This window comes from Anas acuta, chromosome 4 (genome assembly GCF_963932015.1).
Source record: "Anas acuta chromosome 4, bAnaAcu1.1, whole genome shotgun sequence".
NCBI lineage: Eukaryota > Metazoa > Chordata > Aves > Anseriformes > Anatidae > Anas > Anas acuta.
In genome coordinates this window covers 28,517,360-28,639,255 of record NC_088982.1, presented here as the reverse complement: position 1 = coordinate 28,639,255, position 121,896 = coordinate 28,517,360, and the positions used below count along the sequence as shown (strand labels likewise).

Sequence of the window (121,896 nt, the reverse complement as noted above, 5' to 3'; positions counted from 1 at the left end):
AACACAAAATTCTTTCATGTCATTTAATATGCTGCTTACACCTTAGGGATTCATGCAATATTAGCTGGTAATCACAGGGCTTTTCCTTATTCAACATTAGAGAAGCATAACACTACCTGTTGGTCAATGGAAGGATGCAAAACAAGTAAATTCTCCCACTTCTAGTCCTCTGCGTGATATCTCTGAATACACATCATACCAACCTGAATGGCATGTAATTATTCGAAAACATACATTCCGGAGTAGAACAATGATACAATTATTTGCACAGATGGACTTTAAGAGGTTATCATTAGATTCTGATTGCTAATTGCGTCTTACTTTTGTACAGTTTACTACACTGTACTTTACTACAGTTTAAATTTGCAATGTTCCTCTGCTAAATACACCGAGTATTTCAAAGATTAGTTCTTACGGTTTCTATTTAATATGCATCATAATATAAAGCCCTGCGTTACCTCTCTAACAGCTTGAGCTGAGCTGTGTGAAGGATTCCAGACTTCATGCTCTTTTAAAAAGAAAATTTGAGAAATATCTCCGAATGATTCAGAAATCTTCTGAATTCAAACTTCTGAATTAGTTTTATAATACTTAATGTATTTCAATACATCTTTCAAAATACCAGTTTTCACTTTAAAAAAATCTGAATATTTAAAAATGCAACTTTACACAAGCAATAAAGAAAAGGAGATGAGTAGTTACATGACAAAAACAATAAAGAATAACCGATATATTTTTTATTGAGTAAAATGTTCAGTTAGCAAAATACATTCACAAAATATATAGACATTCTTCACAATATTTTAAAGCATTAAGAAAACACTTGTTAAAAATCCAAACACACAGAATATCGTCAGTACAAAAGATATACTGGCTCAGCATTTTCAAGACAATCATGTATGCTATTCTCCTATCTTACGAGTAAGATTGGAGAATCTCACAGTAAGATGAACAAACTTCCATAACCATATGAGATAAGCAAATAGAAATAAAATCATAAAAGAAAACAAGAGATTGTCTGTCATATCATATACTTGTTTTTTTCATACAATTATATTATGGTTACCAAATAAACACAAAACCTAGCCAGCCTTGATACAAACCCCATCAAAACAGCCCACAAAAATCTAGTCATCCCAGAGAGCTGGGAGAGTAGAATTTTGCAGAGTTGATTACTTCATAGGTTTTTAGAAATTTAAAAAGTAATCACTGATTTGAAAACAGAGGTAGAATGCAAGTCATCCTTCATAATTTTCAAAAAACAAGTCCTTATAGTACAGTAATGCTTTGATTGCTCACGTTCTGGTTATTCCTTGAAGCTCACATTTCTGGTGGAGAAAAGAAATTTCAAAATAATAGTATTATATTTTAATAAAAATTATGATAAAAAGTAATAATTACAGTTATCCTCCTCACGTTCTCTTCTGTTATTCCTAAATACCAACCATTAGCATATTGTCTAAAACTCTGTATCCAGGTCATTGACTCGTTGCTCAAGTGCTTAACAAAGTGAATGTGAGCTGAGGAGGAAGAGAATTTCTTGAGAAGATTAAATCAGATCGGAGAAATAAGACAGTTACGGAACAATGTAATTACAGACTACACTTCACTGTGGTAAGCTCCCAGGAAGGAATAACTAAGTAGACTGAAAGATGATGATAGAAATACAGACCTTTTTCTAAGGTAATAATCCACCAATAAGGCAAGACAGTAAAAAGTTAAACTTCGTATCAATTCAGTTGATCAGATACTTTCTTTAAAAATGTGTACTTCATGAAACTGGGATATTTTCTGATAGGATATGGTACAGAGCTGTCATTGGTAAAACCAAGTATGCAAATAGTAGGATAAAATAGTTCACTATAGAGTATTCTTCAAGTATAGCATCTGGACTATTTTTATTGCACTCACTATGAAGCAAGAAAAATTAAGGACAACAGTCTACTAATTATACTCATTCTGAGAAACATGTTATTTACCATTTTCTTAAGAATGAGACAAAAATGATGCAGAGATTACTGGGCAAAATCTTGATTTGCAACGTAACAGGGTTCGCCTAACGGCTCACCAATAAAGCAAAAAAAGTCACTAGCACTCTTTCCTCCTTCTTGTTAATACTGGTAATATCAAGACCTATTTCCTAAGTAAGCCTAAGAACAGGTCATATGTATTTACCAACATAAACAGTTTAAACTGTTATCAGTTTGGAATTCTGTCTTTTGGATTGAGCAGTTAGATTCATAAGCTGTTATTTTTAAATATGCTCTTTCCCAAACAACCACTGCTTCTCTCTCCCTAACCTTCCACTTTTCACTGCAAAGTATTACACAGTATGGCAGAGACGGGATATGAAGTCAGCTAATGAGGCCCATAACATGTAACAGACATCACCTAAACCAATGACCTCTAAAAGAACAAAACCGTCAGTGAAAATGACTGAGGGGCTGATTAGGACTTTTTAATTTTTTTTTTATGGACTCTGGTGACCATGATCTTAGACATTCATAGCCTCTGAGCACTAACAATGAAAAATATAGTGGTAATTTTTAAGCACTTTTCGAGACTGTTTCATCTAATGTGTTGGGGACTTTCTCCTATGTGCTATCTTTCCATCGTTGCTGTACTTGAGAGAATCTCATGATGTTTCTCTTAATATGAATCATTCATTGTTTGGGGATAACTACTAACAGCAATAAATTGGCAATATATATTTGGACATAATTAATGACAATAATAAGAAGGCAATATATTTGGGAGCTGTCAAATGATGCAAGACCATTAACAAAAACAGGAATGGGAATCCATTACGGCATATGGTCTTCGGAGAGCACTTTGCATCTATTGTTTCCAATCAATATTTTATAGCAGGAGAGTCAACAAAAAAAGAATAAGCACCATCTGAGGTGTTGAAGAACTTTGTAAAATTAAAAAAGTATTAGTTAGAAACAGTTTAAATCTAATTCTTATATGGAAACAATCTGAAAAAAATCAAATTGCTTACTTTTCAGTTGTCGCTTCTTCAACTGTCCTTACAGCTGCACGTTCTGGAGACTGAGAGGGAGACCTTAAAGTAGAACTGAGAGGAGGTGAAGCACGTAATGATGATGTAGAGAGACCGTGTCGCCGCATTTCTTGAATTGCACGCTCCCTACCAAAAGATAGTAATTTCAGTTACAAAACACTTTGGTACTGCAGGATGTTAGAGCAAAAAAAATATTTTTTACATCTTTTTATTTGGTGATTTTCACAATAGCTAGCAAAGAGTTTTGTTTTCTTGTAAAGAAACTTTTCTTCTTGATTTTTTAGATCAATGGATTTATTTTTTTAATGCAATGCTAAATTCACAAAATTTAGGAGGGAATTCAGAAACAGCATAAGTGTTTTTTTTGTTTGTTTGTTTTGTTTTTAAATTAAGCAGTTTTCATGTTGAGAATATTAGGTTTTACATGAAAGCAGGAACATGATTTTCCATAAAAGTGCCCCCATATTGAAAAAACAGTTTTAAAATGAGAGAGAGGAACCATCTCAATATGAAAACAACACAGCCTCTTACCGTTCAAATCGCTCGGTTGTTAGTTGTCTTTTTAAAACATCATAGTCAGTCTGCAACTGTGCAACTTTACTTCGAAGTAAGGAAACCTCTCTATTATGACTGCTTCTAAAAAAATCATGAGAAGCAACAAAGTTTGCTTTATACACTGACAGGTGGGATCTTAGAGGAATTAGTACAAGTCAACAAGACAAAAACAGATTCTCAGCATGTTGTTTCACACAAACCAAACCAAAGAGAAAATTCAGGAGTGAGACCCAAATGAATACAATGGCATGTTGCTGGAAGGAACCTAAGGTGAGAAAGCCGTGAGAAGCTGGCAAGTCTCTCAATACATCCTTACTGCAATGTTCTTTTTTGGACAAAGGTAAGCAGAGACATGCTTTATAGAAACAGACAAAAAAATTACATGATTATTTCATTGATTTACTATCTTCTATTGCAACATGAAGCTGGTTATGTGTACAGTTAAAGAAGAACGAAATAGTAAATATTGTCTTGTCTGTGGACAAGAAACATATGGTTTCAGTAGTAAGTATATTAAGCAGGCTTGAACTACCTGTCTAGAAATGAAAACAGTTGAATAACATCTAAAAAAAAACAGTATTAATGCAAACTCAGACCAGCAAAGCCTAGTTCCTGAAGGCCTGTTAAGTATGCCCGTGTGTTTGGGACCAGCTGTTTCAATCACAAGAATCATAAAGAAAAGCAGCCTTGAAAAATCTTGAGTGACATAATTAAATATGTTGCTCAGCAAACCATCAGCTTGGACAACTCAATGCTTGGTTGCAAAATGCCCTGAATTGCATTAGCGAGTAAGCAAAAAAGTCGTTATTTGGGTGTAAAATAAGTCATCTAAACCAGAATCTAGACAGCTGCATTATTACATAGAACCTTCAAGTCGGTATGAAGTTGAGTGCTCAGAAGTCAGTTCTGGAGAAAGAAAGATGAACTAGTTTATTGCTTAAGCACTGAACTTGAATCCTGAAAAAAACAAGTTCTCTTCCTAGCTCAGTCACAGACTTTGTATCTGAGCACCTGCTGTTTTCTGACTCCAGGGAGATGTGAAATAATCCAGAGATTTGATACCCACAAAATACAGAATAGTCACTATTCTTCCAGAACATCTTCCCTCTTCCTACTAGATCTTATTCTATTAACAATGCAAGTATTGACGTTTGCAATGAACAGAAAAGGAACCCTACAATTTGCGTGGAAGAAATCTTGTGAAAAAAATACTGTTAAGTCATTTAAACAGAGTTTTAATATTTGTACAGAGCAAGCTAAATTTATGTTAAACAAAAAACTCATTCTTTCATTTTCTTGTAATTTTAGTGTTTTATTTCACTCAGAATGTTCCATTAGTTTATGTTCTTTGTACTCTGTTAAAATTCTTTTAATAATAATTTTTAAAAATCCCACACTTTTCTAGTACCTGCATTTGATATATAAAAAAATATCCTCTCTACTCTTAACTTTATCCCTCCAAAAAGATTCATCTTTTCTCTGCAAGACTGTTAAAAAGTTGAGGTAGAATCTAGGCACATGCACAGCATGAGAAGTTGCAGCTATTGTACTGAGCTTATAAGCAAAGACAATCAAAACAGAAAGTGCTGTCCACATTTGTATACGTATCAGTTTCAGCTCCATTTACATTTAAAAGCAACAATGCATCACAGAATCACAGGATAGTTGATGTTGGAAGGAGCCTCTGGAGGTCCTCTCGTCCAACACCCCTGCTCAAGCAGGGCCACCTACAGCAGGTTGTCCAGGACCATGTCCACAAACAAATTTTGAGCATCTCCAAGGAGGGAGTCTCCACAACCCCTCTGGACAACCTGTGCCAGTATTTGTTCACTGGCAGTCAAAAAGTGCTTCCTGATGTTCAGAGGGAACCTCCTGTGTTCCAGTTTGTGCTCACTGTCCCTTGTCTTGTCACTGGGCACGACGGAACAGAGTCTGGCTCCATCTTCTTCACACCTTCCCTTCAGGTATTTACATACACCAGTATGATTCCCCTGAACATTCTCTTCTCCAAGATAAACAGTCCCAAATCTTTCAGCCCTTTCTCATATGAGAGATGCTCCAGTCCCTTAATCATCTTCGTGGCCCTTCACTGGACTGTCCAGTAGGTCCATGTCCCTCTTGCACTGGGGAACCTAGAACTGGACACAGCACTCCAGGTGTGGCCTCACCAGTGCTGAGTAGAGGGGAAGGATCACCTCCCTTGATCTCGAAGGAAAGGATTTTAGTGATTGCACTGAAAAGATGGAAGAGTTATATCAGACAAGTGAACTTCAGGAAAGGTATAGCCTCCTGTACCTGACTTTGACATGAGAAAATCTGATGTGAGAAGGAGTCGTGATCAGCAGAGAAAGTAAAGCAAACATTCTGAAGTCAACACTGGGCACAGTGAAAGAAATTCAGTGCTTATTCTCAAGACTGAATAAAAACTAAACAGGGTGTACCTTTCCTTTTAAAGTAGGTCTCCTTTGGAATTCCTGTTTGAGTTCACTGCTAAACTGATGTCCACCACAGTGGTGATTAATCAAAGTGATATGAAAGATGCAAATAGAAATTTTCAGTAAACAATGTCACTATAAGCCAAAAGGCTTTGCTGCTAAAATCCACTCAGCCAACCAAAACTAAGTATCAAGAATTTGACTTTGTGAGTAAGTGTTGCCACAAAGAAAAAGTTTCATTTTAACCCATATAACACACATTACTTAGGACTTACAGTTTGCCCTCTGCAAGTGTTAGCTTGTCTTTCAGTAGCTGAATTTCTGAATCTTTCTCATGGGATGTTAAATGGTTCTGAAATTCTTTATCTCTACTGGTAGCCAGCAACGTTTCAAGATTCTGAATTGTAAGTCTCTCACTGGATAACTGCTTTTTCAGCAACTCTGCTTCTGATTTCATATCTTCTAATTCACCTAGAACCTAGGGCACAAATTTTATTATTTATTTATACGCTGTGTTTACAAACAACACAATTCACTTCCCTGACAAGTCATAAAAACCAAACTGATTGGAAGTTTCTTAAAAGTGGAAAGAATACCGAGCTCAAAAAAAAAACCAAAACAACATATTAAAAGCTAAAATTATTTAAAGCTATACTTAATTAAGGAATATTCAAATATCAAAGTCCTACCAGGAACTGGAGTGCTGAAAATGTTTGGGTAAATACTTGGAACACTAACTGGCTTTTAATGGTGTAGGCTTTTGCACAGGTACAAAAAATCTTATATACTGTACTTCATTCTATTTGACTAGGTCAGCTCAATTAGCTTCTCAACTTTTGCCAAAATTGTAGAAATGTTTGTTTTCCTCATCAATTTTATCAATATAAAGAAATTCTGTGGGGATGAGACATCTTGTTCTCAAGGTCTTGAATAACGAGTAGCGGAAAGCTCAATCAAATCACTAAGTAAGGACACGACTTCATTAATAACCACTTCAAAAGAAAAAAGTTCAGATATTAGGAGCATTTAGAAGTGTTTAAACTATTTCAAAATATTTAACGCTTTTCAGCTGTATCTAAAATTTCAATTTAATTGAGAAAATCCATTAGGGAAAAGTCCTTACTATATAAATAAGTGCAGCATTCACCTTGTATAAAACAAAATATGTAAACCAGAATAAATTACAGTACAGTACATAAAACCAAATGACTATAATTTGCCTTTGCAGTTAACAAAAACTACTGCTGCCACACTTTTAATGGTAATGAATGAAACTCTTTCTGTACATAAAAACAGATACAGATCTGTATAGAGCAAAATTTCTAAGACAATTCACACAGACATAAATGCAAAACTACTGATGTAAATTAATTTACCTTGCTCTCTAAAGTAATTTATTCTTTTTTTTTTTTCAAAAAACATTAAAAGCAGAAGATGTTTTATTATAACAAAGTAAATTTGTCTTTGCTGCTTACCCGTTCATAATCCATGCTTTTGGAAGCAAGCTGTCGAGATACAAGTTCTTTGCTAGCCTCAAGTTTAACACAGAGTTCTCTCACAGAAGCCAGGTCAGCCAACACAGAAGACTTATCCTGATTTTCCCGTTTAATGTCCTCTTCCAATTTGGACATATTTTTTGTAATGGAGGAGATCTGAGATTCATATGCTTGTGCTGCCATAATATGCTAAACAAAGACAAATACGGATACCTCTTCATTGCTGAATGTTAACAGTTTTCTTATAACAGATTTTTTTCCTTTATCCTTCAAAATTAACTTTCCCTATAAAATTACTGTCAGATTACATTATTTTCTTCTCTTTCTTAATTACAGCCAAGAAGACCTGATAAATAATCTCTGCAATTTTTAATTCACCATCTTAAAGGGCTATGCAAGTATTACACAAGAGTGGAAGGAGGCTGGATTGCAGCATCAGAAAAGAATTAAAGTTTTAAACCCCTCAAATATGATCTATTTCTTAAGTTAGCTTACATTATCAAGTCTCTTACTCTTCTTTTTGTAATTAAAAGCATGAGAGAGAATGTGGTCAATCCAGAACTATTATACTCTAAATTTTCCTTTTAATGCTATTGGTCCAGCTTTCTGTACCATGTAATCCTAAATCTGGATTTGGACTACTACTACTACCATCATCAAATTTCTGCCTTTACTCCAGCCACCAATGCTTCAAATACTTCATTCAAAGCCTCAAAAGAAATTTAAGAACTAAACTTAGACAATACTCATAAAGCTGTATGCAAATATTTTGAAGCAGATAAATAAAAGTTCCTTATAGAGACAACAGCTTAATAACCATGATCACCCAACAGAAGAGTTCTTAAAATACAAACAGATTCTAATTTTGGGATATTGGGTAAAGGTTAGAGAAGGAAAACACAAGTAATCAGAAGTAGTTACTGTTTCAAAAACTGTCCATATTTGAAACAGTCATGAATAGGAATTAACTTCTGTTCAAGCATAAAAAAGTATGTTGATTTTATTATAAACCACTTGAACATATCTCATTTTCCCTGAAAGAACTACATTGTGCAAGTTATTACCTCCTGGATTTCTTTTTCCAGAAGTTCTACTCTCTCACGAAGATGTCTCCGATCTGTATCCACACAAAGGAGTTCAAGTCGTATTGAGCTGCTTTCCCCTTCAGCTTGGTGAGCCTTAATTTCCCAGTCTTCAGCTTGCGTATGGACCATTCGGAACTTCTCTAACAAATCTTGGTTTTCTTTTTCCTAGATGAAACAGCAAAACACTGCAATGACGAGCATAACTTCACATTTTTAATGCCTACTACTTATATATTTTTTTAGAAGAAAGTAGGAACTTTCTCCATTTTCTTAATCTTACTGTCTTCTCAGTTACTAAATTGCATCATCTCTTTTGCAAGTCCAAATAAATACAGTGATGGCACTGAGTTTTACTAAATGGGAATATTTACATTTAGCGGTTGCTAATAAGTTGCAAGGCTCCAAAGAGAGGGGTTCTTTTGGACCTCTGTGTTGTCAGTGGTCACATTAAGGAGACGTACTGATCCTTAGTGGTCTATCCAAGAAATTCCAGCAGTAGTCTATTTTTAGCCCTTTTACTTACTGCACTCTTACTAATATTTACATTACAGCAGTGTCTGAAAGACTGATAACCCATTTGGGCATACACACTGAGCAGTCTATCATAAAAGTACAAAACTGCAGACTTTAGTGCTTGCAAGGTATGCAGTAATAAAAAAAAATCCTGCTTGTGAATTTTAGCTTTGCCAACTACAAATGTGTATTATAAGGTGGTGCTTAATTTCTCTTCTTTATTTAGCTCCATTCCTTTCTTCCCCTGTTCATTCAGTGCACTGCAGGATGAGCATATTGCTAATACAAATCAGATTTATCTAGTGAGGAGGAAGGCTACTGCTTGTGAAATTCCTTCTTGCAGAACAGAATGAGGGGCATTAGGAAGCAGAAACTCATGATTAAACAGCTGAAGACTGCGCAGAAAAGTAAATCCTTGTCTCCACAGAAAACATTCATATGTAATATTAGACAAATCTCTGAAACCAAACTTTCATAATTCGCCACCTGCTTATTGGTACCTGACTTGAATGCCTGAATTCCCACTTACCAAAGATTTAGCCACATTTGTAGCTGAAGTGCTTTGGACATATGACATATAATTAAAATCACTCTTAACAACTAAGATCCAAGTGTTTCAAACTGAAAGTTCAAAGCTAACATATACTACCAACCTTTATTTTTCTCTATGCTTTAGTTTCCACCTGTATGAAGTGTTTGAATTTGCAAAGATTCAGCTAGCACATGAAAGCTTAAGTCAGATAAAAGCTCATTCTTTCCTAACCAAAGTCACATAATAAATTTACTAGTTCATGTTGTCTTGAAATAATCATTTAAAATAAATAGAATCTATAAGATTTAGTTCACACATTTAACACTTTTGAATCCAAGCATCTGGATGAAATACATTTATCAAGAGTGCTGTTTTGTCGGTAAAGCAAAAAGTCTGAAATCTTATTAATCATACCGAAAATATTCCGATATGCTGTTTTTACAACGTCCTACAGCAGAAGTACAGCTAAAATTTCTCTTTTTAAAAATTGTCAAATATTAAAAACTATAGTTTAAGCTTGTGTGTTGTCTATTAATCATTGTATAGTACCAGATATTTTACTGTTTGTGTTCTCAAAACTCAAACAGTAGAACAATATTCAAACATATGTCTGTCATTCTGCAGTGTTATGGACAACTGAAATTTTATCAACAGAACTGTGATGTGTCAGAATGCAATCAAAGCTTCAGAACTAGTAAGGCATTGTATAAATTGACTAGGAACTTGAAAATACTGCAGATAAAGTATATGAAAACTAAAAGAAAAAGGGGGATAAGAGGTGGGGAGAGAACAGGACACAACCCCCCACATTTTTTAATTTGTTTATAGTATCCTAACAGGAGCATGTTATACTCTAAACTCAATGACATTACCAAAACCACAATGAGTGCCTACACATTTTATCTTTACCTTTAAAGCCATCAGGCTCTCAAATCTAGAAACTTCAGTTATATAATTATGAACCCTAGTTTTCATTTCTTCTTTTTCACGTATTGCATCTTCAAGCTCAGTACTGACAGCCTAAAAAGATTACAGAAAGGCAAAACAGTGCATTAGAGTAAATTAATCACCATATATTACTCTATCAGACAATCAAAGTAATTACATATGCCCTAGATTTTATTCTATTCTACTTTTAAGTAATTTAGTCAAATTCCCTTGGGTTTTGTAGGGTTCAAAAAATATTCCCTATTACCTTAGCGACACGAAAGAGTTCTCCGGGCAAGAATATCACAGAACAAATGTGAAACAATGAACATCATACCAGTTCACAAAATCCACAGATTCCCTGATGACACACCCGAATGATCTTTGGAAAAGTCAATACATGCATATCTGGGGACTGGGATTTTTTTATTTTTTTTTATTTTTTTAAGATTCACTATCCCTGATAAATTAAGTTTTGGTGTGCCAAATTACTACCAAAAAAAAAAAAAAAAAACTTTAAAATAAACATTCTGATGTTAGAAAGTTGAGTTGCAAGATAAGTTAATTAAAGGCATTTGTAAGACCATATTTAAACATAAAAAATGCTCCATAGAATTTGAGATGTTGGAACTGCTAAATCTGGCCCTCTCTCAGGTTCAGCAATTCCCTTCATCTGTGTCCTCAAACCAGGAGAGCCAAAAAGGCAAGTATGTTCTATCCCCACTATCAAATGTGGAGGAAATGGAGGATATTTCTTTTCCTTTTTCTTTTTCTTTTCGTGGTATGTTAATATTCATTAACAGCAGCCTTCCCACTCTGTGCCTTACTTAGCTTATATTGAATTCAGGTCTTCCAAAGCACACTGGGAAGCTTTAGTCATCGTATTATGATAATATTTAACACTTCATCATATTAGATACCTGTGAATGACATTTCTAATCTCAATAATGCACCTGTATGTTTATGTATTGTACCATATCTTTTACAAAAATGATTCAGAGTGCTACATCACTTACAGCGTCTTGAACATTTTAGCTTCAGACTCAGCTGAATTGATGGAATGGAAATACATGGATTAACAAACACGTCTCTCATTATTTCTAGGGTTGGCATTTACAATGAATTCAAACAAGCATTTGTGTCTCAGCATCAAAACTGTACAAAGCCTTTGAATCTCATGAAGCTGGCAGTAGTTGTATTTGTTTGAATGGGCAGCATAGAGTTGCAACAAAACTCTGGGCTAGCTCTTTAAATCAGTCACATATATTCTAACTAGTTTTTCTGATGTTTAACCCAATAAAACAATGTTACTTACCCTATAAACACTGGGCATTTTTGCTATATAATGTCCATGTGCACATTCTATTGCATCTACTGCATCCACTTCATGCACTTGGAACTGGAAGACTTTTGGCCAGCAGTAACCAACTGGTCCACAAAACTCTCTCATTATTCCTCAGCACTTTACATGAGGGATTAACAAGACTGCATGCACTTCAGGTACTCCCAGTCATGGAGCCCAGCCCCAAAGAATTCCAAGTAAGAACAGATGGAGCAATGCTGATAGGAAGCATGCAGATGGACATGGACTATATACGCTGCCTGTGCTCTTTGAAAGAATTAGCCTTGCACAACAGTGGTGGTTTCAACTTGTGAACACTGGGGAACACTTCAGGATGAAGGTGCCACAACAGTAACAGTGATGGTGATAATCTCACAGTACAATTAACTGAACCTCTCAGCTACTTCTATGGTAGGGGTCTCTTTTAACCTACAAAAAGCACCAGCTTGAAACAGCCCATTTTTCTACAAAATATTCAATGATACCCTAATGAAGTAGACAATTCCTCAAGACATTAAGGATATTATTTCAACTTTGATTCTATAACTGACGTTAAGTTTAACTCATGCATTTACAGCATGCCCTTTCAAGGAAAAGCATTTGGACCAACACTCTGAGCCCACCAGGCAATCAGAAACCACTTCCCACCTATTTTTTGGCCTAAAGCTACTGACTGTCAAGCTGTTAGCAAGTATGTTATGACTGAACTAGTGAGAGCTAAGAACAGATGAAATCATGTAAAACTAATATAAATAAGTAGAATAAAACTCTGCAAGCAGTCAATCAAAGTACCTGCACAGAATCACCAGGGAAAAAAAAAGCTGCAATGAACAGCTGAACTGATACCACCTCAGCAGACACCTACCTTACCAATGCAAAGACAACCCAATAAGAACATTTCTCCAGGCACCTTTGAATTCACCATCTAAAAATCCCACACAACCTTGACATAATGGAAAGGGAACCCCTCCTATTCCCATTGACTTTGCATCCTTATCCATTCCTGAAATCAGGAAACAAATTCAGACTATTCAGGACTACCATAACTTAAAATAAGTTTTCTTCAATCCCTCTACCCTGTAGCTTTTAGCTCTGCTGTATTTTCTCCCCCAAAATTGACTTTTCCCAATTTATCACTGGAAGCAGAGTTCCTGCAGAACAACACACAGAAATGGAAACTGATCTTACCAGATCTGCAGAATAAACACCTCACAACACTTTTTTACAGCCACCATTACCAAGGCTCACAGAAAATAAACATTATAATCTACATTCCAAAACACGCTTATCAGAAATGTGGCTTAATTCATCCAATACATCCAATGCTTTGTGGAAACTAGATGGATAAAATTAAAGACTCACTATGTACCAAAATGTATTTGGATGTACTAACAATCTTTTTTTTTTCTCTCCCTATTTATGAACCAACTAATAACCTGACATTTGCTTCTACAATGTGTTGCTCTCTCAATATCCTCCCTGTTCCACGGGTAATAAATACAAATTTTATTTATTCTTTTTACCAATAACTATCAAGTGATATAACCAAGTTAAATTCATTATAGGATAAAACAGTTGTGCCATCAATTTATTTTATTTAAATTTATATTTTAATCTGGGGAGGAGTGACTAAACTGAAAACTCATTTATTTTTCCCCCACTGTACTGAATGTAAAAATACCCAGAATAATTGCTTTTACATTTTCTTCCCTGTCACTGTTAATAGTGTTCTCAGTGTTCAAGAAATTCCAATAATTAATCATATTCAATCAAAACTCATGATGTAGCAGTTTTGATGTGCAAGCAAGCAATAAGTTAACTCTTCAACAGCATGTACTCCTTCATACCTGGTTTTCTCTGGTCATTGTAGCGAGGTCATCTTGTAATCGTCTGTTTTCTTTCAGAGCCATTTCCTTTACTCTTCCTGTTTCTGCAAGCTCCATGTGGGATGCATCAAGCTGGCGATGTAAGCTAGATATCTCACGGTCTCTGCTGCTCAGCATGTCCTTTAGCTGACTGTCAAGAGAAGGATTTTGAAAAAACTTATTTAAGCTGTCCCTTCTCACACTATACTGCATACTGCTGAAAATTATCAAATATGGACTTTATATATTTTATAATATCAAACATGGACTTTTTATATTTGTTGTTGTTGTTTGTTTTTTATGAGGTACAATTCTTGCTCTCTGAAGGCTGACAAACACAAGCATAAGCTAAACATGAACATAAGTTAAGGATGTAACATGTTAGTATGTACAAATAATATGGGTTTAGTTAATATGTACAAATAATGTATACTTAGTTAGTATGTAATGTATACTTAGTTAGTATGTACAAATAATATGGCTTTTTTCATATCGTATCTTTGAAGATACGATATGAAAAAAGTTACACATTTATTAAGCAAACAGCAATTACAGATACTTGTGTTTACCTGTGTCTGTTAGTGATTACAGTGTATTAGCAGTTGCATATTAATACCATAAAGGAAAAAGACAAACTTCCCTGGATAACTTAGACTTAAAAGGTATCAAGCAAAACAGTAAGGAAGAGGTTACACAGAAAACTAGAAATATAAATATGAGAATTTCAGCAGACATTTGCACTATTTTTTTGCTGCAGATAATTTACGTATCAATGTACCAAATACTCAGTTACACTGGCGTTGAGATGTTTAAATATTGCTGTTTAAGTATTTTCTTTTTAAAAGCTATAGGTTCAAAAGTGATGCTTAAAAGGAGGCAAGAAGGAAAGATCAGACAAAACCCAGCTACAAACTAAAGATACTTTAATAAGGACTGTACTGGTAGCATAAACTTGAAGAATTAATTTGCCAATAATTAGAATTCAGCTCGAGTTATACCTGAGTAAATCTAATAATATCTAGTGGCATAATTAGAATACTAAAAAGCCACTGCTTAATTGAGAATTAAGAAATGTTAACAATTTGGGAAAATAAAAATAGACAATCGTTAATTGTTAATTGCTGTGTTAACAGTACCCTAGCAGCCTGCAGTTAATTGCGTGGGAAGTCTCTTCAAAAGTTACATGCATCTTTCTCTACAACATATACTCCTTTACTTGACTTAAACAGAATGAAGCCCTTTTCAACAAAATAAATAAAATTGCCATCTACTTTCATTTTAAGATCACTGAAGATATTTATCAGAGAAAACAATCACTGAATAAACTGATCTAGCCTTTACTCACTCTGTTGAGGACTCCAGCTCAGAGAGAGTTAGACGTAAATGAGTAATTGTTTTTTCCTACGAAAATAAAAGCAAAAATTGTACTAGGTATTATTATATTGCAACACTCCAAGATAGCTCAAGTTAAATAATTTTACTCTACTCTTCATCTGCAAGTAATTGCATCTTTGCACATTCAAATTTCCAAGCTTCTTTATTGAGACAGAATTGTCTTGTCAAAAATAGACAAAAATAAGTCTGCAAAGGATTCTGCCAACTCAAGCTGGAATCATGTATCTCAATATAAACCCCCAGGTGGAAAATAGGAAGAATACTTTTATATTTTCTTGGAGTGTATAGGGAACACACTAACAGTCATAATTAAAGCTTTATTGAGTTGACAAATGACTTTGCATTGCCTAGGTCCAAACACAGAGTTCACGTGATGCCTAGAGCTCTGCCCAAGTTTTGTTATCAAGGCAAATGTCTCCCTAAATCCTAAAGGCTTTACAAATCCCCAGATGGGAGTGCAAAGTAGCACATACCTTGTTAGCTATGTTGTCATCTAAGCATGCAATTCTTTCTGTTTTTTCATCTACAGTTTCTTGAAGACTGTCCTTTTCTTTGTCCAAAACAGTAATGGTACTTCTAAGCACATTGACTGCCTCATCATGTGAAGTGCTCTTCTGGTTTAACCTATCTATAAATAAAGCAATAAGTACTCTTGATTTTAAAAATAGGAAATAAAAGTAAAAATAACTAGTGATCACCTATTTCCTCCTCTAGCTTTATAATTTCTTCTCGAGCTGACTGCAGTTCATCCTTTTTGAGAGACAATCGGTGCTGTAAGTCTTCAACAGACCTCTGGAGTTGTTCATTTAAGAGCCTGGAAAACCAGTACACAGTTGAAAGAAGTTTGGGAACTAACTCAGGATCTTTAACTTGTGGCTCTTGAGCTGCTTGAAATGCTGGAACAGTTCCAGCGTAACCTCACGATCAGACTGTGTCATACTAACCAATCCTCTCCATCTTAGACAGGGAGGGAGAAAACTATTAAAGACTGCTGAGACCAATACCACCTGGTTGCTCTGGACTCCTGTGGCACGTCCACCTTAACATCATCTCAAAACGATGCTATGGAATAACCATGATAATCCGAAATACTCATGTCCTCTGATTTTTGTTACTAGAAAAGCTTTTCCTTATTTCAGTCCAGAATACCATGCATCGGCAGGTGAAGATCACTCTCACTTAATTTAGAATTAAACTTTAGAGGTAAAAAGGAGCCCTAAACACAGCAATAGCAAAATGCCACCATACATGAAGTGAAACCAAATGCTAAATGGATTGCAGCCCTGTTCCTCATCTCCCACATTTTATAAACACTGATGCTTCTGATGCTTTTTTTTCTAAAACTGAAAAGAATCTAATAAGATACTCCATGATGTCACAGTTTTACAAACAAATACACTAATGATTTTACCAACAAGTAGCCTTTGGAGTGTTGGATGAACTGAGCCTTGCTTCTGAGCTTCAGCTCTTCAGTTATCTACCCCTGCCACTGTACTGTATAACAGTACATAAATATAGTACAGAAGAATAGTACCATTTTGCAATAAATATGTATTTTGGGGGTGTGGAATGGGATGTGGGGTGGGACATGACATCTCGTTTACAGCTCTACCTGTTTTGTAGTGCATCTTGTACCCAAGGCTTGCATTTCTACCTATATCAAATGCCTGAATTTCCAAATCTCCACCCAGATTTATTCAGTTATCCATTTCCACATTCTCTCAGACCTCTTTTTGTCCCACCACATTTCCCTGATGGGAGTTCTAAAACAACTTGAAGGGTCAGCATTGAGCCTGCAAGTTTAAATAGGCCTTAAAAATACATGGGTATACTTAATCCTACACTTCAAGTGGGTCAAACCCCTGCAGACTGGTCCTACGGCTCTTAAGATGCCAACTTGCAAAACTGTAGTATATTTGTAATAGTGCTAGCATATGACATATAGAGGCTGACAGAAGAAAACAGCTCAAACGAGATGTCATTACAGACTGGCTCTCCATGAACCACTCAACTGTCAAATATCAATAATGCTTGGCATAAAATCTTCAGTATTATTGACACCTCTGTAAAATGAGCACGGTTTGATCCCACTGCTGCAGTTTGTAAAGGCATCTGTCTTCATTTTAGCAAACGGTATTTGGAAGTCCTTTTAGAAATTTCCAGTTCTGCTAAATTCAAAAGCAGAGTACACGGTTGTTGGAGGAAACAGTTCAAGAAGGAGGAGAAATTTTTCATTCACTGTTAGCCACAAAAAGCAGCAATGTATCTGGTCATCAAATATGTCCAGGAGGAGTTCACTGTGAAAAGCTACCACAGCACTTTCCTTACTCCAATTTACTTTTCCTTAAGACAAAAACAGTACCAAGGGATATATATATATAAATATTTTATAGTCTTTCCCAACAACTCATCTCTGCTATATGTTCATAGAAGAAACAAAATTATGTTAGCATCTGTGAAAGAAAATTATGTTTTGCACTAGACTTACTGAAGTGAGCAAAGCTCAGCTTTAAATTGAGAAGAATCATCAGACGTCTGGGCAAGTTTATTGGACTTCAATTTCAATTCATTTTCCAAAGAGTTTATTCTTTCTTTCAGGATAGAGATTGTACTCTTTAGTTCACACCTTTCCAATTCAAACTACAATTAAAAAAAGGCATGTTATTATTTAAGAAAACTATCACAACTTGGTTTTTAAATAAAACTAAATTGAACAGAGCTAGCAAAATTAATTGCTTGAAATGTCTATCCTATTCTAGAATAAAGGCTTGCTTGGTTAAAAAAAAAAAAAGTACTTACTTCATGAATATTATTTTCCAGTTCTGAAATATCATGCTGCATCTTTGATTTTTCAAGGTTAGCTGTTTCTTGCTGAATCTGAGGTAGAAACATGGGACTACATGTAATAAGATACATTATGTTTAAATGTAAAAATCTGTAAGAAAACACTACTCTACTTCTTCGATGCATAACCTAATGCAAAGTTCTCTATAAAACCAGAGAGCAATAGCTGAAAATACACCGCTCCAGTTCAATATACATATAAACAATAATAATAATAAAAAAAAATGAATCAGAGTTCTGTTAAAGGAAGCATATATTTATATTTGGTACCAATTGAATTAATACTTGTGAGCTTCTGCAGAAAGATTACAGAGCTACAGGGCAACAGAAAGGGTCACAAGCACGTGTAGCTTAGCAATCAAAGAACATCTTCAAAGTAGTACATACACATAAAAATATTCTGTGGTTGGGGCTTCATATCTACACTCTACATATAAGGAGATGCCATGTTTGCTTGCAGACACTTCAAGCACGTTACTCTACCCCATTCCCACTTTGCAACTGAGTTTGGAATGATAACTCAGACAACTAACTCACCCAGCTCTCTCAAGTGATTTTGAAATTAGACAAGTTGAAAAGTTACTGAAAAGTGGAACTGACAGCCAGACACAAACACAGCAAAATTTCTAAGTCTTTCCCAAATACCACCTTACTGCAAGCAATTTAGCTAAAAAAAACAACTCACCTTTATTTTTTCTTTTAGGCTTTCCTTTTCTGCCATTAGTCTTCTAAAGTCAGTCATTGCAACAGCTCTTTCTTCTTCCACATGACTTTGAGAAACTAAATTATGTTTTGCTTCTCTTCTCAGCCTGTTTAATTCACTCTGAGACTTTAAAAAGTTATTGTTGTTAGCATACGTGGATTGCAATTAATACAGTGTAAATGCTGACAGAAAGTTTCAACACTGTTATTACAATAGAAGTATTATTATAGTCCTATTTTTCCCTAGATAACCAAAATCTATTTTGAGTCACACAGTGTCATGACAACTTATGCTGCCAACATACTTGGCATCCCACTGTTGTTCCAAGTATAAACTAACTTCACTTGTTTTCTCATCATTTAAGCACTACTACTACTATTTTTTTTTCAGCCTGTATGCTTACCCAACTTTCTCATGCATTCTTTTGATTTTTTCTCATTTCTCATTTTTTTCCTCATTTCCAAATGCCAGTAGAAAGTTAGAATGGCTCTGAAGTTAATAACGAACACTGGAACACGTGGTTTTATTAACAATTTTAAAAAGTAGGTACATATTTTATTGTTCTTTGTTATTTTCCAGTAGGTCTAGACTCCTCAAGTTCTATTATAGAGTGGATTTTTTTCTTTTTAAACAAGCAGTAGTAAGATAAGTGCTAATCAGTTATTTCAATGCCAATGATAAAGAATCTCTTCTTACCTGTTCATAAAGAACACTTAATCTGTCCCTTTCTGCAGTCAATAATTTGACATTGGATTGAATTTCTATCATATGTTTTTCAAATCTGTCTAACATGGACTGTAGCTCATCTCTTTCTCTGGTGACCAATCTAAGATCTTCACTCTGCAAAGTGATTAGTAAAATTTAGGTTCAAATATACTAATTAAAATATCTGGATAATTAAGTAATGCAAATAAGGAAGAACCCATACAATTAATAATACACGAAAAGTATAAGTCTAATACATTTTAACTCCCAGCAATGCCAGACTTCTTGTATAACCTAACAATGAGAACTAACTGTTAAAAACAAAAAGCAAACCAGCTAACAATAAGATTTCAAACTTTTTTTTATTTCTTTATCATCTATTTATTTCAAACAAACCAATCAATAATGAATCAATGTTACTGTAAAATGTGAATAGGGAAATAAAAACAAGTTCATTGAAGTTACTCTTGGTTAATTTTTTATGCTAAGAATGTATAATCAGTAAAAAACAAAAAAATGCTACACATTTATTGCTACTGAAAATACATTCAAAAACTCCCTTAATAATCTACAATGTATCTGTGTTATTTTTCCAGCCTGTGTTGACAATAAAAAGATTACCTTCTCTGGAGTCCTACGGCTTGGGCTAGGCCTTCGTTTTATCATTTTCTGAAGGTATTCTAATTCTCGCTTATAATAATCTCTGTCATCTTCTAAAGTTTTTACAAACGCATCCAGACGAGAAGGAGATTTGTCTCCCAAGGCTATACCATATTCTAATCTCATTCTTTCTATTTCTAGGACAAGTTCGCGTTCTGCAGAAACAGAAATAAAAACAACTGTATAGGAACCATAGGAATTTCACCAGAAACATTTGCATTTGGAAGGGAGTAAACCCAGCAGCTGCCTAAGCACAAGATCTGCTGAAAAGTCCTGGCTCACTGCTGTCTACAGACAGGTCATTAGTTTGCTTTGCAACCAGTTGAGATCTAACAGTACAGTGGGGCTGTGTCAGCGTAGATGCAGACTGAGGGATGTGATTATTCCCTTTCACTTAGGGTTCATTAGATCACATTTACAATATTGTATCCAGTTTTGTATCCCTAGTACAAGAAAGATGTTGAGTGAGTCCAAGCTAGTTCTAGGAGCAGAATACTTGCCCTGTAAGGAATAGCTGAAGAAACTGGGCTTGTTCTGACTAGAAAAGAGACAGTTCATGGGGGACCTAAGAGCAGCATGATAATACTGAGAGGTGTTTATAGATAAGATGGAGCCATTTTCTTCACTGATGTGCATAGTGGGTAAATGAGAAACGATGATAAATTGCTACAGGCAACAGAAGGAAAACATTTTTACTCTGAGCATAATAAACATTGTAATGGGTTGCCTAGAGAGACTGAGATATCTCTATCCTTGGAGGTTTTAAAATTAAAACTGGAAAAAGCTCTTAAAAAGTCTGAAGTCATTCACTCAAAGAGTGAATAAAAACAGTTTGGGATGAAATAAATTATTTCGTAAGAAACTGACATATTGTTATTAGGATGTCAAGTGGGATCACAATTCAATTATGTAAGTTCAACTTTTGGTTCTCAAAAACAGAATGAAAACACACTTTTGTGACCAAATATTTCACTTAACTTACAATTCATGAATTTCAGTCTTCTTTTCAGTTGATATAGTAGTATTACTAGTCTCTCAGTATTATTAGCTGCAAGATTTTCTATTTCAAAATTTAAAGGAACATAATTTACATTTGACCATTTACCTTTTATTTCAAAGTTTTCATTTTTTTCCATCAGTCTTTGTTTCTCTTGTTCAAGCTGATTTAACAGTACTTCCAGATTTTCTTTGTCATCTGTTTTTCCAAAGAGTTCTTCACTCAGCCTCTCGTTCTGTCTACGACATGAGCACAAGTCCTGCAGTAACAAGTATTATTAAAAATAAATAAATAGAAATGCCAATTGATACATTTGGAAAAAGCTATTTAACATTTTGTTAAGCTTCTGGTATTCAACACTGTGTACTTCTATTTAGCTCACATTTTTTATGCTGTAATATTTGTTAATTTGGCAATCATTCTTTATACTACTTTATGTTAAATCAATGTGAGCCTTACTTCCTACACAGTTTGCAAACAGGAATGAAACAAGAAAGATTCACTCTTGCTTAATTCAGCTCCTACTTCAAGAAATAAATTAGGAGCACAGTGAAATGTAAAGATGGAAAAAAAGCAGCAACTACAGAAACAAATACTTTTAAATGGCATTTGGAAACACTGCTGGTGTTAAAACAGATCACAATACTGTATCTCAGTTAACTCAATCTTGCAGCTTAGCAAATGCTGTTTGGTATATATTTCCTACAATTTTGTGCTCAGAGAATATTTTCATATTTTCAAGTTCATTAGAAATACTAAAACAACACACGATATGCAATTAATACACAACCTGCTATATGATGATAAGAGTTTGGTAATGCTGTTATTTTTCATTTGGGCTACTAAACTTTGTTTCTATGTATGCAAGTTGTGCATAATTATTCACATGCTGGTGAAGAGCCAAAGTAGTTCCTCCATTAAGAAAATCCTCTGGGATGTCATTGTTAGTTTGTGGTAAAAACGGTTATGTCAAGGAAGGTACAATTGTGGATATCAGAAATATTACTAGCAAAAGGTATAATAAGGTCACAGTGAAGCATACTGTCTATAGAGCTTTCTTTAAGCTTATTTTTGAAACAATGTGATGTAGCTTCTTTAGCTCTTACATTTTTTACATTAGTTTAAGAGCATTTGAGGATATTATGAAAGTTTTCCTTGAACAATGCATTGGTGAATTTTATAACATATGAAAGAAACATGGATTACAGAATGATAAAAACACTACAAAGAATGCTTGAATAGAAAGTATTTTTACTTACTGATTTAAGCCTTGCTATTGTTTCTTCAAGATCCTGTATTTCACCATCTTTTCTTTCAATTTCTTTCTACAAACCAAAATTAACTTTTACGTTAAAAGTTGCATATCCAAAATAACAATTCCTTTGTTATAAAAAAATAAGCAAATGGATTTTTTTTTAAGAAATAAAGTATTATTATCTCCTTGTAATCTGCCAAAATTTATGTTCACATATCCACTAAAGCTCCTATAAATAGAAAGTACATAAAACTTGCAGCATACACACTCATTTTGAGCACAACTAATAAATGAATTGTTGCATGACTCTTCTTAGAAGAATAGAACACCCTACAAACACAGGCATCACTCTTGCATATGTCTGTTACTTATCAATAGTTTAAGGTATCTCAGAATTTTGTTTCATACTGAAGAGAAGAAGGAAGACTGACTGCCTCTTAACTGAATTAATCTCACACAATACAGTAACGAGACAAAATTGCTGTGATTAATCTTCCTTTAGCCAATACGTAACTCATTGCAATTAAAAAAAGGTAACCTGAGAGCTAAGCAGATCCTACTCTTGTAAAACATCATTGATTACCTTTGCTTCTCCTATTTCTTTATCTGCAGTCTCAAGTACAATTTCCTTGTGTCTTTCCAACTGCTGTGCCAAATGGTCTATTTCATTCAGTTCTTGACACAGTTCTTCATTTTTATTGCTTAAGTGCACAACCTCACTAGTCACATTTTGTTTAGTGTCCAAGAGGTCTTGGATGCGATTTTCAAGTTCTTTGTTTGTTTGCTGAAGATATTCAACCTAAAAGATATTTTTCATTAAAATGTTAATGTGTTGTTAAAAATAGATGGCAAAAGCTCCTCCCAGTCCTCTGAAATACAGTATTTCTATATCTATGGTATAAAAAGGATATCCTGTTAAAAATGACTAGATTTTCTATTCTTATAAATTAATAAATATCAACATGAAAAGAATATGATTTTACAGGTGTGCAAGGTGAAGGAATTCATTACTATGCTGTTGTTTACATAGGTTCCAAAGCCTGAATTTTATTCTAAAAACAAAGCACTAAAAAGCAGAGATCCGTATAGAAACCTGTCTTGTGCATCAGTCTGGTAGATACAAGGCACTTAATGTTTCCCTTCATTTCACAAGATGTGAAGACAGTTTCTGCTGTCCAGCTTTCCAGTATATTTGCTAGGCTTAAATTTGCAGTCACTCCTTCACAAAAATGAAGCTTTACAGATCAGATTCCCCAAATCTAGCTTGCCTCCAACATAGGTCTGCACCTTAAACACAACATTTCCAGAAATTCTGCTCTAGAGATATTGTTTTTCCCAGTATACCTTTCCCTGCAAGTACAGGAAAGAGGCAGAGTAGGAAAAAACATCTAAACAATAAATTACACTATGTGAGAAAATGGTATCCTGAAATACCTTGAAAAACGTAACTGAAGTGCTGCACTTCCATCTCCACACAACTTCCCTCAAAACTCCAGAAAGTTTCTCCCGAAAGACAGTGTTGCTATAGGCCCAGAAGACAGCCTGAGCATTCCCATAGCCATAAATGCTACTATGCAGAGATATCCATCTGTTTGTACTCAGAGAGTAAAAGTGGTATGCTGGCACTGAGCCTGAACAAATAGCCTCAATGGCCCAAAATCAGCTCTGTGAAGCTCTGGAAACACAGCATATACACCTGGGCTCACTCTTGGTACAATCAATATGTCATCAGCACAACTCACTAATTCAGTATCACTTTCCTGCTTTGGCAGGGGGTTGGACCTGATGATCTCTCGAGGTCCCTTCCAACCCCTACAGTTCTGTGATTCTGTGAATACAGCAGTACTGCTTCCAAGTCATTGCTCATACCAGATTTTTGCAGTACTGCTAATAAGCTCTGCAGCCTGGCTCTGTGTGCCACTGTACATCACATACAAACAGTATACAAATGGTATACGGATGGTATAAATCCAGAGATGGACTATACTTGATCTGTATTCCTGCCTGCCTTGTATTTGTTTTGGAAATTCTCATTTTGAGACCAATATCAAATGCATGCTAATACACACATTAAACACAAACATCTTTATTTTAAGCTTATCCTTTCCTTACAAGTCTGCGTTGGAGTAAAGGTGAGAACCATTTGAATTAAAGATGATTCCTTGCTACCCAATGAGATTATTTGCAGGACTACTCCTCTTCATAAGTAAGTATTACCAATCTTAGTTCCTAAAAACATAAATGGAACATATGCACACACAAAAATTTTCTGAAGAAAATAAGTACTTTTAAACTTAGCCAAAACAGGGTATCAAATGTCCTGAATACTCTCAGATTAACATTACTATATGCAGATGTGAGTTCATAGAATTATTTACAACAGAAAAATAGGCTTTAAAAAACAAGAAATGAAATTTATTTAAAGAAGGAAGACTACCACCTGAAAAATAACACAAGCTAAATTGGTTGATTTTATACCTAAGAGTGATTTTTTAAAAAAATGACCTAAAAGTTGTTGGGTTTTGTTGTTTTCTTTTAGACTGCTTGTATTTTGTGAAGTTTTGACTAACCAACAGTAATTAATCCATTACCTGCAAATTTAAATGGGCAATAAGCTTCTCATTACTTTTACTTCTCGATTCCAGAGATATAACCTCATGAGAACGACCACCATCCAATGCTAGCATTAGGCGTTCTATTTCTTTGTCTCTAAGCTCAACCTTCAAGGAAAAAAGAATAGCTCAATTTATGCAAGTTATAACAGTTGTATTTCACAACCCCTACAATGCTTTAACAATGAGGTTAAAATAAAATCAATGTCATTTCAAGGGCTACTACAGCCAAATAATTATTAAAAAACACAACTGTAAACATACCTGCTTGCTGTAGTTTTTCATTCCACTTTCAGATATCTCCAGTTTTTCCTGTAGCTCTGTTACTTCTAACTGAAGTTCATGAATTCTGAAATGTAGCAATATACTGTTTGTGTGGATTCACGGAAGAATCATACACACACACAAATTCAATACTAGTATTTTCTCTTTGCTCCTGAATGGAAAAATTTCACTAAAAGAAAACAAAACAAAAAAATAGGAGGAAATTCTTCACTCAAAGGGTGGTGAGGCACTAGAACAGGTTGCCCAGAGGCTGTGGATGCCCCATGCCTGGAGGTGTTCAAGGTGAGGTTGGATGAGGCCCTGGGCAACCTGGTCTGGTGGGTGGCGTCCCTGCCCATGGCAGGGGCTTGGAACTAGATAGTCTTTAAGGTCCCTTCCAACCCAATCCATTCTATGGTTCTATGAAAACAGTTTTGTTGATTTAAAATGTTAATTCTGAAGCTGTTGTTTGAGACACTGTGGCAGGTTGAACTTGCTTGGCTGTCAGACCCAACCAGTTCTTCTGTCACTCCCCCTCCTGAACAGGATAGGGGGAGAAAATAAGATGAAAATAAAAGGTCATGGGTTGAAATAAAGACAGGCCCATCACTCATCAATTATTGCAAAACAGACTCACCTTGGGGAAGATTAAATTAATTTACTATGAATCAAAATAGAGTAGGATGATGAAAAACAAAGGCAAACCAAAAGCACTTCCTCCTACCACCACTTCTTCCTAGGCTCAATTTCACTCCTTTGTTCCTGACTATTCTACCTCCTCCCATACTCAGGCAGTTTAAAAATGGGGGATGCGGTCAGTTCACAACGCTTGGTCTCTGCAGCTCCTTCCTCATCACACTTTTCTGCTGCTCTGGCATGATGACCCTTCTATGGGATACCACTTTTCAAAACCTGCTCCAGCGTGGGTTCTTCTTCATGAACCACAAGTCCTGCCAGGAGTCTGCTCCTGTGTGGGCTCTCCCTCCACAGGCTGCAGCTTTCTTCAGGGCATATCCACCTGCTCTGGTGTTGTGTCCTCCATGGGTTAACACCATGAATATCTGCTCCAGTGGGCAGCAGGGGGACAGCCTGCTCCACCGTGGTGTTCTCCATGGACTTTAGAGGAATCTCTGCTCCAGCACCTGGAGCACCCCTTTCCCCTTCTTCTTCACTGACCTTGGTGTCAGGATAGTTTCTCACATTCTTCTCACTACTCTCTCTAACAGCCACTGTGATTTTTTTTAACCTGTTCTTGAATATATTCTCACAGAAACACCATTAGATTGGCTAGTAGGCTCAGCTTTGGCCAGAAGTGGGTCCATTTTGTAGCCAGTTTGCTCCTATACAAAACATTACATCTGGCTTTCTTCCAAGATCCCTCATTTAAAATTCAGTATAAGAGTAGAACTAGCGTAGAAATTTAAGAGAAAGCCGTTATGGAAATAAGTAGTTTATTAAATATCCTTGCAAATTCACCACAGGCAGCACAGTCAATCACTAAGCAAAAATCCTGGTCAAGAACTATAGTGTTACTAAAATACCTTGAAATACCATTTTTTTTCCCTAGACAGAATTTTAAATGCAGAAAGGGATGCAGAAATCACAGCAGCACGTATTTCACGTTTATGCTTCAAGACTGAGAAATTCTTTAGCTCACCGATTATCTGCCACCTGAAGAAGGTCTGCGATGTAAGGATCCTCTGGCTGAGGAACTGGGTAGGCACTAACGCCCGATGGGGGGACGGGTTGGTCTATCTGCATGCGCTGACGCCTGAATGGAATGTTTCTTTTTCTGCCACCTTAAAAAGCCCAAACCCAGATGCCTATTACTTGAAGTTCACAAGGGAGTCTTCTCCTTTTATACTAAATGAAATGTCGTATATATTTCACTGCTTCTGAACTGGCACAATGCAAAACTGTAACCCTTATTGTAATAAGTTGATGAAATTTGTACATTTGAGACAACACAGCTCTTGCAGGTTAGTATCAGTTTTGCCAAAATTCAGTTTTGAAATAAGGAAACATGCAAAGTCTGCTATAGGTAGTCTTCCCCAGTGTGTAAGTCCCTGAACTCTCTACAGCTCAAACTTCTTGAATCTGTTACTGATTTACCTTCCCTCCAGACTAGACAATAACTAAAAGCATTAAGGACCTTTCACAAGAATTATACAAAGAAAGACTTTGACTCTAAAAAAAAAAAGAAGAAACTTAGCAACACAGAGAAAAGCAAGAAGACAGAGAACAGGAAAAGTAAGGAAAGAAAGACAGGAACAGGTTTATTAACAAAAGAGGGAATATTTACACTCACCAGGTGTTTGCACCACTGCTTGCAGATTCTTCTCCTGAAGCTGCTGAATTTTTTCAGTCTTGGACTTGTTCTCTTTTTCCAGACTTTTAATTTTATGCACATACTGGTTATTCAGAAATCTTAAGTCAGCTGCTTCATGTTCAACCCTCCTTAAGTTGGCTTTCAAGTCTTTAAAGGAGGGAAAGAGCAATTTTATCTTTCTTGTTCATTATTATTTTTCCTAGTAGCACCAAAATAGGTATTAAAACTAAGCTTCTTATATTCTTTTTCTATAACATGAAGTTTCCAAATACTCGCTCATGTTTATGTATATATACAAACACAAATATGTTTAAACATACAAAAACCCTTTGTAGAATAAAAGCAAATTTATCAACCGTATTTATTTACTTTAAATTAAAAAGTAGCATTTCAAAGTAGGAAAGCATATGTTCAAATATTCTAACAGTTTCATGTTTGATTAAAACAATGATTTGCTGGACCCCAGAAGCTTTTTAATTACAAAAGAAATATCTGCATATGAGCCTTAATTCATTAAAAGCACTAGAGTCAATGACCACTCACAAGCATAAGAACAGATATGTGAATCTGCAGATTTGTCCACAATTTTATTTTGACACTGATGGATTAGAAAAAGTATCTTTTTTATTATTATTATTACCTTTAACATGACGATCAGATTGCTCTTTCAGTTTTAGTATTTCCAAATGTAGTTCATTATTTTCCCTGGTAAGTTTAGCATTCTCTGTCTTATAAGGTTCTAAAATAGTATCATAATTGCTGAACTCTTTTTCGATTTTTCCAGCAGATAATTTTGCACTGCGCAGGCTCTCTGTTGTATGAACAAGATCACTAGAATCAAGGAGCATTGGACATGTTAGGAGTGTTTTCAGCCTTTAAACCGCAGATTCAAATATTCATTAGGAGCTTAGAAACAAAACCTGTTGCCCAAGACCACTGTAAAGCACTGGTCTTAGGCAACACAGTTCTTAAGTGTAGAACAAATGGGTTCCAAGAAAGGCAAAGAAAACATTCATGTAAGAAAAACTGGAAGATCATCCACTAGGAAGGAATAGGACAAATATAAAAAATAAAGCTATGGAGAAAGCATATCAGGAGTTTACATCTGATAATTCAATAAACTCTCTGTATATCGTAGCACTTCTACCACAGAAGAAAGCAATAGTCAAGAATAAAAATGATCAGAAGGTTACAAGTATTTTTATACTGTTGAGATAACTACAGAGGTTATCAGTAAGTAGCTACAAAAATTTCTGTGAACATCAAATTCAGGGATTGAGTCTACACCTATCTGCTAGACACTAGAATGAGACAGTCTTTAGATAGAACATTTTCCCTCATGTCAAAAATTAAACAATGCCTCCTATATGATTACGACTTTTTTATTTTTATAGTCTCCTTTTGAATACCTAAAAAGCTTTTCCACCAAAGGTAAGCTCTCCAGTCCCAGTGGCTGTCGATAGCCCAGCTGATCTAGACGTTTCCTGAGATTAACGAACTTCCTCTCTGCTGCTGTAGTCATTGTGAACACACCTCCAAAGTGGCTTTTCTAACACTCAGGAAAAATAGACCACCTGTAAAACATCATCTGTTACAATATTTCTTGTTTAAAGCAGGAATAATGCAGAAGAATTAATGGAAAAGTAATTTATTGCATAGGAAATACAGCATATAAGCATGTTCTGAAAATTTAGGTAAACCAAAACAGAATCACTGGGCATCTAAAACACTTTCATAATACTGATATCTTTCTTTTAAAATTAATATTTGCCATGGCAATTACTTATCTCTTTTTGAGCATTTCCTAATATCTTAGGAGTCCAAACACAGACTTTCCTTTCCGGAACTGAACTCAGAAAAGATCTTTCCGTGGGAAGACTAAGAAGTAGATTCTGATTTTTTGAATCATCATGGCATCTTTTACAATCCAAATTGACACATTACCCCCCCCAAAAAACATATACTACAATTCACAGATCAGAAAGTTGGTTGGTTTTGGTTTTTTGACTGATTAGTTTTTTGTTCATTTGTTTATTATTAATATGATCTAAGAGGGGTCTAGATCAACACTATGGAATCTGAATCCAGAGGAATTTTTTGCCATAGGCATTTGAAGAAGGAAGTAGTTTTACATCGTTAAATACATCTGAATTCAGAGACACTGTAAGAAATGGAAGACAAAAATTGACGCTTCTTAGATGCATGAAAACATCTCCTCAATAGTTAGAAATATTAACTATGACCATGAAACATCTCCTCTTATGTTTCTTCAGAAGGTTCATTATTAGCTTATTCTTCACACAGGTGAACACCTGAGCAGCCAAACTGCCAATCAGAGAAAGCATTATTTGCATTTTGTATAAAGGGGAAAGAAAATTGACTTATTTAAAACCTGCTGTTTCACAATTCTCCATTTTAAAAATATATTAAACAGCTATAAGTGTGTATTTGAAAAGTAATAATGAATAATAAAATGAGAAAACATGCAATTTACTCTCATGTGTGAGGCAGAAAAGCAAAATCTCATCATTTCTTAAGAGATTAAGTAGGTCTAGGAGTAGGACAAAATTTGCCAGGTATGCTCAACAAGTCAGAGAAAAATCACCACTCTTAGGAGCATCTGTTCCAAGTGCTACTAAAACAAAGTGCTTCATTCAGGACCTTGAGATATAAAGGAGGAAAGAGCAGTGAAAACACCACCTCACTACACATTGTACTGGGATGGTTAGAGGAGGCAGCACACTTACTTCCGCTAAGTGGTAACTATCAGTGGGAAGTCATTCTTGTAAACACTCTTTGTTCTCCTTTGGCAGCCAAAGATTAAACTGAAAGCGATGATCCTGTTTTTTCTGCAACAATGTTGAGCATTCTGTGTAGAATTCAGGAAAGCAGGGACTGTTAGTGTATCTAGATCTAGTCTCACAAATCCATCTTTCTTACTAGAGAGGCAAGCTAATAACTCCTGAGCACATCTTTTCCTTTAGAAGAACCTTATCGGTTGAAAAGATTAATCCAAGTGGTTGGGAAAAAGAAAGCGTTTTTCCATTAATCACATTAGGAGAGTTTTACAGAAGAAACACAGGAAAGATAAGGCTTGGTGGTAGAAGACATAATATGGTCATGAAGCCACACAGAAGAAAGACAAGACTACACAGCTGGCAATGGGACACTAAGAAATTTCATATGCAATGAAATTAAATTCTTTGTTGGGTCAGCAACACAAACATCAAGAATTATGAACTGGAGTTTCCAGTCTCAGCTCTGGAAAATACCAAAATTCACGAAGACTCTAAAGACATTTCTGTTGTGAAAGACGTTCGTGAAGAAATTTGTTCATGTCACGTAACTATTGCTCACAGAGCTCATTCTGCTACAAAGAGCTAGTTATGGTTATACCCAAGTGAAAAAGGTGCCATGGGGACCAAGCATAGAATCACTGAGGCTGTAAAAGACCTCACCTGGTCCAACCATCCCCCTAGCACCAATGTCACCACCAAACCATGTCCCCGAGCACCACGTCCAGCCTTTCCCTGAACTCCCCCAGGGACGGTGACTCCACCACCTCCCTGGGCAACCCGTCCCAGTGCCTGACAGCTCTTTGTGAGCAGAAATGTCTCCTCATTTCCAACCTGAACCTCCCCTGGTGCAACTTGAGGCCATTCCCTCTGGTCCTATCGCTGGTTCCCTGTGAGCAGAGGCCGACCCCAGCTCCCCACAGCTTCCTCTCAGGTGGCTGCAGAGAGCAATGAGGCCTCCCCTGAGCCTCCCCTCCTCCAGCCCAACCACCCCCAGCTCCCTCAGCCGCTCCTCACAGGACTCGTGCTCCAGGCCCTCCACCAGCCCCGCAGCCCTTCTCCAGACACACTCCAGGGCCCGGATTCCCCGTTCAGGACCTCCCAGCAGCCGCCCCCCCCCCCGCCCCGTACCGTTAGGGCCGGGCCGTGCCGGGGCAGCTCCCGGTTTGAAAATGGCGCGCGGAGCACCCGCCGCTTCCGCCCCGTTACCATGGCAACGCGGCACGCGCCCCGCCCCCGCCCCCCGCCCCGCCAACCGCCGCCCGCCCCGCCCCTTCTCGCGAGAGCGGCAGATCTCGCGCTGTGAGGGGACGGCGCCCTGCCCTCAGGGGCCGGCCCGCCCTGCCCCTGCTACCTCGGCACCCGCAGCCGTAACAGTAGGAGTCGCTCCCCGTTTTGTTCCCGTTTTAAAACAACACACCACATAAATAAAGCGTGTGATGAACACAGTTTAATCGAGAGTTATAGCCACGACCACGTTATATCTCAGAACACGAATACCTTCTGTAGTAAGGGAGGGAAAACGATGTGGTAGTCTTTAACGCCAACATAACTCCCACGATGCAAAACATTAGTGAAGACAGTAGTACCCCTTCTGTGTACTACGAAGGTAGTGCTTGGTGCTTTCAGAAAAAAAAAAAAAACAGCTTATAAATAACAATATCTTAACATTACAGGAAGGGAAAATCTATCCAAAGTGTTTCACAGAATTAATGCTTTCAAACAGTACTTCAACGTAGTTGATGAGCAACAAATTACCAAAGGTTTCATTTTGCCCTGAAAGACAGTTGAAGCAGGAGAGAGACTCGACGTATATGACAATTAGCTATGCATACATATGGAAATCGACCTTTTAAAAACAAACAGCACTTATAGTGTTTGATTCCCGTATAACACAGGCACGAACTTTGCTAGCTTCTTTTTCACTTAATGAGACTGTGCAATACTGGAGCAGTAGTCTAAAATATCCTGTATAGTGAATTCCATAGTGATTCCTGATCCAGGATAGCAGCGAGCTATCAGCCCTTCAAAGTGCTTGTACTGTCGTATAAACTCATCTTGCATCGAATGCCACACAACCTGCCAAAAAAAAAAAAAAAAAAAAAAAAAAAAAAAAAAAAAAAAGCTTTAGGAAATGTCAACTGGCACAATAAGCTAAATGCGAACTACCAGACACAGGCTCATTAATTTATTCTTGGTTGAGGTGTCGAACTAAAGCTTGTCAAAAGCAAAGTTCTGTAAAGAGAGATGCTGCATTAAAAAAATGGTTGAAGATTTTTACCCATTACGTTTCTTAAAAGTCTTTAATATTTACATCACTACTACCAAATCCACAGAGCAAAGCAGAAAATAAAGACAAGAAGGTTTATTTATGCATTTAGAAGGAATACCTAAAATAGGTATTGTTTTTGTCTTTTAAGAGAACACTCCAAACTAGACTAGTGCTAGTAATTCACATTCAGACTTTAAAAAACTCTTAGTGTATGCTTAACTCTTAAACCTCCTTATCTTATAGTCCAGTGAGAAAGTTTACAGAATGTACTAAAAGTCCTCAATAATATACCATCAGAAAAGGTCTAACTGAAAGCATATTCTGCTATAGTGGACAAGCTAAGTTTCCTATCAGGTTAACAGTTCACTTAAATCTAGTTCTTTCTACTCCCAGTGCATTTTGCAGAATAGAGATCACTCAACTAATGGACAGCTAGGGGATCATAAAGAAACCTTCTTCCAGAACTCTCTCCCTAGCAACCATGGTTCAAGTGAATTTGTTACATCAAGTAAAATCAAAGCAGGATTATAAAGAAAATAAATCTCAGCACAAAATTCACGTGTTTCCAGAATTTTGCTGAAACTAGGTGTATCTCACACGAAAGAAAATAAAAGCCTTTCTATAAACAACAGAAGTTTTTAAACTATGATTTAGTTTACCTGAAGTAAGTTTTCTTCTTCACAGAGATGTTTGTCTACCTTCTTGTAAAGATTATCCAATCCCTTCTTGACTTCCTTACCAGGATATTCCTTTATGACTTTACGAAGCTCTTGTTTATTAAAAGCCAGTTGATAGCTTACTTCTTCTTCTCGTATACCTTGGGCCACACGAGCTTCAACACCTTCAAAGAAATGCTAAAAAATAATAATAGTATTAATGATTATCATAGACCACAGCACATTTTTGGATGAAAATAACCAGATTTTTCATGGCAATGAAATATTACTGACTATACCTCAGTTGTGTCTTAAACAAATGGTTTTGGGAAAGGAAAAAAAAAAAGTGAGAAGTAGGGTACTCTTGGCAGCCATGCTTGATTCTAAAATAGTAAATAGGGATTGTTATAGATGCAGTGACAAAAACACCAGAGACTGCAAACTAAACATGTAAGAGGAAGTTATGCTACTTCATATCATTTAAAACTATATAGCTAATCTCAAACATACGTACATTTAATTTCTCAAGAGGCTGTCCAAGTGAGTAGATGACGTAAGATTGAAGATGATCAGTGTACTTCTGTTTGGCTTCTTTCTTCTCAGCCTCAAGACAAGAAATTTTCAGCCGAGAAAGTGTTGCAAAAATATGATGGAAGTTTTCCATCATGACCACATCTCTGGGTGTTTTCTGGCTTTCATTAGCTACTTTCTCAACTGAAAGGAAGCAAAATACTTAAAATACCAAAAGAGCAACTGAATTCAGAAAAACTGATAACCATAACGTTGACAGAACAGGAATTTTGGATTTTATCACAAATATAACCATTTGTATGAATTATTACCATAGCAGTCACTAAATGAACAAATAGTTGAATACCTTCAAAAGTAGTTGTCAGATATGTACAGACCCTAAGGCTATATAATTAGTATGCAAAAAAAAAAAAATCACTTCTCAAGAGACATAAAATAGGGACTACATATGGTCATTTACATAACTGAAAGACTACCACCACATTCTGTGGAGGCTTTCGTTAAGCATGCTTTCATTATCCTTTATAAATTTAATATGACAGAACTATAAAAAAAATGTTAACTCCCCTCTTTGCTAAAGCAAAATTCTTCAATAACAACTCCAACACGTTTTTTTCCCTCTTCCTTTCTTTCTTCATCTACTTCTCACTTTATTTTTTTGCTTACTAGTTTTGTGGTCAGAATTACTGTTGCTTTCCAAACTTGGCTTGCATTTCTCTTAACCCCCACCCTGGCCTTTCTTTTTTTTTTTTTTTTTTTTAAATAATTAAATAAACAAGATCCCACCCAGACTTATCTCCTTATTTAAGCTACAATGGGGCAGAAGAGACAGGAAACCACTTCAGACTGGGCATGTAGAGTAGCTGGGCGTGTAGCACTGCTTCTCTCTCCTCCCAGAGCCCTTAACCACTTCCCCCATCACAACCAAGTTACTCTGCAAATAGGCACAAAGGGAAATACCTAGCTTGCTTTTAAAGCGTACATTATATCAAAAGGTTTACACTGTTCTCCTACTGATAATAGAGATAACCAAAATGTCAGCACAATGTTGGTCACATGGTTTGCAATAAAGGCTCTTAAAATAAATTATTGGTTAATTGGAGCAATATATATAAGAAAAAAAATAATCATTTTAGTAAGTATGACCACCTCAGAACACCTACCGCTGACAAAAACAGCTCTAATAAGTTTTATGTAGGCTTTATCTAGATCTCCTCGTCGTTCTGCATTTTTGAAAATTGATTCAGCAAGGGCTGCAAACTCTTCAAACTCAGCAACAAATGGAAGGATCCCAACTTTGCTTTTCTTTGAGATTTTTACTTCATCCATCTGTTTCATTTGATTACTCTTAAAATTTAAAACAAAAAAGAAAAACAGATGTTAGTCTCTAGCATACAATTCCAGACCCTGTAACAACTAGTAAAAGAACAAAAAATTGCAGGCACTGAAAAAGTTAACGTGTATTCAAACAGGGAAATCATTATCTTTTAATCTGAGTTTTGCTCCCTTCTTATCCTCATGAATTTGCTACAAGAAATAACTGAAGGAAAAAGGAAGATAGGCAAGTAAGGTCTTCCAGCTTTTATGTTCCTTTGCTTGCTTACTTAGTATTAAGAACAGATGACAACTTATCCACCAGAAGCAATTAGCAACTGATAGTTGGATCTTCATTCCACAATCTAAAACAAGGAACTTTGCTTTTCAGAATCAACTGAGCAAACAATTCATTCTGCCACAGAAAGCTTCACTGATCTTCTACTGAAATTTTATTTCTGAGTATAATCCAGAAGAGTCAGTTTCAAAATATTTTAAGCATTAAGCTGATCGTGAATAACTTGTCTTGTTACGTTGGCCTTGAGTCAAATTACATTTATAACAATTAAAAAAAACTAGTTATACTAACAAACATTTTCACTAAACTTGCCAAATTTCATATAATGGTCATGTTGTATTAACAAAGGCAAATTTCCTTGGCAGTAGAAGCTGTCTCTCCTACTGCCAAAAAATTAGCCACTTTAACATTCAACAAAAAAGTGGTTTAGGTAAGATGAAGATAGCTGAATACATGGAAGAGAAGTCTATTTGGCAAATGATGCAGGTTTTGCTTTTCCCTTGTGAGCCTAAGTCCATGAGTTGTTTTTTTTTTTTTAAAGTAAGAAAAAGAGAGCTGTATTTCACTTGACTGACTTCAGTAAGACTATAAGTTGAAAACAACTAGAACAGTCATCTAGCTCACAGGAGTAAGATCTTAATGAGTGGTCATATTTCTTACAAATAGCTAATTATTCAAGAAAAGTGGAACGAAGAGGGGGGAAAAACACAACCACCAATTACTTTTTTTTTTTTTTTTTAAGGCCAATATACCGGCAATGAATTTACTCATTTTCACTTCAAAATTATAGCAAAAAGTCTAACTATAAAAATGCAAAATCGAACACGATGGAAGTGGGTTTCCTATAATATTATAGTTAGCTTAAATCAGAATAACTAAAGAACTTACAATGCACTTATCAAAGTTCCTTTTGACAGTCACCAAAACATTTCCAAGTGTTGTGCTGAGAAAGGAAGCTGGGTCCACATTTTGTGCTGTCCATACATGATGACTCATCTTAACTAACATATAAAGGGAATTAAAGCTATCAATCTTGTCCCCCAGTGCTATAAGATTATTCAGCTCAGGCTCAATACAACGAAATATTTTTGTCATCATTTGCCGGATCATGTCCTTCCTAGTAAAAATGCACAAGAGAAGTATTACTCTGACAGTTTACTGGACTATTTTACATGTTCTTTGATACATATTTTTAGGATAAATTTTTTGGATCCAAGTCCAATTTTCACCCAACAAGTCTCATGATTTTCAGAATGCTGCTAAGTGACGAATAAAATGCCAATGCCTCACGGTCAAAAAAACAACAAACAAAACAACAGCAGTCACATGTATGAGATATTCCAACAAAAATATTTCATGTGTAGAATCTGGCACACACTTAAATTCAGAATTTTGCTAAGCATCGATTGAAAAGCTGATTTTACATATTATAAAATCCAGTTTCACTTTGAAATTACACATCTGTATTCTACTGTAGACAGAAAATTTTTAATATTTGCTGACACATTAAGTGTCTAGTTACAAATTCAGAGTTCGCTATTCATTTTCACTAGAAGACAAAAAAAGTTTACTGTAGAGAAAAAAGTTTAATACTCCAAAGAAGTTCTTAAGCCTACATGTGAACTAAGAATAAACAACATTTGCACATACTCAGATGATATTGTTTGTGGAACACCAGAAGGGTATGAACGAGATAGATTTCCTCCATCCATTTCCTCTGCTTCATTCTGTAAGAACAAAAGGTGTATACACAGGAAGCTGAAAGGTTATCTCAAATTCCAAATTTAACTGATAAGCATGTCTGACAAAAACAGTATAATCATCAGATTTAATTATTTTTTTTTTCAAAGCAAGTACAATGGCTTGCTGTGTTCTGGTAGAAGATCTCTAGTCATGTTTCTCAATGCTATATACAATTACTTCCCATGGCCTTCCTATGTAATATCATGAAACAGCGTGCTTAGTGTGAGTTTAAGAGAAAACAATGCAATGGCAAAAGAAACAGTTTTGGTTCTTTCTTCTTTTTCAATAGATTTTGTATCGGTCAGCCATAAAACAAAGATTCTGCCAGCTGATAGAGAAAAACAAATTACTGATCACCCAGATCACACGATTGCCAGATAAATTCCAAAGTTATATTTTAAACAGGCCTCACAAGGCTTGTTCAGCATTTAAGTTCTGTCACTGAAGGAAGAGAGTCATACCGTTGTTGATCCTGAGATGCCTTGATGTTGCTGTAGTTTGAAAAATTTACTAATGAAGTCCTGTTCAGCCAGACACAGGGGCTCCAGTTCACTTAGAACTTGCTCGAAAATCTAAAGACAGACAAATAATTTAATCAACACATTGAATATTCTGAACAGCTAAAAATACTCATTTTAATTGTTTATTGCCTAGGATTTCATTGTCCATCTTCAGTAAGGTTTAGAAGGTTGATTTCTGCTTACTAGAAATGCAAACAGCTCAGTTTTTAATCTTCAGAAGTGTAACCTGCATCTTCAACAACATTTTCTTTTTTCAACAACATCCATTTCTTTCTTATACAGGCATATGGTATTTCCTCCCAGAAAACAGACAAACAAAAAGACCGAGGATTTGAAGAGAGTAGAATACAAATACTTGTTTCCATCAAAAGAATTAATGGAGAGCATGAAAATTATTTCTTAATCTCTCATTCATAGGAAGAACCGTTCCTTTCCCCCTTACTCCAAAAACATGTACTTTTTTTATACTTGAGAATGATATGCAAGACAGCTCTAATCCAAAAGTAAGTAGGATTCCTAAGCAACATTTTTGTCTTACCTTATCAAATTTTGTTCTGTCAGCCACATCAAGATCAGAGGCAGACATGTTTCCCATATCCAACAGTGAGGATGACTGAGACCTACGATTTCCTGAACTCTGAACAGAGAGTTTATTTAGGCTAGAAGTAGACCCAGTCAATTTTCCAGAGCTTCCATGAAGACCTGTTAAATAAAGAAATTATGAAAGAGGGATGCAAAGGTAGAATAAAATACTCAAGAACAGGTTCATTACAGAATGTAGGGCCACTAGCAACTTTTGATCTTGTGCATTTAAAAAAATAAATCACTTTTAATCTAAGCTGAAAATGCTTCTGCTATGGACCAATCTTTTCCTCATTAAAAAGTAACTGAAGTACTTCACGTTTCAGAGTTGAGTACAATGCAGAGATATAAGTATTGTAAAATTATGAAAACACATTGTAACAATTGTACAATTTTACGCATTGTAAAATTATGAAAAGGGTATAAAAGGCACAAAACTGTCAAACAAAGCAACACTAGGATAAATACTGTCCATGAAAGCAAAGATCAGCTATGATCTTTGTGAATACAAGCTTTGGGCAAAGGCCACCGTAAGAAGTAGAATTAATCCAAAAGAGGGGAATAATAAAAAGTTTTATAGACACCATCCATCTTGAACTTGGTCTTTCTATTGTTAATGTCCTTTTGGCTACATAGCTATATTTTGCCTGATCTACAATCCCAGGTGAACTCTGCTGCTACCCCCATCCCTTTGATCATAACTAACATTCAGACATTTCTTCCTGATATTCTGTGGCCTTCACATAGGTGAGGTGCATTTTTATTTCGTGTTTGACATTTTCAGACATGTTGAAACAGGATGGAGAAAGTCAGTAATCAAAAAAAAAAAAAAAAGCATCAGAAGAAGTCATCTATAGTTGACCCACATGTAAACTTCTCACATCTCAACCATAAAGGCACTTGAAAGCAATCCTGCACATTTAAATTAATTGCTATATTGGTATCGTGACGTAACTGCCCAGGTCTAAGGGCACAAACAAGACAAAGTCTATTTATCTAATAAAAGCTGTTATCTCAACCTTCTGGAAGAGCTGGAAAACTAAGACAAGCAAGATCTCAGGCACAAACTTCTTTTGGATCAACTACTAGCACGGGAAAACAGATGTTTGCCTTTACCTGCAGAACTTCAACTTCTATGTTGGGCAATTTTTGCTGTACTTCACTTTGCCTTGCAAAAACAATGATTCTGCTAATGCTTATTTCATTCTGAACAAAATGCTTTCATGTTAGGTCCATTTTCCATGATGCAGTGCTACAACTTCACATTGACACACATGCATTGACAATATCAACTAATGCAACTAGTTATACTCACTCTCAGTTTCCTGTTTGACAGCACTTTCTTTTCGAGGCAGTGTAGCTGGGATGGATTAGGTTGCAAGCATCAAAGACAAAGACAAGTTAAAATGCAGTTTGCACAAACCATGCACAAGATGCAAGTTAAGCTCTAACTGGAAAGAAACATGCAGAGAACTATAAGCAGCAAGTAACTACATTGCAAACACATTTAGTTGGAGAGGTACTATTCTAGAAATTGAGAATCTAAGCTACATGGAAAACAGAGTAAGTTCTTAGATATTAAACTTCACTTTTTCCTATATGGTGTGTTTAAAGAACGTTTTTAGTAACGCGTATTTAAGTTCTCACAAATTGAGAAGTCCATTAAATTAGGGGTTTATTTATAAGAGTTAATATTGCAAAGGACTCAATTTCCAAGACCAATCATATCAATACTATTTATGAAGAAATTTAAATGCATTTATGTAGCTTTGTACTGAGTCAGAGATATATTCCACCTCTTAAATTTAAGAAAAAAAAAACTGATCAAAAAAAAAAAAATGCATCAAAGACTGATGACTGAGAATTTGGAGAGGATGAAAACAATGAATTTGTAATAAAAAAAAAACAAAACCTACAAGGCTCCTTTTTTTTTTTTTTTTTTCTTGGTTTGTGCAGAATAAACCAATTTCTACAAGTGGACTTCAATGTGAAATTTTGAATAAATGCGCATGGTAAAGTTTCCTTACATTTGTGGTACATAAAGAATACCTAACCAGTAAAAGGCATTCGCATACATACATTAAAAGCAGTATGTGGTATTAAGAAGATTTTGATGAGGATGGATGCTACAAGCCCCCCAGAATGGAGCAGGCAAGCAGAACCTACTGTAATAGAATGAGTAAATACTTCTAAATGCCACAAACACGTCTTAAATACCAGATGCAAGTAGCCACCACCACTGACAATTCTAATGTCAAAATCCAATTTAATTCCAGCCTAGTTTTTAAAATCTTGGGTTTTGTGCAATTTTGGAATAAGGAGGTTTATGGCAGATACGTTAAGTATATGCACCTGCCATGCATTTGTCCCACTTCTTCATAGTCCTCAATTTCCAAATGCATGGGACTGTATTATAAAAGGCAGAGAACCTACAGCCAAAGATCAGACAATCAGAAGCATCAGAGTGGCCTTTGAGAAGCCACGTCGTATAGACATACGACAGCAGTAGCACTCTTTCCCAAACTTGATTTTATGGTATTTAAGTATCAAAGTCTTGGCTTCAAAAGAAAAAAAAAGACTACTGAAGACAAGTGTGAATGCGATTATTTTTTTGCCATAAAAATGCAGACAAAGAACCTTGCACTAGCATAGAATGCCAGAATTCTCCCAGCATCCCCGCTGCGTTTGAGGCATTCCTATAGCAGTGCTATTCCCAAAGCACAAAAAAAGGCAAGAACAAACACCAACACAGCTCGGAAACAGGTCATCCTCAGCGTCTGAGTACAACTGGAGCATTATGCACCTACACTGTTTCTTAAATAAGTTTACTATTAAGAAGTAATGTATTTTGAATTAGTGCAACCAGTAGCATTACAATCACTACCTTCAACATAGAAGCCTTTGAAATTACATAATGTTATAAACTGTTACAAAACACACACAACTTGATATTAAAATAAAGTGAAATCATATAACAGATTTTTAAACATACATAATTTACTTTCCCTGCTTCATAAATGGTACTAACAAGAACATGATTAGGACTAAGGAGCGAAGCTTTCTTGATCTAATTCACTGTCAAATTTTCTGGCGGCCTCATGACATGGCCACTGAAAACCATTACTTAATGGCCTAATTACCATTCATATTATGAATTCTGGGAGTAGCCTCACTTCTTCCAGTCTTGGCTATGTAATTGGTGCCTACCACTTCGTAGAAGACTGCACACCTGGGGTCAAGTTTTGTACGTAAACCAGTCACCAGCAAAACTCAAACATAGTATGACTGAGAACTACAACAAAAATCAAATGAACAGAAGCGGTCAGAAATTCTTTGCTATTTTCCTCCTAGACTATGCTGTGCAAACATGCTTGGAGCTCACAGAAACACACAACAGAAGCCTTCTGGAAGTGCAGCAATTACACTGGTTAATTGGAGGAGTTCTTTCTCCAAAATGCAATGTCACAACGCTTACAGATATCAGGAATATAATTGCTACAGAAAACTGTCTCATTGCAAACACAGATCACAAATGAATTGCCAGGATATAATGTTTTAAAAGTCAGTTTATATTAGGATAAAATATTTTGTTCTTCCAGTAAGATAGCTTTTTGAGATTTAGGAATTTAACTGTTCTGACAATGACACACTACGGCACCACTTGCTCTCCATGTCCAACAGCTTGAACAGACTAATCCTTCCTGCCTCCCCTTCCTTTAATGAAAGTCTCACCTCTCTCCTGCTTCCTTACTCTCATTCCCTTTTTCTGCTCTCCACCATGAACAGAACCCAAAACAGGTATGATAGAACATACAAGTTAAAGCTGCACCTCACTTAGAATTTAGAATTTGGAATTTAGAACTTGGAAATTGGTAAACTATGACAAATATCCTAAACATTTTGAAACAGTGCACCTGAAAATATAGAATACCCAAAATATAAATATTTCTATATTACTGTTACTTTCTAACTATTCAGGGTATTTATTTTTTTAAAAGCTTTACTTCTGTACTCACACTAAACATTTTACTCCTATCAGGAATACCAACTCCCTTAAATGGGAAGGCCTACAAGTTAACCAACCATATACAGTCTCAGACTACAAAGCAAATCTCAAGTTTCCTCATATAGACCTGGCATTACAAGTAGCTTCATCAAAATCCAGTTGAATTTCACTGTATTTCAGTTGTGCTACTTTGGCCTTGGGGAAATCAGAAGTCTTGCCAATCATATTTTTACCCAATTTTCACCTTGCCAAAAGCAAACGTCTTTAGACCATTAAAAAACTGACGTAGGTGTTATGATGAGTGCTTTTTAGACAAATAATAAAATTCAAAGACAGACAGATGCCTCCTGGAAGCTTACCAAACTTTTTTCCTTCTTTGGTTGTGCCTGTCATCTTGATCTTGGCAACTTCAAAGAAATCTTTTATTTCCCTTTCATATAGTCGCGATAAATAATCCATGTAATTCTTAAATTAAAAATGTAAAGTTAGTTAACAGGTACACACACTGACTTATTTTGATTACAGTTAAATAGATCTTAGAAACAGCATGTAAATAAGTAAAAATGAACTGTTTCAGACTGTATTTGTATATATGTATGCAACATGCATAAAAATGTATTCATGATGTTTGAGTAGCTTTAATTCATTTTCTTAGTGGATCCATTGAGCACCACACATCACTACTCCTCCTCCATAAAGGAAACATTTACAATGTGATACATACAAATAGGATTACAGGTGACAGCATTATGGAATTTAATTCAAGATTAGAATGGAAGGAATTCAGCACTGTTATTCACAGTCTCACCTCTTCCTGAATATGGTGTCCTTAATTACACCTTCAGCAGGAAAACAAAATGCCTGGAAACTATGGGATGCAGAAACTTACTTGTGTGCTTACTACAGGATTCAATGAATCCCAAATTAATTTGTCTGCAACACTGCCAAAAATAAGCTTGAATTTTAAGATGACAATTGGCACAATGACTGAAAGAAGTCTGAAAATTATCACTTGCTTAGATTTTTAGTACAAAGGTTATAATTTTTTATTCATGGGCAAAAATCACCCAAGATTTTTCTTCCCTTGTCTACCTCAGAATTTTGTTACTTAGCACACACACTAAAAAAAATAAATTATTGAAGACCACCTCCAAGGTGTCAGCCATTTAACATTTGCAAAAGAACAAGCATTAAAAAGCCATTTTAGGACTCTAATTTAAAATCTTCCATGACTGAGATTTAGGAATGGTAGTACTTCAATAAAAGATTTGTTCTGTTATGGAACAACTGTCCCAACTTCTATTCAAACACTTTCTTCCACTTCATGTCAGTTTTAAGCAAGATAGTTAATTACGCATATACAAAGCCAAAATGTTTCTATTTGATCTGCTTTACAAGAGACCTCTGAAGTTCGATAGTCAAGTGAAACGAAGAAAATGAGGTCTGAAATGAAGAGATTGAAGTCTGCTGAAATAAAAACATCATAAAGGTAAACAAGCACATCAACATGAAAGTAACTTAATTTTTAATACTAGATTGTAAAATGGTAAACTTGTTTCAAGTAAAGGTTAATGTGACATTAATATATTAACCTTCACTTCACGTGATACTTCAGAACAGAGACACAGATAGCATCTTGGAAAAAAAAAAGAAAAAAGACAGGACACAACAAAGACGAAAAGAGAAGTTTCCTATTCCAGAGAGATGATCAGTGAGTTAAATTTAATAAGGGAATATTAAAAGAATATGCACACAGATAGAAACAATTCTTTTGACTCTCAAAAATAGTCCATTATGTAAACTCTGTAGCATCATTTCAGCACTTCACGTACCTTTGTTAGCCCTTCATATTTTCCATAATCTGTGTTCTTAAGCCACTCCATGAGTTTTGCATATCGAAGTAAGTCTCTGTGAAATGGATGGTGATTGGGTAACGTCAATTCAACAGAGTGCTGGGCGAGAGTAGAACTCTGATCGTGGCCCTTGATAAGAAATAGTATGAAAATAAATCAGGAAACACTATAAAAACATAAAAGAAGTTTCCTCAAAAACTTGACCAAATAGACAAATTCAGACAAATAGAACAGCATCAAAATATCTTGCATAGAAAAAATGTCTACAGACCCAGACTGAAGAGATATTTAATATAACGCAAACATTGAGTTTGGCAGACAATGCACCCTTAGTAAGCTTGTTCATTGCAAGGCTCTTGCAGTTTACAGCATTGCCTTCAGGATGAGTCAGCTTGGCATTTTTTTTTGCACAAGAATGCAAGGTGAAGATTTAACGACAAGTGTTCAACTGTTTTTGAAAAAAAATCCAAGGTTATTACATGGTTTCTCTAAAAATTACAAAAAACCCATAGATACTTCTTTCTTCTTAGGCTCTTATTCCCATATACCATAAGATACTTCAAATCAATGAACAGGTGACCTGGGTGTTAATTATGAGCTTTATGCTCCTCTGAAAATCTGTAGAAGTCCAAACCACTTGAGCCATATTTTAAAAAGATGAGTTGGCACATATTCTATCGCTTGCTCTCCTGCACTCACACACATACTTTCAGTAACCATACACTAGAGTTAAGCAATTTAGGACATGCAGCATAAAACAATCCGTTTAACAGCAAGCTGCTAAATTTACACTCCACCTTTTCTCTGGGCTACCTCCTGAAAAACATAATATCCTTTAAATGAGGATTACATCATATTTCTTGAACAACGTTAGTATCTGGCTTGTTTAAGCTTTCACTTGCTTGAATTCACAAGCTTCCTGGGCAATTCAAGAAGCAAGATGACACTGCAGTTCAGCCATATAGCAGAATGCTCACACATTAGCTCAGTGTTAGGGCAGAGGACAATGTCAAAATAGCTTTAACATTTTCTGAAAAAAACTTTTAAACCAGGCTTGTAAGGAATACAGCAACAGAACTTGATCTTAAGTATTAATCTATGCCCTAACAACACAAAAAGATTGCCTAATTAATCTCTGGTTACTGTAGTATAATAACATACAGGTGTTTTAGAAAGGTCAGACAAATTATTCCTGATTTTTCAAATATATATTACAAGTTTATACTACATAAGTTTATAAAAAAGAACAATTTTATACTTCTAAACTAATATACATAGGCCCACGTGTTGGTGAAACTTTGTTTTTTTTTCATCTATTGAACTCTGAATCAAAGTATGTCTTACTTGTATTAGCAGCTGCCTGTACAACCTTAATTTGCCATTTTAATTTAGAAACGTGTCTTATTTAGATTTCTCCTTCAGTATTTATTTTTCAAATAAACAATCTAAACAATGCATACTTCAGATGTTCAAGTATTCCAGTTACCTTCCAAAAAAATGGGACTGAGAACTGGCTCAGCAGTTCAGAACAGCCCGTTCATCGGCCTAACAGAACCATATCATTTTAAGTAAGATAACACAGAAACCTGTTATACCTGCAACACTTGAATCCATTCCTCAAAATGAGGTACATACACTTTCTTTCCTTTTTTTTTAATCTCCACAAAAAGCTTAATGCAGAGGCTCATCTACCACACTTAATGAACTCTTCCTGCTTAATCTTGCAGTGAAGCTGTATTTTTACCTGTTGACTAATCCTGGGCAGCTAACAGCAGGCCACAACTTTTCAGAGGACGAGTTTATACAAAAGCCAACATGAGGCCAGAGTTAGTACCAGAATTAATAATAAACTGCAAATTTGCAACTTTACTCATTTGCAACAGCACTGAGAAGTCTCTTTAAAAGTATTTCGTCTAATACACAAAATATTACGTAGTAATAATAATTTCTTACCATTTTTAATAATAAAATCCTCAGCGCAGAACATCAGAAAAGGCACTCTCTTAAACAGCCACTTCGACATGTGATTCTGATATTCAAACTTTGTGACTGTACTTAACATAGGCCATTTTTAACTTGCTCATTTAGAGGCCAGGAGAGATGGCCTGTGCCGTTTTTCAAAATACAAAATTTAATAGGAAAAGCATAGCTTCTTAAGAAAAGAAACATAGCTTCTTTTTGTGTAAAGACAAAAATTTTAACATGCTGTAGAACTCAAATTCTCCCACAAAGCAAAGAAAACGTAGGAAATGCTTCTCTGCCATAAAAACAGGCATGCATCCTCAAATGCCATTATCCATCATAACTCTATTCCAATGTCCCGTATAGATTAATACATAAAAAATTAGGACTTCTAAAACTTTTATTGTACTAATATGTATAAATAATGAGTTACCTTTATTTACAAATATTACAGTTTAACTCAACTGTAGTATCTGTATAGTTGTACACATATTATAATTTTCTGAAAATATTTTTTTCCAGCATACATCTAAATCTGTGTCTCTTTGCAAACTCTATAGATAAATCAGAGGAATGTCATCTTACAAGCAGATCAACAAAGCTTGAGAGCTGATGAAAAAAACTGGAAGTGAGAAGGGATGCAAGTCTGATGTTCTGCAACCAATAAGGATTTCTTATTTGTAAAGCCAAAGACGCAGCTGCTAGTTCTGTAAGTCAAGCTCAGAAAAATTAGTTGGAAAAGCTTGTATCAAACCTGATGTACTCACTGGAACTGAAAGATAGTACGGCTTGTTATAGAGTTGGAGGAGGGTCTGAGTAAACTAATTGGAGATAAAAAATACAGCAATAAAAAGATTGATGCTAAAGAAAGACATCTAGTCTTTAGGAAACCAAACTCAGGACAGTGATCTCTGAATATTTCAAGTTAAGGCTCAAAAACGAAGGTTTAAACATCTTACTTGTATGCTTCTTCTCCTACAGCCGTTGAAGTTCAGAGAGCAAGAACTCTTATCTTCTCAGTCCCTAAGATCCTTAAAACTCAATGCTTTTTTTCCCCTCTTAATTACTCAAGCCTCATGACTAAAATATATGTTTATATATCACGTGATTTGCTCAATTAGGACAGCAAACTCTCTACAGATACATATAGTTTTTAATTTATTTAAATGAGATTCTTCTAGTCACTTTAGTTTGGAACGCTTAGTAATTCCTCTGCTTGAAGTGCCTCTAGCAGTCCATTCAGTTACCACTTTGGTCACAGAACATGTCTAATTTTAGTTTGATTGCTTTTCTTTTTAGAAGTTTGGGACAGAGTATTTCATAAAATAATAAGAAATAATACCTGCTGAACAAACACACTGTTCAAGTGACTGGCAAGTCTCCGTGCAAATTGCTCACGCAAGTCACTAAACCGCTGCTGTTGCTGTTTGACTGCATGAAGCATATCATGTCCTAAAAACAAAAAGAACACAGTACAAAATATATAGTAACACATTGTATGTAGGCACCAGAAGGACCACTAGTCACAATTCCTTCAGTATATAGAAATGACATGTGAGTCTGATCAGAAAGGCACATAAAATGAAAGCACTACCCTAATGAGTTTGGTATTTTAGACTGTAGTCTAACAAAAACATTACCTGGACGAAGAGCAACATTCATACACTGCAGAAGGGCATCCGCTGCATTAGTGCAGGCCTCAATGCCTCGAGAAGATGTCAGATCTCCCTCCTGAAGGGCTTTTATATGACCTTTAGCCAAATCCATGTGATTCTACAAAATAATGGATAGTACTGTCCATAAGCCAAAAGCAGGTTACAGCTTGCTACTCTGATGATCCCAGAATGATAAACACAAACCCATTATTATAAAAAATTTACTGAATTTAGTGCAATAATAAAACTGAAAAATCAACTGCCATTATTATAAACAAACTTCATACGTGGTTACCATAGAGGGTAGCAACCTAGAAGAAATGTATACCCAATAAGAACAGCGATACTATACACCATAAAAATGCTTACCACTAAGAACTCGATCTCCGACAGCAGCTTCACATTATTGGTGTTGCTGAGATGGATTAGGTGGTTACTTTCTGAGATTTGATCCATTTGCTCTTTTACACTCTGAAGCATTTCTTCATAACTGCTCAATTTTATCTCAATTTGGTCAACTTCCTTTAGAGCTTCATCCAGCAACTTCATCAAGATATTCACCTGTTTCTCTGAGGCCATAATTGACTGGATATTTGCCTGTACAGAAAATTTAACCATAAGATTTCAAGAGACATTTTTTGTATCTCAAAAGCATTCTGATAACCTCTTGTCTCCATTACTGTCACATGGACAGTTTTCAAAGTGCTTGATGAAAGAGACAAAGCAGTATAAGCTTACAGTACTTCCCCTTTAAAGTGTTATTTGAACACAGCAGTCTTATTCTATGAGACTTCCTTATTTCATAAAGGAAAGATACAAAACCAAAACTTTTATCAAGTTCTTAGAATTAAATAAAATTAAACGCACAAAAATAAAAAACCAGTAGTAATCCCTGCTATCTTAAAACATTTATTTGCAGAAAAAGAGCTTAGGTGATAAGCTTGCATTTTTTGTTTCAAGAACAACAGTCTCTGTAACAATCATTTTCAAAGTGTACGAAAAATGTATATCTTGGCAATTTTAGGAGTTTGTAGGCTATTTTCTCAAGACTGTTTTACCCCCTGCATCTCCTTTTTTTTTTTTTTTTCTTCCTTAAGTGACATCTGGAGTGTTGGGCTGTTTTAAGAAGCAGAACAACAAAGAATATGGTACTGTTACACAGAGATCTCAAAACTGCAATGTTATCAGATTAACCGAAGTTCCTAATTACAATGAGGGTAGTATTTTAGGCATAAAAGTTCACATCTACTGACATAAATATGAATGACTCTTCTCTCTCTCTCCTTGTACCTCCACCTTCATAAACCATATATTCAGAATGCCTCCTTTTTTGAAAGCCTAAAATTTGCTCCAGAATAAGATCTTTAAAAGCTGATAACAGACAGGATGTAGTTCAGCTTAGGAGCAGATATATTTAAATATGAAGCAGAACATGTTAAATACGTTTTCAAAGAACACAGCATAGTCAGTATCAATGAAAACAGCTCAATATGCTAACACCATACATTAGTAAAAAATGTTTACCCCATCTAGCACTTGTAGCTCTCTAGACAACTTCTCTGCAAAGGCTTCAGCATTAGAGATAGCATATTCACACCCTTCCATCATTATTTCTATATCCTGTTCCTCTCTTGCATTTAATTCTTGGTATTCATCCACAGCCTCTTCATCACCTCCTGCTACGCTTTGATTCTCTCCACTTGGGACTGATTCTTGCGTAGAGAAAGGAAATAAAAGAACATTACCGAGAGCAGAAAAGTCAGCTTAAATACTCTTAAAACTCTTTTAAGTTCAACTACTTCTGAATAAATAAATCACTTCCATAAAGAGCATCTGCTACCTACACACACTTTTTTCAAGTCTTCCATGGGTTTCATTAAGATTTCCAGAACTGGTTACAGTGATGCTTTCCAAATCATTCAACATAAGAAAAATAGAAATTGTCAATTTTGTTTATTGCATGTACAAAGGGACATACTGTCTCTGTTCATTGACCTCTCATGCTGGTAATCAGCATCTGAACGTATTATTCATCTGCAGTATTATTCTAGAATTGTTAGCAGAAGACTGGTAGAAGCTAAAGTCTCAGTAGGCAGAGCATAAAATAAACATGCTAGAGAACTTATGAAATACATCATTAAATAAAACCTGTCTTGATGCTCAAGATAAGTTTCAAAGTAGCAAAACCAGTACTGAGGTAAATGAGAATGACATAACAGTGTTTTTTTCAGAATTGATTTCTCATTGCAGCATTTAATTCAAGAAACCAGTCAACGACTGAAAAGCAATTTACAGAATGTTAGTGTTGTCCAGGCAGAAACTATTTAGAACAATTGAGATATCTCTTATCTGTAGCAACTTTATAAGCTATTTAAAGTCCTATTTACACAAAGAGAAACACAAAAAGCATATTATTTGAGACAAATTGCTTACAAAGCAGAATAAAGGAAAAAGGTGTTACGCACCTTCTGCAACTTTAGGTAGTTCTGAAGAATTAAAAGGTATGGAAAAGCAGAGGAAAGGAAGCAGAGAATGTTAGCAGGCAAAGCATGAACAGTGTGTGCATTTTTAAGTGGCAGTAAGTATGAATGTTTTAACATTGCAAGAACTTGAAAAGTTAGAGGTCAGTTAAAAACAAGTTTCAGTCAACATCAAAATACAGAAATGCTACCCTCTGTTTTTACACTTCTATTTCAAGTTCCTGTGCTCCAACTACTCTAGTATTTAATAACAATCTACAATTTAGCCACTTCTGACAGAAGTAACGTAAGATACATCTACTCACTACACTTTCCTAGAAAGTTTTAATTATTAAAAGACTATGTGAATGTAAAAATATTTAATACAACATGAGCAAACAATATGTTAAGCCTTCTTAGCATCCAATCAGTTACCTGTAATAGGATCCAGCAGAATTTAACATGATTCACCACATATAAACTAGAAACCAGATGAAAAACCTCATCTAAACGTTAGAATGCTATTGAAGTATCACTTTTTAAAGCATCTTTTTAATTTGTGGCAATTGAGAACCAGAACAAAATCAGATTTGTTACTCATTTAGACCTACCAAACCTTGCAGGTAGATTTTATTTTGTTCTGGAAGAAAACACCTTAGGAATACAAAAAATGTATCAATATTCAGAATTTCATTACTGAAATACTTTGATCTAGTTAACAGATTTCTGTTATCTAATTTTCTGTTAGAAAATCCATTATCTAGTCAGCTTGTTTATCTGAAGACTTCAAAACTATAAAATTGAATAGGAAAAAAGTCAGGGTTAGGATTTTGGTTCTTTTTAGTACATCTGCTTTACATCAATAATTACTAAACTTTACACTGAGCATGCAGTTGCAGAAACTTACCTTCCAAAAGTTGTGAACTGACGTTAGTAAAGTCAATTTTTTTCCTAAGATATCTCTGATTGAGTTTCCAGATACATGAAATGAAAGTGTTCTTTTCCACTGTGCTGCTTGCAACCCATTTGTACACTTTGTCAAAATGCAAATCAAATTCGGGATTTTCCTGCAGAAGACAGGATATGTTACAGGCTTAACAGTTAAATGAATAAATAATCTCTGCAGCTCAGAAAATCATTTACTTACTGAGATGGTAGAATAAAATGAAATTACACTGATGACAACCTTTAGCTGATGCACTGCTACTGGCACCCTGATGTGCTTTAATGAAAAGCTAAAACACTGGATGCGAAAAAGCAAAATTTATGCTATGAATATAGTATTTTGTCAAGGCAAACGAGGCAACAAAAACATTGTACAGAGATCTATGAGAGTTTCAAGAAACATTTGAGAGTGCTGTCTGTCCTGAGACACCACCCCGAAAATGTCTAAGGCCTTGTGTTAGCTTCCTGGTGACAAAAATGGTAGCTGGAATTACTGACAACATATACAACACAACCAAGAAGACTCAGGGAAGCAGGCAAGGGAAGAAGATTATGAACACACACACACACACACACATATATGAGATAGTATCTAATACCATAAAACAGGATAGAAAAAATTATTTGGTACTTTAATGTTCTATGTAAAAACCTACTATAAGAAGTATTTCAACTAGATTTATTCCTTGATGAGACACAGCTTTGGTAACATTTGATTAAAATAAATGCTTTCCTTTCTACAGGCACTTAAGAACTCAGTATGGTCTATAATTGATAAAAGAGTGTTATAATATTCTAGGCGTTCTACAAAATTGCACGTACTTTGACAGCATCTTTGGCATCAACAACAGCAAGATCTCGAAGTGCCCATGCGGTCTGCCTTTTGTAGAAATCACCCTTGTCAGATTTTTTCACTTTTACCACATTTACTTGCACTGGTCGTTCTGTTGTCACTGTAAAAGGAAGTAGAAGAGTAATTTCAAAATACTCGAATTACCGTAACATCCGCTTCTGCTGTATTTCAACTTCTGAAGTGAGTTATTTGTAGGAGAGATCTGATAATTTTTATTAGATGAAAAGATACTCCTTGAAACAGGTTTCATCCACAGTATCTACAGCTCAGTTGAAATATCAGTCACCACATACACAGCTCCTAAAATACTGAACCCAATTTACTGATGTTTGATACAGCAAGACTATGGCCACATCCCTGACAGCACCAAAGTCATTGGAGATTACATTCCAAATTAAAAAAAAAAAAAAGATTCCTCAGTTTAAATTAAAAAACAAAAACAAACAAACAAACAAACAAAAACCTAGCAGGCTAATTCATTGATGGATTGGACCGAAGCACGAGTTATATATAATAAAATACACATACTCAAAGGAACATCACAACTCAGTTCAGTTCCTATGCCTTTCTACAGTGCTCTGCCTTGAACTCTAACCAGCATTCCTTGTTGTACCTTATTTAGGTTGATCAACATCAATGTCTACTAAATCCTCCTTTTGAGCAATAGATAAAGCCTACTTCAAAAGCCCATCGGTCCCACAAAAATAAATTTGTATCTTTCATCCCAAATTATAGAAATCCAGATACAAAAGTACAAGACTTCTGTTCCTTTCTTAAAAGAAGCAATAACACACATATAAGCTACAACGGATTTTCTCCATTAGAAATGGAAGCACTTGATTATAAGGGCAAGAAATAATATTATAATTTATTGTAAAGAAAACCTAAGAGAAATATAACTGAATAAAAAAACCGATGAAATAAAAAAAAATACGATGTCGTATTACATACCTGTTGCACATAAAAAGCAGTTTCTCTTCTTTTTGCCTGCTTTGCATACATTCACAATGCTCAATAAGCGTTCATCATTGGGAGTGAAAATATCCCTCTGTAAAGCATGCTTGATTGCAGTCATTTTCCCTCAGCTGAAAGATTTTAAGAAGCCATAATACATTCAGACACATTTAACACACAGATTGTTTAACACGCAAAAAGTCTATGCAAACAGATCTCTGCATATCTAGAATCAGGACTAAGTGTTTGTTTGTTTGTTTGTTTTTTAAAATGTTTTTCAGAGACCTGTTTCACTGTTCTCGCCAGCTAGCACATGCTATTAAATGTAACAGCCTGTTCTTACTCCTCTTTATCCTCAGGAGGATCAGTGACTTGTTACAGTAATGTACAAGAATGAAATGCATCTTTGTAGCTGGTAGAAAGTTTGATTTGAAGACACAGTAAACCCATCATGACTAGCTTGCAACCTTTTATTTGGTACATGGACAGAGCTCAGAAATGGAAAACATTTCAGTCTGTATTTATGGAGTTTCTCATCTGGCAAGGGAGCAAAACGGAGCATATTTCATTAAAAGAGAAAGAAAGTATGTATGCCTAGGAATAAATCAAGAGATTTCTTCCAGGAATCAGGCGGTGACCTTGAACCTCGTATTCTACAAACAAATGCTAAAAACCAGAGACGTCTGATTGAGAGATATCAAACAGACATCATTTATTCACTCTCACAGCCTGTAACAGTGCACACGGGAGACTGCACAAGGAAGGACATCAGGGACTGCCCTTTACATCTTTTTGTACAGCAGCAGATGCAGCTTTAAAATCAATGATGTAGTCACATACAGAACCAGGCCATCAGGCTGCCCGTGTGAGGAGCATTGCCATTAACAGCACAAAAACTTTCCAAACACCTTACAGTTTGTTCTCTATTTTTTTTTTCCCCTCATTAAGAATATGGCTTTCAGGTGATTTGGGGAATGTGAAGGGGCAGACAAAGAGGTAGAAAAATTGGGGGGGGAGGGGTTGGGAGCACTTTGCAGGATTTGCAGAGGTAAAATAACACTAAATTAACTGTGCGGTAAACAAGAATAAAATCCTGAGAAAGTCACAAATTTCTGAAAGAGACTTTCATCATAATTACCTGGTTCTCTAGCAAAGCATAGTCTAAACCCCACAAGATTCTAAAAAAAAAAAAAAATGGGGTGACAGGAATAATAAGCTAAAAAGAAAAAAACTTCCTAAAACGAAGGGATTAATAGTATTTACCAGATTCAGAACAAGTCCTCACACTACAGAGATTGCTCTAGTTCGAGTAAGGAGAGCATTGCACAGACATCATGGTTCAGTGTTTTTATTTCAATAGAGGAGCTCCAATATTACTCTCAACTTGTGCCTTAAAATTCTACAGTGTGTTACGAACACGATCGATACACATCCCATGCTACGCTGCCTGACGCTGAAACAATACGCGGAGCTGAATTTTAGGTTGTGTTTTCCTGTTGGAGATACTTGGTCTGCTTCCTGTAACAAACTTACAGGGAACAAAGTGTTCCCTTAGCATAGGAAACAGAAAAGGCACCGATTTTGCTTTTAGTCTTATGTTCCACTATTCCTCAGCTCTGCTTCCCACCATGTGTCAGCTGAAGGAGTTTGGTAGTTTAATGATCACTGACCTAAAGGCTTTGGGAAAACAAAGGTCATCTACCAAGCTGCAATCAGTTCTGCCCAGCGTACAGAGCCCACAGCACTCAAAGCAATGCTGTTTGTGACACCCCTAAGTAACACTCTGCTGTTAGCAGCTATCCAACAGCCTTCCTCACCCTTCATACAAAGCTGGGCCCAGCTTCTGTTTCCAAATTGCAGCAGGAGGTGCTTCTGTTACTCTGTGGCAGATACCTAAGCCAAGCAAAGCACTGACAACCCGACCCATTTTACCAACACCACCTTCCCTTCACAATTTAGGTTTTACCTTCAGGTCTAAACCACGTTCAGACTGCTGCAACCTGCTAACTCTCCATTTCAGTGCCCACACAAGCTGTCGGGGCTGTGCAGAATACACCTCTCCCATAAAACAGAGCACATTAAACCTGAGCTCCAAGACTTACTCTGACACGTAGTCCAACCTCCACTGTAAATTCAACCCTCAGTCAAAACCCTCATGATGGGTCAGAAGCACACACATCACTGTGTTCTTCATACACGAATCAGGGCATGGTTTGGGTTGGAAAGGGGTTGTTTTAAGGATTATCTGGTTCCAATCCCTTGCCATGGGCAGGGACACCTCCCACCAGACCAGGCTGCCCAAAGCCCCATCCAGCCTGCCCTAAGCACCTCCAGGGATGGGGCACCCCAAGGTGAGGAGCTGGAGATAAAGCTGCTTCCTCAGGAAAAAAAAATGCTTTAAGATAACTGTACGCCAGCCTAATAAATCCCTTCCGACACTACTGCATTCTTCTCCAGTCACGTTACAAACAGATCTTCTCTTACAAGAAACCTATCCAAGACACCACCACCCCACCCAGGGAGCCAGCCCAGGAAATACACGGGAAAGACTCCATAGGAGCCAAAGACCAGCCATTTCACAACAAAACCCTTAACGAGGGGGTTGCGTAAATACTACTGATCGGCCATTGAGCACCAAAACCCTTATGGGGGGGTTGTGTAGACGCCAAGGGGTCGCTCACAGCAGCGGCAGCCCACCCGCCCCCGGCGCCAGGAGGGGCGCCCCGCTCCCGCCGCGGCTCCTACCCGAGCCCGAGGCCCCGGGCGGAGCGGAGGGGAAGGAAGGGGCCGATGGTGCCTCACCAGGGCTGGAGAAGAAGGGGAACGGGAAGGCAGCGGCAACTCCGCCGCTTCCTCTCATGTGATCCCGGCGGCGGCGGAACGGGCAGGGCAGGGAAGGGAGCGGGGAGAGGGCCGGGGCTGCACCGCCTCACTCGGGGCGGTGCTGGGGGGAGAGGGCGGTCCTGGAGCTGTGTGGTGTGGGTGGGAGATGGGAAAGGGGCTGGGAAACCTCTGCCGAGATAAGGAAGGGGAGGGAGCCTGCTTCAGAGCTGCTAGGGGAGGTTAGCTGTTCTGTCAGAACTTGGCTGTGTAATTACAGGTCGTGAGGGGCAAGAAAATAAGGCCAGTGTGATCTCTCCACAGTGACCCGAGGGGGTGTGATGAAGGAGCTCTCCTCCTGAAAGACCCAGAGAGCCCATCAGCGGGCTCCTGGTGTCCCTGTGTCCTCAGCAGACCTCCTGGCAGGGTGGTGAAGAAGTTGTGCAGCTTGTAGGAGACGAGAGCGTTTGCTGAAGAAGTGCAGGTACATCCAGTGTTAACAGATAAAGACAATACATTACAATGTATTATAAAATCTTAGGATTTCAAGTGGGAAAGCACTCCATCTGAGCACAGCTGTAAAGGAGCCGTCATAACTCAGTTAGGCCACAGCACCAGATTAATATATATTCTGTGAAAAACATTACGAGTTTGGCTTTATCCCTTAAGTAACTGAGCGTCTTTGGTGCCCACCACACCAAACTTCTCTGAGGAAGAAGTCACTCTGACTGCTAGTTGTGACATCCAGGATGTGGAATCTCACCCAGAGAAATGCCATCCGCATTTGGCCTTTGCCACTGTTGAATTTGGTGAATTCCAGTTCAAACTTCACCACGATGGAGGTTCTCCACATAATCAATACACTTAATTTTAGCATTATTCATGTAAATTAATAAAGTATTTTTTTTAAGGCTTACATGCTCAGTTAAGGCTGAAATCGTTACAGATTACTTGAACTGTATGATTTATTCACAGTAATACATCAGTATGCCTGGAAGGTAGGGTTGATAAAATGTATTAGCCAGGTCATTACCAATGAGGAAAAACAGAAAACATCTTTTTCAAGTTAATGATATAAATTTCCAAAATGTGGCCTTTTAGCATGCAAAATTGTGATCTCATTTTTCCTCTATTACATTTTTACTTGATGGAAAATATTTAACCATTACTGACCAACGCTGTTTTGCTGAACGTACTTCTCTTTTCTGACTGATAAAACAGCATGCTGTGTAATTCTGTAATATATCATTCATGAGGGCCAAGGTTAAAAGAGAAGTTTCAGTTGGGTAATTTCTCGGTTTCACCACAAAATGTAACTGTCTCTCTCTAGATCCATAAAGACTGGACAAGGCTGCCATAAAAAAATTGAATAGGGTTTCATAAAGCTTTTGTTGTTATTAGTCAAAGCCCTTCTAGTTGTCTATCTTTATCTGTTAATTCTGCTTCAGGGCAGAAAAAGAAACAAAGCATTGTTTGTTAATGCTACATGTGTTTACACATGTTAAAACAGACATGAGATCATCTTACAGGATGCACGGTGCCATTCTCTCCCCTCCTATTCCAGCGTCCACAGATGCTTTGAGAATGGGCCTTTCTCTTCCAATCCTAACTTTAACTCAAGAGAAAATATTCTGAAGTTGAATATTACTGATTACGTAATACAATCCCTCATTTTCTCCCCTCTGGAACAGATATGGCTGGTAACAATTCCTGTGTTCTAAATGTGAAGTCCACTTTATATCCACAATCTCAAGTATTAATTCACTTCACAGTTTGGTTGAAACTTTTTATAAGAATGCTACAAATGCATTTGTGATAAACATTTACTCCTGTAAGTTTCTTCCTAATCAATTTTGGAAAAGTGTTCCAGGAGAAGCAGATGAATCCCCAGATATTATATTTCAAACTGCATTCTGTATATCCAATGTCAGGAAATGTGATGTAGGAAACAATTTTGCCTTAATTGAAAGATGGGCTATTTAGCCTGTCAGGTCTTTTCCATGTATAATTTAGCATAGTCTTTATCTCCTGTGGTGCAGCTGTGCTGTGCTAACCACAAAGTGACAGTCTCCTGCACTTGAGGACAAAGACTTTCCATAGCGTGACTAGGTCAGTCTAGCACTCGCACAGTGCCTTGATATTTGGCATTTTATGTATTTTGTGGAAATGCAAAAAGGCCCTAGATTAGGTCCACAAAAATCTCTATCAATATTTTTTCCTTTTGATGCTACCTGAAATCATTTATATAGACAGTGTTCCTTTTTCTCTTTTCTGACCACTTAGTAAAGAATATCTGAAATAAGATGTTATCGGACAGAAGTGCCAAAAAGATTTGAGTTGTATATTATTCCACATAAAATGCAGGCTTATTTGTTTCCTGATAAGATCAGTTTAATGTTTATACAGTAACAAGAGTAGAAATATGTGAACTACTTACACAAGTCCATTAAATATGTTTGAACATTATAGTCATTTTTAGCTAATCAGTTTCTAATATAATACAGGACTATTATTGGTCAGGAAGTCACTGCCTGTACTTTATTTCAAAAAAAGGTGAGGTGTTTTTTATTAGAGGTTCTATATATTTTATTACAAGACAAACGATGGGAGCTTTTCCAGCCAGAGAAGAATTCCTTGCACTTGTTAAGCAAAGAAATTGTAAACATTACAGAAAATATTGTGATCTTTACAGTAATACACAGCCCAAACAAGACAATGTGTCATGTATAACAGTATTCTGAATTATACTTGCTCTTAAAAATGTTTTTGTGGAGCCTGTTGTTGGGCAAATACTTGTTGTAGCGATGCATCAAATGTTAAAACACTTAGTTGGACTGGATTATACGAAAGACATTCTGAAAAGAACAACTACATTTCATAAATAATGACTATAAATACAGCCCTTCTCTCTTAACAATATGTAGGTGACAAATTAAAGATTTAAGTCCTTTGAAATTGCTGATTTGTGTTAACCCATAGAAACTGCCTTCATGAAGGTCAAGATATACATAAGTATTTTGTGTGAGAATGTGTGCAATTTACATTATATGCCTAGAATAAATATATAACCTCTTAAGATTAGGTAGTCAAATATATAGCCTTTCTATATACAAGCACTAGGTTAACACTTAAAAAGTAAAGTAGAAAGCTGTACATTTTATACAGTTTTTCAAATATATTCTCACTTGCTCGATTTTATTTCAATTTTGAATCTGAAGTACATTTACATGAATGTTTTTAAAGGTGGGAGTCCACATGGAAGGCAACAGTGAAGTCCAAGTTGTGGTGTCCTTGTACAACTATCCCACTTTACAAAGGCAGGTAGTTGGAGAGGACAGTAACCAACTTGTGATTTTCTGGGAGGTATTTACATTCGTCAAATTTAGATACTTAGCTGCTTTAGTCCAGAGCTAGTTTCTCTGTACTCCCTAGGCTGCCGAAAGAGAAAAGTTTTCTCCTGCTGGAAGTTCTGACCAAAAGTTTCTCTGAATCACCTTTTGGGTGGGCATTTCTTTCTCTGTTGACTATTAGAGAAGCAGCCAGCTGGTTTAGCTGACTGACACGGAGCAATATCATCATGCTACTTTTTGGCAGTGTTGCTCCTCTGCAGCTCTTGGTCAATACAGCTTTAATTCATCTTCTGTTTCTACTGTAACATAATACTGTCAGCTGTTGTTGTTTTTTTTTTGTTGTTGTTGTTATGGTGAGATCTTCCCAACCAGTCAGTAGAATCCACCCCATATTAAATGCAGCTGTAAGTACTAATAAACATTCAAGTAGTGCACTGAATATGCTAATGCATAGCTAGAAACTGCTGAAAATTACTCTAATAATTCTATGAATTTTGAAAAGTCTATCACTTGCCCATAAAGTAACTGTAACTAATAGCCAACATCTACTTTTACATAGGACATCCAATAGTATTTTGTTAACTCTTGGTCCTGAGGCAGAGAAGAGACATAAACATTCAGTTTCTGTTCCATAACCAGGTCTGTTCATGCACATAAAACAACAAATTGCAAGAAGACATTAATGATATAAAAGAAAAAAAAGTCTGAAAGGTCTGGCAAAAAAAAACAGTTCTGCTTAAGAACATCCATTTTATGTTTCGATAACAGTATCACAAAAAAAAAAAAGGAAAGGCCAAAGGGAATATTAGATGTTTGGGGGGGGGGGAGGAATAATTACAACTGCGTAGGTGAAAAGCTGGTCCCTGGTACCTGAATGCAAAACTCCAGTTCATCAGGATGAGTATTTCATTTGTGTATCTGTGTAGGTGTGATCTCTTGAACAGAGTTCTGTATTTCAACACATTTGAAATGTGCTTCGTTCTTGTACAGAACTAATTTGTTTGTTTTATTTTCCTACTTCCAGGAGGTATATGAACTGTTAATGCTATTAAAGTATTTTAAAAATATTTCTAGCAATTCATGAAGAATCATTTATATCTCCATAAACAATGAGCAGCTCCTTTGTTGATAGTTGCATATATTTGTACTTGCCAGTAAGGCCCTGCTAACACAAGCAATTGACCATTCATTTATATATCTAGAAAGCATGTTCCATTTTGGACTTATACACATAAATTAAGAAGCAGATGCTGCACATCACTTGCTGTCTTTTTCAACAGATGATTTATGAAATGCTGGTCAGGGAAAGTCAACCAGTTGCCTTTTACATTAGAAAATGCATCTTCAGGACAAAGGACAAAGGGAGAGACATAAAAGGTTGGAAGCGTAGAAGCATATCCTCATAAGTACTAAGAAATCCCTATTGTTGGATGACCAGATTGAATCATCATTTAGGTAGGTGTCATCAAAGTTCACAATCTTCAAGTCCTTTTTGAGATACATTTCGTTCAGTTTGTTTAGTGTTCGAGCAAAGGTATATTTAGATGCACAACTATATGCCTCCAAACTGTAGACTTTGTGGAAGTGCATGTCAAAATATGGATTATCCTAAAAAATGGAGAGAGAATGAAATTATTACATGCATTACAGACATTAGAATGGCAATTGTTCTCTGCTCAGATGCCTTCAGGCCTTTTTCTCAGTTTGATGGATACTAAAAAGTATTAGCTATGCACTTTGCATATTTCTGCCATTCATACTAAAGGGTCTTTTAAAACTTTACAAAGTAGCAGTTTATAATTAGCTGCTATTCTTTGCCATTAGGAATTTTGCCTGAGTGAAACTTTCAGAGTTTGGCCAAATGATACCCTGCACTTTATTGGGATTACACAAGCTTGTTTTGAAATGAACTGATTTGTCATGTTGCCTAAAACACTATATGAAAAGCACTTGCCTTGGACTATAACTATATATGCCTGTCAGAAGAAGAATATTGATTCCCCTTCCTGCCTAAATTGTTATTCTGTGTGCTTTCAGGCTCCTTGGCACAATTAATACTAGCAGCAGCTAAGTTCTATTAAATTCTATAGATATGAATAGCAATATTATGAGTATTTATAGCAGTGTCAATCACCCTGTAATCAGGAGTTTAAGGTTCATTTAGGCTTTTCTATAACCAAAAATAAGATTTTGATCATCCAAGTTCTGGATGGCTGAATCATCTTTGAAGGGTATTTTAGTAAAAAAAGCTTCAAAAAAAGGCCAAAATAAATTCATGTATACAAGTGAAAAGGAAATCTGCTGTCTGCCTTGACTGGGAAAAGGGCAGGAACATTTCCAGATGCAAGATAATTTGGAGAGAGGACATACAAGATTATTAGTTTTAGCTACTTTGAACCTGAGCTCACCTCCACCATCTCCCAGGTTCCTAGTTTCAAACTTGAGGGCAATGTGCAGAGGACTGCAGACTGCTGCAGAGCTCGCCTGGTTCCCCATGTAGGAGCTGTGGGAGCATTTTTTGAAGGGGAATAGTCATCAGGATAGAATGAATACAACTAGAGTCTCTCATTTTCCTTAGATCAAGACTGTGAAACCTTTCTTGTGGGCTCTTGATATCAGAATAATCCAAATTCCATTTTATGTTCATTTAAATGCTCTTATGGGGTAAAAAAAAAACAATCTCTCCCTGTACTACATTTTTATGCATGGATAACTGTTAAAATGCCTTACCTACAGTAAGATACTCTTCTCAGAAAATTCTTCTAGCTTCTATGAAATAAGATTTAATTCTACTTTTGGTGTTGGTTAGTAGTTGCCTACTACTGCAGCCGCAAACCCTTCTGTAATTTTATCTGAGAGATTATTATTATTATTTTTTACCAGTAAGATCACGCAAATCTAGCTGAAGTTTTTAGCAGTATGATCACATAAATCTAGCCAAACAGAAATATTTAATTGATCTAAGTAATGGGAGTGAGATGTAAGTTAACTGAGAGAGGCACAATTTCCTAAGCTGGTACACCAAACGATGCATTTACATGATGTTTTACATATTGACACAAATCCTCTTTGCCACACAAAGAACATGTTCATAAATTCAAATGGCAGGGGCACAGCCTCCATAAAAATATTTAACTAAATATTATTTTCTAATACACATTACATTGGATTAATCCAAATTTATACTGGGAGCTGCAGTGGAGAACTTTTATTCCAAGTTATGATGAGCAAATTAGAAAACATCCAGCTCGTCCTTCAGATCTCAACAGGAGAGATGAAGATTACAACACACACAAAAAAATCTCTCCTGCCCCTGCCCCAAAAGTGCAAATCTGTACCCTCTCCCACACAACAGACTCAAAATTCCTTGGATTTTTTTGTTTTGGTTTTTAAACAGATTTTTTTTTCCAGATTATGCACTCCAATTGCATTTCAATACTTGTATTCCAAATTGCAACACAAGAAAAGCATATTCTAATACATGTATTTAATAATAGATAACACTTACAGTATCCGCTTCTTTTCCATCAATCATCTCCAGATCTTTCAGAAACCACTTTTCAACTACTTCATATTTCTCCTCTTGATCCACTCGAAAGTGTTTTACCATACATATTTCTACTTCTTTACTTTTAGTCACTGTAAGACAAAAATAATTTAGATATGCAAGCACACACTTCCCAAGAGTTCTGATAATAAAAGACTTACACTACATTTTAAATAATAATTTAAATGATGATGTGCAGGGCTGTATAGTGCTATGCTGGACTTAATAGTTTTATTTTGCAATTAGTAGAAATAGCTCTGTGTTCTCAGACTATGAAACCTCTCAGCATTTAGTAGATTGAGGATTTACCTTCCCCCTTCTGTGGAAAGACAGTCTTGGCTGTGCTAAAACCTTTCATTTGAATTCACTAGCAGTGCAATGAAGACCAATCCTGGCACTGGATCTGTGTGGATAATCCCCTTATCCTACTTACTTTGAGGGGGAATCTTTCTGTGGTGCTGGAGTCAAAAAATTGCAGAATCACTACCAAGGTTCTGTATTTACATGAATCGTGCTACACCTTCTGTTCTGGGGTTCTCTTGTATATCCATCACTTTTTAACCAAAACTCTTTTCCTTATAAAACAAAACTCTCAATTTCCTTATAAAATACATAAGTATGTCACTTAACAGAAGCAACACTGAAAATATTTCTTAAATCTTCAAGTTGCACTGTGGTATCTTTGTAGAAATTACTATTTTCCAATTAAGGCAGGAAATTAGAATGAAAAGAGCATGAGGACATTATTTATAATAACTACCATTATTAATTGATTACATTGAGTGCTGTGTAAGAGATCAGACTTCTGTAACACAATAATTAGGGTGAAAAGCACTGGAGCCTGAAACATTTGCACATCCAACATAACAACTTCAGTGCAGACCAACTTCCCCAGGCCATCTTGTAGCCTGAGGTAAGTAAATACGAGATGTCACCTACATTTGGCAGCAACATTTTGACATCATAACGTGATACTACAGGCGAAGGACCAAAATTCTTTTATTTCTAAATGCTGCCTGAAATTTTGAAAAATCCATTCTGAAACTTGACTGTTTTATTCCTGTTATGATGTCCTTGACTTCTCACTTGTTTATAAGAAGGCTACAAAATAAAGACAAATGAAGGATTATGTTGGAGATGTAGCTTCTTTCCATTACAGAGAAAAATAAAGGAAAATATATACATTGATTGTAATTCTCTCAGCCTATAGCTTCCCAAACAGCCTGCTGGGAAAAAACAAAAAACACTTGCTTTTATATCTTTCTGGTCCTACCAGTCATGATTACTCAATGATTTTTAATCAGAGGACCTCTGGTGTATTATCTCTATGGAGAAGTTACAGTGGCTTTCATTTGCAAGCACATCTATTAGGCTACTCTTAGAAAGTTCTCTTCTTACTTCCAGTTTCTCCCACTTTATTTGCTTTCCTGTGAAGCAAAAGAGTATGTGGTCTCCCTCAGCTTTGAAAGAAAACAAATCCAACTGCAAAAGCTAAGTGTCCTTTCGGAAATACAAGTGGACATCCTAGGCACCTCCAGGACCCACAGACTGTCACTTCTCCACCCCGGTGTAGGAACAGAGATTGTATGAAATGAGGATAGAGAACAGATGTGTTAAGAAACTGCTCAACAGCACAATGAGGCCAGGAGCATGTTCTGCCCAGTGGTGAAACCTGGCTGGACAATTTTCACCTACAACATGGTTGTTTTCCTGCATTTTTGATATATTGCTCGTTCTTGCACTCAGTTGACATAGTTAAAGAAAAAATTATTTTTGATATGTGGCATGATCTCAGATCTACCATTTCACTCATTAAATTCTCACAGCTTTTCCTGTGGAAGGCATTGATATGGCAATGCCTTCATAGAGCACAAATTATTCCTTAATGTCTTCCATGGACTGAGCTTGTTTTTAGAGTCTCTCTATGCAACTGGATGATATGATGTTAGTCCTGCTGCCCTTCTCGGGCATACCAATACAGAGCTGTGAAAATTCCTGAACACAGCTGTATTTCAGCTTTACGTTCTTCCATGGTTTATAAAGCATTTAGCAAAAGGAACTGTCTTCTTCATACAAGAACCGAGAGTTGCTACTGCAAAAAAGGAAGGGAAATAAGGTTGGGCATATGGCACACACATAAGATTGTTTGGTTATCCACGTGGAGATTTTATTTTAATATAGATTTCAAAAGGTATAGACTTCTAAAGTTTTGCCTCTATATAGTCTGACCGATTTTTCTTTGTTATGGTAAGTTGAAATTCACAAGATTATACTCAGGATGTATTGTGGATGAGATTTTAGACAGCATGGTTTGCTCCAGAGAATCACAGTGGATTACAGTAGCTGCTGGCAGATGGATGGAGCCCATCTTTCAGCATCAGGTGTCCACTCTGCTCACCGCTTACTTGACTATGCCTCAATATATTAAGAGAGTTTAATATTGGATACTGGAGAGATCCCACTCTTAACACTCTACATAAATTTTCCTTTATGTCTTCAGTGACATCCAATCAGTAAATCTGATTAGAGGCTTTCTTGCTCTTCTCTACCTTAAAAAGAAATGTTTAGTAAAGATTTTGAAGGTGGAGCACATTATTCCTCCTCTTTGGAGGTTTCACAGCAGCAAACTCTTAGTTCTGCCACTCACATCCAAACATCCTGCTACCGAATTGTTTTATAAACTATGAATCAGGTTGCTATTCTTGTACATTGAGAAGCTCTACAATACCCAGGAATCCATTTCTTAAAACCATTTTTACAGTTTTAAAGTGCAAAGTCTCTTCTACTAAAATTACGTGGGTGCAGGGAACAAAGCTGGGTCAATATTTCCAGTAATCTGTACAATGAAATTATTCTAAAGGCTTCAGATGTTTACAAACATGAGGACCACAGAATACGGTTGGCATCACCCTGTATTGCCAAGAAAAGTCTCAAATACATACATCATTTCTACCTGTATGTGCATTTTGAACATCAAGAGGAAACAGACTGCAAAAAGCATTTGCTTCACCCTAACTACTTAGGGATGAGAGTACTCCTCTTTTGCAGTGTTGCAAAAATAATAATAAAAAGGCTTCAGGCTTCTCTGAAACCACGTTCTGAAAGCCTTCAGAAACAGATGCACTTGAAATCAGATTTAGCAAAGAGCCGGCTAATTAATTTTATCCCAACACTCTTGTTTTAATCACAGTTCTCGCTGTTCCCGATCCAGACGTGCATCCGGTTAAACCACAGCTACTTGGGCGACTGGGACAGCGTGAGGACTTCACAACCCAACGAGGGATCGTGCAAAAGCTCCCCAAATCCCGCTGTAACCGCTAAGGTACCCGTTATGCTTTCTTATGACACCTCTCCAAAGCACACTGTGGATCCCCTGACCCTAAGGAGATCCCCCAGCCCCACGGGGATCCCCCGGCCCCATGCACCCCCGGGTACCTGCAGCGCACAGGTAGCAGCGCCCCGCTCCCGTGCCCTCCACCTCGATGAACTCCTGCAGCCGCAGCCTCCGGGGCCTGAAGAGCCTCTTGGCCAAGTCCTCCTTCACCAGCGAGGACATGGTCCCCGACCAGCTTCAGCCTCAGCCTCCTCCTCCTCCTCCACCTCCGCCTCCGCCGCCTCCCGGCCGCGCCGGCCTGCGCAGCCCCGGGGCTCGGGGCAGACATCGCTGAGAGCCGCGGCCCCGGCCCCACAGCCGCCCGTTTGGGCACCGGGACCCGGCTGCGGATCGCCCATCCCCGCCCCGTGGATCTCCCACCCCGCGGATCCCCGTCCCCGCCCCGCGGGTCTCCATCCCCGCCCCGCAGCGCCGGGAGTGTCAGACAGCCTGGGCCAGCCTTTTCCTGCTGGAATAACTTGTGGCTGCACGGAGAAATTGGGCATTACTAAACAAACAAACAAACAAACAAACAAAAAAGGTCTTGCAAATATTAGGAGAAGGGATTGGTGCCATAAACGTACACGGTGCTTTACTGGCATGGAGTGAAATGAAATCGGATAGAATCGTGCAGATGTAACATTAGGGAGAATTGCCCCCTGCTATAGATAGTAAGTATATTGTCGAGGTGAATGGGAAAAAGATAGAAAAGAAACTAGAAGATCTATTTATTTATTTACTGTCCTATGAATTTGGAAAGACGTTTAATTTAAAAACTCTTAAAGAATTTTCATCCCAACTGTGGGAAAGCAAAGTTCCTCTAAACTTCAGCTTTGGGATGCATTTTATCAGTACAAGGCACAAGGGCACGTTTCATCACTTCTCTTTAAAGAGTATATATGCACAACAGCTTATCTTGGGAAAAGCATGACACCCTCTTCCAAACTTTATTTTTCACAGTTTGATCAAACTGTAAGTCATTTTGCCTCATTTTTCATAGGAGTGTTTTGAGCAGGGGCTCCTGCTGCTCAGGGATGGGCTGGGCATTAGTCAGAGGGTGGTGAGCAATTGCATTGTGTATCACTTATTTTGTATATCCCTTAAAAATCATTATCATTATTATTTTCCTTTTCTGTCTATTAAACTGTCTTTACCACAACCCACAAGTTTTACTTTTTTTCTGATTCTCTCCCCCATCCCGTGGAAGGAGTGAGTGAACGGCTGCATGGTGCTGAGCTGCTGGCCGGGTTAAACCACAGCAAGCACGTACTCTTAAAGCACAGTCATTTTTATAGAAGATAAACTACAGTTTTCATATTTGGAAATCTTTTGGAAAAGAAGCAAAAGATTTTGATAACTTATATGGTAATGTAATCAGTTCTACCTGTTAAAACTGAGCAAAAAAAACCAGAAAGCAGATGTGTAGGCTCTGGTAAGAGATTCCTCTGGATTTATTTCTGAGCTGTGGTATATGCAGATAGCACTTGGAAGATCCTGTCCTGTGATGTAACTATTTTCTTTGTAGCTCCTCCTAAACCAAATTACATTGCAAAAAAAATATTATAGAGATTAAATTACTTGTGCAATATCCTTTAATGCATTCTAAAATGCTACATTAAGCAACCACTCTGAGTATATGCATAAAAGGTATAATGGCAAATTTAATGTTGAATGTTTTAATAAGAAACGGGAAAAAATGTAGTTCGCTATTGTTCTTGAATTGTTTCATTCTTGGTTCATCCATCCTCTCTTAGAGCGTAGCAGCACAGTGTTCACAGAATCATAGCACAGAATTAATCATAGCACAGTGTTGGTGTGTTGGTGCAGCTGGTAATGGAATTACCTGCAGCAGTCTTTTTTTTTTTTTTTTCATATTTACCATAGACTTCATAGTCTTTTCTCTATCGTTAGATTACACTGGGGAGAAATGGCCATCCTGTTTTGGAGGTGACTTGCAAAATAACTTTTTTCCCTCCAACTTCTCTTCTACTGTACTGACTTGGGTGGAATAGAAATAAGACTTAGTAGGCTTTAGAATCTTCCTCTACAGGAATGCAGAAAGCCAATTTTTATGTCTCCATGCTTGGTTGTATATTGGTATATTAAATATTTTGAAGGATGATTCTCACAGTAGGTAAAGAGCATCTGCAGCTTCTTGCCTACTTAGAAGTTCTTCTTTCATCTGTTTCTTTGTTCTGTTTCTCACTGTTATTTTTCTTCTGGTATTATTTCTATTCTCTCTCTCTCTCTCTTTTTTTTTTTCCCTTTCATCTTCTGAAACATACTTTTTAAGGATTAAGTGGCTCTTTTTACATGACTCATGCAAAAAATAACACATATTTCATACACAAAGCTAAAGTTTCGCTGAGAGCAGGTAAGTACCACATGTGTAAGCATGTATGCAGAAGCATACACAAATCAGTACTATCACAGGAAATCCCTCTGTTCTGCAATTTGAAACTCTCCAATTGACTCAGATTTAATCCTACTCAGAACCTGCCATTAAGAGCTTCTGCATTAATATGCCTTCTTGCTGGTATTAGTATTACTGAATAGAAATGGCTACGCTGCAACAGTTTCCTAGAGGCTAAGCAGATGATTTGAGCTATGAGATTTCAGTTCCACCTTAGCTACAATACCGTAAGCCAAAATCCTGACAGTACATGACTCAGAGCCAACAGCTAGGCAGTAATATGCCCAGCCAGCAAGGACACACCAATGATGGTCCAGGACCGACTTCCCATTCCATCACCAAGCATCCCGTCAGCCTTCCCTACCTCAGCTAATCCCACCCATGAATGTGTGCCATACACACATAAACCAGAACAAACCAATCTTGTTACCAGAGCCACAAACAAATTTAAATCAGAACTTGGATTTCTCTGTATCAGTCAAGGTAGATTAATTACAGATATTTCTGAAAGCTGTGCGCCCCTACCCCAAGCACACGGTGGTCAACAAAGGACCTCTTTACAAGTGAAGTGTTCACCAGGGAAGTGTCTTAGACGTATCTGCCAAATACTAATTACTTCTGTTCCTTTCTGTGCCCTATCTGTCCTGCAAACTTTCGTATGAAAATACAGTTTTCCTTACTGTATCCAGATGTAGTAGCACTTTCAAATAGGATAAATCTCCCTACTTCTAACCTTTATTGTTTCTCAGACACACTGTTCTCGGAAAAAGCAATTCAATAGTTTTGGAAACGATATTTATTATGAGTCCTTATACTCTTTTGGATCTACCGATGTGCATTAGTATATACATCAGACTGATTATGTTGGGGCTTGATCCAAAACCCATTTAGTCAGTAACAAGATTTCATTTGATTTTGGTGGGCTTCTGAGTAGTCATTATTGCAACAGCAGGACAATCACCAGGTTTAGCTATCTTTTTATCCTTAGAAAAGAAGAGATTACCAATGGTGTCTGTAACTATTTTTAATGAATAAACATTTAAATGAATAAGCATTTAAAACATAGTCTTACAAATCAAATAATTGCTGGGCTAAGTCAGTGTAAAACAGAAAAATTTGTTGCCTTCTGCTGAGGAAGAAAAAAATCCTACTGCCAGCAGCAGCAGTGGGGTGGCTGCCCTAGGAAGGGTGACACAGGAGCTGAAGGTGACCCTGGCATGGGCATTGCCCTCTCTGGCATGGCACTGGGACAGTAGAGCAGGACTGTGAAAACAGCAGGTTCCATCAGCAGCCCCATTATCACCAGGCAAATACAAGGTGAAAAAGCAGGTCCAAGAGAAGAACAGCAAGGACAGGACAGGGCAAAGGGCTCAGGCAGGGGCTGGGACCAGTTCACCTGGGGCACTAGCAGCTGTGGGTGGTGGGAGTCGTGGATGGGGCTGGACAGGGCAAGTAAACCTACCGGTGGCCTGAAGGGCCCGCCACCTACATTCAGTTATTAAACCAAGCACATTGATCACGTCCTGCTTACTGGGATAAGGCACGGAGAACAGATCACTTGCTCTGCTCAAGACAGGTGGGAATTCAGTGTGTTCTGCATGCTGAAGTACTCTGGATGCTTACCTTTACTCTCACATCTCAAATTCCTAGCAAGAACCACACCCTTATAAAGCACTGTTCGCCAGAGCATCTTTCCCCTTGTTCCTTACTTGGCAATGTTATAAAACAAAAAGGAGGAAGGAAAATAAAACATGCAGAATAATCTCTCAGATCTGCAGAGGATTCCTATAGGTTGACAAACATAATTTACCATTTTAGTGAAATGAGGATTTACATTGCTATAGCTGTTTCTGTTTGAGGTTTCAGCCAGGCATGGTTTTCTCACTTAATGTTTAGTTAATTGTCTGTAAGTATTCTTCACAGCTTTAGGGCTCTGGTCTGCTTTTTTCTTTTTTTAACATCTGAGACGAGGTTTTAAAGTATAAAATGGAAATCTTGAAAAAACATTCTTCAGTGACCTGGCTGTATAGAAAGGTTTCTGAGCTGATTTCAAAAAACTAATTCCAAACAGTCATTACTTTTCATGGTATTAATGATTTACTTTTCTCAGGCGTGCTTTCCTGCTGACATTTATAGATGATCTGACTCCTCGTTATGGCAACTTATTCACATTTTGATAGCTATGCCAATAAAATTCACTGTGCAGTGAAGCATAAAAGTAGTTAAGTTGTACTGAAAACTGGAAGAGGCACTAGAGATAACATGGTTTCATGCAGAAGGGCTATTTGGTGATGTATGGCTTGAGTAGTTTACTCAGTTTTCAAGTAGAAGCATAGAAATACATGCTGGAGAGACATCAGTTGGTTGAAATATTTTCACAGATCTGCTTTTCTCCTGAATTCCTTTTGGGATTCCATTAAAAGAGTGCTGTACCAACTTCGGGGTATATGGATGCTCAGATAGAGGATGACTTGAAATCTCATCGGTTCTGGTAAAGAACACTAAAACTCAAACATCATTGGTTTCTCTAGTGGTATAATGTAATCACTCTATTTAGAAAAAGTAGTACTATTCTTTTCTTAGAAGGAAGGAGTTTGAGATTTTATTTGACTAGAGCTCAAATTTGCCAAGTTTATACAGAGCGTTGTGTTTTATCATCCTCAAAATGTAGTCGTGACCATCATTTGGATAAATGTTAGCACAGCATGCCACCGTTCCAGCCAAAGCTTTCCTTTAAACAGAAACTGCGTACCTGTTTATCATAAAACAGTAACCAGATGCTGGTTTATGGATGACATTTAAAAGCACGTTTTGAAATATAAAACATATGCAGGAAGCAATTCTACGAAGAATTTACAAATGTTAATTTTTATATATGTATGAGCTAAAAAGTAGGACCTCAGGTAAGTTAACTTACATAATAAGAGTTTAGGTTTGTGTTCAGCAAAGCACATAATAATGCATTAATGAATTGAAGCCATATTTAATTAACAGCGTGATGGATTCCACATTCCACACTTTGTTATTCAGATGTAACCCATTCAGTGTCATAGAGTTTTCTTTGTGGAGGTAAAATCCTAAAGATGGTAGTAAAGTACAAAAAAAAAAAAAAAAGTAGTAAAAAAAGTAAAAAAAATCTTTTTCAAGTCTAGGCATACAAACAATTGTTAATCTTCAGAGAGCTGGAAACTTTTGAAGGCTAAGCTCAGGATTTTGGCACTTGTGTTAAAACCAGCAACTCCTGGTAGGATGTCTTATAAAAGTTCAGGGTAGAAAGCACGGTAGAGAGAAATGTTGACCAAGAAGTCAGTAAGTATCTTGATAAATACATTCAAAGCAAATTAGGTTGTGAAGCCAACCCAATTGACCTTTCTATGTTCTCCCATACTTGAATTTTTTTTTTAATAAACACAGCTTTCTTGAGGAGTTACCTAGAGCAACTGCAATAGATATTCTTTCAAAAGCCTCTTCATACTTTTTAATAGTGATTTCTATCTCTACCTTTGTAGTCTCTAGTAATAAATTTCATTTGTCTTGGCACAAGAACCATTCTCTTCCCTCATGAAAATTGAACATTATTATTAATGTAGATAGTCAATTACTTCAGATTAATGTGGATTTATATTTAAAATCAATACACCAACGTGATGCAAAGCACTCTTAAAACACTATAAGCTTCTGCTGGATATCTAATCCATTTTTTAAAAATTTATAAAGAGTCGGGAATCTATACAGATACATAATTTGTGTGGATGGTGTATCTAGGGGATGAGCACATCTGACAGTTGTGTGGCTTAAAATAAATTTTATTCTATATAGATATTTATAATTCTTATTCTGTCAGTTACTCAAAAAGGTTCATGTCAAATACATTTAGAGTAGAAATAAAATACAAAAATGTTGAGAGTGAATTTAATTCATCATGTAAAAAAGCTGGTAAAGGAACGATGGATGCATCTCCAAATACTGTCAAAGGGGACTAGCATTGTCAAAGAGTAACTTTGGTCAATTACAAAATGTAGGTTCTCAGTGTAGGGATAGTTAACTGAGATGTAATGACCCAGAATTTGCAGATTACATGATCTGTTCGTAAACTAGTTTCCAGCTTCTTGTTTGTGGAGCCAAAATAATTTGTTAGAATGAAGGCAAGTGGCAGTTCTGCATTGTCCTGTTTAGTTGGAGTCCTGGGCATGGAAGAAACTACTCAAAGAAACCTCAGGAGGGTAGTAGGTCATTTGCCTTTCTCAAGGCAGGATCAACCCAATGTAGGCCATTTGTCTGGTCTGCTCCTAGTCATAGTCACAACTTGCTAGAGTGGGCAGAATGTCTCATACGTTGCATATCAAATTGCAGCACATAAAGAACTCAATCCCCTGCTGTTTGCCTTCCCCAGCTGACCTCTTCAGGGCTCTCTGGGTGCATGAAATGACCATGATTTCATGCAGGGCATCCAGGAAAATAATAGGTAGGTATCATGGCCAAAATTCTGCATTTTTGACTTAGGAGCATTTGTTGATGAAAGCTTGGATTCACTATATTTTTCTCGGTCTTTAGTTCTTATGTTTCACCTCATAATTAAAAATCTGTATGTTAACGGTAAGTTCAATAAAATGAAACTACAGGGTGTTTCATCTCTTTTCTTGTCAGAATTTTCATGTAGAACTAGAGATTATGGTGCAAAGATTCGAAAAGTGTGGGCCAATCCCTTTCTGTCTCTGCCATGCCTCAGTTCACAACCTGGGTTACACTTGCACCACCTACACCATTTCCCTTCTATCAGCAGGGAGAGGTCTTGACTGCCTGAGCAATCCTTTTCAGACAGCTAATGCCACTTAGCTAGCATTTTCATATTTTTATGTTTCATAGTCTCCCTTTCTCTCATTCTGTAAACAGCCATCACAATACCATTAATTATTTTCCTTCCCGTTAGCATCTTGGTAAAGATCTGGATGAAGACTTTGAAGACATAGCTAGATCCTAGCCCCACAGAAGTGCAGACCAGGCCCCTGTCCATGATTTGTCATGGTTCATCTCTGCTGGTAAGTGGACACTGCTGATGGCACTGAACCAAATCAGTCAGCGATGCACTGATTGCCTGGTGCTGTGTCATCAGAAAATCACAAGTCCTGTCCATTGGAAGGTCTGTTGCACCTACAGCGTTTGCTGTGTGAAAATAGAGATATCTGTGAAATCACCCTTCAGGAGGAAATTCTCTAAACATATTTTATACTGCTATTGGAAAAGTTGCAAAAGTTGAGCAACTTTTCCTACAGAGTAGTCTGTACAGCTCTGGGTTCTCTAGCAAAGACCTTTAAAACTTCATTTGTTTTTGCTAAGAGAAGTGTTAAAAAGCCCAGCTAATTTCATGTAGCATCTTCATGGAAGCTGTTAATTATGCTGTAATTACTTTGTTTCCATCAGAGCAAGTACATCAGTAAGAATTAAAATTAGAAAAGTACTCACAAACAAGGCCCTCTTTTCTGTAAGAAGCCTGAACTTCCAATTTAGTAGTTAAACGGTTATCTCTGTTCTATAATCTTTATTTCAAGTATATTAAGGTCAGTATCTTTATTATAGATGGGAGCAGACTTGTTGGCCATGTTAGCTTGAACAACATCAGGCATTCTAACTTTTTTCCTTAGTGTATACAAGTTGCACTTGATGTCATATGTTAACTTATTCAAATGCAGATCATTAGTATTGTTGCTAAAGTCCTTCTGGTTTGCTGTCTAAAGCCAGTCATACAGAATAACACTGGTAAAATCCTTTTTGTAGTGCAGACATTTTATATTTGGTGAACTCAAGTGTTCCCCTTTCTGCTACCAGAAAATAAGGGCTTGAAAGGGTTCTATGCTTTTCCACTCACCGATATACACCAAATCCTGGAATAAACATAGGCTTATTTTGATAACATTGGCAGTGGGAAATCCAGGTGCTGTACAGTTAAGGGGCAACGACACCTCTATTTCTACCACAAGCAGTACAGGCTGAAAGTCAGGTACCTGGATTTATGGTAATGTCTTTACTAAACACTAGTTTATGTGGACTTTTTGAATTAGTTATTATCTAAACGAAGTTTTAGAAACAACTTGAATGGGTCTTTCAAGTTGAAGATATGAATGCAAAGTGACACAGCAAAATATTATATGAAAATTGCAAATAAATGGCTAATGTTTAATTGTGTAAAAAACACTGATTGAATCATGAGGCAATAGCACAAAATCCAAACACGGTGACTGTATGAGTAATTGGTACAGAAGTCTAGTAAAACTCGTATCCACAGTGCATTAGGGTAATAAATACAATTGTTCTGTTACTCTGCCTCTTGAGAATCAAAACTGTTCAAGTCTGTCACCTTTAAAAATGTTTTCACCAAAGGATAAGTGGGTAGAAAGGGCAGACAGCATCACTTACATTTGTCATGAGGTATGAAATATCCATAAATTTGTCATTTTGATTAGAAGATCTATTCAATTTCACTGTTTAGTCAATCCAAGATAGATACTGCCAACTTTTTTTTTTTTTTTAATTTTATTTTATTACATTTGGTACATTTTTCCAATAGTCTGGAAACAACAGTGAACAAAAATAACAAATGCATTCCTTACTTACCCTCCCACAATTTAAACACATTGTAACAGGATAGTGAAATTTCACAGTGTCCGCCAAATATAAAAACATTTCAGAATCAAGTCATTCCATTGAACTAATTAAATAATTAATTCAATCTGGAACTAATTAAACTTGGTTTCCAAAGAGCTCCTGCCTGGTATCTGCTTGATTTTGTAACAGAGCTGCACTACATCTGTGTGGGAGCTATTCCCTGCTTAGACATCAGACCAAGCTGATGAGAGCTGCTGTGAATTTCCTAACCACAGGAAAAGTTTTGATCGTAATTAATGTCTTATTGGACACCAGAGAATCCACACCTCAGTTTTATTTTATTTTGGAACAGTGCTCTGCTAGAGCTTGAACTGAAGCTTTTACTGTTGTGGGTGCATTCTCTCTTGCATAGATTTTCAAAAGTCTAAAATATTTGCCTGCATATTTCCTCCAGGGGACCATTTATGTCTTTAGCTGCCTGTTTTCATGAATTTTGACTTACTCAATGCCCCTTAGGGGCAGCTGCTTTGCATTGGTTTTCAGTAATATTAACAAAGAGATGGAAAAATTAGATGTGTGGCAATAGTGATTGCTTGCACTTGCGCATTTTGTACAAATGCAGATGCCATGTTTTCTAGGCTAGAATGTTGCAGATTATTATGATGGTTTAAATTATAAATGTACGTTTTAAATAATGTACACACAGCAACACATGTGCTACTGTTTGCTTGGTGTATATAAGTTTTTCATTGCTTTGCTTGGGTCCCCTCCAGCTTCTTCCCCATGAATCTTATTCATAATCTCATTGGATTAACTGTTCTTGTACATAAAATGAAGCACATACATAAATGTTCAAGCCCTTTATTTTATTTGAGTATTGACTTTTTGCACACCTTTTGTTTTCTGGATACATTGGCAGGAGTCCAACAGTGCAATGGGCAATGTTCAACCTAGACTGTTTCATGCTGGAAGAGATCTATTATTCAATATCAGTGATTATTTTACAGGTAACCTGGCTGATAATTTAATGTCTATGTATTCTCCATAGCAAGAATTCATAGCACATAGTATCAGTAGCTCTAATACCAGGAAGATAAAATAGACACAGTAGATCAAAATTGAGATTTCCCCTGATTTTCAGTATCCTGCCTTGACTGTGACACACAATATTATTACAGAAAAAAGAAAAAAAAAAAAGTTGGGCCTGTGTAGAGTGGTCTTTTATAAACTCAACTAACTCTTGGCAATCAATGTCTTAGAGGCTTTCTAAGCCTGAGGCTGTGTTCAGTCCATTATGTTTAGTAGCCATCAGAACTATCTTCTGTGAAATCATCTAATTTCGTTTTTAAATGATTTATACTTCTGGCCTCCCTAGCATCCTGTGGGCAGTGAGTTCTGTAATTCAGTTAGTATGTTGGATAAAAGAAGTATTCCCTTTTGTTCATTTTAATCCTGCTATCTGATAACATCTTTGGACATCCCCTAGTTTTTGTATTATAAGTAATAGGGAATAGTTACTTTCTAATTTCAAGCTGGTTTTGATTTTATAGGTTTTTATCAGATTTTGCCTCTTAATTATTTAATTTACAAACTGGAAGACCATAATCTGCTTAACCTCCTTTTGTATCTGTGATTGGTTTTGCCACATTTCTCTCTCTTTTTCTTTTTCTTCTTGTTCTACCAGCAGTCCATCAAAATTCCACCTGTTTGTCACTCACTGTCAGCTCTAGATTTGACCAACCTGAAAAATAGTAGTATGGTCAGTAAATTTTGTTACCTCATTATTTACTCTGTTTTTTTTCCAGTTCATTTGTCCGTATTTTGGACAGTCTAGGTCCCTATGAAGATCCCTGAGGGACCTGAAGTTGCTTTTTCATTGTGAAAACAGACCACTTGCTTCTGCTTTTTGCTCTCTGATTTTTCTCTAGTCATCAGTTCATGAGAGGAACTTCCTTTTTACCTTTTGTCAAGCCTTAGACATGTCCATTTCTCCATTTCTAGTCTCCTTTGAGACTTTATCCATTGAGATAATTGAGACTTTGGTGAGGACTTCTATAAGTCTCTTGGAAATCTGTGCACTCTCCATCATCTGGGCAATGTGTCAATATAATTATCGACTCTTTCAGGACACTTCAATACAGGTACGACTTTGATGTATCTCTGCACAGTATATGATTTCTTCCCTAATAGACTGTTTCACCTCTGTAACTTCTTACCCTGTTAGATATTATAATTCCTACCAATTTTTGTGGTATGCAATGTCGGACACAAAATTTTGTCAGTGTGTTGTCTACTCATTGTCTTCTCTATTTTACCCATTAATTCCTCAACTTTGCTGCATTCTGCCTACATGTGTTGACCCTGTGTATAGCCTTCACTTACAGGAGATCTGCTCAGATGTAATGATCTGCCTGGATAGATCATTTCACAATCTTTCTACTTTTTCCTGTATTCAGGAAAGAAAAGGAAAAAAAAAAAAAAAAAAAAAAAAAGAATATTTTATCATACATGTACATGTGCAAGAAAATAAATTATTATTATTATTTTTTATTGAACTCCTGGTGAGAACTTACAGTACTGTAAAATGCCTATCTTTGTCTTAGTTAAAATTGTTTGTAGTTGTACAATCCTGTGACTGTAAGGCAGTAACAGTCTGTGGAAAACAATTTTCAGTTAGGGTAATTGAAAATGCAATTACTCAGTTAGTGTAAGACAGGAGTCTAACTACCTCCACTATAGGGAAAGAAAAAAAAGTATGGTTTCAACTAGTTATTTCTCCTAATCTTTGACTGTGGCCAGAAAGCTCAACAACTTTCAGACTCCACAGTGGACCAAGCAAGTAAGGAATTAATTTCTGTACAGAGCAGAAACTTACAATGGAAGTTTGTACCTGTTGTCTCATTTTTACTTGTAGAAGTATTTCACAATCTGTACATTATAGTATTTTATAAGGAATTTGTTCTGTAAATTAAGGTGTATTTCAGTACTTTTTCTGAAGCAAAGTAAGTTCATATCTCATATGTTTCCTCATGACTCCTGTAAAAGTCTTAAGTGCCCATGAGGAAAGGTGAGATACAATCCAGATAATCATGTAGGGCAGTATTTGCATGTTCTGTTTGTTTCAAAATGAAAATTTTGAAAAACTTAAGTACTTGCCGAATAGTTGCTCTGAGCAAAGAAGCCAGGAAGACTGCAAGCAGGTAAGTAAAATAGATTTATGCTGATGAATAATTTATCCGCTAATACTGGGGCCCCATATACATAACCATGGCATTTATGCAAATATCATTTAGGAGAAGAAAGAGCATTTGTTTGCAGTGTGCAACATTAATAATGGCTCTGACATTTCAGACTATTTCTCTTGAAGCTGTTGTTCCTGCCTTGAGTATGAGTGCTAATCTAGCTGATATCAGTTTCCTGATCTTGAGGGACCTGCACTTGGCAGTCTTTACTGTGGTATGAAAGGAGAGCAGATGACAGTATTGAACACTGGCAATATGTATACTCTGGGGAAACTTGGCCCTTCAATATATATTATTAAGCATTAATACTACAGTACTAAAATATACAAAGTCATACAAAAATTAAGGTTGGAAAAGACCTTCATGATCATCTGGTCCAACCATCACCCTACTACCAACGTCACCCACTAAATCATATCCCTAAGCACCAGGTCCAACCTTTCCTTGAACACCCCAGGGACAGTGACACAACCACTTTGATGGGCAACCTGTTCCAGTGCCTGACCACATTTTTTGAGAAGAAATGTCTCCTAATTCTGTTAATTGTTGAAGAGTAGTGCTCTTTGTTCAATTCTTTAATTGTTGTAGAGGAGGGGCATAACATTTCCATTTTTCCACTCACCAGGGACATCTCCCAAATGCCAGGACTTTTCAGTTAGAATGGAGAGAGGCTTGGCAACTACATCAGACAGTTCCCTGGGATTTATGTCATCATGTCCCATAGAGCTGTACCTGTTGTTTAGATTCATCAGGTGGTCTTGAACCTGCTCTTCACTTACTGTGGGTGGGACTTTGTTCCCCCAGCCTCCATCTATGGGTCCAGGGAAATGAAAGACTTGAGAAACCCGTCTACCAGTGCAGACAGAGGCAAAGATGTTGCTGAGTACCTCAGCCTTCTCCATGTTTGTTTTTACCAATTACTCAGCTATAGAAACTGTCGTGGTTCCACTTGAGTGGGCAGCCGAGCTCCACCACAGCTGCTCTCTCACTCCCCTCCTCAAAGAGGAACAGGGAGAAAATAAGATGAAAAGGGCTCAAAGTTTCAGATAAGGACAAGCAGATCACGCAGTAATTATTGTAATGGGCAAAACAGACTCAGCATAAGAGATAGTAAGGTTTATTGCATATTACTAACAAGCTAGAGAAGTGAGAAACAAAGGAAAGAAACCAAAAGCACCTTCCCCCCCCAGGGGGGAAAGTTAACATTCCAGCCAGACCCAGTACAGCGAGTGCAAATGGCCCGGGGGAGCCACACAAAGGTGGCTGTGTTGGGAGCAGCCTGGGAGATGCCCTCATGTGGAGGAAGGAGGAGGGTTTGTGGGGCTGCTTCCCCAGGGCCATTTGCCTTGCCATAGAGAAAGGCTGCCCCTTGGCCACAGGGACTGCCCTGCACCTCCCATCCTGTGCCCTCGGTTTATTTTTTAGCACTGGTTTTTAGGTAATTTCATTCTGTTCTTTATGAAAAAGAAAGGTGCATCTTCAGCCCTAATTCCCATGTGCGCTTTGTGCTCCGAGTGAAGAAATTTCTTCTCCACATCACATCTAATCGAAATCTCCCTCCATTTGTTTAAAGCCGTGATTCCTTGTTCATTGGCTACACTCCCTGATAGAGTCCCTCTCCAGCTTTCTTTTAGGCCACTTTTATGGGTTAAGTTAGGTGGTAGAACTCCATGACCTTGCAAATTGCAGCCTAATCTACCTTGTTGCACATGTTCCACATGCCATTTTCCAGCTCAGGCGCTAGCCTCTCATCAGTGCAACATAGAATCATAGAATCGTTCAGGTTGGAAAAGACCTCCAAGATCATCTGGTCCAACCCCCCCTCCCCCACAGCCAGTGTGACCCACTAAAACATGTCCCTGTGCACCAGGTCCAAACTTTCTTTGAGCACCCCTGGATGGTTTCTACCAATATCCCCAATACCTTTTCTGGAAACTTCACTTCCAGCCATCTGGGTTCCAGCATCTGCTAGTACATGACATTTCTCCTCTCCAGGTAGAGGTCCTCAGCATTTGCTTTTGTTGAACTTCATGATGCTCCCATCAACTCATTTCTCCAGCCTCCCATACTGAGATTGCCATAATGATTGAAATTTATTATTGCTGAAGAGTCACTGCAACACACATGAATTTCTTAACATGCTTTAAAGCTCTCTTAAGTACAGGAAGATGTCTTAAATGAGCTTCAAACATTTTATTGTTATCATATAGGATACATGAACATGAAGGCAGGTATCATCAGTCTTAAAGACTTATTTTGAAGAATTAATTTAAGAAGTCTTAAAGAATTTGATCTCTAAAAGTACAAAATTTTCTTACCTCCAAAAATGTTAAGAAGGCTAGCTAATTCCTTGCTAGATAAGGCTAGGGCTAGCTTTGTGACTCAAGGTCACACAGACCATGTACATTCGGAAGCCCTGTGGCATAATAGGAATGCATCTACAGAGTGAGAAAGTTCATGCAGATGATCCATTGTTCACAGTACTTGCATTCTGGAGGACTTTCCTTCAGACAAGGTCAAGTCCCACAGATCCCATGCCCACTAGTGGCTGGAGAAAAACTGATGTAATCTTAAAATGCATCTTTCAGTCTAGATTCATTTTGGCTGAGATGTGAGAGGTACTGTTTTATCATAAATCATGTATCACACAAAATCAAATCTATCAGCTCTAAATATCTCAAACTCGTTGTCTTTAGTTAGTACTTGGTTGCCGAGCATCAAAATAAATGAATAGCAGAAGGATTTTCTTTTAACATAGACATTCAATAAAGAGAGTGGGTGTAGTTTTTTTAATTAAATTATTATTTTTTATTTTTAAATTTTATTAAAAAAGAATAGGCTTTTTTTTTTTTTTTTTTGAGTTATAAATGGGTTTGAAGTACAATTCAGTCACATATTGGTGGGATTGTAGTTTGACCTACAGAAAAAATGATGCCATGGGGAAATAACTTTCTATGAGCTTAGCTATTGAGATGGAATTATTTCACTTTCTTGTGATACTCTCCTAAGCATCTTCATCACTGAGAAGTGAAGATAACCAGATGGCTTGATTGCCCTTTGCTGCCTTCTTCAGCTTTCCATCAAAGTCAGGCTTTGGAAAAAAAATAAATAAATTATCAGAGTACATGTGCAAGAAGATATTTCTGTAGAAAAGCAGAACGTTTCAGTATTTATCTAGTAAAACACAACTCCAGCTTTGCCAAGCTGTAATTTATCAAAAGTTCAAGAATGTTGTACAGTTCTTCAAACAATATTTTCAAATAAAACCAAAACAAAAGGTGCTATATAGAAGGATATTCTTCAAAATGTTAGAGTCAATTATTTAAATTTAAAATTCTTCAAAATGTTCAAGAAATTTACCAGCCTCAAGTATGTTTTCCATCTCTCATTTATCTCCAAAACCTCTTTCTTTTGTATTTTGGGATAATATAACTTAACCGAGAATAGATTAACCTAAAGTAATTTGAAATGGGTTGTTCACACATGAAATGAAGAATAGCAGCTCCACTTCACATTCATTTTCCAATTCTGCCTGAATTAGCTTCATTGTAGAGATGAGCTATTTAGAGATGAAATGCAGTCTTTTTGCAGTAGAAATTATCTGCCAAAATTGGGAATAGACTCCCTGACTGTTCCAAGGGTTTTTAAGCAACTGTGATAAATTTTGATGGAGTAGATGACTGAATTGCTTAATTCCACTAAGTCATTTTTGAATTTGTCTTTGAATCATAGTGTTGGGTTCTGTCCTTCTTCTTTAGTTTCCCATAATCAAATAGAGTGAAAGCTTTCTATTGTGGAACACATTTATGTCTACGCTGTGGTGAGGGTACATCAGGGCTTTTAGGGGCTGGCAGTATGAGACTGTTAGTCTTGCCCTACCTTCACACCTACTTAGCTATTTAACACTGGACATTTTGGGCAGCATTCAAGATCCAAGGCATTGTAGGAAAACAGGTGGGGAGAACTCCACTAGCTGTTAACAAATAGCTGTTGTTAGTATTTCTTGTATCATAAGCTCATATACTAGTGTAATTATTGGCAGTGAATCAGCCTGTATCTACTGCTTCAGGAGTCCTTATGAAAATAAATATATTGGTATACATCTTTAAAGGGTGCATGTACATATCTACTGATGGGGTCCAAGGGTGCCGAGTGGTTCAACCGCTTTGGAAAACTGCAATGCCTCCATGTTTCTGAGGACCTAGTAGAAAGAAATTAGAAAGATCTTCTCCTAGACCTAGGAGAAGATTTTCTCCTTTGTAAACATTTCCTTAGGGGTGGTGGCTTGAATATGCCAGCATAACTGGATTTTGCAATTACTTTGCAATTTCCTTTTTCAGGTCTTTGAAAGATCTTGCAGATCAATACCTTAGTTCAATAAAACTCAGACTTTTAGAATGCTGTCTGTCTGCAATGTTTTTGTGTGAAAATTGTGTGTACCTAATGTGTAAGTGTCATTGAGGAGCTGAAGAACTGCTGAAGTAAATATTCATGCAAATTACTAATCAGGTTTTTTGGTGTTGATTTGCTATTAATTATACAGGAGAGGTGTACATGTCAGTGACTTTGTGGGTTCTGACCCTAGTATGGTACTAATATGGTCTTGTTAGCCATATAATACTTTAGAAAGTGCTAATTATTTAGGGAATCCTATAATTAGTTTTGTTAAAAAAAAAAAAAAAAAGTAATGTTTACATTTTTCTGCCACCTTTTTATAATTATTGATGCTGACATTGCATCATGTTTAGATTTTTGTTAGTGTATCAATGATGAACAATGATGAGTGGTGTTTGATGATTTTGGTGCGAATTGCTGCTGTTTCCGAACTGTATTCCTGTTCTAATGAAAGCAGTAGTTTTTATATCATGATGTGCCAGGTTCTGGAGTTAATTGATTATATTCTCTGTAGGGAACTTCGAAGTAAGAAACCTGAATCATCTCTGTTGAGAATGGAGAAATGGGGGAACTTACTGACCGTATTAGAACATGGCAGAATATCTGTAGTATACTTTGTGGTATTCAGTGATAGCCCAGAAGTGCTTTTGGTTCTTGGTGTGTTTAATAACATGCACAGGAAGGCAAGGAGAGACTTCATAGAATTATTTAATGGAATCAAATAATGGTTCTAGATGGGTATTAAAAGGTAAGTATTTTTAATCAGACTCTTTTGTCAATGCTAAGCAAATAAAAGTCAATATTTAATATTTGCAAAAATAAATCAAGCTCCAAATAATGGCTAAAACACGCTACAATAATGTGACTCAATTTGAAAACATCAAAAGAAACTTTCTGCATGTTTTAGGAAAGTGTTTGTTCATGATTTTCATGGTTTTGTGGATTTTTAAATTGTTTTAAAGATAACTTAGCCAAAAAATAGAAATCTAGTTTCTTGTTCTTGCAAAAAACTGTGAAAGTAGCAAATGTGATATAATAATCTTTTGTGCTGCAGAATACTCCATGAATAAAAATATGCCTGAGGTGTTGTTCTATATTTAAGTATTGTAGACAGGAATTGAGAATAAGAAACAAAATTAACTCACTGACTTTTCTTCACTAAGAAGGATAATCAGCCACCAGTGAAGATAATGAATGAAATGGTGCTGATGTGTGTTATGTGTGAGATTTCCTAGACAGTGTTATTGGCCTTATCAAAAGATTTGCATTCAGTTTTAACAGGCATTTATAAGCACAAAGAGTTAATATTGCATATATAGATTTCATGTTTCTTACACTGGGAGACTTCATGGTATTCCTAGCAAATAGTGGTTCATGTAGCTAGCTGCTCAATGTATGAGTGTTTCTTCTCTTCTCACTTTTCATCTATTCAGCAGTGGAGTTCCCATTTTTTCAGTGTTGTTAGTTTGTCTGTGTGTGTGAATATGTATGGGAAGGAAAGAAACTAGCAGATACAGAAACAGAAAAATAAGCTGCATCCAGGGAGTGGAAAAGCTTGAGGAAAATACAGAAAGAGCATGGAAAATTTTGTAAGGACCTTGAGGCACAAATCAAGTAAATTGTCTTTTTCCTTCCCTCATCCCCACCCTTAAAAAAAAAAAAGTGAATTTGCACTTTGAAGAGTCTCATGCTTACTAAACCACAAGAAATTGTTCAGTGTTTTGTTCTAAGATTCAAAGTTGTTGGATTAATTTCTGATTTAAAAGGGCTGTTTGAGACAGAGCTGCTCAAAGGAGCAGAGGGTGAAGAATCATCCCAGGTAAACATGTAATAAGAATAAGCATGAGAGAGCATCCTGTCTCCTGAGACACAGGATCATATTGTTATCGATTGACTCCCTTAGTATTAGATGTTTTAAAGGTGGATTGCATTTCTGATTCTACGGCCTGGAGACCAAAGTCTTTGTGTGATCATCCATGGAAAGAAATATCTCATACCTTGGAAAACTGGGTAGTGACTGAGAAAATAATCCAGAAGACAATGATATTCACACAGCTTTCCTTCACAGGTGAAAAGGGTAGGCAAACATCTGATCTCATGTAATGCACCACTGTTAACACTGAAAGTGCCTAGGGGCTCACTGCCTCCACGATCTTTCACCTTCCTTACAATATTGTAGCTCCCAGGAGGAAGCTGCCTTGAGTAGTTTAAGAGCCACATAGTAGCTGAAAAGCCAAGATATTGGCCCAGGTAGAACTGGAAATCAGTTTCCACTAAGGGAAAAGTCTGTCTTTACATTTGGAAGGTAAATATGATTTCATGTCTGTGGATGTCTGTTTCACGCTAAGTATATCTAGAAGTATCTCCTCAACATCTCCATGTTCTGCCAACCACATATTTATTTCATTCTGGCTTTAAAAGGCATCTTTATTCTGAGTGGCCCCATCTGGAACAGTGACCATCCTGCAGAACCTTTAAGCCATCCATCCTTGCAGCTCACATGATGATGGCAGATAGCATTACCTGGCCTCGAGAAAAATATCACATTTTTGCAATACCAATTTTGTTACGTTTGCAAGATGCTTAATATGTCCATAGTTAGACAGTGGTAGCCTAGCCATTTTAAAGGATGCTCCTCCTGCTTTCCTTGCTCCTTAGGAATTTCATTATACATGTTTTGACTGAATTCCATCATACATATTTTGACTGTGGAAATGCCCTCCAAAACAGACAATGATGTATCCCTCTCACATTGCTCCTTGTCATGTCCCTGGGCACCACTGATAAAAGCCTGGCTCTTTGCACACTCTCTCCAGGGATTACATAGATTGACAAGATCCCCCAGAGCCTTCTCTTCTTCAGACCAAACAGTCCTGGCTCTCGGCCTTTCCTCATAGGAGAAGTGCCCCAGTCCCTTCATCCTCTTAGTGGCCCTTCACTAGTCTCTATCCAGTGGCTCGGTATTCCTCTTGTACGGGGGAGTCCAGAACTGGACAAGGTACTCCAGGTGAGGCCTCATAAGTGCTGAATAGGGGTAAAATATCACCTCCCTCAACTTGCTGGCACTTCTTTGCCTAATACAGCCCAGGATACCATTAGCTTTCTTTGCAGTAAGGGCACGTTGCTGCCTCACATTCAGCTTGGTGTCCACCAGGACCCCTGGGCCTTTTTTGCAGAGCTGCTTCCCATCTGGGTGGCCCCAGCCTGTACTGGTGTGGGGTGTTGTTCCTCCCCAGCTGTAAGACTTTGCACTTCTCCCTGTTGAACTTGATGAGGCTCCTGTTAGTCCATTTCTCCTGCCACTCAAGGTCCCTGTGGAAGACAGCACAACCCTCCAGTATAGCAGCCATTCCTCCCAGTTTTGTCTTCTGCAGACTTGCTGAGGGAATGCTTTGCCTCATCCAGGCACTACAGATAGTACCTTAAATTCTAAACTTATTATTATTACAGTTCATGTTGGCAAAGCTATAGACACATATATCATCTCATTATGTCGCTGCTTTTTTCACATATCATAGTAGTTTCTTCTGTGTGTTGCACTTCTCACTAGCAACGCTGACCAAAACTTTCTGCTTGAGAAAAGAGCATGTGCAGCAGGCACACCATTACAGTGGAGAAAATGATGCTATATAGACACATATGGTTCAGAAATAAATGTGTAGCAAAGGATGGGGGACTGGTTTCTTCATGTGTGTGGTCTTAATTCTGCTTTATTGTAATTTTTCTTCACAAATTTCTCCATAGTGTGATGAGAGCATTATGTCAATGTCTCTAAATTTACTGTATTATGAGAAATTACTAGGATATTATTATTATTATGCAATTATAATATAGTGATTTTTATAGCTAAAGGTCCTGAACCATCAGTGGAATAGATCAGATTTTTGATTCACTTTAATGGAAGTTGGATCTAGCCCAAAGTATCTATGAGAAGTATATTCAATGCAGTTAAAGAATTGCCTGATAAATTGCAGTTGAAAGCTGCAAAAATCAAAGTAGCATAGATATTACACCTTCCTTTTTTGCTATGCAGCATTTGTACTTTGGAGGGTGTTTTTTTTTTCAAAAGTCCCTAAAGCCTAGAGACTTTTAGGCACCTGTAGAAAAATCTTCAGCCCTATCCCTGTGTCTGTGAGGCATAGGCTGTCTGCAAGGAGATAGCTTAGTGCCTAAGAATGGGATTAAGAGAGTTACTGAGATGTGTAAAATACTCAGCAAGAGGTGACTAAGGAGGGAATAGGTATTATGTCACTTTAATTTGGGTTTTAGGGAGGATAAACACTTCAAGAATATCCTTTCCTCAACTGTGATACACAAATCTTGAAGGCTTTTCTGGAGATAACAAGTACCTGGATCACACAGTGTAGTTTGGGGTTGACATTTTAAGCATAGGAAGGAGGAATACAGAAGGTCAGCAACTCTGTCGTTAGAGATTTAGAAATTCAGATGTTGGGGAGAAAATTTGCTTCACCCTCTTGTAGTTCTTCAGCAGACTGAACAAAACTCACCATATAAAAGCTTTCTATGAAGACAAAGATGATTAAATTGTTCTTCATGTTGTAGCTACAATGGACAAAATAAAATGTATAGCAAGAAGATTTTCATTAAATCTTAGAAACTCATTACTGAAAATCATTAGAGAGATAGTGAAGCACAAGAACTCAATCCTAGGAAAGATTTTGGATCCACTTTCACTGGAATTTTTACTCATAGGTAAGACAATATGGTCAGGGTGGGCCAGCACCCTAACTTGCTGTCAGAGCTGTAGTACTCACCATATTGTGATAGTGTGACTTTTTTTTCTAGCCCTTTGGGCTGATGCCCAGAACTTCTGGATTATTTATGATTCTAGGTGCCAAAGTACTGACCCGAATACGCCTTCAGTGTGATCTGCCTCCTACCCCCAAAGGCAACGCTTTTACTCCTGGTCAAAGCACCCTGCAGGATATGGGACAATCCTCTAAAGGGATTTCAAACCAGCATCTCTTTTTTTCTTGTGAAAGTGCTGTGAAGTACCTGGGGTGAGTTAGTGGGATGGGATCCTCAAGGTGTCCCATGCTGTTGCTGTTACAGTTTATGTAAGACATATTTTAATTTTCTTTTTTGTACCAGGGAAGATGTTAAAAGTAGTTGTTGCTCTTTACCCAGGTGTTTATGTTGGAGAGGAGGTAATCCTAGCTCCAGCCAGCCCTGTGCTCACTATAACTTGTCAGGTGCTGGAAGCCCGGTCACCCTGCCCTGCTGCAGTGTGTCCTGATCACGAGGCTGGGGAGTCATGCCCACTTTGGCAGTCAGGATGTGGTTGTTCTATGTCTGCTGTTTCCACTCGGGGCTCTGTGGGTATTTCTAGGTCTGTGAAATGCAATTAGATAAAAAGAGACTACTGGAAGTCAGCTGAAATTTTACGTCCAGCTGGGCTGTACGTGAACTAGAAAAAATACGTAAGTCTGCAGAATCGCAAAGGTGGAAAGTCATTTCTGCACACAAAGATGAAGATCTTTGAGAGCAAAATACAAACTTATTTTCTGCTCTTTGAAATTGGACGCGTTTGGTGGTGCCTAAGATGGTTCTTCAAAGGGATATGGAGAAGTGAATCGCCTAATTCACTCAAGGCAGAGCTGCTCACAGAGGGGAGAAGTGGGTGAGTAAAGCAGAACCACCATTTCCTCCTACAACTGTTCTGTGAAGGAGGGACTGAGTTGTTCCCTTTTCATTGTCAGGGGGAGAGGAAGGGCTTTGGAGGTCGCTGCCAAAGAAGCAGCCATTGGTGGGAAGGAAGCACCTAACTTCTGAGCAGAAGAGTTTTTCAGATGCACAGTCACCTGAGCATTTCCCTTTGGCTGGTTTGGGTGGATCCCTGCAGAGATACCAATATTTCTTCATCCTAAAGAAATTATGTGCCTAACCTGGATTCTTCTTTAAAGCACATAAAGATCAGGCAGCATCTGTCTTTAGTGCTAAGTGTCAATCTCCTGTAGTTGTAATTGGCTCATTGTTCTTATTGCTTCTAAATGCAGTAAGATGAGCTCTATAATCAGGTTGCATTGGCAGTTAGTTGCTGCAGTGAGTCTTATACCAGCTTATTAATCAACTTTGCAGATTGCTGATGTACATAGATGTCTTATGTCTTATGTCAATAGATGTCTTTCACAGATGTCTTATGATTCATTAAAATAAAACTCTACCATGCTGACTTAAAATCTAGTTATGTTTTAAAGACATATTGCAAATATGAAATCTGTCATTTTCATGTTTCTAATCTCAGTTATAAAGGAATTTCCGGGCCATACTCTGTCACCTTTATATACAGCGAGTGTTATTTATCTACTGACATGTCTTACTAAGTAATTAGATAACTGACTAGATAAATAACTCTCTTTCCAGTTTTGGTGCTGATAAAAAGTATCAGTATTTAGCTTAGTTTCTGAATCAAAATATATTATTTGTTTTCTGTCAGTCTTGAAAGTTCTCATAGAAATCTGCACACAAAATAACTTTGTTGTTGGTGGTATAATTTGCCCCAATTAAGTTATATTGGTCGTAACTTTGATGAATATCTATCCATGTGTCTTACAGACATACTTCATGGTAGAAAAATGTGTGTTTGGAATTTATTTTAAAAAATGAACAGGTTTACCCAAAAAATAATCTTTTCTATTCTTCTGGCACTGGGTTCATTCTATGGTACTAAAAGGAGTCAAACTTGTAGCCTTTTTATCTATACTAATAAGATAAAAAAATGTGATGTAGCAGTTTATATTGGTATATAAGATTGGTCTTGTGGTAAATGAAGGTGTCGTCCTTACACAGCCATTCTTCTGACCATAACCACACTTCAAGCAGTTCACCACTTGCTGGAAATGTTGCGGTAATGTGCTTTCATCAAGTGGCTTTGAGCTAGACAGCACATTACTACATTTGCCTTTGTTAAAATTAACTCTGATGCAATTCTTGCTCTTGTTACCAGAAGTGAAATGTTAAATCATTATAGGAACCCCCTTGGTTCTATTCTCAGCCGCCTGTTCTGCGGAAAAGGAATTCCCCCTGCGCTTCTTTCTGGGCCTGACTCTGCGAGGGAGGAATGTGCTTGGTACTTTTCAACCATCATTAATTTCAGTGGGAATTGAGAGTTCAATGCTTGACAGAGCTGGTGAGCTTTTCTCGAAGTATCACAAGATTCAGCTTTGCAATGTTTTTGCAGAGAAGGATTTAAATGGGATTTAAGATTCCAACCCATTGTATGCACACTTGGAAAAATGATATTTAAAAATATCCAGTGATGGATGGAATACGGGATAACAAAATATCCGGTAGCATGTAGGAGGTAGGATAATGGCTAGTGAGAAGTCTGCATGTGAGATGCATGAGATGTGGTGATCCTTAAAACCAACAAGAGCAGTGTGTGAGCTGAAGAAGTGGATCCTTTTGAAACCTGGTAGCAGTATCTAATGATGATGGTGAGTTTCAAAAGCAACTATTTTATTATTTACCTTCTAATCCAAAGTATTCATTTCCTTTAATGCCCAGATTTCTATTTTTTTAGCTTGGATTTAATAATATAATTGAGCTGTAACTACTTCAGTTGCTTTTTTACCCAGATGCTAAGTATTCTGGTGTAATTTTTTTTTATTGTTGTTGTTGTTGTTGTTTTCTGGTTGATATTTAAAGGTTACCTATCTGAGGAAGCATAACACTCATTTCCAGTTTAAAATTCAGTGCCTAGGAGGAGGGAGTGCATCTGATTCCCTGGTTCTCAGCTGAAGAAGCCAGGTAGCTTGCAATTTCTGTATGTGGCTACAGAGCCAGAAACAGCAAGGTGTAAGCTCTCTTTCTCTGAAACATCTGCCTCTTCTTTCATTTCCAAAATACTACTGACTCCCCATGTTCTGGAAGGTACAGTCCAAATGCAGAGGGAAGCAGAAAGTTATTTGTGATAATCTGAGATTCTTCTCTTCATAAACTGCAGACAAACTCTGCTGGGGTGTGCGGGAATGCCAAAAATAATCCAGCAACAGGGAATTTTGCAAGAAATCAAACCTAAGTAATGCATAAAAATTTATACCCCAAAATCACTGGACAAAAGGAGTTTTCACTCTAAAAGACGGGTAATGCCCAAATCTCCATAAAGTGTTTTGTTTGTTTGTTTGTTTGCTTGCTTTTGTTTCTGCTCTTGGTTCAGTGTTGAAGATACTTGAGTGCTAGCACTGACTAAAAGACATCCTGTGGAACTCTGTCTCACAGCTTTGCCTTGGTAACACTTACAGACACAAAATAGGAGTCTCTTCCTTAGTCCTTACGCTGCTTTTGCTTAATTCTGCCAAGTCTAAAAGTGAATTTAACAAATTATATATCTATCTCAAAGTACTTAACTTTAGACTTATAAACTTTGCTCTGAAATCTAACATTTTGTGATGAGTTTAAGACAGGATGCCAGAGAGCATTTTCTCTCTTACAAAGTAGAAACCTTCAATAATACATTTTAAAGAGAGTAATTTGTTTAATCCTGAGAGACGGTTGCAATAATCTAAGGTCATTTAAGTGAAAAGGCGCTGCAGAGAAAGTCAGCGCAGCGCCACCTGGGTCAGGACAAACATTTAAAGAAGTAGCGTGTTAATACTTAAAGAATTTATTCATGCATTTTTTATAACTTCTAGCTTTTGTAGTTGAATGTAATGAATGGATCTCCAAGAGGTTGAGTCATCATGCCCGGAGCTGATGCCAGTTTCCAGGCATTAACTTTAATTATTGATGCTTTCCCTAATAGGCCTGATGGCACATTTTTAAAGTAAAGGTTCTGCCTTACTAAAGGCATGCCCTGCTGCCGAGCACAGTGGCTGTCACTGGCAGAGGTAAATACGGACTTTCCACTTGGTCTTTAAATTAAGGCTTTGTTTCTCAGGTTTTGTTCCTTAATTACACTGTGCAGTGCTTTCACCTCTAGGCTAGGTTTTCTTTGAATCAGTTTATAACTGGAAAAGCAAACTAAGCATGAAGGGTTTGAGGGGTCTTCCAAAACCTGTGAAATTGCTCCAGGACTTCAGAAGGCAGCACGATCCTTTGGTTATTTTTTTAATTGGATTATTGGATAGCAGTTTCCAGACTGACACATGTGCTCTGGGTACTTTCAGTGACAATGTTCTGTGCTTCATAGTACCTTACATTTTCAGACTCAGGACCTGCAGAAAACCTATTTAGGCATGTATTTGGGTATTCCTTTCATTAGATGGAACAAAGGGGCAATGAAAGATGCAATGACTTAGATATCAGAGGTAAATTCTGAGTCAAAGAACTCCTGACACAAGTTGAAACCAAAATTATGCATTAATTTATAATTTTACTCAAATCAGTGCAAACTCATCTGTAAGTCCTCGGTTCTGCACCAGTGGGGGAAGTAAGGAGGTGAGAGAGAGATGGTGCAGGCTTCTTTATGGCTCTAAATAAGAAAATGGCCTGACAACAAACGGCTTAATGAAATAGCTGTTTAATAATATATGGCAAAAAGAAGAATGTGGAGAGTGAGTAAACCACCTTCAGACATTGGGCACTCCCCATTTGTGCAGCAAAATGATTGAACAAAAAAATTGTACAGATGGATCCCAAATTCATTTTTCCGTGGCATGCTTTCTGGTCGTTCAAGCTATTATATAATTTTCCTTAAAAAAAAAAAAAAAAAAAAAAAAAAAAACTCTCTTTGAAGAGTATGCTCACTTGAGGACTTCTTTCTGGACTTTTAGATGAAGGCAAGGCCATGAAGATGATGCAATTGCTGGCACCAAGAGGGAGCAGTGTGAAGGCTTCTCTGCTGCAATGAGCTGCCTGGGGTTTCATGCAGCCAAGGGATATGTGCAGGTGCAGCAGGTGACCTTCCTAACCAGGTTATCAGTTATGTGGATTGCTAACACTCTATGTACAGCAGTACCCTGGTGAGGATCAATGCCCCCTCCCGTCTGGAATAGGTCCTCTTTCAATTCCAGAGCCAAATGACCACACACAAACTTTTGTCATCTTCGACAAGCCTTAAGTACCATGTTTCTGTTTCCTTTTAGTACCATGCGTCCGTTTCATCTTCTGTAAAATGAATTAGGGTTCTTCCTTGTGAAAACTGATGAATTCTTACAAACCCTTCCTAAATCTAGTCTGGGTGGTGGCTACCCAGTGCTTGGTCTCCATGGTATCATCTAGCCCCAAACTCATAAGACACACTGAAAAAAACTGCCCTATTTATCCCCGATGGCTCATCTAGAGAAGTTTGAACAGAAGGAGCTGGGTTTATAGTGTGGACTGGTGCACAGCAGATTCTCAACCTTTCTCACTCTTCTCATTCCAGCTGCAATACTGGCCTTGCACAATTTGAGTCGCTTTCATGTAACAATGGTATGTTTCTTATGTCTTGAAAAACATTTGAGTGTTTCTGGATGTTTTTAAATCCACTAGAAGTTAAAGATAGAAAACTAGCTTAAAGAAGACATGTGGTGATTTCTCGTTATTTGCATTTACTACCTGTTAAACACTGGCTGTTGTATAGGAGACAAATACTGACCTGATGTCATTATACATGATAAAATGAATAAAACATCACAGAAGTCCCTATGTACATGTAGAATATGTAGAAATCCTAAGTACTATTTTTTAAAGAAACTGTAAGGGTAATGGATAGATTTCATGGATAAATATGACATAGTAGAGATGTATCGATGCGATTTTTGTAAAGGTAAGTCCTGCCCCACAGAAGTCGTGGAGTTCTCTGGAGGAGTCAGTAGGCACACAGATAGACATGATCTAGCTGAGGTAACCTCAGCTTTCCAAAGTCTTTTGACACACAAGCTTAGGAGTAGCGTTTGCAAAGGTACTTGGGGGTTAAATGTACATTTTGAAAATTCTGCTAACTACCCAGTTACCTTTCCTGATTCCTAAATACTGTCAAGAACTGGCTTTATGATTTTACAGTATCATCAACTTTGAACAACCAACATTTAAACTAATTAAGACATCTCAGAAAGCTGCCACCAGGTTTTCTATCATCTGATAGATTTATTTTTCTCTTGATGTTTCTTACTCTGTACTTTATTTTTCCAGGCTATAGCTTTATTATTTTCTTGCAGAATTTCAGTCATATTCTTGCAAATTTGCTATATGACAAACAGTGCACAATATGCAACTTTCTAAGATAAAGTTTTCTTTAAATATCTGATTTAAATCATACAAACAATCCTTTCTATGATACAGCTGTGTATTGATAAGATGATCTGTCTTTGTTCAGTTTCTTTGGATTTTGTTTAGCTTATTTTTTGTGTTCGTTAGTGAAAATTAGGACCAATTCAGTAGGTCTAAAACCTGCTAATATTAACTGGAGTTCTTTAGTTGACTTCTGGGTTCTGCATCAGGCCATAATGAACAGCCAGCTGCAGGGTGCTGATAAATGCTCTTGTACAGTGAGCCAGATTCATCTCTAATTTAACTGTGTCCTTTCCATAGAGAGGCAGAAAATAAATTAATTTGTGGCATTAACAACAGGATCGATTTAATGGCAGATATGTTTGATTTGGAAAGTGGAGGTAAAAGGCAGTGTGGTGAAACCTGCACCAATTAAATGATAAATATCATAACAGATGCACAAAAGACAAGTATATCAGGGAAAACAATAAAGATTTGTTCCAAATACCTTACTCTTCTGCTATGCTTATCTATTATACCCATTTCTTGTCACAATCACTTTTTTACTTTTCTACTTTTTTTTTTTTTTTTTTTTTTTTTTCAGTGCAAGATATGGGGGGCATCTCCATTAGTAGTTGAAATTGCAGAGCTAGCTGGATGCAAACAAATTAAAATAGATGTATTAGGCCCAATTTACGAATAATAATCACACGGAATTGTAATTTGGTTTAATGGCACTTGATTAAACCAGTACTATGCTTGCTTTTAAAACGTATTTATGCTCCTAAAGCTACCAGAAGAAGAGAAGGCAGTTTTAAAGTGAAGAATCTCTAAAGGTCTCTAAAGGGATGTGAACTCCAGTAATCAAACTGAGGGGAAGGTTTTTCCTGAGCAAGTTCCATGCCCCAACTGCTCCCTCCAGCCTTCAGCCCGTGCAGGCAGTTGCTGCTTTTTGTCTCCCAGGCACCCAGGGAGCTGCACCAGCAGGCTCTCAGCATGCTTTCATATCCTAGTCTAGGGTCTCCTTGCTTATTGTATAAACACAAAAGAGTTGTGGGATTTCTAAACATGCAAGACACTTCTGTACTTTGCTCAAGAACTATTTCTTGACAATTTTTCTTTTCCTGGATCTGCCTTCTCCTTTTGATTTGACTGGCCTTCTTTCAGACTTCTTGAAGTTCATGATACGTTTTGGGGATTCTATTGGCAACCTCAGACAGAAACGTGGCTGCTGAGGGGCATAAATCCTGTCCATCCATAATGCTTAATGTGCCATTACCACATTTGCTGTTTATTTTTGCTTTTATGTTTAAGCCCATTATTAATGTATACTTCTAGTTAGTCCCAGCGTGACGTGGACTTACTTTTTAAAGAAACTCTATCAGCCTTGGCTGAGGGAAAAGGATATGTTCTGGGCACTATTTTCAGAAATGTACTATATTGAAACCTATTTTTAGATTTTATTTATTTTTTTTTCTTCAACTAGTTACTTTTTTCTTAATAAGACTGAGTTTTCCTCAGGCATAAGAGTGAAGACACTGAGAAATACTGTAACATTTTGCTTTCTCTCAAAATGTAGAAGCATGATCTCAGCAAGAACTTGGTGAGCAGTCATTTAATGTTTGGTGACAATTGGGTTTCTCCAGAACAGATTACAGGGTTTAGCAGTGGCTGTGGCATTTCATCACTGGAGTGCAGATACCTCAGAAAATGTGGTTCACAGATGCTGATGTGAGTGCTGTTTGGCTTTGCTGTGTAATGCCAGTGGTATATGCTGATCGAATGCCTGGGAAACATCAGGCACGGAGTCCTTCACACATCCATCTTCTGTCAAACTCACATACGCTTATACATATTTAGATGTATTTGGCTCTAGGTTAGGGGCCAGCCTATGAATGGGATAATCATGATGTCTGTGTTTAATGACATTTATGTGAGGGATGAGCCCAATAAGCAAAACAATAAAACATTACATGTAGAGACATGGTTAAGGAAACCCTTTAGCTCAGCCTGAGCTGGTGTCACTATTGGGCAGAACCAGTTGTATGTCCCTCCACCCCTGGTCACTCCAGTACCAAGCACTGCCTCGTGCCAGCACACGAGGTTTTGTAGCTGGGTGGGAAACTGAACTGGGGACTTAGTCCTAGTTGAAACTGATCCAACAGAAGCAAGTAGAGATGAGCTCTCCAGCTCCATTTAGCCTCATAATTGCTTTTGCCAACAAAAGGAGAAGTTGAGGTAGGTTTAGGAGCAAGAAGCAGCAGGACAAGGTAGAGCAACTGGCTTATTTGATCTTAAAATAGAGCTCTGGTGAACTATCAAGTCCCCAGAAATGAGGTCTTTGGGGCAAAATCTTCCTTGTCAATTTGGATAGTACTCCAACACAAGAATCCTGATGCTTTTAATTGCTTCTCGTTATACAAATAAGTAATACATGCTGACAGTTTACTTTTTCTATCTACTTTCCCAATGTTGTTAAGTCTTCTGTCCTGCTCCCTTACAGAATACTTCAGGTTTAGTCTCCTTAATATTGCAGAAAGCAAAGCAAAACAATATTTAGCAGGGCTCAGCATCTTTAGAGTGCCTAAACACATTGTGGAGTCCCCAACAGTTCAATGGTTTCTTTCCACAAAGTTGTAATTTTTAGTTAGGCAGCTGATGACATCTGGTGCCAAGATTACGAAAGGGTTTTCAATGGTAGATGAAAACTGGTATCTATGCCATAATTAGATGATGGAAAAAAGGTTCAGGACTAGAATTATACTTGCACTTTAGAGAACATATGCATGCCCTGCTGACTTTGAGATGCAGTGTCTTGTAAATTGTAAGAGGAAACATTCCCCCCCCTTTTTTTTTCTTTTTTTTTTTTTTTTTCACTTTGCATTAATAATAGTAGTCATTTAACCATCACTTTGCACGGTTGTACCTCTTTGCAGAAAGTGGAGTAAATTCTATTACTTTAAGTCAACCTAAGTATTTTGAAATAACACTGGGAAACTGAAGAAAAAATTGCTTTTACTTCATTCACCTAAAACATGTAAACAGAGACAAGTTAAGTAACTATCCAAGAGATATGTTGTGAACTAGTATCAGCCGAGATTAGAGTCCATGAGACTCCTCACACAGATCTCAGCAAATTCTGCTCTGCCTTCACCTGCTTCTCAAGTTATTTCAGAAAAGAATCATCGGAATCAGATTTCAGAATATTTCAGAAAAGAATCACCTGGTATCATCGGAAGAGAAGTGCCCACCAGATGGTGCTGCATGATATCTAATGGAACCATGCCCCAGCAAGGAAGAATAAAACCACCTGGTTTGGCTGTTAAGGTCCTCTTAAAAGAACTGCTGATGAGAAAGTTACCAAGTAATTGGAGCAGCACCCGGAATAATTGCTGAAGTGAGCTATTTTTCTTAGAACTAGGGTAGTATTGTGCAAGCAAATAGCTTTCTTCAGTTTTCTATTGGTTTTGCTTATAGTCATAAGTCTGCTGAAAGATGTAAACAAAAATGACAATTCTATTGAATAATGTGTTTTACAGATATTTACACATATATAAACACACAAAAATCTATATTCAACGTTACATTTCATATCTAACAACTGCAGTCAGGTACCAGTATTTTAGTAGGAGACAGTTTCCTTAAAAAATGCGGCTCGTACATGTTGATAAAAATTCCTCACATGATTTACCATTAACCATTTCAGTATGATAATTTGGACTTGTAAAATCCTGACGATTTTGTATTTAAATACGGATGTTTGTAATAATAGCAGAAACCACTGCTGTTGCTGTAGGAAGTCTGGTGTAGTGAATGACCTTGGCATGAACTTTATAATGTTCTATTTTGCACTCTTGATGAAAGATGCTGGCTAATGTGGCATATGCTACAATAATCTTATAAGGATGTGAACAAAAACAGAAAAGCTTGTGGCTCCATAGCTTGTTGAAAATGAAAGAAAGGTGTTCATACTATTATAGAGAAGTAACTACGCGATGATAAGTCAACAGCTGTAAATGGAACCTGTCTCCAGAGTTTTAAATGGAAGTAACTTTAAGTGCACATTAGGATACATTTCTGATCTGATCTTTTGTTTGTGCTTCCCAGTCTGTCAAAATTCCTTATTCTGGACAATTTTTTTCGTAGATTTTAAAAGATTTTCATTTGAAACAGTCTTAGTGTTTGAGAACTCGAGTGGTGGCTGCCACTCAGGCTTCACCAACTGTGATGTTGGAGGCGAAAAAAGTCGCACCTGGGAGAGAACCATCTCTGGAGAACCAGATTTCCTGCTTTACAATAAGCCTTGGACAGTCTCTGGTTAAAAACATGGGCATTTTTCTTGAGGAAGGTGGTGATAATGTCAGCTGAGGGGACTTGCTATTCATTCACCCCTTTCAAATTTTCACTCACACACACTTATTCATGTCCTTGTGCTTCAAATACATGGTTATTTTATGCTTTTATAAAGCTTCGCTTTGAAAAGTCAGGTGTAGGTAGCATTGTACATCTCACTAAAAGCCAGCTTGTTGAGCTGTATCTCACCTCATTCTTTGTATGTAAAGGTCTCCTGGAGGAATAGGAAGACCTTGAAAGTTTTGTGATCTCTTGGCAGTGAATGAACTTGAAATCTTTAGGCTCATGGATCTTTTTGTTGTTGTTGTTGTTGCTGTTGTTCCAAAGAAGAGGGGATAAACCTCATCAATCTTAGACTTCAATGTTTTAAAAACTGAATGTATAAAATTTCCTCCTTTTTCCAGTGGAGATTCACCACATCGTGGTGTATTCCTTCTTTTTTTCTCGCTGAAAGGCATATTTGTATATCTTTTTAACACTGATTTTCTAAGACATTCTTATTGCTGTCTCTTCCCAGTAGAGAAAATATTTTCATTTCACTATAATATTCTGACCTTTTCTCAACTCCCATTGCTAAATAGACAGACTTTCTCTGTATCCATGTCTACTTTCACCAACATTTTTCTGCCAGTAGAGATTTTCTCGTGGTTCTCAACAAACACAAAAAAGGAAAGGTTTTGATTGTAAGAGGATATCTGTATCTCACAAATTACTGACAGTTGGTGTTATGCTGTGTGTTCCTTTCTTGAAAAGCTTTTGCCTTGATGAATATGCCAGTCATCTCCTTCCCAACCTATGAAATGAAAAGGCTGCAAAGTTTGTCCTTCATCTAGTATATCTATTTGAGTGTAAGTAAACTTAAATGTCCAAAACTCGATCTTCACTAAATAATAAATCTGGGGAAAGACTGTCATAATTTAAGCATTTGTTTCATTTATATCCTAAGACGTATCACCGTATTTTCCACTCCAACTCTGAATTTTTGTGAGATTGTTCATTTTCCCTAAATTTTAAAGTAAAAATGAGGAAATCTCACAAAACTGAACTTATTTTGAAAGTTAATCTGTTAGTTTTAGCTAAGTTGAAATCAAAGATTCATTTTAATTTGTTTGTTTCTCTCAAATGTCCTACTTGGTCAGTCACCATGGAAATGTGATTATTCACACTCTCACCAGTATCTTTTTGCTTTTAGCACTCTTACATTCCCTTCAATTTTTTCTTAACAATGCAGCTTTGGTTTCCTCTTCATCATCCTGTGACTATTTCATTCTCTACCACTAGGCATCAGCATTGCTCTCACTATTTTTAGAATATTTCCTAGCTAAGAAATTCTGTTTAACTTTAGCCTCAGCAAGGAAATGGTTCACCAGTGGAGTCTAAGACTTCAGTCTGCTTTTCTGCAACAAGTGCTCTTGAACAGGCTGAGACCAATGTTTTAAAGAAAATAATCACCTGATTGCTAGATATGTGTATGGCCTATGTGATGAACATACAAAAGAACAGTAGTGCTTGGTGGTTTACAAGGAACAGTTTGCAAAAGCTTAGAACCCAAGTGTAAAAAAATTTGAGTGTAAAAGAATTTAGGTATGGAGAGGATTGGAATAAAATGAGAAAATTTGGAACTAAGTATATTTTACAAATCCACAATTCTGTGGACTTGGCATCTTGTAAATGGCATCTTGTTTTGCAAACCAAAAAAAAACAAAACAAAAAAAAAACACAAAGGGAACAAGTCTGTGAAAAACTAGTAATCTGAATTATCTTACAATGGTTCTGGACCGCTTTAGGTGCAGTTGGTTGAATGCTTAATAGCAATCTAGAAAAGATGCAATTTCTTATTACATATTTCTGTTCTCTTTCACAGAAAATTTCAATTGATGGAGGCCGTTTCTTCTGTGATAATGCACAAATACTTTTAATTATTGGAGTAATTAGGAGGAATTTTAAAAGAATATGGCCTTATAGCCTCACAGTAGATGTCTTTGGACAGCTAGTGTTGACTGAGCAAATGCTAGCTCAAAGGGAGTCTCTAGATTAATAAACAAAAGTATCACATACGATGCAACCACAGCCCATAGGTATTTATATAAGAAACAGAGAATTTGAAACTTAGATGACAAGACTAGTTAGCCTGCTGGAAGTGACTGGAGACCACGATCCCCAGAGATAAGGAAAAATGAAATGAGCCCTTGAAGCATCTGAGCCTGAGCCTACTGTTTGTCTCAGGCTGGCTTCCTGCAGAGCCACTTTTGGTGGCTCTGCATCTGCAGCATAGGTGACCTGCACCTGGGCAACCTGGTGTTGAGCACAGGTGTGAGCCACCTGTGAGAAGTGTTTTCCAATAGTTAGATTTTTTTTACTTCCTTTTTTTTTTTTTTTTTTCCCTGAAAAAAAGCTGCTAATTGAGGCAGGAATTAATTCAGGGGAATCAGTGACCTCTGTTGTGCAGAAAGGCAGAGCAGATGATCAAAACATCTTCATCTGACTTTGCAGGTTACGAATCTTTCCCAATAGTTTCTTTGGGCAGGTGTTTTCCCATTGTAATTTTTGTTCATTTTGAAAAGGAATGAAAGCACTTTAGGCGATTATCTGAACATTTGAAATATTTGCCCTGTAATTAATTTCTATATGAAAAAAGGCATTGTTTTCAAAAATTAGTCTGATTTTTCTTTTACGGGGTATAACTACTGAACGCAAAAAGTAGTTATGTTCTTAAGCATAATATCTGTTTATCATTAAATTTATTCTGCTATTCTTTTTTAACTGTTCTATTTTATGTAAAATATGTTTATGATATTTTAATACCCATTCCACTGTATTATTTCATATATATTACAGTGTAAAGTTGTATGTAATAGCATATTTAAGAACTTCAGAAACTATTCCACTAAGAAACCAATATCTCATATGGTTGTTATGCTCTGTTATGTCATTTTTTTAGTAATTTGTACAAGATGATTCATGTTTTAAAATGATGGAATAACTTTAAGTGTAGAAATGCTTAATGTCCTTGACTGTATGCAGAAAATTACCTACACATAAATGCTGTCCAAGGACAAGCACCATTCCCTGGTAAATATACAGCCCACTGAATACATTTTATTTGGAAATAACCATAATGCTTGAATGGTCTGTGGATTGCTTTGAAGTGTTCATGATAACCATATTTATGAAAATGTTAGGAAGTGTGGAACATCTAGCCTTAGGGAATAATGAGCTTGTCTGTAGGAACTGATACAGGAACTTGTGCTTTCAACCCAACGCACCCTCCACGGTGCTCTGACATGTCCTGCCTCTGCAGGAAGGTAGCTGCCTGTGTTAGCAGAGCCCTGGGCTTGAGTGCATGTCTCCCTTGCAGGCACAGCCAGTACTAATGCAGTTACGTGGCTTCTGGACTGCTGTTTGCACGCAGCTGCCTTGAAGCATGGGCAGAGTAAAACACACAATTGCATCCATCTGGATAGATTTGCCCTGTGATACTGGAAAGGGAGGTACCAGAACAGCCTTACAATAGCAGCCAAGTCCATCCGTCCACCCTTCGGTGTCCTCCCTCCTCCCCCCAGCTTCTGACTTTGCTCTGATTCATATGAAACTTGTAAAGCTGATGATTGAAATTATACAATATTGCTTCCTGATACAGCAGGAGACTGATCTTGATGACGGAAAACATCCCTTTTGTCCTACAGGATTTGTTGCTATGACTTAGCCAGTGTCAATGTGCTCAAATGTAGTTAGAAGAAAGCCTTGGCATTTTTGTTGGCACCCACGTGTATCACAGACCCCCTGCCACATGAGCAAACACAGCTTTGAGTGTGCTGCTGCCTTGCTGGAAGTTAAGATGGTCTTTCAGGGTAACCTCACAGCAGCTTACCAAGGACGTGCAAACCCCCAAATAGTTGCAGTTACCTACCAAATTGAATAAAATGTGTGTTGTTTGATCTGTGTGCTACAGAAGAAACTGTGGGTACCTGTGTGAATGCATCTGTGTGTGAGAAAGAAAATGAATTTTGCTGCAAATGTATGCTTTGAGCTGTTCTTTCACAGCAGGGACTTCAAATTCACCTGGTCCACTTACTACTGAACCGGCCGTGAAAGTCAAAAACCAAAATTACTTTGATTTAGAAGTCTTGCAGACACAATGGCCTCCTCCAAGGTTCGCTCTGTATCCCGCCATGCGAAAGGTGCCTAGGATCACCTTCTGTCTGCGTGCTACTTGGAAATCTGATTGACTGGAAGGGAGGGGAGTTTTCTCGCCTGACATTCCTGAGCTTCTGATGGCAGCACCTTAAAAAAAAAGTCACAGGTTCACTCACACCTCCGGAGGTTCCTTCTTTATCCTTTTTATAGGAGAGGGATTGCCATGCTATCAAGCTTTGATGATTCCCTTTTGCTTTAAAGGCCCATACCTTGAGAAAGTCTATTGTCAGGATTGACACCAGGAAAATTATCAGATTGAGTTGTCATCGCTTTGCAATGCAATCCAGTTTTGTTTAGTTGAGCAGCAGATGTATCATGAAATTAGACTTCATAAAGCATTTATCAGGTCATTTCTAACGTTTTTCCATAGCTGTCTAATCTTTATAGGGAGATTTTCTTCCTCTCCCTGGGTCCAATTTAATTAAACACAAAAATAGTCTGGATTTTGTAGGACAGAAGCCCTAAAAATTTAATTTTTTAGGGCTTCTGGACATTAAAAAAAATTGAATCAGGCACCTCATGAGTACATTGGTCCTTCCTCTGCAGATCTTCTTAAATTCATCAGATGTCAGTGTAATTTCCAGTTACTGGTGCTTTGTTGGAAATGGGTAGGTCACACAGAAAATTGATACAGGTACAATTACTATGATACAGAATACCACTGTGACACAATTATGAACTTTTAATTACAGCAAAACAGATAGGTTTAGTAAATGCACACCAGTGGAATGTAGCATATTACGCACACAAACCTTCTGGTGTCTTCCCCTTTCTCTGATGCTCTACTCGTCTTTCCACTGTGACACAATTATGAACTTTTAATTACAGCAAAACAGATCCTCACGTGGATGGTTTCAGTACCAGGTATGGCTACATGAAATCAGTGGTCCTGAGTGGAGAGGGCTGTGGTGGTGATGGTTTCTTCTTTCTCACTTTAGGACCTTCTTGGCCTCATTTCTTCATGTTTGTTAACATGCTGTGCACTGTGTTCTTTCCTCATTGGTTCACAAACCCAATTTGTATCTAAATTTGATGTACATGTATATGAGGAGTTCTATGTGTTGGATGCTTGTTGTGTGCTCACATTGTTAACCCTAAAACAGGTTTTGCTGAACTCCCAAGGTTGCGTTTGTCTGACTCCAGTAACTGGGGGAAGCTGATTATAGCCCTGGGATCTCCTGTGACACCTTTCCCTGCCTCCACTGCTTCATTGTGGTCTCTGCTTCCATGGGTCTTGTGCTTGTACCTTGTAAATGCTTTTCACATCTTTGAGCAAAGATCTAATAGCATATGTGGCAAGAGACCTGATAGTAGGTATACTTTCAATTTGTCATGGCTGTGTTAAGCTCGTTTTTTGTTGTTACTTTCTTTATGCATTGCTGAAAGACCTAAAGATACCAACTAAAAAGAGTAATACACTTCTGTTTCAGTAAAAATGTAATTTCATCTGAATGCGTTGTGTTAAAGGGTAAAGAAGGGTGGCTGGGCCTAGGTTCTGAGTGAGGCCCAACTCGGCACTGCAAGTCTGATCATATTCGATCAATTGAATAAGCGTGGTCATGGATGCACAAATAGCTCGATGTACCTTCACTCTAGTGTATTAATGGACTGTTTCTATACTATTTTGTTACTTTTTGGTGGAGCTTGAGTGACTCTTGTCATACGTACCCTCATTATGATTTGTATAAAATGTTCTTGCCTTTGCCTTAAAGATGTGTGCAATTCAGAGTGAGGGGTGGTCGCACAGTGGGGGCAGGTAGCCCTTGGGATGAAGGTGTGTTGTGGCATTATAATGGGATTTACATGAGCAAAGTTCACCCAGAGGACGTGATTTTGTTATCAGTTTGGCTCAGGGCTGGCCATGGAGTTTATCAACTCCATAGTACATCAAGATCCCCGTTCCTGTAGTGGTATCACCAGGCCGGGCCATGGTGTCTCCACCCGCTCCCTCTCTGTGCTTTTTCTCTCAGAGTCAGCACACCAAGCTCCCCTGGTGCTGCCAAAACCTCTGGCTGCAGGTGATGTTGCCAAGGGGACTATCACGGAGTAGATTCCTTGCATATCTGCTGCATCTCACCCTGGAAGTTTCCTCAGCACTGAACCTTCTCTTAGGATGTGGCCATAGCTTCAGTCTCAATAAGCCACCTCCAGCAATTATTCCACAGAATGTTTCAGAGCGGAGAAGGAAGTTTGTTAACAAGCATAATGCCCCTTTTTGTTCAACAGAAGATTCACTGTGCCCTTTTCACAGCCAGCAGACAAAACCAAAATCTCTCATTCACTGCTCCCTGTGGAGATACACAGACACTTGCCAGTAAAATGTAACATAACCAAATATTAAAAAAGAATACATTTGCTTGAAAAAGTAGGGAGAATTTGTTAATAACTAGGTGCAAATATAGCCAGCTCTAATAGCTCAGAAAATCATTGCTTTGCAGGATTATTTCTCTGCATTTTTATGCTGCCATAATATTGCTAGCATCCTCCTGATCTACACTGGGACAGGTGTGAGCAGATTCTGGCTGCCTGAGTTCAGTGGAGCTGCTGGTTTACTTTGCTCCAGAGAATGGGGAATGGACTCTTAATGCTCCTGCTATAACTAAAACATTAAACACAGCTTCTAACCCTGCTACACAAATAAGAATGGTATGTTTCTATTCACGAGGCTTTAAATTCTTCCACTGACTATGTTAAAAAATAGTTTTCAAGTCAAGTTTGGGCTTTTACATAGCACTCTTCTATGTCATGAAATTTTCCTAAGAGATTCTGGATGTAGCTGTCACTGAGGGCTTTGCTTCCAAGTTTGGTGAGATGAATTTGTATTTTTTCTACCTTCTTTAGGACAGGAACAACAATTATCCCAGAAAGCACCAATGGTTACTTTACTATCAATAAGTATATCAAAAATACCTGCTTTCCAGAAGGTGTATCTGAGCCATTACATGGTGTAGTATTGAGGATTGCTGAGAGGATACTAATGAAAAGTCTGACAGCCATGAAACCAAAGAACATACTATCTGAATACATCAAGCAGTGAAATAGTTGCATGTTTCAAATGACACAACAGTCATTGAAAGAGAGCTTTTCTTCAGTTTGGGAATGATAAAATGCTGTATGCCTGCTCTGGAGTTTGGGCTCTGAGCAGGAAATGTGAGTTGGGGCATTCACAGAGTGCATGGATGGTTTTTGAGGGAAGAAAAATGACAAAGAAAACTTTCTAATCCTTCTACACCAGCAGTAATAATCTCTATCCATTTCTAGGGGCCAGGCACAATATCAATGCAAGTTGCTTTAGAGTTTTTTTTTTTCATGCTTCAGAGAAAGGTGGAATTTCTACAATAATTTCTATAATAATTTTTAAATGATATCATTGCTAGAAGAAAATAAAGATTTTAGTCAGCAAATGAGAAACGTTTTGCAGACTTTCTCAGCTCTGAGCTTCTTCTTTTTTTCATGTAATTTATGCTCTGAATTTGGGGGGAGGGAAGGTGGTTTTTCAGAGGATCCTATTGTCTTGGTGCTAGAGTACCCATTTACTTAGTTTTTGGGTTCCCTCTGCCAAGTGCAGCCCCAGGGTAGGGTCCTGAACACCTCCATAAAACGTCTTGTGAATTAAATACCTAAAAGTGACCAGGCTGAGAACAAGACAATAGGGAATGACGAGAGTTGTGGTGAATTTGGTACTCCTTTCAGGCATCGTAATGAATTAGTTTAAGGAGCCAGAGAGCTGGCAAAGCCTATGCATCTGTGTTCTGTTCCTGAGCACGTATGAACTCTGCTCTGTGTGGACTTTTAAAGTTGTGGCTTTTGTTTTACAGTAGAGCTAAACTTCTTCAGCTGCTAGAAATATTCTCTGGTCCATGGTGAGTGTATGCAGGGTGAGTGGTGATGCCCTTTCCCTCTGTCTCTCCCTCCTCCCCTGCACAATTAACCATTGCATCATTGGTTTCTATTGCGGGGCTCTGAAATCTAGGCAAGCCCACCAGTCATGTATTATAGACCACCCTCCAAAATGTGATTTGGGTGCTCCCCTAGACAGCAGGAGATACAGGTTTAAAGTTTCCTAGGCTAAAAAGCTCTCCCCCTTTTAATACATTAGTGCTTGCGTATAAAGTAGCCTCTGCATAGCTCTGTGCAATCAGGATGCATGTTTTTGCTCATCTATACAAACATAAAACCACAGGTATATAGGAGAAGTGCCAGCAAGTGGCTACATAGTGCTACCTAGACTTGAAGCACTCACAGAAAATTGGAAGTAATTTTAACATCTCAATAATCAATCATCAGAGGTTTGTTAACTGAGAAGACTCTTTTGAGGCAGGAAAGATGATTGATGTTACCTCAAGAGCCATCTGGGAAGCACTGTGGATTTCTAGAGTCAAGACTTATGGCTGAGATTTCATATTTTGATTAAAGGCTGATTAAAGAATCCAGAGGATGTGAAAGGGAGAGCTGCTTCTAGAAACTTTTAAGTTATGGCTAATGAGAGCAAGCTCAGAATATGTCACTGGTATTTACGTGCTAATACTGTAGCTTGAGTTAACTTTATTTTCTTCTTTATTTAATTAGTTGGAAAAAAAAAACTATATTCTGTAAAGCAGACCTGTATGGATGCCTGCAGTTATCAGAATTCCTACACTTCACAGAGCAGAGCATTTCCTTGGCTAGTTCAGCATTTATCTTAATAAAATGAAAGAAAGATAACCTCTCCAAATTTCATTATGGTGTTCTTTTAATTTTATTCTGAGGTTCATGTAATATAATGCATCATATCAGCCTCAGTACTACAATCACTACTGCTTCAGGGTATGCTAAATTTCTGGAGACTTCTCACTTAGCTTCTCAGGAAATGAAACTTCCCATGGGGCTGAGGCCTCAGGTAGGGTGCCCAGCTCTTGATTTAGAACTTACTTTTTTTTAGAAGTCCTTGGGAAGAAAGAGATGATTGATGTGAAGCCATAGCAAGGCATGTAACGTTGGTTGGTTGCTTATCTCCTGCTCCCTCCTCTGTCCTGTCTCAGGGCATCCAGAGATGCTCCTGAGCCCCTGGTGGTCACCTCAAAATGAGGCATGTACACCAAAAAACAGGTTTACGTGTACTTAAATGACATGTGGGACATAAGTCAAAAACAAAACAAACACACACACACAAAACAAAACAAAACCAACCAACCAAACAAAAAACATTTAATAGCCTTGTGCTGTATTCTGTTTGGGAACTCAACAATAAATCAGGAAGTTATTTGTTTTAAGAATTACTAATAGAGAGTTAGGATGGCTTTCTTGCATGTTGCTGCATAAATACTGATAAAGCACATAATTATAATAAACGTTTTACTAAGCTCTAACCTTGTGCTAATGCTAGCGGCTTGATTGATTTGATCAGGAAGCTGGTCTAGTCTGGTATTGCTGAAAAAATGGCCCATTATTATGATGATTGCTTTTTATTTGTTTGTTTATTTATTCATTTAGAGCTGACGTTGCACACATGGCTGGATGGTGAAAATGTCTATGAAATGAAATTAATCAATTGATACTTGCATGTTTTAGGTTGGTATGGAAGAACTGTAACTGCACTTTCAATTAAAGTCACTTACACTTAAAGTTACTAATAAATCTTTAGGCGAAACTGAACAAAAGCAAATTTTTTTAAAAGAAAAATGTGACTTGAGAAGTCACAGGATCGTTTGGAATTAATCGCACTGATGTTTTTGCCTGAATGTACTCACCCTATCCTGGTGTTCAAGATGCAGAATTGCACAGAGTGAAACAAGGACATCATGCCTAATTGGAAAACTCATGCCAGAATATATCTTATTAGAAGTGAATTAAAAATGTCAGAGAAAATGAATCATTTCCTAAATTAATTATTGTATCACTTGCTAACTGTCATTAAAATCTTGTTTACTTGATCCAGCGACAAAGCTAATGAAGAAGAAATATGTGCTTCTAAAACTAATGAATATTTTAAGCACTTTGTTCCTTTAACATCTTCCTCAATTGGTTTAGCAGACAACTGCAACATCATGCCGTTCTCTCCCGGACAGAGAAGCCTTTGGTGACCTAGCACAGAGCAGAAAGGCAGTCACAGCTCTGTCAGAAAGCTGGAGGGCGAGGGCAGGTTTTCCTCATTGCTGGTACATGGCTAAAGCCAGAGATTAGTAGTAAATTGGAACAATCAGCTACTAAATGAAATCCAAGTCTAATGCTATGGAAATAGCAAAATTCCTATCTCCATGCGTACCTATTTAAAATGTTCTTATTCCAGGATCTGCAATGTTGATGCCAACACTCTCAAGAGGTGTGTTTTCACAGGGGAAAAATAGTTATTGTGACAACTATTTTTCCACTCTGTGTAGTATAAAGAAGGTGTCCTGAAAAAAAAACACCTCACAGAGGGGAGGTGGGCAGAAGAGATTTAAATGCCAGCCATTGCCTCTTTTTTGTTATAATCAGGCTCCTTTCCTGTGCCCATACTTATCCTCTGATTGCCTTGTAAAATATTTCTTTTACCAGTCAGACCATACTGTCTCCTTCAGGACATTTTGTCAGTATTTTGGGTGAAGATTTTAGTCTGATTATTTATCTCTATATCTCTATGTGATCATTTTCATGAGATTTTAAACTTTTTTTTTTTTTTTTAAATAAACACAAAAATAGGTGTGGCAAGAAAGATCTCTTTACATACAGTTCTGCAGTGTATCCAAGTATAAATAATGCAACTCTTAAAGCAAACTGACTTACCCTTTATTACATTTGCAGAATCATTTAAAAGTACATTCAGTTACTATTCCCTCTAGTTCTTTTCTCACCCCCTCCCCCCAAAAAAAGTCATGCAAGCACTCTCTCCTCAGTCTTACAGGTCCTACTTATTGCTTTCTGAATCATTTTTAAAATATTGGTTGTTATTTTGAGCCTGATAGTCAAATTATAGGTGTTCTTCACAGTAATTTTTGTAAGAGTATTTTAAAGTATTTTTCATCTAAGAGATTATTTCTGTACCACACTACTTTAATCTTTGGAGTATCTTTAGTGTTTAGTGCAAATGTCTTCATCAACACTGGCTCTGATGCTTTTCATTTGGTGAAGATCACTGTAAAGTTTGTATGTTTGTGGACGTACGGTGAAGTTGAATTTGAAGAGAACAACGTAATGTGAAGCAAGAATATTGTAGGCTGTTCATTATCAACATAATAATTGAAAACCAGTATAGGTGTTGCACACTGAGAAACAGAAACTGTGGTCATAAACCTTATAGTACAACAGGAAGGAGATCCTCAAGTTGTAAGTACAATGCAGTAACTAATGGGATCTGAATCACCTGCATTGTCTGTGCCATAGGGCTGGGGTATGGAAATGTCTGGCAAATTAAAGAATCTTTACCCTTTTTAATGTGTCTCAGCAGATAATCCTGGAAGTTATACTCAGAGATGTAGCTGCTCTCAGAATCAAGAAATAAGAGAACAGCTCACAGAGCCAAGAGCAGCACCCAATCAGGCTTTCATCTGATGGCAATCACAGCCTGCCCTCTCCTGAGAGCCTCGCAGTGCTGTGCTGCATGTGAGGACAGAGACAGCTAATGAGCACTGTGGCAGAAGTAGGGCTTGAACTGTAGGAGCATTCACGGTTTGAACTACAAAGCATATCACAGGCTATTTCGGCATTTAGTCACTGGTTTCAGAGAACAGTGGTTTTTATTCCATTCGCTTTCTATATTCCACCATGCAGCATTTTTATAAGTCTCTAGGATGTTACCAAGATTGCTGTAACCCAGAACTTGGGGGATTTTCAGGTTGAAAGCAATTTTTGTTTTATTGAAAAAGTAAGAATAACAAAATGCTTTTCCCTGTGAAGCTTGTCAACATGCATTTACTCAAATTAGTTTGGAAACATCTTTGCTCATTAATGGAATGGAAAAATTGTTTTAAAGTGCTCAGCTTTTCATTAATCTGGGGAATGTACTGTTTTGTTTTGTTTGTGTGTCATCATCTTGACTGCTTTCAGTAAAACAAATGCAGAACTGAAGGGCAGATTTTTTGAGATGTCTATGTACTGTCCCTAGAGGCTTTAAATGGAGCTCTGGCTGCCTGATGTAGCTGAGAATGGCCACTTAATCCTGCTTCAGAGACTGATACTTCTGCGTGAAATTTGAAAAAAAAAAAAGAGAGAGACTGGGGGGGTCTTAATATTTACTAGTGAAAAACAGTCTCTTAATAGCATTTGTACATGCACACAAGCACGTGCACGAATATGCTCAGTTCACAATTACCAAAACGAAAGCTAGTAACATAGTACTTATTTTAATAAGTATAAAATAGCAGAGAACAATCACTTTAATGAGGGATAAAAATTGCAAACAAAAGTAATATTCATTAAACGATTAACACTGTGTGTATGTAAGTGGAGAAAGCAGCTTGGTGCCCAGCAGATGTGTGTTTACTGTGTCAACCAATATTATTCCTTAGCTCCCTTCTTCTCCCTGAATCTTTTTTGGACTGGTTTCTGCAAACTATCACTTTCAAAGTGGAAGCCTTTCACTTCCAACAAACCAAACATTACCAAAGGTGCTTTCCAACCAAAAGCAAATATTCCATCCACAGGAAAGTGGTGTCCTTTTTGATGGGAAACATTTCAGACATGGCCCTTGCTTGTTTGATGTTTGTACTGTGTCTTGGTAAAAAGACTTGATCCCTCATCAACAAAAATTGCTGCAGGACTGAAAGTAATCACAGTGCATTGAGAGACTCCCAGGTCTCTACGTGGGCTGTGGAGTGACTTTCTGAGCTATTCACCATGGTTTTTGCTACCAGTTGTATCAGCACAGGACACTTTGTGTTTTTCTGTTAAAAATACGAGTTAGTATCCACAGTCTCTGTTAGACACTGCAGACAGATTGCATGGGGCCACACAACAGTTCAGAAACTTGTGCATTTTTGTCTCACTTAAAGAGGAGACTTCCCCACACATCTACCCTACAAAGCCATGTTCCTGAAATCGGAAGTGTGAGAATATGCCACAAGGTAGCTGGAGGTGCAGCCTGCACTTTCCACATGTGCTGCATTCGTTCCTCCCAAGTGCAGTGTTTCTTAAAATGTCACGGAGATATTTGAAAAATACCGTGCTGCTGCATATATCTCGTCAGATACTGCTTTGGGAAGACTGATAGTTCTCTGTAATTAACTGCAATTGAAGCTACAGCAACTTCTCTTCAAACCCTGCGTAAGTTTGTCTAGCAAAATTGAGGTGGCCTGAAATCTGACAGCTCGGGAGAATATATTTAATTTCCCTATCATTTCTACGCAAAGCAATTGCCCTAATCACATCAGCAAAATGTCTGTGCAGAATATGGATGATAATCTCATTTGATTTTACTTTAACCCATCTCTAAATGCGTACTTGTACCTTGCAGCTTTCGTTGAGATCACAATGAACCCATTGTTTTCCAGAGAGAAAGAAAATGTTATTCTGAATGGCAGTGTACTTCACCTTTCCCATCTGCTGTCTATACGCATGTCATGGAAACCTTAGTTCTTGCACATTGTAAATTCTCTCATTGGATTTGACCACGATTCGGGATCTGATATTTGTGGTAAATACAGATTACATAGGGGAAAATGCACACTCATATTTAAGCACTATTTGGAATCAACAATGCCTGGGAACATCTTGGAAAAGATTCTTGTATTGCTTAGAAGCTGCTGTTGTTATTTTCCCTTGTAAGCCTTCCACAGATTAGTCAGGCAGCTGAGTGCACTTTTATTCCCCCAAAAATATCCCAGAAAAGCACTATCAAATCCAGATGAGTGGCACTTGATGTGGTAAAGAGCCACCCAACGGAGAGCACAATTAGTGAAGAGTATACTAGCCAAAAGTTCAGAGCATGCTAAAGACCAAACCCATCAGAGAACAGCTGGAGAGATGCACAAGGCCCTTTTCACCTCAATTTTCTTTCTGGAAGAATTGAAAGGCAATTATTGAGTGCTTGAATAGATTTTTTGTTGTTGTTTGTTTGTTTGTTTCTTTTTTTTTTTTTTCAGTGAATTCATGTTGATGATACTCTGGTGCACACTCATAGGAAGCCGTCTACTTGTAGACATACAGGGCCATGGAGACATACAATGTGCACATGAATACAGATGGTTCTGCAGATTATGGTCGCTCTCCACCAAATGCTACGGGGAAGGTATGGGCAGCTGATCTTCCAACAACACAGGCTGCTTCTGGCTGGACAGCCTGCACAGGCACCATCTCAGTTTCCTCTTGTAGAAGACGACTAGATCCTTTCTCCAGGGAAGATGAGTTTGGTTTGATGTAAACAATGTCATACCTGCTCCAAAATTGAAACATCTGTCTTTACGCAGTCCTGAATTGTTAGAAGAAAAGTGTAGTGCTTGTCAAATGCCCAACAGTCTGTATAAGAGTATTAAAAGGAAGTATAAACAGGAATTAGTTTGAAAACATTGCCTGTATAATGGCATCATGGCTAGACAGTATAGGACAGGGCAAATGTAGTGGGAAGCCCTTTTTAGTGGAAGGAAAAGTCCTCTGAGTTTCTGTTAACTTAGGATCAGCAACAGAACAGGGATGTCAGAGCCCACTGCAGTGGAAGATTGCAAATGTCTCATTTACTCTCTGCTCATTACATCCACTACTGAATGTTGACAGTCTCCACTGAGAGCCGGCAGTTAATTTCTTGGAAAAGCCCAAACTGCCCATTTCTATTTATAAATCCCTAGCAGACTGCAGGAGAGAGAGGAGGCGAGCCCGAGCTCTCATTTTTTATAGATCCTCTATTACAATTTGTGCCAGATGAGGCTCTGTCTCCCGTTGGGACAACAGCCTGACTTTCTACTTTTGGTTGCATACTGCAAAATTTCCTTGGTTTTCTATCAAAGGAAGCTGCTTGCTTAAATGAGGGCTATTTAGGACCAAAGACAGGACCACCACTGAAGGTGTTGCAGTACCAAGAAAAGGATGTCACCCTGTATGAAATACCATGGCTCTCATGACACAGTGCTCTGCTCTTTGGCTGTAACACTCTGGAAAGCATATTCTTCCAGAGAAAAAGAAAGATATAAGTGCATCTGAAAAGCAGAACTGCTGAGGAGGCAGTGGGCAAAAAGCATCCTCCAGAAAAGAGGAGCTGCAGGGACATACCCGAGCTCTCTGCAGCTGGGACACCCGATGGGAAGTCAGGAGCACCAAAGCCCTGGAATGGGTAAAGAGCCAACTAAAGGGAGCAACAGTAAATGAACCAGCAGTGACCAGTGCCACAGCTAGGGAATGATGTGGTTCAAACTGGTGTCTGGCACCGCAGTCTGCCCGGTTTCACTGGTTTAGGTTCATCTGAAATGCACATGGAGAAAGGCTATAGTGGAAGGCCCTTGACTTTTAGACAGTTTCTTCTGAAAAGTCCAACAAATATGAATCGATACCTCCTATACAGCTCATATCTAACATTTACAAGTCTGCCACAAAACGTGTTTATCATATTAAACTACAACTTTTTGAGAAGGGAGATTTTTTTTTTATTATTTTTTTATTTTTTTACTTAAGAATCTTAACTATTAACTCTTTAAATAAGAATAAAATTCAAGCATCAGTTGGTGAGATAATCAATTATGAAGATGGTTTGGTACCATGTAAAAGCATTGCTGGAAGGCATTACACATAATTCTACCCAAAAAGCAATGTAAAAAAAAAAAAAAAAATAAGGCACTAATGCAAGCACCACAGAACTGTTTGCTTCTAATATAAGAAAAGACTTACATGGAGGTGTGATACCAAGCCCTGCTACTGGGAAGACTCAAGAGATGGTGTTTTGGGGACTTTGCAGTATTAATTAGGAAATGTCTAGTCATGAATACGGTAAGTTATAAACCTGTGGAAGCAAAATGATATTACTTGTGGGCTTTTATTGCCTACCGGTATAGAATTTCACAGTTTTTCCAGTAGTATTTACCAGTATCTGCCAATAGCCCATGTCAGCCTTTATTCTACTTGTATTTCCAGTAACAAAATCAGAGCAAATTCTTCTGCCCTGTTGGTCTCTTTCAGTGTCTCTCCTTCAAAGACAGCCTTCATGCCTTGATGTGTCCGAGTTCCCTGGGACTTAGTGCACGTGAGGAGGGAGCAGGCAAGCCTGGCAGGTGGCCAGGGACCTTACAGGGTGGAAGGAAGTCTTTCCTGGAGGCCCCAGGGAGCTCTCTGCAGAAATCTTGGCAGCTGCTGAGCTCAACTGAAAGTCGACTTGAGAGAAAGGATATCTATGCTCAAGGGGGAGAGGTTTGCAAGCCCACTTTATTTCTAGTTATTTTGTGTTTTCTCTGCTCCAAAACATTAATTTGTCATTTCTGGTTTTGTTTATACACTAGCAAAACCTGGCTTTGGAGTTCAAAAGTTGTTTTGACTTTTTTTTTTCAAGCACATACGGTAACGAGAAGATCCGGCTTGACCCAAAACTCCACCTCAGATCTCCGGCTGGCTTAAAGGTCATACTTCCCATCACAAACAAGATGAGCTCATTCAAGGAAAAGAGGCGAAGCTGAGAAAGAGAAGTGGGCTGTCACGTTCTGCCCACGGAAGCCCTGGGTTCCTGACAGCTCACCACTAGCTTATTCAAGTAAGATTTAATAAAGCTCAATTAGTGCTTGTTATTTTTGATAGATTTAGTGCTGAAATCTCATATAGGAATTTGCATTATTCATATATATTTTTTAAATCAAATACTTGCTATTGCTAAAATCAAACCTCAGCCATCTCAGCAGAACAACAGCAAAATGAAGCATTGTGTGCAGAAATACCACTTGGAGAAGTGTTTCTAGCTGTTCATGTATCTTTAAAACTCATTTCTCTCCTTTATAGACTTTATAGAGAAGTATTGACTGTGCTGTACTTTTGTTATCCTGATTCTTACTGACCACATATATCACTGACATCAAACTTGCATTGCTACATGTCATTATGACAACATGGGCTAAATTGCCTAAAACAAGTTTTGTACACAATCCAAATGTTCTAATCTAACAACAACAACAAAGTGTCTTTTATTTTTGTTTCTATTTAACAAACATGACCAGTATAACTTCCTGGGAAATTAGATTTCAGTATTTTCAACTTTCCCACAGTTCAGAACAAGGCAAGCATTAGCAAATCAGCACAGGACAATTTCAATATACACGTTTAATAAAGTTTAAATGCAGATTTTATCCTGTTAAAATTAACATTATCCTGTTAAATTAACAACAAATTACAGATATGTGAAATCAATAATGAATTATTTTATGTTAATATTTTAAAGGCAGTAAAACAAAGGATACGGATGATTGACTGTACATATGCTTCCTACAGGTGACAGCTGCTAGCTGTGCACACATATCACAAGACCAGAACAGGTCACTTGAGACATGTGTCAGATCCTGCATTTCTCTGAGCTTGTAGCATGCCAGAAGTATGCAGTAGGGCTTCAAAAGAGGTCTTTTTCTGGAAAAGTCACTTCAAAAAATATTTTTTTTTCCCAGTATAATGATTCTATTTATTTGCCTCAGCAGTTCCTGTAGGTTGGAAGGTTATCCAGCTGGCTTGTGCGTCCAAGCCCTGATGGTCGTCCCCTGCATGGGAGTTGTAAGATGTTAGACATATATTGGGTGGTGCTGACAGCTGCATGGTGAGTATATGGAATATAAATACACAATGTAGTGTCAGATGCTCTGGGTTGCTCGATGGCTGGCCTGGCCCCTTGCTCTCAGCTCACACCTGTCAAAGCGAGTCTCTCTGGAGGCTTGCACTGCAAGCTGAAAACTGAGCGTGAATCATGACTTCTGGATTCCTGTTGTACCTGTCTACACATCCTTATGTACCTTCAAGGCTCATTTTTCCTCCTCTGCGTAACAGACTGATCATCCAATTAGCGTGGGAAGGGAAATTAGGAACCATCCAACTTCAAAACAACTCTTTGTTTCCACTTCATCCAGCATTAACCTAGCCTACCTCTGTAGGGAGCCATAATGCTTTCCTAACCACAACACTTAGAGTAGCTTGCAGTGCTGGTTTAACGTCTCAGATGTTCCATGTGCACTTTGAGACTTCTGTGAAACTATGTACAGGATTTCTGAGTCATTTGCTACTTGTCAGGTAAAAATTATTTTCCAGTTGTTTGCTATTTCATATTACAAGACATAAAATATTTTTGCAGGTCCCTTCCAACTGAACTACTCCAATTGCTAATGATTTCTAATTCCTAATTCCTAATTTTAAGTGTGTTATAGCCTTCTGTCTTCACTGACTATGGCTCCCTCAGACTGTATTCTTGCATTCAGACTCTTCACGTTATCATTTATTTTAAAGCAACACTGTAGGAATCTGTTTCAGGGAGTCACTGGACCATCCTGCCAGAGCAAATTGTCACCACAACGGGGGGTGAATCTGATTTGCTGAAGCCAGCACTGTTTGAAGTGGATTGGGCTTTGATTAGAAGCAGTTTGCTGAAGTTTCTGTAAATGAACCCGTGGAAGCATAGAAATTGTAAACTGCAATGTGTACATATGAACTATGGGAAAAATTGCGCATTTTCTCCCAGAATACCCATGCTATGTTAAAATACTCATAAAATACTAGTAACTGGGAACAGAAAATTTCTTCCAATGTAGAAAGTGAGTATTTCTGAAAAATAACTTACATTGTTTTCTGGGAGAACACAAAGAAGACTGAAGAGGTATGGAGAAGAGTTTGATGTTAATACTAGCAGTTGCAGTACTAATACAATGAAAATGGAAATTGTAACACTGCAGTGGAGAAACCGTGTAGGATTTGTTAAGACCTTGTGATAAATGGCTCCCAGTCTCAGTGGAGAGGTGCATGTTTTGCCATCTCCTTCTTCCTAGAGTAGAGACACCAGCTTTACTTGGTTTAGGTAGAAAATGATTCATTGTCCTTGAGTTGCATCTTGCCTGTATTAAGCACCAGAAACTTCACATTGAAAAATATGAGAGCTAACCAAGGAGTTACCACTCTGCAGAGATGTGACTCTTCTGCCTTTTTCCTCCTCATACTGAGCCCACAGTCAGCCCACTCCAGCTCTGTGCTGCATTAACACTGTGGAGCAGGCTTTTCCAATTATCAGGAGTGAAGATAAAAGGATTTCACAAACTTAGTAAAAGGATTTTTGAAATCTTTAGGACAAGGACAGGAATCTGCATTCCCCACTGCTATGGCAGTCCTTTAACTGGTGAGAATATTGAATTGTCTCCTGTGTAAGCAATGATTTTAGGAAAGGAAAGCCTGTGAAGGCAGTCTGGAATCTTGCAGGCTGCTTTCCCTTGAGCTGCTCCACAGGACTGATCACAGCAGAGACAACTGACGCATAATTCAAGGAGTTCAGAGCTGAGCTAAGAAAAAGCAAGGCACTGAGAGTTCCCACATGCCATGTAATTGTCCTGTATCCCAAGAGCTGGGCAGTATAATTAGTCTGAAGAGTGACAGAACAAGACACTGAACAACCAGCTTCTGATGGCTACAGCACCACACTCCTGGCTTACTGCCCAGACACCTGGCAGAGCCCACAGTTCCTTCTCGTTAACCCTGGAAATGCAGTCTAATGTTGGGTCATTTGAGAGCAAAGCCTATTGCTCTGCTCCTGCTTCTAGGTTCATATGTGTCTTTCCATCCTCTGGTAGCTTCTGCTATTCCTTGGGCTTGTTGTTTGACAGTAGGCTGTAGGTTAAGGTTGTGCTTGGAAGCTTGTCTTTAAATAACAATGTTGTATCTTCCATCCCAGGGTGGGAAAGGTTCCTGCTCCACCATAGTGAACGTGAGCACCTGCCTTAGACCAATCATGGAGGGAGGCAGAATCCTTCACTGCTGTAGTCCAAACTGCTCCAGGCCATAGTTTGTTGAGGAATTAAATAGCAAGGACAGCCCTCACAATAGTTATTTGTCTTCTAAAGGAGTCTTGGGAAACTTATCTACCTATTTAATTTGCTGCAAAATATGTTTCATATCTCTTGAGGCGCAATACTGAAGGTTCAAAAAGTTAAGGTAACAGAAAAAAATAAATTGTTTGTCTTCTTGGTCATGTACTGTTGGTCACAGTTTGAATTAAGACTTAATTCTGAAGGAAATTTCTGTCCTTACAGCTCCATTTCCACTAAGGCCAGACGTGTAAATTCTTAAACACCTTGTATCTTGGAAGCATATATTGAAACAGATTAAGTTTGCAGGAGGAAAAAAGAGCAAAAGCCAAATATATGCTCTAGTTGTATATTGGAAAAACTTGACAGAGCACTGTTTAGTATCAGGTAGAGATTTCCAGAATATTATTACTACCTTAATTATGCTTCAGAGCAGAGCCATGTATTCTGCTTTTTAAGGGCATGGGGAAAGTAGAAACACAATGAATCAACCATCTCTCTTCTTTTTCTTGACCAACACTTCCTAAAGAGGAAACCAGAACTTTGTATAAAGATCTGTTGTCATACAAATGAAGTAAGTACTTTAATTAGATTTTGTTGTATAATGCAGATACACTAGAATTTTTGCATACTTCTACTGTATTTTCTATTTATGCTATTTTCATGAATATTATATTTATGTGTTGTTTTTTGTTGTTGTTGTTGTTGTTTGTTTGCTTTACTGTTTTGTTTTTGTTTTTCAGTAAACCATCTGCAACTTTTATTCTTACTACTAGCATTGGACTATAAAGACTCCCATTCTTGGCAGTTGTCTCTCTCTCTATATAGAATATATATTTATACATGTATATGTTTTCAGTTCAAGATTTAGGTTATGCTTATAGTAAGGTGAAAATTTACCCTCATCAATTATCAGCAAAGAAGCTGTGTGGGATTCTTTTCTTTTTTTTTTTTTTTTTTCCATAAGCTATCATTTCAAATAACTTGCATGAATACATTCCCTAAATACTTTACCTTTTTCAAAATAATCTTAATTTTTCTGCTTAGGTGCCCTGAGACTGGGGCAGAGATGCACAAACTTAAACCAGTAGCAGGTTTTCAGCTCTTTGATCGTCATTTCCAGTACTGCTAAGTCTTCATAGCGAAGACAATATTTCTCTATTCCTAGATTTTATGGAAGTTGGGTAAATATGATCTCAGATTTCCTTTTATAAAAGCATTTCTCATAAATTGCCTGGATACAAATAAATGCTGGAAAACACGAAGAGTTTTTCTTTGAAAAGAAAAGGCAATAGATTTTTTGTCAGTTATGAATTTTAAGCCAACATTGTGATTCAGGAGCATGTGCTGAAACAATGTTAATAGGTTGCCTGCACAAAGGCACCTTCTCTAAAATGCAGTCTTAAAAAAATAGACTCAAGTGGCATCTCTTGTGTCTCAAAGGTGTACATGCACATACATAAAGATCATTCCTGGGCCAAAAAGGTACACACAGCTTTAATTTTTCTAATATCCTCTGAAAGAATGAAATAAGCTGCTACCTTGGTGATAGGACTCATGTGAAACCATTTTTTTGATTTTTTATTTTTAATAAGTCAGGACAGCAGGACAAAGAAGAGAAAAATTCAATTTTCTTCACTGTAAATCAGTCTCTAAAGGCTATTAGCACCTGAGGAAGGTGAGTGAAACTCTTTACAATGTGCTGCCACTAACAGCTACTTTATCGCCATATCTATGTAATGAAACAAGCACTACTGAGGCTAGAAATGCAGATTCTTTTCCCTTGTGATTCCCAGTCAATAAATACTGAGCTGCAGTTTTGGGCTTCCTAGGCTTCCTACTATGAGAGATAGGGCAAAAGAAAAATTCCAGTCATGATATTTTAATGTGCCCCCAAAGATGCCAGTATCACTAAAAAAGAGGAGAGAACTAAATAAGGCCAAATTACTCTTTTTTTTTTTTTTTTTTTTTTTTTTTTTTTTTTTCCCATGAGGCCTTTTAAGAGACACTTGAAGAAATGGACTTAAGGAGTCTAATTCTTTGACAATGTGCCTCTACAAGTAGGAGGTGCCTCTTGAAACTTGTCAAATTTTAAAAATCAGTCTTATCATTAAAAATATCCCAGAAGATCATGCCTGGAATAACAATCAGAAGAGACAGATTGATTAGCGCTATAGCTACTACAGTATAGTAGGAAAAGCTGCAAGGGTTTTGTTCAGGACAACTTTCGTACTTTGATTGGAACCAAACTCTGTTCTCCTGCTTCATCTTTCTGATTTTTAGTATTCAGTGGCTGTGGGCCATGTTCTGCTCTTAGCTGTTGCAGAAAAAAAATAAATAAATCACCAAACCAAACACAGAATGAGCTGAAGACAGACAATTTGCTCTGGACCCTCTGTGTGTGAAGATGACTCTTTATATACTGTATTTCAAGGCATTTTGCTAGGTACCTTTTATGAGAGAGGCCATTTGTGGCATGTTATGCATGCATGTTATGCAAGACACAGCTGCATTTACTAACAGCATGGTTAAAACAGCAAATCAATCATTCCTTAATTGGGCCGCTCCAGGTTTATCCTCCAAGCTGCATGCCTGGAAAGGCCTCAATATCACAAATTTCTATACTAATTGTACTAGGGGCTATGCTAAATTCTCCAAATCCAGTCACTGTTATAGGGAGCCTGGCCCTTTGGGGCCTAAGCGCCCAAAGCTCATTAAAATCCAGCAGCCCTTACAGATGTCCATAGCAGTGGACCTTGAAATATGTCCCCAGTTAACAGCTCCCACATTGAGAGTCCCAGGAGCTCCTCTCCTCCTTCCCCCAATAGGCTTTGTATGCTTTTATTAATTTATGCTCTCTGGAAATATACTGGGGCAAGATCTTTAGCTTGTGGGCCCCTAGCTCCATCACTGTGTGTTTACAAGGTGAGAACACTTGCCTGTGGCCTACCTTTGAGCCGTCAACCATGCCGGCATGGGGATATCATGGTTTTAGGCTGTGTCCCTACAGAGTTGTGGCACTGCTTGGGCAGGCACAAAGGCTCTTTCTTCTTTGTGTAGCTGTGCTGTTTTACAGCTGTCCCCAGCCCTGGCAACCAAACCTCCAGGAGGGAGGAAGCTCCAGGCCCAGGCATCAGCCTCTGTTCAAAAGTTTCAAAGCAAATGCTTTGTGACTCTTCAAACCAACACCTCTGCAGTGTTAGGATTCATGTCTCAGTCTGATTATGACCTGGTGCCAATGCCTCAAATTTTAGTGGGAATTACTATATAGGGCAGACTACCATTGAGAAAGTATTAAGCAGAGAATTGAAGAGGCCTCATAAAGCACCTCAGGATGTTCAATGGACAGTTTGCCTCCAAACACCCTCTCACAGAGTATATCAAATCTTCTCTCGGTCTGTGAGGGAATGACACTTTATTATACTTTATTCTCCATGTAAAATTGTGCTCATTTCATCATCTACGATTTAGGAGATTCCTGCAACCATTAGAACAGTGTCTGAATATGGTGGAAGTTATTTACAGGTTTCAGTGTGGGATTATATCTTTATGATGAAAAGTTCTTTATGTGCCTCTCTTAATTTAAGTAGGGCCAAATTTCTAGTC

The 121,896-nt window shown here is 37.4% G+C and overlaps 3 protein-coding genes and 1 long non-coding RNA gene across 14 annotated transcripts in view; 1 reads left to right on the top strand and 3 right to left on the bottom strand.

The window, feature by feature from the left end:
• Positions 1–722: 722 nt before the first annotated feature.
• On the bottom strand, positions 723–31,563 carry CEP135 (centrosomal protein 135). 4 transcript variants are annotated; one of them, XM_068680371.1, is made up of 27 exons: positions 31,463–31,563; positions 30,284–30,405; positions 28,946–29,110; positions 28,177–28,367; positions 27,516–27,683; positions 26,865–27,006; positions 25,208–25,292; positions 24,923–25,051; positions 22,915–23,130; positions 22,336–22,401; positions 21,185–21,335; positions 20,041–20,234; positions 19,411–19,554; positions 18,697–18,840; positions 17,967–18,044; positions 17,656–17,807; positions 15,866–15,981; positions 15,641–15,795; positions 15,118–15,173; positions 13,755–13,923; positions 10,548–10,658; positions 8,573–8,758; positions 7,488–7,697; positions 6,288–6,490; positions 3,554–3,658; positions 3,002–3,148; positions 723–1,328 (listed from the first exon to the last, which is right to left on the bottom strand). In XM_068680371.1, the coding sequence occupies exons 3-27, from the start codon at positions 29,056–29,058 to the stop codon at positions 1,307–1,309; spliced, it is 3,453 nt and encodes a 1,150-aa protein (XP_068536472.1). In that variant the 5' UTR covers positions 29,059–29,110; positions 30,284–30,405; positions 31,463–31,563; the 3' UTR covers positions 723–1,306. The 4 variants fall into 4 exon arrangements, with proteins under 4 accessions (XP_068536472.1, XP_068536474.1, XP_068536475.1 ...); XM_068680372.1 differs by lacking the exons at positions 723–1,328; positions 3,002–3,148; positions 3,554–3,658 and adding an exon at positions 3,667–5,810; XM_068680373.1 differs by lacking the exons at positions 15,118–15,173; positions 15,641–15,795; positions 15,866–15,981.
• Positions 31,564–31,766: 203 nt separating this feature from the next.
• EXOC1 (exocyst complex component 1) lies at positions 31,767–55,897 on the bottom strand. Of its 8 annotated transcripts, none has more exons than XM_068680362.1 (21): positions 55,738–55,897; positions 52,933–53,066; positions 51,951–52,081; positions 51,091–51,250; positions 50,190–50,210; positions 49,249–49,436; positions 48,094–48,321; positions 47,710–47,842; positions 47,412–47,521; positions 46,837–46,890; positions 44,087–44,236; positions 42,614–42,719; positions 39,564–39,608; positions 38,205–38,368; positions 37,607–37,717; positions 37,053–37,129; positions 36,291–36,519; positions 34,954–35,137; positions 33,774–33,973; positions 33,263–33,457; positions 31,767–32,410 (listed from the first exon to the last, which is right to left on the bottom strand). In XM_068680362.1, exons 2-21 carry the CDS (start codon positions 53,054–53,056, stop codon positions 32,258–32,260), a joined length of 2,763 nt encoding a protein of 920 aa, XP_068536463.1. In that variant the 5' UTR covers positions 53,057–53,066; positions 55,738–55,897; the 3' UTR covers positions 31,767–32,257. The 8 variants fall into 8 exon arrangements, with proteins under 8 accessions (XP_068536463.1, XP_068536464.1, XP_068536466.1 ...); XM_068680363.1 differs by having other exon boundaries at positions 55,681–55,881; XM_068680365.1 differs by lacking the exon at positions 39,564–39,608.
• Positions 55,898–58,124: 2,227 nt separating this feature from the next.
• EXOC1L (exocyst complex component 1 like) lies at positions 58,125–66,374 on the bottom strand. Its single transcript, XM_068680370.1, has 3 exons — positions 66,088–66,374; positions 62,614–62,744; positions 58,125–60,713 (listed from the first exon to the last, which is right to left on the bottom strand). The coding sequence occupies exons 1-3, from the start codon at positions 66,206–66,208 to the stop codon at positions 60,450–60,452; spliced, it is 516 nt and encodes a 171-aa protein (XP_068536471.1). The 5' UTR covers positions 66,209–66,374; the 3' UTR covers positions 58,125–60,449.
• Positions 66,375–114,557: 48,183 nt separating this feature from the next.
• Positions 114,558–121,896, top strand: part of LOC137855802 (uncharacterized) — a 17,921-nt gene continuing 10,582 nt past the window's right edge. The window contains exons 1-3 of the long non-coding RNA XR_011095950.1: positions 114,558–114,667; positions 114,807–115,004; positions 115,933–116,048. This is a non-coding gene — a long non-coding RNA (uncharacterized lncRNA). The remainder of the gene's footprint in view (positions 114,668–114,806; positions 115,005–115,932; positions 116,049–121,896) is intronic.

Excerpts from the sequence above, each read along its gene's own strand:
- EXOC1 (XM_068680362.1), bottom strand. The coding sequence starts at position 53,056 with ATGACTGCAATCAAGCATGCTTTACAGAGGGATATTTTCACTCCCAAT. Across the intron at positions 47,843-48,093 it reads CGGAGATCGAGTTCTTAGTG|AATCACATGGATTTGGCTAA; the intron begins GTAAGCATTTTT and ends ATTATTTTGTAG. Across the intron at positions 39,609-42,613 it reads CAAAGAAGGAAAAAAGTTTG|CTACACTGCCTCGAAAAGAA; the intron begins GTAAGCTTCCAG and ends AATCCATCCCAG.
- EXOC1L (XM_068680370.1), bottom strand. The coding sequence starts at position 66,208 with ATGTCCTCGCTGGTGAAGGAGGACTTGGCCAAGAGGCTCTTCAGGCCC. Across the intron at positions 62,745-66,087 it reads CTGCTACCTGTGCGCTGCAG|TGACTAAAAGTAAAGAAGTA; the intron begins GTACCCGGGGGT and ends TTTGTCTTACAG. Across the intron at positions 60,714-62,613 it reads ATGGAAAAGAAGCGGATACT|GATAATCCATATTTTGACAT; the intron begins GTAAGTGTTATC and ends TCCATTTTTTAG.
- CEP135 (XM_068680371.1), bottom strand. The coding sequence starts at position 29,058 with ATGACTACAGCAGCAGAGAGGAAGTTCGTTAATCTCAGGAAACGTCTA. Across the intron at positions 25,293-26,864 it reads CTTCAGGTGGCAGATAATCG|AATTCATGAACTTCAGTTAG; the intron begins GTGAGCTAAAGA and ends GCTACATTTCAG. Across the intron at positions 15,796-15,865 it reads AAAGCTAGAGGAGGAAATAG|ATAGGTTAAACCAGAAGAGC; the intron begins GTGATCACTAGT and ends CTTTATTTATAG.